This window comes from Saccostrea cucullata, unplaced genomic scaffold, assembly GCF_032062105.1.
Source record: "Saccostrea cucullata isolate Sc308-1 unplaced genomic scaffold, CSIRO_AGI_Scuc_v1 ctg326, whole genome shotgun sequence".
Lineage (NCBI taxonomy): Eukaryota > Metazoa > Mollusca > Bivalvia > Ostreida > Ostreidae > Saccostrea > Saccostrea cuccullata.
Window position 1 is genome coordinate 907,746 of NW_026930161.1, and position 144,179 is coordinate 1,051,924.

The following is a 144,179-nucleotide window of genomic DNA, read 5'->3' on the forward strand; positions in this document are numbered from 1 at the left end:
TAATTTATGGTTATATGGACTTGACTGAACTTAACTTGAGCCACATCCTCCACTTTTTCAGCACTGGTTGATCAAATTAAATGAAGATTAGATTCTCTTATTTGACACAAAGGGTGGGAGGGGTGTGGTCATTGTTTTATGTTCACAAAAACATTTTACAATAGGACAAGAATTCCATTTGATGATAGCCAATTTGACCCCCCCCCCTGGTCTGAGACAATATGTCTTTGTTTAAAGGGCCCATTATTTGAAGTGTATTTTAAGGAGAACTAGGATTAAATTTTGTAAAAGGTCACCCAACGTATATCCATACCTTCCTTAAAAGAAAGATATTCTTCTTCAAAACCATATGTGAGTTTTAAGTTATTTTAATATTCCCAACAATCAAAATGAATTTGAATAACCATATCTATACCGGGTTCCAAAACAGCATAAATATCCTTACAAACAATGATGCATAGTGGGTCCCAGTAAATGTTCCTCCAGGCTTCATCCTTTAATCCTCACTTAAATATTTTTAGCGGTGAAGGAGATTTTTAGCGGCTGTAGTACTGTAGACAGTATATTTGTATATCAGTATATAAGTGGTGTTAATCAGATTTGGAAATTAAAAACAATCCAAGGCACTTATAGAAAATTTCAAATCACAGTTTTATGTAATCAAAATTAATAACATCAAAACGTATGACTTTTCAACACTTTATACACCAGACCCAAAACAAGACAACTGCTTTTTTCAATAATAGATGATTGATAATATATTATTTAACGTCCAACTCGAGCATTTTGCACTTGTATGGAGACGCCGCCACTTGCCGGTGGAGAGCTGCAAATTTTGTCCTCTACTCGGCACTTAGGGCCATTGAGCAGGGAGGGAACTTTTTCGTGACAGCACCTACTGCGACACGGGACCTAGGTTTATACGGTCTCATCCGAAGGACCGGTCTCCACGTCCCACAGTCATTGGAATTCGAACCCACGACCTAAGGACTAACTCCTTACTTCGCGACTCTAGAGTAGATGCTTTTACCACTGCGCCACGCGGGCGACAATAAAAAGAAGCAATCTGTTTGTACACACAAGTAATTGAAATTGATAGTAAAAAGATGATTTAGTCTCTGATTGACAATATCTATATAGTTTTTGTTGATCAGGTCTTCGAACAATCTGATGAAATTCTAATGGGTACCAATTCCTCCCCGTTATGAACAGACCTACGTTTGTATTAATGTGAAGCAGTGTTTATTCAAAAACTTCTATATGAAAAGAAGGAAACACTTGCCATGCCTTCAACTCGACATTTTGATACATGGTACATATAATCAATTAACAATAGTTACTTTATTCATATGTTGATTCAATATATTCCAGTGAACAAATTTGGTTCGTATTATATTTATACTATAGTTTATAACAAGCAAGAGCTTTTCTAAATGGCTTATTTTCCCTCATAACATTAGGCGATATAATAGTCATAACAACACATTTTATATACATAGTCCTTGACACAAAATTATATTTTATATATTGTATATATAACATAGTTATGAATATAAAAAGCAATCCATTTCTAATTTCCATTGGAAATCGAGAACCACAGAAAAGCAAAATGTTAGTGTGATAAACATGCGGGGCCACAATGGGGAACCAACATTTTTAGAAATATATAGGAAAAATCTTTTAAAATCTTCTTTTGAAGAACCACTGGGCCAGAAAAGCTGAAACTTATGTGGAAGCATCCTGATGTAGTGTAGATTCTAAATTGTACAAATCTCCGGGAATATATGAATAAAATTTTTACATAGAAATATATAGGAAAAATCTTTGAAAATCTTTTTTTGAAGAACCACTGGACCAGAAAAGCAAGAACTTATGAGGAAGCCTCCTTAAATTGAAGCAATCATACTCTTATCACCTCAAAGTTTTACATAGAAATATATGGAAAAATCTTTTAAATCTTCTTTTGAAGAACCACTGGGCCAGAAAAGCTGAAATTCTGGAAGCATCCTGATGTAGTGTAGATTGATGATCAACATAGGATGGGGAATAAAATTTTTACATAGAAATATATAGGAAAAATCTTTGAAAATCTTTTTTTGAAGAACCACTGGGCCAGAAAATCCTGGGATAGTGTAGATTTCAAATTGTCTAAATTATGATCAGTTGGGTAGGGTGGGGTCACAATATGTAATACAAGGGGGAAATCTGGTAAAGAACAGCCTGGTCAAAGCTTCTCAGGTGAGCGATGTGGCCCATGGGCCTCTTGTTATGGACTTTTGATCTTGAATACTGTTCGTTATCTCCATATGTTTCATTCTATCATCACATGCATCAGCTTTCTTTACTTATGAAGCAATGTACTCTTATCACATCTATATGGTGTTTATGTCTCCCATACTCAAGTGCATTCTCTACTAGTTGCTGAAACAAGGATAGACAATCTCATTTAAATTCAAATTTCAACAGATTTTTCCGTTTACCCGGTCATGAGTATACGATGGCTGTGGTCAGTCGGCAGGGGATGTTTACTCATCCATGGCACCCCATGCCCCCTTTGTTTTCGAAGTTGGTCTTTGTTGTCCCGATTTGCATTGTTTGAATGGACCTGAATACTGTTTGTTTATTCTATATTCAGTCCAGTTCTACCCGTATAGTCACAATTTGACTTAATTTTAACAGTATTCATTAAATTTTCTCTTACATTATTTTTTTCTGACCAAGTAGTTCCTCATTTATATCTATACTTAAAAATTTATTTTAGCTAACTAAAATAAGTTTTTAAGAAATATATATTTGAGTATATAAAATCAGAATCAGGTAAGCCTTTAAAGATATAATTGGATTTTCCGAATTCTTTAAAATTTATTGTTAAAATAAACAAACACACAAATGTAAACTATTTTTGATTGATAATTATAAAGTAGATGACAATAAAAAATTTGTTGATTTTGTTGCGAAATAGGACTTACCGGTTACCGATGTACGTGCATTTTTTAACAAGGATGGGTTATATTTTTTTTATCACATGTTTCAAAGAAACATCCTTTTAGCTTTATATGTGTGCTACTAACTAGATTTAGATGCTGGGTTTTTTTAAATTAAAAAAAAATAAATCAAAACACAGAATTCATCTATTCCATAGTCATTAGAATAGAGATACCTATTTCCATATCTATTTTTATCAATTTTTTTAATGAATTTAATTTTGAAATTCTTTGTCATTTTATAGAAAATTTGCTTACTCATCCATGGTAGTTTTATGTTGTTAGAATTATCTGCCTTTCTATTTGATTTTGAAATAGATAAAATTATTCCTTTTATTATTTGACAGAATCATAAAGTCAAATATTGCAGGTGAATAAATATAATTTCCTGATATAAGTTAACAGGATTGATTCCTTTTCACTAATGTGATTTTGTTTTAATAATTTTTTCTGAAGTAAATACGGTAGGAATTCTATGTTGAGTAGAGGTATTGTGAGAAATGAGCTCACTAAATGATACCCTGCCACCCATATGGTTCTCATAATAATCATAATAATCATCCTCCATCGTGTTCATGTTCTTCACTCTATAACTATAGTCCTGCTGGACACGTTATTACAGTTGATGTAAATACAGTTGATAATGAGGACCTAAGATCACTTATTTAAAAAGGTCCTAAAAGGGCGTCAGAATGTCATAAATATTATAAATTCTGTTGAAGATTAAGTCAGGAGATGGGCCAGGTATGAAAAAGAAGACGATACTTTGGCAGAATGGATTAAATATATCGGATCCATATTATAATTGCGTATTAAAATACTGAGTGGCAATATGAAAACCATTTATCCTTCTGTATTCTATAATACAGAAGTGAAAAAAGAATAATATAGATTACATGATCAGTACGTACTGGTCCCTGCTGACAAAACAGGCAACAACATTGTCTTTGTTTGTAAGGTTCATTATAGAAATTGTATTTTAGAATTATATAAATTGTATTTTAGAAGAACTTGGTTTTAATTCTACAAGTGGTAATCTGACTTATACTCATAGTTCCCTTTCTGAGGAAGAAATTCTTCAAAATCATATGTCAGTTTTGAATATTTTGAATATCCCAAAGAACCAAAATGAATTTGAACTACCATATATATATTGGATTCCGAACCTTCATAAGAATCCTTACAAACAAAGATACATAGTGGGTTACAGTAAATGTTCAATCGAGCCTTTTTCTTTACTCCTCACTAAGATATCAATAGTAGTGAAGGAAAACTTCAAGAGTACTGTGCAACAATATATTTAAGAAGCTGTGTAAATCAGATGTGGATACTTAAAAATTCAAAGGAACTTTTGGACAATTTGAAATCACAAGATTTTACCAAAGTCAACAGCTTAAAAACTTGCAACTTTTCAACTTTATACACAACTATTCAACACGATAAATTAAAGTCCAGGTTTTCTATGTCTGCTTTTCTAATAAAAAATGGAACTTGAAAATTTACTTACCATGTCATTGGTCACTTGAGAAATAATTTTTTGAAGACAAATTCTGATTGTACTCACAAGTACTCTGAAGTCGACATCAAAAAGATGCTCGAGTTTCTGATTGACAATATCTATGTTGTTTTTGGAGACTAGGTCTTCTAGCAATCTATTAGAATTCCCATGGGTACCCTATTTTTGTATTCATATGAAACAGAATTTGTTCAAAATGTGAAAAGAAGAAAACACTTGCTGTGGCCTTCAACTTGACATTTAGATAATTATATCGACGACGTATTGTCAATTAACAAAGGTAATTTAGATTCCCATGTCGATACAATATATCTTTGTGAGCTTGAGATAAAAGACACCAAAGAGTCTGACACATTTGTTTGAAAAAGACGTTAATGGTAGGTAATCTAACAATATATCAAGCTGAAAAAGACGTTAATGGTTATCTAACAATCAAGCTCTGTGATGACTTTAACTTTTCTATCATCAAATTCCCTTACTTATGCAGCAATATACCTTCATTTCCTGCATACGGAGTTTATATCTCTCAATTGACTCAATACGCAAGAGCATGCTCTATGTATGAACACTATCTGAAACGAAGTGAATTATTGACATAAGTTAATGAAACAAGAATATCAGCATTCTCGTTTAAAGGCATCATTTCGTAAGTTCTTAGGTAGATACAATGACCTTGTCAGTAAATACAGTTTATCATTGAGTCAAATGCTGACTGACTTTTTTTCTACTGATTGTTAGTCCAATATTTATACACTGACTTGAAGACTGATTTTTCCGTTATTTTCCAATCATGATAAGGATCACACGGCGGGTGTGACCGGTCGGCAGGGGATGCTCACTCCTCCATGGCACATGATCTCACATCTGATGTTTTGGAGGTCCGTGTTTGCTCTGCTCCTATTTTGTATTGTTTTATGGACAATTGATCTTGAATACTGTTCGTTATCTCCATATATTTATTCAGAATAGCAAAGACCTTGTTTTGCCCTGGGAGTCCCGAAACAAATGTCAGATCAAAAAGTAAAATAGAACCTGCACAATGGCATTATGTAATCAAGAATCCGTGAAAGTATCATTAAATTTTATTTAGTGGTGTAGGAAGAGTTGCGGATAAGACATGGGTACCCTTCAATATTATAGAAAAAAGTGTCAATTTTTGCTGCGGGAAACCCGAAATATGTGTCCGATCAAATAGTAAAATAGAAGATCACAATGGCACTATGTAACAAAGAATCTGAGAAAGTCTAATTAAATTTGATTCAGTTGTATAAGATGAGCTGCGGATAAGAGATGGGTACCCTAAAGCGTAATTGACGGAAGGACCTACAGACAGACGTATATCCCTACATACTCTCCCATTTTTCAAGCGGGGGTGTGGGTTGGGGTAAAAGTACTCATTAACATTAATATGTTAACTTTCAAATTTTACAATCCTTTTTAAAGTCAAAAACATTTTTCAGTAGTGTTAAAACCGTCCTTCAAGCAAGTATTGGACAAAGTAATTGTAGAAGATAAATATGCTGAAATCCGTATCTAATATTCCAGATAGACCAAAATTTGCTAATATATCTATGATTATTTTATCTACAATAACTGCAACGTTCGTCCTAATACTGAGAAACAAAGAATTGATTTATTGTTTAACTACTCTTTAATTTTATTTTCAATCAATCCATATGCCGTTTACCAGTAAAACGAGATTTTACTTTTTGATACTGATTTATAGATGGTACTTGGACCTTGTGAAATTGGCTTAACAATGCTATTTAAGGAATGAATTTAATAGCTACCCATTTTATACGGTATAAACTGGGTTGGGGCAGTTTACGCTTTATAAACCGCGAAGCAGTTTATAAAAAAGCGTAAACTGTTCCAACCCAGTTTATACCGTATAAAATGGGTAGCTAATAAATTCATTGCTTATAATTTAATTTTCATTCATTTGTTGTAAGAAAAAAAGACGATTGTTTTGACAAAATGACTTCAATTTGTACAAAATTTGAATGTAACATCAGGCGGATTGTACGTTTTTGACGCAAGTCATTGTGACGTAGGCAACCCATTTTATAAGATAGAAAGTAAATTTTTTATCCAATCAAATACAGCGTTACAACCAGAATTAAAGTATTTTAAAATAAAATGTATATAAAAATATATCTATATAAAAGTTACAGAGAGCCCATTGGCCTCATGCTCATTTCAATCATTTTATGATCAGTTTAATGAATGCATACTTATTAGTAATCATTAATGCTTCCATGTTTGTGACCCAGGTATGAAGTAGAATACATTTAGAGGAAAGCATTCTTCATATGACAACATTTAGTTTTTCAACTACTGTCATAAGAACAAATTATTTCAAGTAAAAAGTATACAACTATTCCTAAAACGTTAGAATAAGAAGAATCGAGATACTGAAATGACAAATTGGGCTGCAAAGATATCCATGGCAACTGATCCCAACTCTGATGTTTTAAAGGTCCATGTTTGCTCCGCGCAAGATTTGTATTTTTAGGTGGATATATGAGCTTGAATACTGTTCGTTATCTCCATATATATATATCATAATACAGAAAAGTACTGCTATGGCAATATCCAATTATTCTTCAAATAAAAAATTCATCTCACCATATCACAAAATAGATGACAAAATTAAATACACTTCATCTTTCAGAACACACACACACATACATCTCAATTAACAATAAGAAGAAATATAAACTTATCGTATCAAATAAACCATGTCTTTGGACACCTTTAACACAATGTTCACTCTCTCTAGCCATATAGGTGCCTGATCCGAGGGTCTATTTTTTGATACTCAGTTATCAGATTTGTAGTGCATGTTCGTAAATAAAAAATCAATGTGTTCATCACGTTTTAAGTAAAAATCATCAATTAAAAACCTTTTAAGAATAAAAATTTTTCCTTTATTTTCCCTCCTTTATTTCTAGTCAAAGGAATCTGAGAAAAGATGAATTTACACAATCCGATAAAGTTAACTTATTTTATAAAATTGTTTCGGAGAGAAAACGTGATGATGACAAACGCATGTATCTAAACATTAGAAATGTTTGAATGTGGGAGTTTCAAATCTAGGAGGATGACTAAATATCCAAAACCACGCCAAACATTTAACACATGCAGTCATTTCTAAAAGCTACTTCGATTTCTTTTTAACATAAAAATTTTGAATTAATTTTTATCTTACCTTTATACATTTTTTTTCAAAAAGTAGAGAAAAACAAAAGCAATTACCTGCGGAATAGAATTTATAGCTACTTCGATTTCTTTTTAACATAAAAATTTTGAATTAATTTTTAACCTTTATATTTTTTTTTAGAGAAAAACAAAAGCAATTACATGTTTTTCATAGCTATAGGGAAATACCCAAACAAAATGTAAGAGAATATTTAATTGATATTCTCTCGGGAGACAGAATTTTTTTCAATATATCTTCATTTAGTCAAAAAACAATAATTATGTCCAAGTGTAAAATAAACTCTGTAAATATCAATAATAAAGTAATAAATATCCAATTTAAAACATTGAATTTCCTCGAATCATTCTCAAAAAAGGATAAAAGATAGTTGCCTTGACCAAATGATCACTGAAAGTAACCAATGAAATAGGTGGAGATACTAACAGTTACTGTACTAGTATTCAAGTTCAACAGTACAATAAACAGCATAAATCAGGAGCAGAACAAACACGGACCTACAAAACATCAGAGGTGGGATTAGGTGTCATGATGGGGTAATGCTAGTATTTGGTCTGAAATTTTAAAATATATATCATAAAAATGCATGTTTATATTTAATATTGTACTTATTTCTAAATTCTTTTGATAATCATTGAAAGATTATATTGATAAACCTGGTATTACGAATTTGAAAGAAAATTGGATCTTATCGCTGAGAAAAAAAAATGTCAATAAAAGTATGAAGATAAATAAATACATTTATCAAACTTCTTTAGTAAAGAAAACACACTGCCAAAAATCAAAATAAATTAAATGTTTATTTACAGTGTAGAAAATTGTGCATTCAATTTTGAGTGACAAGTGGCGGAGTAAGGGAAGGAAATGTCACGTCATTGTGAAATAAATTATGGAAATTTATTTTAGACATGGTGTTATATTTAATTGCTTTTATTTTAACATAAAACTGAATGTTATTTACTTAAAAGAATTTAGATATATAAAAAACACTAAATAGCTAAAAATATTCAGAAAAAAACAACATTTTACCTTTGTGGATTTACATATGTACAATGTACTTCATGACGATCCAACTGTTTCCAATTAATATCAGAGATTCAAAGTAAAAAAAAAATATCAAAGTACATGTAAATAAATTAAATTTACTTAAATGTCACATAGATTTAAATTTAATGATTTTAGAGATCATATGATTCTTTTATCTTCATAACTGTACAACATTAAAGAAAATGGTAAAATAAATTTGAAATCTAGCAGGTACTATATTTTTAGCGGAATGACAGCGTATGAAAATTTTTTTCTTCTTCTCAAAATCATCACAGAATATAGAATTAACTTTAACATTTTAAACACTCAAAGACGTAAAGGAGTTTTATATTGTAACTGAAATCAATAATAGTGAATTATTTTTAATATAACAAATTTGATAGTCCAAACAAATATTTTTACAAAATTGTAAGCGTTTGAAAGCGTCCAATCTAAGGTCAGATTAAAGACAAACAAACAAACAAACAAACAAATTTTTTTTTTCCCACTCTAAGGCCAAATCGTTTTGTTTTTGTATCACTTTGTATCCTTCCATGAAAACCAAATTAAAAAATAAACAAACAAACAAATCATGTGTTGCTATATATTGTTTTACGGTAATGTGTAAAGAGGAATAACTCGTCCAATGTTATCGTTTTATTTTTGTATCACTTTGTGTCCTTTCATGACTACTAACCATATCTGAAAAAAAATTAAAAGAGGAAGGATTAAAAAATAAATGATATATGCTTAAAAATTGTTAGGAAAAAATAAAGGAAATTCGGATTAGCCAATATCTCTTTTAGTTGAATTATTTATGTCAATATGGTAAGATCTAATACAGAAAAAATCTTACGAGTTAGAAGTACATGAAGGCATAAAATGATTGGTACAAGAATTTTTTTTATTGTTGATACCTTAAACTAAACTTGTCTCTGAAATTAAACGGTCAAATTTAATCTAAAGACTAATTAATTTCCTTACCCAGTGATAGTGTATTCTTTCATCTACTTGCACATATATATTTTTTTTTAATTCTTAAAAAAAAAAGAAATATGAGAAGAATTTGGGAAATTATGAAAACTTAATATACGTCTGATGCATGTTGTTTATATTATTGAGTGTTTTGAATGGCATTGACAGGAATAATAACTACCTAACATACTCTTTTTGAGAATCTGGACCGTTTTCTTCAGAAATCAATGCAAACGTTAACATTATATATGTTACCTGAATGAACTTAAATATATGAAATATATCGCTGATTTCTGTAAAATATTTATTTGTGTTGGTTATTTTAAAATGATTCTAATTATAGATATATTATCATTTTGATGGATCGATTGTTCTCAAATTTCGTGGGCAATTTTTCTTTTGTTAATTAATCATGGAATATCCTGAATAAAGATCGAGTTTTGTATAAAAGGGGGTTTGATTTAAAGTAGTACCAGAGATTTCATTTCTGCAAAGCCGAAAACAAGGTAAGATGCTCGGCTCTTGTCGATAATAAAAAAAAATCATTCAGCTTTTTAAAAACAGAAACCAAAATTTAAACCAAAAAAATATTAATTATTTTTTTAAATTGAAGAAAACGTTTTCAAAATAGATTGATGAAGGTATATTTTTTCAGAATGGAAGTAAAAAAGATGTTAAAAGTTGTGCTGTTCATAACTTTTGGTCTGCCTTCCGTACTCGGATCTGTTCAAGAAATGCCCATACCAGTGGAAATGGAGGAGTGCCTCTTGTACAAATCCCGGAATGTAAGCGTAGCCGATGTTCCCGGAAAGCTGATAGAGGACTTCTGTCTCCAGAATTATGCCCTCAATCACTACGACGAAAATGCACAAAGAAATATTAGTGTTGAAGGAATTAACTATTTGGAATCTCTCTTCCGACAAATAAATGCTGAAACCAGAATGACAAGAAAGAAACGACAAGCGCGACCAACTTGGCGCATAAGGAGTGAAATTCGGACATTGTCGACTGCGCAGCGCAACCGCATATTTGGTTGTTTAAATAGATTGAAAAGAGACTATGTAAGTAACTAAAATCGGTAAAACTGCAGCTCATTTTGCTTAAGTTTATCAGCTACTGTATTTTTTCTCTATGTTCCACAAAAAGCAAAAAAATTTCAATTAGGAATAATAAGAACAGAATTAAACATCAAAATTAAAAGAAAATAAAATAATGGCGAAAAAACTTCAAGAATCTTTTGATTTGATTAATATAGAGAAAAACATGTATTGTAAAAGTTAAAAGAAAAATTAATGGTTCAATTTCTTTGATTTTTACCAAATTTAGTAATATTTCAGTCTATTGATCCATCTATCAACACGTACGACTTAATTGGCTCCCTACATTCTGCGCAAGCGACCAGATTCATGCACAACGGACCAGGTTTTCTTGGACGACACGCGGTTTATCTTCTGGTGTAAGTTTTAAATTAACAGTAACAACTTATTCAATTTCTTTATGTATTTACTAAAATCTAATAAATGACATTTTTCATCAACATCAAAGTGTTTTATTTGACTTTTACAATCAATGCCTATAAGCAAAAGATATTAAAATTAAAATTAAAATTAAAATATTAATATGATAAATTAAATAAATGGTGAATTAATGAAATAAAAAAAAAATGAAAATACTGTAACAGTTAAACATCCTTTTCAGGATGGAAACTGCATGCCGGACACCCATTCCATACTGGGACTTCACGATGGACGGCGAGATGAGCGATCCCACCAGTTCCGCTGTTTGGTCCAACGCTTTCTTCGGGAATGGAAACGGAGCAGTAAGAACAGGTTTTTGCGGCAACTGGGTGACACCCCAAAATACCCCTATCATAAGGAATCTTGGAGCAGGTAGGGGAAAATGATATTATTATATTAATGAATTTCTTCACGCTTTGGAATTTTAATGAAACTATAATTTTCAGCAATTAATCCATCATTTTTCGTGTTACTTTTTATTAAATTTATCTCTTATTCATGCATTTGAACCAATATATTAAAGTCTCAAAGAAACATCTTGCTAGTATATTAAGGTCCAATTGATTAAATTGCTTTTTTAATTTTTTAAGAACAAGGCAATTTTTGAGCCAATTTAAAAAGCTGATTATTTGTCTTTTGTTAGGAGCATATCTACACTTTACTAACCACACTAAGACTAGATTAAAATAACCGTATTTTTTTTGCAATTAAATATATCACCGGGAAATAAAGATAATTTAGATACAAAACAAGATTTTTTAAATTAAAACTTGAATATTAGTTTTATCATTTTATTGTATCGTTATTCTAGCACGACATGACATAAAAAGGGAGATGGTGATATTTATAAGTGAGACTTTTATTGTCAAACAATTGTCTAAAGTATAAATCCAATTTGTAATATTTTACAAATTATCAATTTTCTAAGTCCAAAAAAGCGCTTAAGCCTAATTTTTGATCGCAAGAGCGCTGACTAAAATATCAGACTGAAAAAAATTCTTAACAATTTGTTTTTATTGCAAAATAAGTAACTTTTACTTCTTTTTAATCCGATTTAAAATTTTAGGCGCTTATGAGACGAAATAAGTCGTAAATTGCTTTGTTACAATTTCACGTAGATTTTTATACATTTTTTTTTCAATTTTACTTTTTTTTATAATAATAGGAGGAGTTCGAATACCAGGCAAGCAAGCACTAAGAGCTCTTCTGAGTAGAACTAGAACCAGCGAGATCACAGAGCCACAACCAGCTATGAGTGTGTTCTCCATAGAGGTACATCACAATGCTGTTCACAATAGCATTGGAGGTCTTTTTTCAGGCCTTGACACAGCTCCATTTGATCCAGTTTTCTGGTTTGTACATTCTATGTTCAATTACATTTGGTTCTTGTTCAAAACCAACCAGAGAGCAAGAGGAATTGACCCACAACGAGACTATCCACGAGGTCCTAATGTTCCACAAGGTCACGAGTTTTTCCAACGATTGAACTTTAGACCATTCTTCCGTCCGATGACAAATCTTGAAACGTTCTCTAATAGATTTGATAGAATTGTCAGACACACACCCTTGCCTACTTGTCCACAGTGTGGAGGAAGCCCTTTTTTGGTATGCCTTCGCGGAATCTGTGTAGCGAGATCTAGAGGTCCCGGTACAGCTGTCGGTGTTGTTCCAGGGCTTGTAAGACCTGGCGTTGTAGCACGTAGAGTTGTCATACCTCGAGCACCCATTCTGATAAGAGGAAAACGTAGCATATATACAAATAAAAATATTAATGTAAAAAGATCAGCCTTAATTCAAAGCCATGACGAAGCCATTTCAACACTAGACCAATCATATAGAAACACGTTTATTGTGAATGGTCATTACGCTCCTAAAGACTGGGTATATTTGAATGTTCGTCTGCTATATGAACGTCCAAGGAATGTTTACTTTAATACAACTGAGGTAGGAGAGGTCAATCATCAGCATGATCCATCAAGCTTTCATGATTATGGAGAAAAAATTGGAATCAAAGATCGTGTTTTTTATAAGCAGAAATGTGAACCTGCAGGATCAGGAGCTACAAAAGTCTTTGTTGAATCTAATGGGCTTAATTATCACGGTAAATATAAAGAATTCTCTATTCTAGACGAACGACAGGCTGTTTCTTCAGCTATCATCCAAGTGGCTGTACGGAAACCTTCGGTAAATCACACAGAGTCGTTGTTATCTGCTTATGACAGTTGTGGCCGAGTTTGCAGACCCGCCTGTCCAATATCGAAAAGTTCCTCAACGTTATACAAGGCCTGTAGTGGTACCTTCAAAATAACTAATGAATATCCACTGATATTTAGTTATTCCTATGAAGCCGCGATCAGTTCACTTTGGCACCTCAGTTTAGATGGTAAAGGCCCATTATTTAGAAACACAATTTCACCAGTTACTTTCATATGTGACCATCAGAACACTTGGCCTTGGTCCCGCAAGTAAAAAATTAAAGTGAGAGGTGTAAGAATCTAGTCAACAAATATAATTTGTTGTAAATATTCCACTTGGGAGAAATATTACGTCATCATTGTTCTATTTATTTCGACTTTTGTCTTGAAAAGACCTTTTTTTTTATTTTTTTTATTTTATAATTTATTGTTTATTCTCAATAAAGAATCAAGTCATTTTTATCATCATTTGTTTTCTGTCCTGGTGTTGCAGCTCCGTGGCAATGCACTTTGAAAAAATTACGCACTTTGAAAAATTTTTTCAAAGTGCGTTAAAATTGGGACAAAATCAACGCACTTTGAAAAAAAATTTCAAAGTGCGTTAAGAGTGTATATCAACATCTTTACCATGTGGACATTTAACGCACTTTGAAAAAAAATATGTATAAAACAAAATGTCTTGACTTAGAGTTTAGTAATTGAGAGAATCTATTTGTAAAAATTATATCTTTCGAAAAACATTTTAATTTACATGTATTGATTAACCCACCCACATTGAGAACAAGGAGAAGATGGGTATATAGAAGGTCTCTCAGACCAACTCTTTTTTACTTAGGTAGCAACTTGAAAGTGGAACACACCCCTACCCCAAGGTTAACCCCAATTTTGAATTCCTATATTATGTATATCTTTGCAAAACATCTGTGTGACTACCCTCTCTCCCCCCCCCCGATACTGATGCCTATGCTACACCCAAATATATGTATTTGGATAACTGGTGTGACGTTGAAAACTTTCAATAAATTTTAGTTTACTGATGCCTAATTATGCTACACCCAAATATATGTATTTGGATAACTATATTAAATTTGATATTGTGTGATTTTCTGAGAGTTGAAAACTTTCAACGAAAAAAAATTTTAGACCTGTTTTCTAAATTTTTCATTAAAAATGACATTAAAAATGTTTTTCATCTTGTAAACTTATTTGACCAAGCTAAAAAAATCAATAAAGAATTTATTTTTCAAGTTTGATAAATCTGTAGGCACCTTTCATTTACTAGATCTTGACCTTAAATGCATGTAAACTGGAAAAATTAAGTACAGTAAACATATAAGAGAGAAAGATTTTTCAAAGTATGGAAAAATCCCAATCGCTCACTTTTAGATCCTGAAGTGACCTTATCACTGCAAAGTTATCCAAAAGGTTCAATTTATTTACAATGTATCATACCTAAGATTTTCAAGAATATTGACCAAGCCATACACATTTTTTTCAAAGTGTGTTGATATGGCCGATATCAACGCACTTTGAAAAGAAATTTTATTTTTTCAAAGTGCGTTGCAAATTTATCGCACTTTCTAAAATTTTTTCAAAGTGCGTAATTTTTCAAAGTGTATTGTAACACAGCTCCTTAAAGTGGTTTATCGGTAACGTTAGGGATAATTTGATAAGGAAGATCTTAAAGGGAATTATTTTTTTGATGATCAACTTAAAATATTCATAATTTTATGTCTCTGAAGGAAAAAAGAGAAAATAAGCAAATTGCAGTGTATGCAACTTCTCTTTTTTTTTTTTTTTTAAAAAAAAGAATTAAACGGAAAAAAATGCATGAACAAGACCAGTCGCCTTTTTCACAAAAAATCTTACGACTTAGACTGAAATTTCACAACTCTGTATTTTTTTTAAATAAAGATGTTTTTTTCTTTATGATTATTTGCAATGTAATCATAAGTTATTAATAAAATGTAATAAAAAATTTCCCGGTAGAGTTATGAAATTTTTAGTCTTAGTTGGAAGAAAGTTTGTAAAATGACCACAGAACATTAATTGTTTACGAAAACAGAATCTTAAAATTGCTTTAAAACCTTATTAAGTCCTTTCATCTATGTTCAAACATAGAGCAGAGATATAAACCCTGTATGCAGATGCTGAAGGTACACTGCTGCATAAGTAAGGGAAATTGTTGAATAGTTTAAGTCACCGCGTTTATTATAAAGCTTGGTTTTTAGATTAACATAAGCATTTTCCAAATAAAATATCTAAATATGAAACAGATGTGTAAGACTCTGTGGTATCTTTTATTTCAAGCACACTGGGATAAATGGTATCGACATAAGAATGGAATTTTAAACATCGTCGTCCATATATCTAAACATCGAGTAGAAGGCCACAGCAAGCATTTTCTTTTTTTCATGTATAAAATTTGAGACAAATTCTTTTTCACTTGAATACAACAAAATGTCTGCTCATAACGGAGCGCATTATGTATCCATGGGAATTTCAATACATTGTTGGAAGACAGGGTCTCCAAAAACCACGTTGATATTGTCAATCAGAAACTCAGATATCATTTTAATATCAACTTCAGAGTAATTGTGAATTCAATCAGAATGTTTTTAACAAAATAATTTTGCAAATGACCCATGACAAGGTATTAAACTTTACGCTGTCCATGATAATAAAAAACCCTGGCCCAGGGATCATGAAATGTCTTAAGCTTAAATCAAATTCTTTATGTTGTATTTAAATTCTGTAGGAGTAATGTACCCCTAAATCAAAATATTTTTCCACACTGTTTTTTCAAAAGGACTGGTGTTGTTATCTGCAAATTTAGATATAAATTCAATAAGTAAAATCAACATTTTACATGATTTAAAAATTTTTACCTATGTCTAATTCTGTTTCATGATCCTGGGGGTCAGGACTTTAATTCATCGAGAGGAATGGTTGTACATAAAGTTGAAATATTGTACGTTTTTGTCCTGTTAATTTGGTAAAATTTTGTGATTTCAAATTTCCAAAAATTCTTAGGAGTCATTTAGTATCTTTTAGTATGCACATCTGATTTACACCACCTTGCGTTTCTATGAGAAATAGTGTGATGTGTGTGTTTAAACAACTTTTTTCCTTATAACGACTTTTTAAAAAATATCATATGCTGTAAATTTACACATTTTGTTCGGTCATATTTTCGAGAATTAATGAAAAAATTTGGTTTGTGCACGTGTGGATTAGATTTCGAGCTTGGTGAAGTGCTGAGTTTTAATTATTATGAATTCGAATATCTCTCCATACCTTGAAAAAAAATTAAACATCCACGAAAATCAGTGAGTTCACAGTATCTTTGTTGAATGCAGGGATACTGTTTTTAAGCTGAACACAATTGAAATACATGCGTATATAATAAATACATGTTACATATTATATTTCTCATATCTGAAATCTGAACTGGGGTATACCCTTCGCATTCGTTATAGATTGTTTTCTTGCTACCTGCTTGAAATAGATTATAAATAAACATTCCCCATAGTTATATTTCATTGCATTTTTATTGGTTTATAAGGCACTTATGTCATATGTCTTTAATGACCCTTTTTTCAACAGAAACATTTGTCTCTACGAAGTATTATACATACAAAATGACAATAAAAGGGAGCTCCACACAAATGAATCTCGAAAAAGTGTACAGCTTGCAATACGAATTCACGATGATTTTATCCATTTCAAAAAAGGAAGCAGACAGGTACAATTCAAATATAACTTCTTTTTAAGTTTATATTTTAAAAATGGAGAGAAATTATTTATTTTCAGGTTTAAATTTCCATTTTATATTATTAAAAGGAATGTAAAACTTTTAGTTATAATATATGCATATATTTGTATTATATAGAATATAATTCAAGCTACCATAAAATCACGATTTTTAAAGAGAAATCACTGACAGGCAAAATACAACCAAGTCACTAATATTACATGTATGTCGCAAACGTAACAACGCCCAAGATAACGTGGAAAGAACGGAAAGAGGCATTAATGAATGGTGTTCAATAGTATACAAAATTCATATTACAATGAATTAAAATATTTTATAACAACAACGCCCAAAAGAATAGAATGACTTCAAATAAACTTAAATAATCATATATCTAATCAATCATATGAATCTTTAATGATATAGAATCAATCAGTGTCATCGATCATAAAAACAGTAAGTTTCTAATTAATCACTTAGTTGATTTTTTTTTATTTGAATTTAAGGTTTACTGTTATCAATAAGCGAAAAAGTTATATTTAGACGAACTCAGCATTACAGCCTTTGAGCAGTGAGGTACCTTTTTCCGCCAGCACTCAATTTATATGGTCTCATTTGAAGGACCAGTTTCCACGTATCTCTGTGGTAATCAAACCCTGGAAAAGGAGCAAACACTCTAACTATTGAACCACGCAGTCGAATTTTTCTGTTCATTTCACCATGACGTGAAATTCATGAATTCATGGACCTGTGCATTTGACCTATATTAATAGTGGTAACCATCTTCTCTAAAAGACTTTATTTGAGTTTTTTAATTTCTAGATGCAATTTTGATGCAATTCTGCAGTGGTAATCCAACTTATAACGCATGGTTCCCTATCTAAGGAATTCTTTCTTCAAAATTCTAAGTCAGTTTAAAACATTTTAATATTTCAAACAATCATACCAAATTTTATATTACTATAAGATAACCGGATTTCTAGACTGCTTAAAAATCCATACAGAAATATATAGCAAGTTTCAGAATAAAATATGTGGAGATAACAAACAGTATTTGAGCTCAAAAGTCATTTAAACGATACAAATATTGGAGAAGAGCAAACACGGACCTCCAAAACATCAGAGGTAGGATCAGGTGTCATGGAGGAGTGAGCATCCCCTGCTGACCGGTCACACCTGCCGTGTGCTCCTCGTCATGATCGGGAAGTAACGTTAAATCCTTCGATCATTTAGTGTGTATATAATGACCTTATATTAGTATGAAAAACATATGTCAGCATTTGACTTAATGATAAATTGTATTTGCTGATAAGGTCATAATACTTACGACATAATGAGTGCATAATTAAGCAAGGAATGTTGACGTTTAAAAAGTTAAAGTCATCCCGTTTATCACAAAGCTTTATGGAAGATAACCATTAACGTCTTTTTCTTGTAAAAAATCCATATATATTATTATAACAGTAACTTGATCCGAAGGGTCGTATCACGTCGAGTTGACGCGAAGCGTCGAGTTTGATCTGACGTGATACGCCTCTTCGGATCAAGTTACTGTTATAATGATAAATTTATTATATACCCCCTCATTACTAGCAAAATATAGCAAAAGAAAGAGGTTTAGAGATCAATTGCATTTAGAGATCAATTGCATAACATTTATCCATAAAACAAACATGATAGACTTTGCGATGACTTTATGTCAAACAACCTATGGTTGAGTCGTTTTTTCACTGGGTTAGGTCCATTCTTGTTATTTTTTATTTAACTACGGAGTACTTTGTCCACCCGATTAACACATAGCCATGATAGCGCTTACGCAAGATGTGACTGGTCGACAGAGTATACTTAGTCCTCCTCAGCACTTGATCCATTTTCGTGTTTCTAGGGATTGTGTTGCTCTGCATGATTCCTTTCAATTTCTTGGTTTATTTGTGCACTGTTTATAATTGTCACCGCTTACATAAAGAGAACAAACCCCACTGATAGATTTCCATGAAATAAACATTATATCGGTTCAATTTCATTATTCTGTTGTTAGCACGCACGTAAGAACAAACTTGGAGCACTTAGATACATACTGTTAGATGATGTTATATTAATTTACTTCTAGTGCCGAACATGAGCGTTTTAGAAATTGTTTCTTTAATACTATCAAATTATACTGTATGTACATAATTTTTTGGAATAAAGTTGCTATTATAACAGTGACTTTCCTATTCAAATATATCACCTGAGTGTTTTCATTAAATTTATAGAGACTTAGCTTGTTTTTAGGCCATCTGGAGATCGGAAATTTATCAAAAGGAATAATTTGTACATTTCTTTTGTACAAATGTTTTCATTTATTAACTTGAAAACTTTTATTTTATGCTATCTATTCTAAAAAGTTTTGAAAAAAAATTGAATGAATTCAATGGAAGCTTTTTAAAAAATACATTAAAGAAATAATTTTAATTAAAATTCTATTGGAATTGATCTTAGATAATGATTTGCATACTTTATGCTTACTTTATACTTCTTTATTTTTCTGAATTACAAAAAAATGTCTTACATAAAATTAAATATCCGTTTATGTTATGTTTAAGGGGGGAATTTCTATATGGTTTCTGACTTAATAAGATATTCAAAATATATTTGCTCATGTGTCTTATATAATTAAATGTAAGGGGTTTAAAAGATATTTTTTCTTTCCTTCCTATAATTGTATAATTTAAAATGGAATTTGTAATCTGAGTGTTCAATTTAGCTGGGAATATATATTTATAGCGGAACGAAGGCGTGTGAAAATATCTCCTTTTCTAAGTTTCTCAATATTACTATAAAAAATAATTAAGTTAATTTTTTTAATCAAGGACTTGAAAGAATTCTTTTGTGATTAAAATTGATAATTATGGACTTAAGTTTTAAAATATTTCAAATATCTTTTGAAAGCTTCCAATCAAAGTAAAAATCCTCTCTAAGTAAATGGTCAAAACTTTTTGTGTCATTTTTGTATCTTTACATGACACATCATCAAATGTGAAATAAGAAGAGCTTTAATATATAAAGTATAAAATAATTTTACTCCTTAAAAATTAAGAAAAATGATTAAGGAAATCCAGATTAAGCAATATCAATTTATGATATTATATTATTTTTGTGAAATTATTTTTGCCAGTGCTTTCTAATCCGTGACATAGGAGAATGATCTTTTTTAAAATTTCAGAGTTATCTTTCTTTTTCTGTATACAATTTTGTTTTGATTTAGAATATGTTCTGAGTTTAAAAAAACGATCATTTTTTCATAAGCGTAATGATTATTTTTTTGGCTTTCATAGGAAGGTGCTTTCTATATCCAGCTGGCTTAAAAATAAGATGACTAAATTTTGTACTTTTGTTTATAAGCATTTGTTGAATCATAGACCTAAACGTTTTAGGTCTATGGTTGAATTATTCATAAATTTATTGCAATTTGCTACAAAGCAAAGGTATTATTTTAATTAATTCATTAAAAAATCACATTTACTCAAGATAAAGTAAATCTAATTAAAATACAGAGTTTTTAAATTATTAACAAATGATTCTTTAATGAAAATTAATATGTTCAAATCTTGTGGCAATAAGCAAAATTACTTCGTTAAAAGCACTCTAATTAAAAACATAATTACTCTGAAGTTGATACTTAAAGAATGCTGGAGTTTCTCATTGACAATATTTATGAAGCCTTCGAAAACCATTTTTTCCAACAAACTGTTGAAATTAAAGTGGGCACAGAATGGTTCTTTTGTTAGCTGACCCCTGAAGCATAATTTATTCAAAAACTTCTACATAAGAAGAAGAAAAAAAAACTTTCTGTGCCTTCAACATGACATTCAGATATATTAATTTGTCCAAAATCTTATAGGTGAAAAGAAGAAAACACTTGCTGTGGACTTCAACGCGACTTTTAGATATATAGACGACGTATTGTCAATTAAAATGGTTATTTCCATTCTTATGTCGATACGACAAATCCCGGTGAGCTTGAAATAAAAGATAAAACAGAGTCTGACACATCTGTTTCATATTTGGATATTTTACTTGAAAAAGACGTTAATGGTAATCTAACAACCTAGCTTTATGATAAACGTGATGACTTTTTAAACGTTAAGTTCTTTTACTTATGCAGCAATATGCCTTCATTACCTGCATACGGGGTTTATATCTCTTAGCTGATTCGATACGCAAAAGCATGCTCTATGTTTGAACAATTTCTAAATCATTGACAAACATGTTGTTGTAACAAGTACAAGTGTATATAAGCAGTCTCGTTTAAAGTCATCATTTCGGAAGTTCTATGGTCGATACCATGACCTTGTCAGCATAATACAATTTATCATTAAGACATATGCTGACTGATGTTTTTCATATAAATTGTTAGGTCATTATAATCGTACACACTGGATTGTCGAAGGATTTTAGTATTATTTCCAAATCATGACAAGGGTATGCTCACTCTTCCATAGCACCTGATCCCACCTCTGATGTTTTGGAGGTCCTTGTTTGCTCTGCTCCAATTTTGTAGTTTTATGGACTCTTGAGCTTGAATACTGTTCGTTATCTCCATATATTTTTATGGATGTTTTATCAATTATCAATAGTTATTTAATTCGTCGACTCGATATACTGTATACAGGGAAATTTTCGCCCCCGTTTTATCTGTCTCATATTTGGATGTATTTCTTACTATAGACGATAAAATCAAAACTAACAACAAAATAGTATGACAAACGAGATGACTTCAGCTTTTCCATAGTCACCTTTCTCATTTAGGTAGTAATCTTCAACTATCATCATATGGTGTTTATGTCTCCAAACTTATTCGATCCGGGATTTCAACAATCTCGTTTAAAGTCGGTATTTCATTAATTCTTTGGTCGTTATAATACCCTGTTAGCAAAAATGACCTTTCCTTGGGTCGTAGGTTGGCTGATTTGTTTCAAACCAATTCTTGGACCTTTGTTTTATACTGACATTGACTAGGAAAGGTTTCGTCTCCCTGATTTACGAGGGTTGTTCGGAAAGTTCGTGGACTTTTGTCATATCTTTTTCATTTGACTTCATTTGTTATCCAAATTTGGTAAAAATATTTAAACAATTAATTTAAATTAACTTGTATTAAAAATATTTAATTATCACGATTTACTAAAAACTTATCCTGATTTTAAAAATGCAAAAATCGGATCGCGGAGCAGGTAAAAATTTAGTAATTTTAATTTACAAACAATGCATTAAATAATATCTGTAGTAATATTCTCCGTAAAATAGAACAAAAACGAAAAAAAAGTCCTAGGGATTCAAATTAAACATTCTTACATCGATTTATATGCAAAATTACAGCTCAATATTTTGCTTCATCGAACAGAAATCAAATCGAGAAGATAAGTAGTCCTCATTGAAAACGACAAAAACGATGACGTTGTTGAACGACACGGAGAGGCAGATAACCGTAACGAAGCAATTTTGTACTGTGGTAAAATCCTGAAAATATTTGAGGAATAAAAAAAAAATATGTCACAAATTGGTCGTGCATGGTAAATGGTACAGGCGGTATTTGAATGACAGAGACTCTGTATCATGATCAGATGAAGACAATCTCTGAAGAAACGGTTTCATATGGCACGCCAAATTCACAAAAATGAGATAATCATAGTTTCACAATCGATAAACTAGGTTTAGCGGTTGTTAACTATAGTTTACGGACTGTAAACTATAGTTAACAACGTTAATCTATATTTTACATCTGTAAACTATAGTTAACGCGATAATCTATGTTTCACAACCGTAAACTATACTTAACACCGAAAACTATCATTTGCGATTGCAAAACATAGATTATCTGATAAATACAGTTTCACGATTTGTAAACTATAGTTTACAAACCGTTAACTATAGTTAACGATCTGATAAATATAGTTTCACGATTTGTGAAACTATGATTAACAACTCTTAACGATCGTAAATTATAGTTTACAGACGTGAATCTATGTTTATCAACAAAATCTATTGTTAACGTTTTATTACAGACAGATAAACTTAGATTATCATTCGTAAACTATAGATAACAACCGTTAAATATAGTTTTACAGATGAAAACTATACTAAACGAATCGTTATCTATACTTAACGAATCGTTAACTATAGTTTACGGTTTGTAAACTATAGTTTACATTCGATAAACCTAGTTTATCAATTGTGAAACTAGGTTTATCTCATTTTTGTGAATTTGGCGTGCCATAGTTTAATGAAAAAAAATGTGATTCAAAGTTGAAACGGAATGGAAAGACATAGGAGCTTCAGAGTTGCTGATCTTGTGAAAGCAGAGTAAACTGATAAAAGAAATTAAAATATTGACAACGGAAACTATACGAGAACAATTGTTACAATAGAAAAGGTTTTTAATTAGTGGGAATCAGACTATACTATGTGAAATGTATAGGGATAGTATTTTTGAGAAATTCTTGACGCTATTTTTTTTTAACGTTACATTGTCGTTAAGTTTGCTCCGTGTTCACAAAACATGTTGATTATAAAATGAAGTAAATTTTAAAAATCTGTTAAATCGAATGGAATAAAACTTCACACATCAACACAACAAATATTTTTACGCATTATGTTATATTTACTGAAAGTAATATAACGAAGATTGACATCGTCCACAAACTTTTCGAACAATCCTCGTATACCTAGGTCTCACATCGGGTGTGACCGGTTGCTTACTCATTATACCTCATAGGCACTCAATGCCCAGGGATCTGTGTTGACAATGTTATTTTCAATCTTATTATATTCGGCGTTTACGATATTTGGCGGAAATTCTTTTTTCAACAAGTTGGCGAAGATTTGATTTAACGCCATTTAAATGTGCTAGTTACAAATGTATGATATACAAAACATTTAGCGATGTACTTGATTAAGGGGACTATGCTTTCCGCAAAAGCAGTTTGCTTTTGGTGGCAGCTTTTTGTTTTGACAACTTTGTGGTTTATATACTTTTTATTTGTCAAAATATTTTTGCCAAAGTAATGTTTGTTTGCAACAGGGGAGATACCGTTGCCAAATTTATTGTTCTTTGTACTCAGGAAATATCCCGGTGATCTCCCCTTAACTTTATCTGTGTTATATACTTATTGTCATTTAATAAATGACAATTCTCACTCAGTATACATTGTTTGTTATATTTCATCTATTGCGGTAGTCTAGCCAGATCACTAGGGTTACATAACTATGCTTTCCGCAAAAATCACTAAACAGAATACACCGTATTACACAATGTAATACGTTTACAGTATGTCAATATCGAACATATTAATGCACTTAGAAAAAAGGGACAGCTTAGTCAATATTATTGAAAATTTTAAATATGAAAAAATAATTATTTTACTCTAGTTTAATAACTTTTCGGTAATTAATGGTGTCACGTCAGGATCTGAGATTTAGCCATTTTAAAGATTTTTGGAGTTGTCTTGTTCTAAAAGGTTCTCTGAAATCTTATAAAAGGAAATTGGATTACTCAGAAATCATGGAGGAATGATTATTTAATAGCACAACTTAGTTTCTCTCTCGCGCTCTTTCTCTCTTGTTTTATCCAGTTCGGTAGATGTAGGGATTAATATGTGATTTAACTTAAGCAAAAGGGAGCAATTATGATTTTCCATACAAAGAAAATCCTCTCTATCTCTATCATTCATCATCTATCTGTCAATTGTGAACACATATGAAACAAAGATTGACTCATCATTCATTTGATAGTGAGAAAATTATTCATTTATTATATACGAGGTTATTTTTAGCTCACCTGAGCCGAAGGCTCAAGTGAGCTTTTCTGATCAAAATTTGTCCGTCGTCTGTCGTTGTCGTTGGCGTCGTTGTTGTTGTCGTTGTTTTCACATTTTCATCTTCTTCTCAAGAACCACTGGGCCGATTTCAACCAAACTTGCTACAAAGTATCCTTGAGTAAAGGGGATTCAAGTTTGTTCAAATGAAGGGCCACGCCTTTTTCCAAGGGGAGATAATTATGAATTAAAGAAAAATTAATAGCATTTTAAAATAATCTTCTACTCAAGAACCACTGGGCCAGGAAAGTTGAAACTTATGTGGAATCATCCTCAGGTAGTGTCGATTCAAGTTTGTTCAAATCATGACCCCCAGGGGTAGGGTGGGGCCAAAATGGCCGATAAAAGTTTAACATAGGAATATATAGGAAAAATCTTTAAAAATCTTCTTCTCAAGAACCATTGGGCCAGGAAAGATGAAAGTCATGTGGAATCATCCTCAGGTAGTGTAGATTCAAGTTTGTTCAAATCATGACCCCCGGGGGTAGGGTGGGGCCAAAATGGCCAATAAAAGTTTAACATAGGAATATATAGGAAAAATCTTTAAAAATCTTCTTCTCAAGAACCATTGGGCCAGGAAAGATGAAACTCATGTGGAATCATCTTCAGGTAGTATAGATTCAAATTTGTTCAAATCATGACCCCCGGGGGTAGGGTGGGGCCAAAATGGCCGATCAATATTTTACATAGGAATATATAGGAAAAATCTTTAAAAATCTTCTTCTCAAGAACCATTGGGCCAGGAAAGATGAAAGTCATGTGGAATCATCCTCAGGTAGTGTAGATTCAAGTTTGTTCAAATCATGACCCCCGGGGGTAGGGTGGGGCCAAAATGGCCGATAAAATTTTAACATAGGAATATATAGGAGAAATTTTTAAAAATCTTCTTCTCAAGAACCATTGGGCCAGGAAAGATGAAACTCATGTGGAATCATCTTCAGGTAGTATAGATTCAAATTTGTTCAAATCATGACCCCCGGGGGTAGGGTGGGGCCAAAATGGCCGATCAATATTTTACATAGGAATATATAGGAAAAATCTTTAAAAATCTTCTTCTCAAGAAAAACACACGGCCAGGAAAGATGAAACTCATGTGGAATCATCCTCAGGTAGTGTAGATTCAGGTTTGTTCAAATCATGACCCCCGGGTGTAGGGTGGGGCCACAATGGCAGATCAAAGTTTTACATAGGAATATATTGGACAAATCTTCCTCTCAGGAACCAATGAGACAATTATGAAAGATGAAACTCTTGTGGAATCATCCTCAGGTAGTGTAGATTCAAGTTTGTTCAAATCATGACCCCCGGGGCAAGGGTGGGGCCTAATGGCCGATCAAAGTTTTACAAAGGAATATATAGGGAAACCTTTTAAAATCTTCTTTTCAAGTACTTCAAAGCCATGCTTAGTGATATTTATAGGGAATCATCCTCAGGTAGTGTAGATTCTAGTTTGTTCAAATCATGACCCCTGGGGGTTAAAATTCAAACCCCCTTCCATCCCCCCTTCAGTAAACTTTCAGTTCTGATCTCAAATGTGCTTTTTCCTATCCAATTGCTCAGGTGAGCGATGTGGCCCCTGGGCCTCTTGTTTAAAATTTGTATTTGATTTTGTAAAGCTCCTTCAATTGGTCAAAGTAAAGTCAGCTCGGTTTTGTTGCTAGGACCAGCGATATGGCCCCTGAGCCCATCTTAATATAACAGGGTGCTTTAACATTTTTTTCAGGAAAGCTTATCCCAGTTCTTCTCATCTATTTTAATCAAATTCACTGAGACTAAATATGTCAATGTCATACCAGTTATGTCAGGGGCGTAGCAACGGGGGGGGGGGGGGATGGCGCCCCCCCTCCCCCTTTTTTTCCCAACCTTAGTTATACTATAGGAAATGTTAATTGAAAGCCTGGTTGACTCCTCCACTTTTAGTAATGTACCGAAAATGTAGTATTTGAATTTGAACTGAAAAAAGTTGACACTAAGAAAATGCTTACCTCAACACCCCCCCCCCCACCCCTCACGAAATAGGATTTTCGACTTAGGCAACTTTTTTCCTTCCTTTTTTTTTATTTATTTTTTTTTTTTTGCTTGTCAACCTTTTTTCAGGTAAGTAAAAAAAAAAATCTCTGGCTGGTCCCCCACTTTCAAAAACGATGCTACGCGCCTGTATGTAAATGCCATACCATTTATTTAAATACATAATTATCTCTGGGGAGGAAAAATAAAAGTAGTTTGGAGTGAGGGGCCTTCTACCTGCCTTCTCCTCTTTCTCGATGGAGGTAGATAAATTCATTACTAGATCGAAAGAAATATAACAAAATAATTCTCTCTTTTACTAAAATCGAAGTCTATAATTTTTTTTTTTTTTGAATATCATTCTCCGAATTCCGTTGTGTCTCCAAGGTAAAAATGTTGATGTACACATTTAACGCACTTTGAAAAACAATTTTAAAGTGCGTTGATTTTGTTCAGAATTTTATGCACATTGATTATTTTTGTCCTAATGTTAACCCGTACTTTGAAAAAAAAATAAAAGTGCATAATTTTTTTAATAGTGCATTGTAATGTTTTTTTTTTTGTTTTTTTTTTATAATACCCTTTTGGGGGATTTTTCACTGATATTGAGACGCCGTTTCTTGGTGGCGGAGGGCTGCAAATTTAGATCCAAGAAGTGAGGAACTTTTTTTGTGTCTCCACCAATATCCTCGGTTTATACGGCCTCAATCGAAGAAATATTCCCCTCGTCCATCTGAGGGGTTCGAACTCGCATCGTAAGTATTAAGTGCCTTGTTACAACGCGAAATGTAATAACAACGCGAAATGTAATAAACCTGGATTATTACATTTTGCATTATTACATTTTGCGTGGAGATCAACGCAAAATATAATAACGCAAAATGTAATAACACGATTTGTAGATTATTACATTTTGCGTTATTACATTTTGCGTAGAGATCAACGCAAAATGTAATAACGTCATTTTTCGTTCTTACATTTTGCGTTATTTTATTTTGCACTGAAGACAACGCAAAATGTAATAAACAGTATGTTATAAAATGAAACATAATTAATTTTTTTTGACTGCGTTTAACAAAAAAGATCATAAAATTGATATAAATATATATACATGTAACCAACATGGGAAACTGTTAAAATATTTAGAACTTAAGCAATGAGACCAACGTTAGAGCTTTTACGGACATAAATACATCTAATTGTATCGTTTTTCTGACTTTGATTTTAGTTATATGGAATACACTGTACTTAATTATACAGAATTAATTTAACTTTGATTGGCATATTTTTTATAGTCTTATTGAATTTCTAATCAATACCACATATTCATTACCAATGATTGACCATAGGTTCATTAAAAGCTCTTGATATGCATATTCGGTATGTATACATCGGTTAACAAATTAGAAGTGTATGTGTGTGTGTCAAGCGAGGAGAGGCAGGGATACACTGTAGGGTGAGGTGTTTACTTCGTATGTGTATTATTGCATTACTGTGGACATGCAGAAACAATCCATTTTATTATAGGATGGAAAGAAAGAGAGATAGAATTTTGTTTTTGCTTGTCTGCAATGCTGGAGATTTGCATGGAACAGTGTGGATTATTGTCAATAAACCCCTTCCCGCTATACATTTACACCTGCCAGTACAAATGAAAATTTTTTTTAGATTCATTGCATTTGTCTTTTAAAATAAGCAAAAGCAAACTGGTCAATACACCCCAACAACCCTGTCCACAGATGCACGTTTCTAATTTGCAACACATATAATTTGAATACATTTATTAAACTGATTTTAAATATATGTAGCTAATTAAATCAGTATATTATAAAATTTATTAATTGTAAGAAATTTCGTATATCTATTTTTTCCTTTTGTTTTATTTTCTTTTCATCGGCCAATACACTATTGAAAATTGTACTCAAGCTGGCTGACGAAAAAAAGTGAGTAATTACATTTTGAGTTCCTGCCCTTTGCTTAATCTCGACGCAAAATGTAACAACGCAAAATGTTATAATCCAAAAATCGTGTTATTACATTTTGCGTTGATCTCGACGCAAAATGTAATTACGCAAAATGTAATAATCCTCAAAAGTGTGTTGTTACATTTTGCATTATTACACTCTGCGTTGATTTCAACGCAAAATGTAATAACACAAAACGTAATAATCCAGGTTTATTACATTTCGCGTTGTTATTACATTTCGCGTTGTAACAGTGCCTACTTCGGGACTCTAGAGTAAACGCCAAAACCGCTGTGCCTCTCGATCGACTGGTTTTGGTGTTCTTTCATATCGTAGAATGGAATATATATTCTCAAATCAAAATTCATCTTGCCTTTAAAGAGGAAATGACTTGCACTATTTTAGATTTTCCAAGTGTATTTTAACACGAAATGTATGCATTTCTTTTCTGATGAGAATTATGATAAGGAATTAAGTAATAATTCATGTAGTTGATTATGTCATAGATAATTTATATCTAAAGATGATGAAATGAAAATAAATGCATTGTGTGACTTTACTTTAGGTTTTGATAATTAGTTACGAGGAATATTAAAACGTAGACTTTTGACGTAACTTTTCTACAGTCATAAATTGACTACCTTTAGATATATCATGGTTATGTTTTAAAATAATTGAAAATATGAAACTGCAAGAAATGAGGTCACGGAAAAAGGCTTTTTTAAATTAAGCGAATAAATGCTATCATAATTAACTATAATATGTCTTTTGTCAGACATATTTAAAAAAAGCATCAAAACAAAATAAAACATAAAAATTAAACTGAGAATCATCTCAAATCCTTGACAGAAGTCCCTATTTAAGAGTTGGACTTGTGGTTACACATGACGTAGTGGGGAATATATATGCAATGAGAATATATTTTTTTAAATCCGCCATTTCTAGGCGACTCAAATCCACAGCATATGATTGTAAGGCAAAAGACCTTGCAAAAAGTAATCTCCGAAATTTTATCTGAGCTAACTAGTCAAAAATCCTGCAATATTGGCACTTTTCGTTTAAAAGACAAGTCATACTTGTTCACATAAATTTCCCACAATAAAGGCCGGAAAAAGTAGCCTTACTAAACCGAATTTTAAATGACATGTTTTATCAAGAGTTTGTGAAGAGGACCGGTATCACAAAACCTTGACATTTTGAAGACGATTTGTCACAATGTTTCATATGCTGCATTCCGATATAGGTCTATGTTGTTTCGTAGAACAGAACTCAAGACAACAGGTTTTTCTTGAAAAAAGGCAAAAGTTACATTCAGGTCCTTTGACCGTTGAACGATTTCTAAGTAGAGTGGTATTTTGCTAAAGTAATTTTTTCCTTTAGATGCTAGTACACCCCTCCCCCGACTAGGACGGTTAATTAGTACTGGTAAGGCGTTTACCTTTATAACGTTAACCTTGTGTTATGACACGAGTTCCATTAGATAAAATAAAATGAGGCGGTACAAACTATATGTGTTTTAATAATTATGATATTGTGTTCATTTTTAAGATTCTGAAAACTAATATGATGATAACCAACTTTTTAAAGTAAATCTAAATGATTTTCGTAGAGGTAGAAAGTAACGTACAGTATTTAATCTTAGCTCCAATCCAAATGAAGACAGAGCCAGACTCGTATCCCTCAAGAGTAGTACATGTGTAATGACTGACAGACATCACAAGTAGTTCATACTTATCCATGATAAATCTCTGATCAGTAAAGTGACGTTCAGTTGGTAGATAACTTAATTCTTTAGCTCTACCGGTCAGAGACCAGAAGAGCTTATGTGATAGCAATGCGTCCGGTGTCCGTCCGTCTGTCTGTCTGTCTGTAAACAATTTTTCAAAATGCTACTCCTCCTACAGTTTTGGTCCGATTTCAATATAACTTAGCACACAAGTAGACTAAACTAAGATACATAATTCTGTGCATCGGTTTTTCATTTCAATGAATGTTGTTGCCGTGGTTACTAAAATAGTAATTTCTGTGAAATTCTTTCAAAATGCTTCTCCTCCTACAGTTTTGGTCTGATTTCAATATAACTTAGCACACAAGTAGACTACACTAAGATACATAATTCTGTGCATCGGTTTTTGATTTCGGTGAGCGGTGTTGCCATAGTAATTAAAAGTATAAATTTCTGTGAAATTCTTTCAAAATACTACTCCTCCTACAGTTTTGGTCCGATTTCAATATTACTTGGCACACAAGTAGACTATACTAATATACATTCTGTGCATTGGTTTTTATTTTGATGAGTGGCAAGGATCGTTTTTCTATTATATTGCTGTTTTAAAGTTTCAAGTCTCAACTGCTACTTTTCTCTTCCTTTGTTTTAAGTATAAACCAGTAGAGCTACAGTCTCAACAGAGACTTCTGGTTACTTTCGTTTAATAGCAATGGAACTGCCAATACATACAAAATAAAACAAAAGCTGGACGTATACATGTACTATACTACGAAAGCTCAGAAATAACCATATTTAGCATATATGCAGTACGATATTTTTTATTGTCACACAACTAAAATAGATATATAGGACAATATGCTTTTTTTAAAGCAATCTTTCAACGTTCATGCTATCAGCCACAGTTATTGAATGATTAGTATTCAATAAAGTGTTTTCATCAAAGAATGCTTTAATTTGATAACAGATAAAGAATGGAGACGAGATATTGTTTTTATTCGCTTTTAAATTTTGATATAATTCAAATTATTTAAAAATTAGTTATCATTAAAAAAAATTTTCAAAATCTACAAAATTAAAATGTAAGGTCACGGGGACAGATGGGTTTTTGATACAAGTAATTGTGCGGTAGGCAACCTAAGTTGCATGATAGAAAGTAAATTTTTATCCAATCAAATACCGCGTTATATTTAGAATTAAATTATTTCTGTAAAATAGAAAATATTATACAACCCGTTTCACTGTTCCTGTAAAAAAAGCAGAAAATGGAATATTTTTTTTCTAAATTGTTTCCAAATTCGGTAATATCAAAATGAGTCATTTATACTTTATGCAGTCATTCCCACGATAACTTTAAGTCCAGACTATTTGCCACCATTGAGAGTTGCTTTTTCAATATAATTAGAAATCGTCAGTTCACTAACCTTATCATTGGTCATTTGCAAAATTATTATCAAAAAAATATTCTAATTGTAAGTACAAATATACATAAATAAAAAAGATTCACCAGTTTTTGGTTGACAGTATCTATATAGTGCAGTACGAGATGTGAAAATAACAAAATTGTGAACAATCTCAAAAATCTTAAAGAATACAAACCTATGAAGTGGGTATGAACACGGACTCCTATAAATTCCGGAGGTGTTACATGTATCGGATGGCCAAGGGGAGTAAGCATCCCTTGTTGACCAGTCACACCCACCATGTGCCCTACTGATAAGGTCTTCATTCAAGGTTTTCAACATTTCTGATTTATTTTATTTTCTACATAAACTGAATACATTATTTCGAATTCATCTAAAAAAAAATGGGCTCATATCTAATTATTATAAATTATCTTTCTCAGCTTTTCATATTTTTGAAAATAATCTTATCTGGGGATATTGAGATTAATCCTCGTCCATCTTTTGAGAATTCCTTTGATATTATACATTTGAATATAAGAAGTATCAGAAATAAAATAGACTCGTTGATTTACTTAGTACAGGACTTTGATATACATGTACTATGCTTTACAGAAACCCATTTAAATTCAAATTTAAGCAATGATGATCTTCATATTGAGGGATTTGGAAATAATTTTAGAAAGGATAGGAATTCATATGGAGTTCATATGGAGGGGGAATCATGATATATGTCTCTAACTCTCTAAAAGTCACTCGACGGGAAGATTTAGAACCACGAAGCATAGAGAGCATTTGGATCGAAATAGAACAACCAAATAATAATTTATTCATTTGTTGTGTTTATCGTCCACCAAATTCGAGCAATGATTTTTGGGGGAAATTTTCATGGTCCATTGAAAGAATAAGTGATATGTTAAACAATATTATAATACTTGGGGATCTTAATGTAGATTTTCTTCAAATAAATCCAAATCATGAAATTTATCATGAACATGACTGGGCTTTCAAACGTAATAAACGAACCTACGAGAGTAACACAAGTTACAAAAACGCTAATAGACCCTATTCTTATTAGTCGTGAAAAATTCATATTCGATTCAGGTACATTAATGGTTGACACAAATATCAGTGACTACAAAGCTACGTACATATATGTGAAACAAAATTACTGTAACAATTCTTCATACAAACGTAAAGTATGGAGCTATAAAGAAGCAAATTTAGAAGAACCTAATATTTTGATAAGCAACTTTGATTGGGAAAGCATTATTTCAAAATCAGCTGATATTGAAACCGCAACAACAAACTTTACACAACAATTTATGCTAATTATACGCAAATGTATACCCGAAAAAACTGTTACAGTAGGACCAAACGACAAACCATGGTTGGATTCATTACTAAGAACAAATATACGACTTAGGAATAGATTAAGAAATAAAGCACAGAAAACCAAGAAAGAATCAGATAAAGAAGAATTTCGGAAAGCTAGAAATAGAGTAAATAATATGAAAAAATATGCCAGAGCAAATTACTACGACAACATTGATTCTCATTTAAACGACGCAAACAAAAATAATAACAAGCTGTACTGGAAATTACTAAAAGATGTCTTTCACACTAAAACTTCATCCGAAATACCCAATATTAAAAAGGTGAATGAGATTGGTAATCCTATATACGCATATATGATAAAGAGAAAATTGAATTACTAAATAACTTTTTTACATCCATCTTTGATATAAAAGATGAGGAATATGAGCTATCTGATTTTGAGTCCAAAAATGTAGAAAAATTTTGTGACTTAAATATCCAAGAAAGTGATATTATTGATATTATTTCTATCCTGCCCGTAAATAAAGCTGTGGGCCCTGATTGTATCAGCCACAAAATGTTAAAATCTTGTAAAGAATCAATAGCTAAACCACTTTGTCTGTTATTTAATAAATCTCTTAGACTCAAAGTTTATCCTGAAAGTTGGAAACTAGCACATGTCCTTCCATTATTTAAAAAAGAAGACCCATCAGTCACTTCAAATCATAGACCTGTATCTCTTTTGAGTTGTGTAAGTAAAATATTTGAAAGAGTTGTATTCAAACATGTATATAATTATTTCCACACAAATAATTTGTTCTACAAATATCAGGCAGGTTTTCTGCCTCGTCACTCAACTGTGTACCAACTTTTAGAAACTTGTCATACTATTGTAAAAAGTATTGATGAAGGGCAATATTGTTGTATGGTTTTTTGTGATTTATCAAAAGCTTTTGATAGGGTTTGGCATAGGGGTTTGATTCATAAATTAAAAATGTATGGTATCTCCGGTAATATGTTAGAATGGTTGGAAAGTTACTTGTACAATAGAAAACAAAAAGTCATGTATAAAAAATTTATTTTCTTCTGTGAAAAATGTGCATGCTGGGGTACCACAGGGCTCTGTTCTTGGCCCTCTTTTATTTTTGATATATGTGAATGATGTAGCCGAAAACATGATATCTGTTTGCAGACTATTTGCAGACGATAATTCTTTACAAGAAAGCTCGAGTGACGTGCGTCTCATTGAACATCATCTAAATCCTGACTTAAAAATTCTGGATGAGTGGTCCAAAAAAAGGTTATTGAAATTTAATCCAAGTAAAACAAAAGTATTATTTTTCAGCTTAAAAAATACAAACCAGTTATCTGAATTATTTTTTGGAGACTGTCAGTTAGAATATATATCACAACATAAACATCTTGGTGTTATTTTTTCAACTAAATTAAGTTGGTCCGATTACATTGATAGTATTGTCAGTAAAGGCTACAAAAAACTAGGACTTCTCAAGAAACTTCAATTTTCAGTGTCTAGAGATACGTTATCCAAACTTTACACTTCCTTTATTCGACCACAACTAGATTATGCATCTGAAGTTTGGTCAGGCTGTTCGCTGGCAGATATTGATAAACTTGAAAAGCTTCAACTGACAGCCGCAAGAATAGTGACTGGTCTTTCAGTATTAGCATCAAGAAATTCGTTGTATATTGAAACAGGTTGGGAACCTCTTGTAATAAGAAGAGACAAAGCCAAACTTTTAACAATGTTTAAAATCCACAATAACCTAGTTCCTGATTACTTAAAAAACATTGTACCGATGGTTAGAAACACTGTTTCAAATTATAATACTCGAAATTCATTTGATTATTCTCTACCTAAATGCAGGCTTGAATTATACAACAAATCATTTGTCCTCGATACTATTCGCAAATGGAATTCACTGAGCAACGAAACAAGGGAAATAACCTCAATAGGAATTTTTAAAAGAAAATTGAGTAATAATAATGATAAGCCTCCTAAGTATTTTTCATATGGCAGAAGGTATCTGAACATTTTACATACAAAATTAAGACACAATTGCATTTTAAATAATGATCTGTATAGATGTAATATCATAAGTAATCCAAATTGTTCTTGTGGTATGAAAGAGGATAGTCATCATTTTTTCTTTGTTTGTAGAAAACATTTTGAACCTAGACGCTTAATGAGGAATGCATTACTTGTAACTCATAATGTAAAAATGATTGATGTGCATAAATTGCTATGGGGGGATGATTCCTTAACTTCGCAGGAAAATGAAAAAATATTTGGTATTGTTCAAAAATTTATTCAGGAATCAGGTCGTTTTAATTAACACTAAATCGTATTATCTCTATTGAAATTAATATAGTTTTACAATATCAACACTGTATTTATTATCACCATTATTGATAATTATTGATATTATTTCCTTATTCATAAAACAATTGTTTTTGTTCTTCTATGTACATGTATATATTATTGTAAAACTTTGTAAATGTTGTATGGCTATTCAGATTTTATGTATGGGAGAGGACTATCTAAGTTTTTGGAACTTGTGTCCAATCCCTTTGACATATTGTCAATAAAATATGTTCAAAAACATGTGCCCTATGAATGAACTAAAGAAACAGTTCGCAATTAAATCTACGATCAAAAACTTAATTTCTTAAGGTATGTCACTCGTGAAATTTGTTAAATCAAGGATTTTTTGAGAAGTATATTTTAGTGACTCAAAATCGCAGAGATAATAGGAGGTCAGTGTGCTTCTTACTGATCTATGGTACAATTAAGTTGACCTTTTTTCACTTAAACTTTAACTCTTTGGTAGATTACTTTAACCGTTGTCATAATTTATCAGATGTAACCATGGCAATAAATATAATTTTATTTTACTTAGAATAGTTTGAATAATATTTATCATTGAAAAAAAGCTTGCAAATTAATGCGCGTAAATTATTGTGTGACCTTTTTGCACTAAAAAGTAAGATATTTGGAGTATTAAATAACTAAATGGGTAATAAAACATTTTCTTAAATCAAGCTTTTTACGACTTAAGTGCTGATCAGTCACAAGTATCGAGTACTTTAAAATGATGAAAGAAAAAGTTGGTGTCAGTGATGTTAATTTTGAAATATTGGTCAAAATATGTGATTTTCAGGCGAAAAATGGTACAAATTTTATCTAGACTTATTGGACATATCTTCATTTTTTGGCAAAGTTTGTTAAAGAAGGGTGTAAAACTTGTTCTAGAAATATAAATTAAGACCTATATTAAATATTTCTAGCAATATCATAACGGAAAATATTCTCCGAGTAAAAGTATGTGAGGCTAAAGTTCCAAGATATTAAATTTAATAAATGTGCAGATTTGCAGAATTATCTGCTAAATATCCTTCCACCACAAGAAATAGTCCCTCATAAATCTTGCTTCTTTGTAGCTTTTTGAGCAGTTTTTTCGTTGAATGTTAAAACATTAACATTGTTGAATTTAAATATGTTATAAACATTGAAAATTGATAAAGAGTCTTGAAGCAAGAGGATCTGCGTCAACTTTTCTAAAAAGCTGACGAGTGACATACCTTAAGAAGAAATTTTTTCAAAATCATATGTCAGTTTTGAATATTTTTAAGATCCCAAAGAATTATAATTCTTTAGGATTTGAACTACCAAATCTATATTGGATTTCGAAACTTTATAAAAAATCTTTACAAACAAAGATACATAGCAGGTTCCAGTAAATGCTCAACCAAGCGTCTTTCTCTACTCCTGACTAAGAAATTAACAGCAGTGAAAGAGAAACTTCAAGAGTACTGTTCAACAATACATTCAAGAAGTGGTATAAATCAGATGTGGATACATAAAAACTCCAAGGAACTTTTGGACAAATGGAAATCACATGATTTTATCAAAATCAACAGCTTAAAATTTACGACTTTTCAACTTTATACAGTCATCATTTCGTAAGTTCTGTGGTCGATACAATGACCTTGTCAGCAAATACAGTTTATCATTGAGTCAAATGCTGACTGACGCTCTTCATACAAATTGTTAGGCTATTATTTACACACTGAATTAACGAAGGATTTTCGCGTTATTTCCCGATCATGAAAAGGAGCACAAGGGGGGTGTGACTGGTTGGCAGGGGATGCTCACTCCTCCATGGCATCTGATCCACCTTTGATATTTTTTAGGTCTGTGTTTGCTCTGCTCCTGTTTTGTATTGTTTTATGGACTTTTGATCTTGAATACTGTTCGGTATCTCCATATGTTTCATTACTTAACATTTTGTGTAAAAAAGAGTCGTCCAAAACGCAGGGCAATGATATGTTAAATTTGATAACGAGGTCATTATAACGCCCATAAAATTAAAGTTAATTTGATATGCAAGAGTATTTTCTACGTATGAACAATTTTTAAAATGGGGCATGCAATAGACAAAGTTTTTGAAACACGGATATCAACAACCTCATTTAAAGGCATCATTTCGTTAGTTCCTCAAGTTTGGTACGTTGAAAAAATGATCTAGTTAGCAAATACAATCTATCATTGAGTGCTTGTTGACGTTTTTAATACAAATCGAAAAGCCTTTATTTGCAAATTGAATTCGCTACAAGTTCTTTTTACGTTTGTTTTTTTTACGTTTGTCCGATCATGACAAGGAGCACACAAAGGATGTGACAAAGGATTCTCCTCCATGGCACCTGAATCGATCTCTGATTTTTAAAGTCCGTGTTTACTCTGCTCCTGTTTTCTGTTTTGTTTTTCTGGCAGTTTGAGCTTGATTACTATTTGTTATCTCAAACCTCTATAGAAATCTCAAACTTCCAAATGAAAATTAAAATTATTGGGAAGTAAAATTTCAAAAGTTGTTATGGCATGAAAAAAATGTGTGAATTTCTTATAAATTAAAATTTTGTAGAATTTCTGAATAAAAGTTCGTAGTTTTAAATATTTTTACTAAAAAAAAGAGAACAAACGCATATTTCTGGGAAATCGAAGCAAGATCAATGCTTTATGATATTTTATTCATACATCTTCATCCCGATTTTTAGACACTAATCTACGTGTACAAGTAAATGTAACATTTGAATGCATCATCCTGATTTATCATCAAAAAAATAACTTTATGAAGATGGATTCTCCATTTTTCCACACTTAAATTGAAAACTTTTTTATCCAAAATCAATTCATATTCACCACAGGGGGGTCAAATTGATTGATAACAGATAAAATTCGAGAAAATCGAACCGTTTCCTGAAATACAGTATATTTATTCCTTTAGACTTGTTTTAAAATGTAATTCTATGGTTGGTTAACGTGGGTTTTAATTTTTCGATTTTATTTAATGTCTATCACGAAATGTTGGAAAAAGATAAATGATTGATCAATTAATATCCCTATTAAGATTGACAACTGGGGTCGTGATAGCGCAAAATTTTGGAAAACTTAAGATAAATTTATAGTAGTTTTATTCAGCTCGGGTTTAGTCCTTACATGTTTAATCTTGTTCAATTCTAAATGGCAATGTATAAAGCGAACATATGCTATATCAGCTTCTTTTATTATTATGTCCCTTACTTTCTAAGGAAATTTTAAGGAACAAATTAGGGATATGAAATCATTTGATGACCTCTGTTTTTAAAATACAACTTTTTTGAAATTATGAATATTTTTTTAAAACCTTCAGTTGTTTTAAAATTAAAAGAATGTTTGTGTTATTTTGTAAATAACTTGTCAGAATTTATGTGTTATGGTATTGCAACGTGAATAATTCTCTATTGATGCTACAATAAATCGTATTTCTAATACTTGTCGATTTCTTTTTTAAATTTACATATTCATTACACGATAACTTTTCTATTTCAATTAATAAGTAATTTATGTTACTTTTAAATGGAGTTGGCTAGAATAAAGAGAAATACTTTTTTCTTCGAAGAACAATTGTACTGCAATTATGCTTGTATAGTTTTAGCTGCTTGTGATATTCATGTGCAGTCATAATAAACCTTTTAATAAAATAAATAAATATTCAAAAAAGAAATCACTATAATTTAAGATTATCAATTATTCAAAAGCTTTTCAGCACGTTTTTTGTTTCTTTATTAACATTATAAGTTCATTTTCTGCGGTTTTTATTCTATTATTGAAATGTCACGGACAAAATAGTTCTCATTAATTATTAATTGGTTTTGTCTAGCTTAAAGATATTACATAGATTTTTCGGTTATTATTATCAATTTTTACATTTACATTCCTTACCGTGTCTGCTAAAAATCACCATTTGAACAACCCAGAATGCTTCTACCCTTACAGAGAATAAATAATTGAAAAAATACTTAGACATAAAAGCATAAAGTTTCTGGAGGCTTTTGGAAACAGTAAATAAATGCAGTAATGCTAGGAAGATACCGGTAACAAGCATGAGTCCAACATTCTGAGCAGTCGAATCAGCGTAGTCTTCATTGCTGCCTACTTAAGATTTTCACTTCTAGGCATTACAAAACTATAACACAAAACTACTCTAAAGACCTCTTAATAGCATTAACCTAACTTAATCGAGATAGGATCAACTTCAGTAACAACCTTGCAATGGAATCAACGAGCTTGAAATTTAAATATTATGCATTAATAGGTGAAAGTTTCTATACATGTATATACCGTACAGTATATCGTTCTCAGACTTGAAGTTCTTTGGGATGCAGAAGTTAATGTTTGGATTGTAAGAACCACCACCGAAACATTTGTAAATGCAAACTTTAGTTTAATAAAGTACTAGTACATAGTTCAATATTTTGGTACTCCATTTTAATTTTTTGAATAACAACAACATTTACAATGATACGTTGATCCAGTATGAACTTTTTTCAAGGTCTTTTTGACATCAAAAGCCTAAATATGTATTAAAACCCATTTATATTCAAGATGTGAGGCAGATTTTGAAAAAAAAAAGTTTGATAAAACAAAGATTATTTTAACGCACTTCCATTTCGCACAAACATGCACATACTTATACAAACACGCTCACATAAACGTTATTAAATTACCCCAAAATTCGTTGCGAGGGGAGAAAAAAAAATCATGTATAAGGAATGGAACAAAAAAGAGCTATATCAGTTGGAAATTTGCCCTTGAAACAACACTAGGTGGTTACTGGCAGCAGTTGTTTTACTGCACAATTCACCGCTAGGTGGGAGCTTTAATCAAAACAGTGCATCCTAAGATTGTTTGATCTTTAAATCCCTCCTTCCTTATCATCAATAGGCATTGGGGGCATCATGTTCATGTTTTATTTTATTACTTTGAGTAGTCTGGTCAATTTTTGTATGTCACTTTTTATTTACTAATAACTATTATAATTTTATTACTTTTATTGTAGTATGTTTTGATTCTAGTTTAGCCATTTCAGCATACCATTTACATAAGTGTTTAATTGGATTATCATGATTTTATTTGGGTACGTTTTGATTAGTCGTGCCGTTTTTCCTTGCCAAATTTTAAGCATGCGTTAATTTTATGACCGTTTATTACCTATTTTGAGGTGTGCTTCTAGTTGTAACTACTAGTCTATATCTTAAATGAGTTGATAGACAGAAGTTAATCCTTTACCTTTATGTACAGGGACACTATTTGAACTTTAAATAATTAGCATATGTTTTCTTAATATTTTTCAATATTGTACACATGTTGTGTATATGAAAATGTTGATCGTCATATTGCTAATAAATGACCATTTCCGATTGATATATGTGTTTGAGTTTAATAAATTGAAAATCAAACAGAGCAGAATCATTCAGAGAAAAGAGTTGACAAAAATACATGTACTTTGGTTTGCTGTAGTGAAGGCTATCATACATTGATTTACAGTAGGGAAAACTTAATACTTTAGTAATATACTTATATGTATTTAGATACTCTTCTTGTATAACTGCAACTAGGAAAATTTTATTTTAGAACAGTTTTAATCATTTTCAAAAATTCTCCAAATTTCAATACGTTGCAAATTCAGCATTCAAGAAAACAATCAAAGGGATTGAAAAGCGATCACTTTTCCTCACCTCAGTATCAAATTTTTAATGCCCGCCTTCAAGTCAAAATGTAATCTGTCTCGTATTTGACAAATATTGGAAATGATATACTGTGGAAAAAGTGTATCTCTCTTATATATAGGGTTATATATAGAAGCAACGAAACATTGGACACGGCGTATAATGGAACAGGTGGATTAGAACAAAGAATTTTTATTCTTGCTATCGTAATATATGTCGAAATTATTTAAATTCATCAATTTTAGGACAGAACAGATTGACAGGAATGATATGATAAATGAACGTATCAAATTTAACAAATTTATAGGACCTGAAGAGAGAATCAATTGATAATTAATTAAAGTATAAAAACAATAGATTATTCTGTATCTTTGTTGACGTTTTAAAGGATATAATACGTATTATCAAAATGATAAAAATAAAAATAAAAGTTCTTTTGCAAAGGAGATGAACGTATAGAACACAAGGCATAAATGTATGAAATGAAATATATGGCGATAACGAACAGTATTCAAGATCAGCAGGCTATTAATTTTTCATCACATGTTTTTGTTTTAATATTTGTAAATAAATAAGTAAACAATATTGTACATATCTTTTTTAATATTTAATATATACATTTGTGGCATCTCTCTATTATATAAACATATGGAGAACAAATATCTTCAAATCTGTATGAAGTTTGTCTGAGGTCAGAGGTCAATACGTGACCTAATCACACGGCGCAATAATATCTTCATAAATTTAAAATATGTTATTAAAAATATGCAAATAAAATAATAATTATTTTATTTACAACGTTAACAAGTATTTTATACAGTTTTTGGCAATCGATTTATCCTGTGTACACGGAGAATAATATACCGATAGAAACTAGTTTTTGTTTACAAGTTTTATGTCACTTTTTTCAGCTGTACAGTCTCTAACGTTTATCCTTATTTTTTGGTTTTTAAATCTTCATGAAAAAACTATATTTTTTATAAAATAATGTGAAAATCATAACATAAATTTTGTCGTAGTTCATTAGAAACATTCGCTAGTGTCCCTGTGTTTTGTTTACATCATAAATATAGTTATCAAGAATAATTTTTTTCTTATATTTGATTGCAAATTTATTTATTCTTTTTAGTAAATTTGTATATTCCATCCATATCATTTGAAACTTTTTATGAATATTAGCATTAATAATCAATTTTCACAAATAAAAATATTTCCAGACAAAAATTATTCACTATTTGATCACAAAGCCTTTAACAAAATATTCCCTTCGAAAAGAATTATTTTGACGAACTGAGCGTAAAATCTTTACACCTTGCGTATTGTAAAGATAGTGCAATATCTATATCTGAATATATTTTTTTTAATTGTCCATCTTAATAAATAACAAGTTTATAAACTTTGGGTGTGTTTTTGATTATCTTCTGAGAATGATGCAAATCAGGCTATTAATCTGAAGTTTATGTACTTCTTATTTCTTAAATATAATATTGGGGAAGATAAATATTACAGAGGACTATTCCTGTGAAGATTTCCAATCAATCCTTATTTTTGTATGTTATTTCTGTTCATATTTTTTTATCTGGTTATATTTTCCCCAGAAAATGATAGATCTTTTGAAAAAAAATATGGTATTCTGAATCATCTGGTTTTTATTTAAAAAACAATGTAAGATAAGTGAAAAATCATAAATAAACTTTGTCCCATTAGAAACATTTGTTTTATCTTATATTATCAGAGAATAATTATTTTCTTTTATAATTTATTTATTATTAATTTGAAATTGAATATTTTTTATTATTCCTACCATTTTGAGTTTTCAATTGACAAAGAGAAATTGACAACTGAAAAATCTTTTCCTGATTTAAAGATGTGATTTTTTTTTAATTTTGATTGATTGGGTGTGTTTTTGATTAGGATGCAAATCAGACTATTACTCTGTGTACATCTTATTAATTAAATGATAACTTAAGAAATCATCCAAATTCTACACAAAAGTACTCTTATGTTGATAATATAAAGATGCTAGAGCTCCTCATTAACAAAAACCATGGAAGTCTTGTAACAATCTGTTAAAATCTACGTGAAACATATTGTGCTTTTTATTACAAGACCTGCTTATTAGTAAATTTGTATTAATCAGAAATTTATTTCCTAAAATCCTCGGAAAAACATCAGCTTTTTAATTTAATTCCTTTCATTCAAATGTTCAGCAACTTTTAGAATCAACAAGTAGAATAAAGTTAATGATCTGCAAACAATTCTGATTTGTGAATAAAGACACTATCCACGACCAATCAATAAAAATCACATTATTTTGATGCATGATCTGTGGTAGCAATGTTAACAATCTTTCTTGCTTTTTGGTAGCGTCTGTCATCATTTTTGCTGCAAAATGGATCCATATTCACCAGAGGAGGTCGAAAGTTTGATTGATTTGATTACTCACGCCTTTTTTTGGTCTCGTTTCCATACATGTAGATGCTACAGGCATTATATTTCAAATTGAAAATGAGATAATTAGCTGTACTTTGATTTATTTGATCAAATTTAATTCATCTTGATCATCATTTAATAAAAAAGCAATTTAATTGATTCATCAAATTTCTTATTAATACATGTATTGTATGACAGTACGTAGGAAAAATCTAAATGTTTTTTGTTAGGTGTGACACCATATTTATTTTAAGTTATTCAACCCCTAATAGGATCAAATTCAATGAAATTGACTACATAACAGATCAGTAGACATTCAATACTTTATAAAAAAAATAATTGGATTTTTATTTTGAAAAAACGCTTTTCCCCATAGACTTTAATGCAATCTTTGTTAATTAACTATTGCTTAATTAATGAAATTTTAAAAACTTTCTCGCGGGCAATCCTTTTCCACTATAAAATTTTCTAATATAATATCAGAGTTTTATGTACTAAGGGTAGAGAATTTGGTCCTTTTAGGGATGGAAATCCTTAAAGAATGGGTATCTACATGTATGAATAATTGTCATACTTTCAGATATTGTTTTTGTTTGACTTGATATGTTTCGTTACCTTACATTTTCACTAAGCATACGCCTACAAATTATCTCCAAGAAAATGCGATTTTCATATTAAAAAGATGTAATAAAATTTGTATTCAGAATCATTTATGTATTTATTATTTATGTTTTTATTTTTCATTTCATTATGTTGCTTCCATTTATTGAAATAAGTTTGACTCATTACAGTGGGTTTACTGTAGATGTAACCGAATGACAGGGATGTTTACTTGTACTTAGCACCTGATCCAACCTCTGGTGTTCCAGGGATGCATATTTTGCCCTGTCCTTAATATGTAATGTTGCGTATCAGGAAAGGAGGAAATGTATGGATGGACCGGGAATCGAATCCGAGACCCCTGCATCTCTAGTCAGGTGCTCTACCAACTGAGCTATCCAGGCCGATATCCACGACCCAAACCATTACATTCCTCCCTCCTTAAATGGTCTTCGCCCTCAAAGACACAACTCAAGTTATTTTTATCTCCTGGCAGGACTTTCACCCGCAATTCCAGGGGTGGTCAACGGCACCAAATCTGTAACATGAAAGGAGGAAATGTATGGCTGGACCAGGAATCGAACCCAAACCCCTGCATCTCTAGTCAGACGCTCTACCAACTGAGCCAAATCCCTTTTTAAACAGTCTGATTGAATCAACGGGAAGTCGTGTTTTGCTTTACAGCAAATGTCACGAAATAAAATAAACTATGGTGAATTTTAAGAGAAAATAAATTTATAATAAATGTTTTGTGCAACCCAGAAAAAGGAACCATTATTAAAAAAATATAGATATGAAACATATGGAGATAACAAACAGTATTCAAGATCAAAAGTCAATAAAATACTATAAAAACAGGAACAGGGCAAACACGGACCTCTAAAACATCTAGGTGGGATCAGGTGCGATGGAAGAGTGAGCATCCCCTGCTGACCGGTTACAACCACCGTGTGCTCCTTGTTATGATCTGGAAATTACGTTAAAATCCGTCGTCAATTCAGTGAATAAATAATGGACTAAATGAGTATGAAAAACGTCAGTCAGCATTTGACTCAATAAAAAATTGTATTTGCTGACAAAGTCATTGAATCGACCACAGAACTTACGAAATGATGACTTTAAAGGAGACTGCTGATATTCTTGTTTCATCAACTTGTTTGTCAATAATTTACCTCGATTTAGAAATTGTTCATACGTAGAGCATGCTCTTGCGTATCGAATCAACTGAGATATATAAACTATGTATGCAGGTGATGAATGTATATTGCTGCATAAGTAAGGGAAGTTGACGATAGAAAAGTTAAAGTGATCACATTTATCATAGAACTTGGTTGTTAGATTACCATTGACGTCTTTTTCAAGTTAGATATCCAAATATGAAACAGATGTGTCGGACTCAAAGATATTGAACGAATAACATAAAAATAGTGATCTGTATCAAATTCTTATTCAGAATACCTTTACTTTATTTAACATTATAAAAAGTCTTTTTTTAAAATATATTATTAGATTATCTTAAAAGTTAATTTTATGTTTGACATTACTCGCTCGCGTTGGTTTTGATAAAGTTATCACTAACAAATCAGTATTTTTTTAAAAAAAGTTTCTGCCTCTGGTTGCTTAAACTTTTAGAAACTAAAAAAACATTCCATAGGAAAGCAAAACGTTTTGGCCCTATATGAATATCTTTTTAAAAGATGGATATACCGTGAATGACCATTCAATAATAAACCTTAACGATACAAAAAAATTTACAGTATTAAATTTTTCATAAATGTAAACGATAAGATACTGATTTGTTTGAAATTTTTGTTTGCTTTTTTTCTTTGGTTTTTGATTTTTTCAAAGAAATTGACGTTAAACATAGAATCAATTTCAGCCAGTGCTAGTTAACCTTTACATTTTTAAAAAATGGTATTGCAAAGAGTAGATTCGCTATCAACTATCCTTAAACATACTTAAGTTAAGTATTCCTAATAAAATACAATTTTCTCCCTCCCTGAACATTGATTCGATGACAACTTGGAAGAATCGCTACGTGTTAGGAAGTCTCCTGAAGATCAAATACGAGAATTGCAACAAATTAGTTAAGAATTTTCATGTTTTGTATCAGTCCTCTTTTTAAAGCATTTCCTAGTGACACGTGTATACATGTATCAGTACGTCCAAAGTTACAATACAATTGAATTAAGTGTACCTGTGCACCGTTTGCCATCCAATTGAAACATCAAAATAATCTTTCGTCCTTTTATACAAAGCTATATATAGAACCAAAACCACTTTGGAATTCTAAAAGACAAGAGGAGAATGAAAACAGAAGACATGCATCTTTATTCCGTGTGGTTTTGGTGAGGATTATTAATCAAATACCGGACACTACTGACAGTTATTGAAATATAAAGGACAAAAAGAATGTTTAACCTAGTTAAATTCATCTGATAAATGTTTTTTTATTAACAAATAATTAATAACATAAGGGAAGAGTTACAAGAAAATAAAATTCTTGTCAAACAATATGCTTATTCATGCATTTACATATTTCAAACAGTTAAATTAATTGTGGTTGTATATGTCATGAAAGAAGCAAATATTAATTTCATCATCTTCTGAATAAATGTTTTATTACGAAGTTGAATTCGACATTGATAATTTACAAAAAATGGAATTTGAAAAAAAGCATCAAAATGATAAGAATTTTAAAACTGTACAGAAAGCATTTACATAATTATGTGTGTCCCTTTGTAGCATGGTTTTTCTATTATAAATATTTTGTGGTAAAAAAAATTGAAGAATCTATTACATGACTATTTCAAGACATTATATCTTTTTAAATCTGTAGCTCTATCTATTCTGTTACACAATAAAATCAATATATATGCACAAAAAATCGTATGGAAGAGTAAATGAATGAAAATAAAGTGCATAGAATATACTTAAATATAATAACATATAGTATTCAAGCTCATAAATCCATAAAACAATACAAATTTTGGAGTAGAACAAACACGAACCTTCAAAACTTCAATGTGTGATCAGGTACCATGGATGAGTGAACATTCCCTGCAGACTGGTCACACCCGCCGTGTACTCCTTGTCATGATCGGGAAATAACGTAATCAATTCAGTGTGTAAATAATGGCTTAATAATAATAGAATAAACGTTAGACAGCTTTTGATTTAATGGTAGATCGTATTTGACGACAAGGTCATTGTATGGACCATACAACTTATGAAATGATGACTTTGAACGAGACTGATATTCTTGTCACAGCAAAGGTTTTCTTTCTCAAGATTTTGGACAAATTTTGCTTTATATGAATATAAAAATAGGTCTGCTATTAACGGAGCGCAATGGGTACCCATTGGAATTTCAAAAGATTATTGGAAGACCTGGTCTCCAAAAACTATATTGATATTGTCTTTCACACACTCGAGCACCTTATTAATATCAGATTCAGAGTACTTGAGCTTACAATCAAAATGTTTTTAACAAATTGATTTTGCATATGACCAATGACAACTTACAAGGTAACCAAATGACGAGTTCCAATTTTATTGAAAAAAGAGCTGTCAATGATATTGAAAAGCCTGGACTTTAATTTATCGTGAGGAAATGGTTGTATAAAATTTTAAAAAGTAAAAAGTTTTCATGTTGTCGATTCTGTTTCAATTTTGATTTCAATTATTCCAAAAGTTTCTTGGAATATTCACGTCTGATTTACACTACTTCTCGAATATATAGTTGTACAGTACTCCTGAAGTTTCTCCTTCACAACTGTTAATATTTTACTGAGAAGAAAAGAAAGAGGATTGGTTGAATATTTACTAGAACCTGCTATGTATTTTTGTAGCATTTTTTATGAATTTTCAGAATCCAATTTAGATACAATGGTTATTCATAGTCAATTTGGTTGTTGGGAATATTTAAAAAAATTCAAAATTAACATATGACTTTGAAGAATTTCCTCTTTAGAGAGGGACCTTTGGGAGTCAGTTGGAATACCACTGGTAGAATTAAATCCCATTTCCTCTAAATTACTGTATCTGAAATCATTTAACAGTGATTAAATGTTGGAGTTCTGCTTGCATGTAAAATCCAAAAGTTGTTTTATTTCAGTTTTGTTTAAGCATAAAATTTGAAAAATTGGATAAGAAATAAATAAATGAAATTAATTCAAGTTTAAGCAAAAAATTATTTTAAATAACTTGAGATACAGTGTACATGTGATTTTTATCTCTAAAACTTTTTTAAAAAGCCCCCTGTAGAGACACTATCATTTGGTATTCAAGACAAGAACTAAATTGCGTGTTTTTCATGCTCACAAATTATCAGTGTTTAGTCATACACCCATTAAAATCCTCAATATTATGAACACAAATGCATGAAATATTAGATTGTAATTTCTTATTATTTTTATTTTTTTTAATTAGCTTCCCTTACAGACAATTCTAAAAAAAAAAATAGTTCCATAAATCATTTAAATGCACTGAATCATGTGAATGGTATATAAGAATAAGTTTTTAGGAGACGTAAAGACAGGCATGTAAGAAATATGAATGGTGGTTTGGAAATCAATTTATCGTAAAATGTTCAAAAAATGTTTTACAACGAGTATGTTTCAACACAGATCTTACTTTTATGAGTGGAAGAACTATCATAAATTCATAAATGAGAAGAAAACTCTTGTCATGGCCTTTAGTTTGACATTTAGAAATATCAATTAACAATATCTGCAGTTATTTTCATTCATATGCTGACTAAATATATTCATAAATTGTACTAATTCTGTTATATTTAGATGTTAAGTGACTACACTAGTTAATGGCAATATAGACTACAAGACAAACAGGATAATTTTTAGGTTTTACAGGTATTCATCTACAAGCTCTTTCTTTGTATAATCATCCACGAATACTAATCAACAATCACAAGCATTTGGTTATTTTGTATCCCATATGATTCTTTTTTTATGCAAGAGTATTGATAATAAACAAGCTTCACATTTTATACCAAATTATAATTTTGATATAAATCCTGAATTTCCCTAACAAAAATTACTGTAGTCAACAATTTTATAGTTTACTGTAGTTGACGATAGTTAAAAAACTTTGATACTTTGATTGATTATGAAACTATATTCCAGAATGTTTATGAAATTTAAAAGCTAGCTTATACTCAATTATTACCTAAATTCGATAACAATGATGATAAATTTCGAAATAACATGTTAATATACAAGTTATGGTTCCATTTATATTGGAGAACATAAAAAATAACATCTGAAATTCATAAAACATACTTTGATTTACTACAGTGAATCATATAGTAAACTATACATAACTATAATATCTTTGTTAGGGTTTCTATTAATATTCCAAAAATCGTTGCCTTCAACTTTTCAGTCACAAGATTTCTTTTAACCCAGAAATTTGCCTTTCAAAAAAATCGACCCAAGAGTTCTGTCTCCTCTTCAACTTTTGTTCAGCTTTAAACGGAATCTGGTTTAATTCAAGGAATAGTTTTAAAAAGCCTCTAAGTTGAGAGAGAGAGTAATGATACTTTCAAACGGCGACAGAACTTCCAACATAATTTATAAATTGTAAATTCAATAGTAATTAAAATAACTTTGTTAGCAACGCTTATACCTATCAATGGAACGTCTTTCGACTGAGGTATTTTGTACCAATTGTTCTGTCTTTGCTTTACTAATACACTTGATAACCTGATTAAAACATAGTGCTCAGTGTGGGTAAAACGGGCCGACAGTGGAATCTTATTTCTACAAGTACCTAATCCCATTTCTGAAATTTCCAATCCGTGTTTTGCCCTGTCCATAAATTTGTATTGGTAGCCGTTTGTTTTTTCATCTTAGATATTAGTGGGCCATTAAATATTTATTCTATCTTAAGAATTTGATATGCATAATAAGCATAATAATATGCATGAATTAAATCTGTATTTACTTTTATAGAAGTTCGTTAGCTGACATATCTTTCTAATATGAGGAGTTTTCATTTGAATTACAAAAGCATTAATGTGTAGAGCAAACTTAGAAAAAAAATTCCTTCCTATAAAATTAAATCCCCTTTCTTTAAATGAATCTTTAAGAACTTATTTCGATTTTTTAAAAAGCATTTGACTTGTTTAATATATTGCTAAAGTGAGAAAAGTAAGAATACCTCTTGGCTATATACTTATCAAATACCTTTTTCTGAAAATTAATACAAAAGACAACAAGACAATTATTATTTTTGATTTCTTTTTTTTATTATACATAAGTAATACATAAACTTTCCGATTGAATTATCAATTGATTTATAATAAGATGGTTTTAAAAAGTTGGGAATTCGATTGGTTTTTCCTTCTCGTAAAAACTCTTTGATCTTCAAACAATGAAATGCGTAGAAGAATAAGAACTATTTCAAATTTATACATAGATATCCACTAATATTAACACATGAATAAAACTCCAAGAAATATAAATCTCATATTATTACTCTTATAATTAATATATGATAAACTTCCGTACTCACCGTAGAGAAGAAAGGGTTTCTCCATTATTTCGAAAGTCTTTTATTTCCCTATCTCAATATAAGAGAATTATATAATGAAGTTGTTAAATATACTTTTTTCAATACTCTTTACTATGTTGTATCCAATTTAAGTATAAATTGAATTATTTCGTAAAAAATGTAAACATGTAAATAGAACATTTAAAACCCAATCTATCATTATTTCAATTAACTGCTCAAACGTAAACCATCTTGCAAGTTGACAATAGTTCCGGCACATTAAGTGATTTCCTCATGAATATGAATAGCTATAAAACATCAAATGATTACTCATAACGATTGTATTTTCTCTTCAAATTATCAGTTCAGCACAAAATACAAAATATCCATTTTTCAAATCCCCAAATTTTGTTGCTTTTTCGTTTTAAATTTAAATTTAAATACAAATATTTGATGAGAAAGAAATTGATTGAGACAAAACTGATTACGCATTGAAGCGTAAAGCATTGGCCTTGACTTTTTTGCATTAATATATTGCTTCTGGCGTCTTAAAACAATTAGCATGTATTGTTGCTAGTAATTAGTGTTTGATTTATTTATATGGACAATGAATAGAGAATACAAATAATACGACATATTTTTTTTACGAAATCTTCATGCTAATATTTTTAGATATGCATGTATTAAAGAATGAATTAAGAATAACACTGTTTATTTCATGATGGGTTACTCTTTTCGTGTGTATACAAAGCTAATAGTAACAAAGTCTTTGGTCATGTGATTGAAGTTGAAATATGGTTGAAGCGTTTTTATAATTGATTTTCTTAACAATTCAGCATTTTACATTAAATGCGGTAAGAAAATCAAAAATCATGCTGCTCATGTCGGCAAGAAAAGATTTTATTAATAAAATTTGCCATGTTATAATTATCGAGGGACCTCAAACGACCAAATTGATAGCGGTATCCTTTTGTCAAATACATGAGGAAGAAGGACCTATTGTTTGGTTGAGGTAATATTTATATACAGTTACTATATGTCCATGTTCCAATATTTTCAATATGTTTCAATATTTAAACCAATGTAAGCTGCTGATATTTTAGTTGATGTAACAAACCTTTACACAGTTTCATAGTCAACATATGTCAGATTATTGGTGTAATGATCTTGTTTGCAATACATTATTTTGTGGGGGCGATTTTGACTAATGTGATTCATATCAATTGTAATGCAGTTGATTTCATGCTTTAATATAGACAACGACGGATAAACCAATCGACAGGGATGCTTACAACTCCTTGACACCTTATCCAATCTCCAATGTTCTAGTAGTTCACCTTTTTGCAATATATTTAGTCCGTGTTTCTTATAGGACTTACGAGATTAGTACTGTTCGTCATATCCATAATGGCAAAAACTGACAGAGAAAAGAAATTCAGTCAGAAGTGTTGATGAAATCTGGGGTATGTTATCAGTACAGATCGTTGTCTTTTGTCAAGTACGTTTACAGAAAAAAACTAGACCCCCCCCGGGATAGAGACCGCTAGTTTTTAAACATTTTTTTCTCAATTTTTTTTTTAAAGATCACTAATTTGAGATTTATTTCATATCAACAATTCGATGGCATGTCAAACGTTGCAATATTTGATAATCTTGTGATGTATATTCAAAATCTTGTGATGTATGTTCGAAATCTTGTGATGTATATTCAAAATCTTGTGATGTATATTCAAAATCTTGTGATGTATGTTCGAAATCTTGTGATGTATATTCAAAATCTTGTGATGTATGTTCAAAATCTTGTGATGTATATTCAATATCTTGTGATGTATATTCTAAAACTTGTGATGTATATTCTATAATCTTGTGATGTATATTCGAAATCTTGTGATGTATATTCTATAATCTTGTGATGTATATTCAATATCTTGTGATGTATGTTCAAAATCTTGTGATGTATATTCAATATCTTGTGATGTATATTTTATAACTTGTGTTTTTTTTTGTATAATCTTGTGATGTATGTTGAAATCTTGTGATGTATATTCGAAATCTTGTGATGTATATTCAATATCTTGTGATGTATATTCGAAATCTTGTGATGTATATTCTATAATCTTGTGATGTATGTTCGAAATCTTGTGATGTATATTCGAAATCTTGTGATGTATGTTCGATAATCTTGTGATGTATATTCGAAATCTTGTGATGTATGTTCGATAATCTTGTGATGTATATTCGAAATCTTGTGATGTGTGTTCTACAATTCAGTGATGCGTGCAATAAAATTGCATGACGCAACAGAAAAGTAAGGACAATTTTCATTGGTTAGAAATAACGAAAGTAGCCGGAGCGGTCGTAATGCACACATTGACACAACTTCGCAAGCATGAAATTGGCGAATTCAACCTAAAGTCAAAATTATAGGTAATAGAAAAATTGTTTTGGTATCAAGAAGCACTAAGTCAGTCATAACGTGAAAAGTGAGAATCAAGAACATTAATTTGATTTGTTTGAAGGTACATCAAAAACAATTGAGTGGCTTATTGCTGGACTAAAGGATGTTTTATCCTATTTTTACGTCCTCATATTGTAGTGATGTTGATTAATCGGTATGATTTATTCTATATTGGTGCTAGTTAGAATAATCTAACTGTGTCTCGGGACAAACTCTCACCACGCAGGGTTCGAAATTGCATGGCCCATTGCAGCTGCATTGACCGTAGCACTAGTCCAGGGACGACTTTGCAATAAATAAATAAATAACACGACAAATTTTTAGGAGAAGGTGAATGTCAGGAAAAGATTAATTGCTATGCATCATTGAATATTGTCATTCACAAATTTGTCCAATTATTTTTATAGTAAATGTATTGAGCCGGGCTCATTTACAGGATAATGAACAAGGACTGTGGTGACAGTTTAAAATCACGTTCAGACGTTTAGAGAATATGTAATACACACAAAAATATCTCAATGGCATGTATAATATTAAATAGTTTTAAAAATAAAATAAAATATAGCTAGAAATTAACAGCGAAAAATATTTATCACGTATCGTTTCGGGGTAATCCGGTTTTATATACAAACAGAAGTAAATAAACACCAATGCAGCAAGATTAAGGTCAAACGTCTCTGCACTGATGTGTTCTCAGCGGGGAGATTTGCATCAAGTCATTAATGATGTTCCCTGCATTTGTGTTAGCCTGATAGTACAACCTTTATTTATAGAATCAATCTAATTCAAATTAGATGTTAGATCCGCTTGCATACTCGCTACACTAACATCTAACAACATCCTGTTGAGGGTCACGTCAGAGGTCAAATTCTATCAATTAATCAAATCGCAGCTGGCAAAATCATCATATATTGTTGAAGCGAATAAATCTTGAGGCGTTCCGAATTTAACCTCTTACGTGACCCTCAATGGGATGACTTGTTAGATGTTAGTGTGGCGAGTATGCGAGCGGATCTAACATCTAATTTTAATTATATTGTTTATAGAATATGATGCAGACAGGGATACCTGGTGAAAACCTTTTGCACCCGTTGAATTACTTTGTAAAATATTAGTCAAAGGAGCCAGGAAAAAATATTAAACAATTTAATATTATGATAAAAATATTCAATTTACTATTTCTTAAGGTGTTGAATGGATTTTGTTTTCTCAACAGCGGCTGGTGCACGTACCATACTTTTACTCGTAAACTCAATTTGGCGGTGAAGAAGCAGCATTTTCTGTTGCTCACCGTCGCAATAGCTGAGCATTGCTCTACGAGCAATGTGCCCAGCTAAAAATCATAATATTTGTAATGATATATCATATTCTAGACTTGACATACAATAAACAATGATAAGAATTATTGTCGCATATCTGCAGTGATTTTCTTTGATCTTTCTGTGGTGATAATTTATCCCATATCACATGTGTGATAATACTTTCCAAACATGTTTCAAAGTTTTTACACTCTTTATCATACAGTTTTAAAGAACAGTTTTATGAGCTCATAAGTATATTAAATGGTTAATTTATCAAAACCTGCATTTAAAAATTCAGAAGTCTTAAGTTAAACCAAATTGTCCAGGGTATTCTTAGTAAGGTATGTCAAAGGTCATGGTTAAGTGACTTTGTAAGGCTGGTATTTTTTCTTTAGTTTTATGGCAATCAGTGCACATGGTAAATAGCATAAAATTACCCTTAGAGGTCTTATGCAAGGAGATAGCTAATTAAAATGAACAAATGTAGTTCTATGTATGATGTATATAGAGACAATAATATTTCTTTTCTTTTTTCATTTTCAGGAACTTTACGTAGGTCTACAGTTTTAATTTTGGACTCATGCACTAGGAATATCATATCAGCAGAATTGTGCCACTGAATCAAAGGGAACTCTTTTTTTTTTAGGTACGCATGATCGATGTAACTTCCTCGATGGTGTGTTGGCTGTTTGCCCATGTGTATTTCGGGGTATAGGTATGTTTAGTCTCAATTTTCTTTCTTAAAAGCCGCATAAGGGGTATATTTTTTCTGATCTCAAATTTTGTCTAAGCATTAATCTTTTTTCTCATTCATGAATTATCTGCTGAGAGTCTAGTTAATTAATTTATTTAATTAAAGCTATATAGTAACATATAGTGAAATTATTTCCTTGTGTGAGACCTAAAGAAAATCAGGTTACTCATTTTTATGACAATTTCTTTGATTTCGGGAGTAGCCTCCCCTTTTAAAGATCCAAAATGGTGATTTTACAGTGCGGCATGCAGTCTGGTCATCAACGAAGAGTTTTGACACCTGTAATACCCATATTTCTACCATTCACCTCTGTAACCTTTGTTGAGTTCATCAGACTGGTAAGAAAAACAATATTGTTAATTGAAATAATTTTATCAAGATAAATAAAATAATTAATGAAAAAAAAATTACATGAACAGACTCCCTCATATAAGAAAATGTCACATTTTACACATTGCAATTATACATCATTTACATATCCACATTTTCCCCATTTACACATGCAGTTGAATAGATTTAGTGCTTAATAATACATAGCAACAATTATTACATGAATCCTAAGACAATTCACAAAATACATGAATGCATTAAACTGTGAAATACAGATTTTGTACATTTAATTAAAATGCACAGCATCAGTACCCCCCCCCCCCCCCCCCTTCACAATCTTGCAACTTTCTTTTTAATTCAAAGTCACTAGGCAACACTAAAGATTTCCACTTATTGCTTTTCAGTCCAAGACAGGAAGTTGAGGAATAAAGTTGACAGGACATCCTGAACTGTCCTCGCTACCAGCTTATGAGGGAACCAGCTGCAGTGGACAAAGTACGTTACATCATAGGATAATAGGTAAGTCTCCGGAGTAGTGTTTGTAGCAATTCTCGTACTTGGTCCTGCATCGAAGATTCAGGACTATTGATATTTATCTCTGCATGGTTTGGTTCTTCCCAGAAACATGTTACTGGTGGTGGTCCCTATATTCTTCTGGCTTTTGTGGTGAGGAATGTTTCATTTCTAGCTCTTTTCTGATCACATTTTGTCTATCTAGCTGTTTGTCTGTCTGTCTGTCCATCTGTCTGTCTGTAAACTTTTCATATTTTCGACTTCTTCTCTAGAACCCATGGACCAATTTCAACCAAACTTGCCACAAAGCATCCTTGGGTGAAGGGGATTCAAGTTTGTTCAAATAAAGGGCCACACCCTCATTCAAGGGGAGATAATTGGGAATTAATGAAAATTTGATGGTATGTTTTAAAAATCTTGTTCTCAAGAACCACTGTGCCAGGAAAAATGAAACTTATGGAGAAACATCCTCAGGTAGTGTAGATTTAAATTTGTTCAAATCATGACCCCCGGGGGTAGGGCGGAGCCACAATGGCTGACCAAAGTTTAACATAAAAATATATAAGAAAATTCTTTAAAAATCTTCTTCTCAAGAATGACAAAGCCATAATTGATCCTATTTATATGGAAGCATCCTCAGGTAGTGTCGATTCAAGTTTGTTCAAATCATAACCCCCGGGGTAGGGCGGGGCCACAATGGAAGATCAAAGTTTTACATAGAAATATAAAGGAAAAATCTTTAAAAATCTTCTTCTCAAGAACAGCAAAACCCTGATTGATCATATTTATATGGAAGCATCCTTAGGTAGTGTAGATTCAAGTTTGTTCAAATCATGTCCCCCGGGGGTAGGACGGGGCCACAAAGGATGATCAAATTTTATATAGAAATATATAGGAAAATTCTTTAAAAATAACCTTCTCAAGAAAAGCAAAGCCATGATTGGTCAAGGGACTACTTTTGGATTTAAACTTTTCAATAAAAAACCAATTTTTACTTTTTCCTAGCCACAGTGCTCAGGTGAGCGATGTGGCCCATGGGCCTCTTGTTTTTTTTTTTTTTTTTTAAAAATGATCAATCATTAAATATAAATAAATCAGTTGTTAAAAAATTTGCTTCATATTTGAAGTGCTTTAAACTGACCCTTTGATGAAAGTGACCAGTGTTTTTTGCACCTTGAAAGGTTTATTGGTAAAATATAAGAAGGAAGTTATGATTTTGGTGTTACTATTGTTGTTATTTAAGTTTGATTTGATTTTTATATTACGAGTATTATGAAACTGTTATTTTGTTACTGACCGATTGTTAATTTTAATTGTGAACAAATGTACAAAGATGAGGAGTATAATATAGTTGGCTATGTATATTGCCCAATTTTTGAACATACTATGTAATAAATATTAATAACAACCTTTGAATAATTGGAAAGACAATATTATAAATATGATAGCATTTTTGTACATGAGCATACATTTTTGAAAGGAAAAATAAATTATTCAATTGCATTAAAAAAAATATTTTGTTTCATATTCTTGCGAATTATCAGATCATTCTTCTATTATTTAAATACTCTGTCATTATGAAACCTTGTTAATAATTAAGTAAATATTAATTGTACTTAAGTAAATATTAATTGTACATTTGCACCAATTTTTACATGGCATTTTCACACTAAGAATGCCACGTGCAAAATTATATACAGGAACAATTCTGAACAAATATATGCAAGTGAGTTGTAAATTTGATATGTAATGCATACATTACAAAAACCCATGACAGTGTTCACTAAAATGAAATGTATGGACTCTTATATAAATACTTGGTATATGTGATATGGATATTATGGATGATATTTTTGAGAATGACACAAGTAATGAAATTTTTCAGCATTGAATTGGATTCTTGAACCAGAGCCATGTGAACCTGGTCCACCTGTACCTCTCATTGAAGACCTGTTAACATCACCAGAGTATGTTCATTCTGATACCCCTATGGTATGGTTACAGCATGCATTATCCCTGAATCCATTAAAAGAGCTGCATTGGCAACGAAACAACCCAATGTGGTCGATTGTAAGGAAATAAAGCATATCAGCTTCCAACTTTGGTGCAGTTCTCAGTTCTAAGCAAAGGCGGTAAGACGTGTGATTAAATTTTTGCGAAAAAGACTTTTAAAATTACAGTCAAACTTTGTTATCTCAAACCCATTATCTCATATTTCATGGATATGTCAAAGTAATTTTGAAGTCCAAACCATTTATAAAAGACTGGGACATTTTATTCTTGATAACTCTTTATGTATTATTCTTGAATCCACGGATATTTCCAACATTTTTCTTGGTCTCATTGAGTTTGAGATAATGAGGTTCGACTGTAATGACTAGATATTTGTACATAAAGATGCAGGAAATATAAGATTAATAACCAAAAATCATATTTTCTTCTCCAGATTGACATTGTCACTGAAGAAACAGCTGATGTCGGCTTACAATCTGGAGTCCATCAAGGCTGTTGCATGGGGTATCACTCATGAAGATGATGCTTTGAGAAAGTATGAAAAGGACTTTGATGCAGCTGTAGAGCAGTCAGGTATACAGCACAAAATAACATTCATTCAACCTCTGACATGTTAACATTCAATGTCAAAACAAATAACAGGACTTATCCTGGTGACAAACAGAAATCAATTACTGAAGTCTAATTGTAAAAAAAAAAACTAGAAATATGTCCATAGGACATGAATGCCCCGCCGAGGATATATTAGTAAAGCAACATGAAATTTGTACATGTATAAAATTTGATCAGTTTGGTTCAGGCAGGGCTTATAGTTAGTTGGGAATAAAAATGTAGGTCCAGCATCCAAAGCAAGTCTGGTAGTGTCCATCCCTAGATGCATCATCCATGCAAGTTTGGTTCAGGTAGGGTTTATAGTTACTTGGGAATGAAAATAAAGGTCAGATCCAGCATCCGAAGCAAGTCTGGTAGTGTCCATCCCTAGCTGCATCATCCATGCAAGTTTGGTTTAGGTAGGGCTTATAGTTACTTGGGAATGAAAATGTAAGTCAGATCCAGCATCCGAAGCAAGTCTGGTAGTGTCCATCCCTAGATGCATCATCCATGCAAGTTTGGTCTAAGTAGGGCTGATAGTTCCTTAGGAATAAATCTGCTCCAAAAACTTCAACCTGGTCACTCATCTGGAAAATATAGGTCAGATCCAGCATCCGAAGCAAGTCTGGTAGTGTCCATCCTTAGATGCATCATCCAAGCAAGTTTGGTCTAAGTAGGGCTTATAGTTCCTTAAGAATAGACCTGCTCCAAAAACTTTAATTTGGTCACTCATCTGGAAAATGTAGGTCAGATCCAGCATCCGAAGCAAGTCCGGTAGTGTTCATCTCTAGATGCATCATCTATGCAAGTTTGTATCAACATGTAAAGTTTGATAACACCATCTTGAATGGTATGTTTAAAACTGAGCTAAACACTATTTAAGAAAAGTCAGGTCAAGGTCAAAGGAAAGGTCAAGGTCAAAAAATGTTGTTGCAGTTGCATAGCTCTCATCAATATCTATCAGCATATGAAGTTTGATGAAAATATCTTGGATAGTTTCTTTGAAACTTAGCTTTGAACAGAGCTAAACACAAAGTGGGATGGAAGGACAGAAGGACGGAAGACGGACATGACAAACACTATATGCCCCGGCCATATTCATGGCGGGGCATAAATATTCAGTTACCAACATATTCCAGAAAATTTGCTTTTTGAAGTGGAAGGATTATAAAAGCTCTACTTAGACTTTGTTTGCATTACAAAATCAATTGTATTATGGTTTGTTTGCATTCAGTAGTATTATAATTTTTTCTGAAAAGGATATGGTTGCATGAATCCGGAGTGTTGGGAGCTTCACCTGATGGCTTAGTTGTTCGACCACCAACATGCAGTGTATTTTATCAAACTCCAGAAGCCAAAGACGCCATTCCTGATATTGTAGAGGTGAAGTGTCCATATACAGCATCGTCTTCAACAGTAGCAGATGGGGCACAAAATTTGAAGGATTTTTCATAGGTAAATAACATTAAAAATCTGTATTGTCCAGTACTTTGAAATTAAAAATCTTGGTGAGTAAATGATTTCAAAACATGTATTAATTTACAAGTGCAGCTGTTCAATATGGTATGAAGATATTGAAAAAGGAGGGGATATGTACTGGTATAACACAACTTAAGTGTTTTTTGATTTTTTTTTAGATCTTAAACAAGATACCCTGTGCCTGAAAACCAGTCACCCATACTATCATCAAATTCAAGGCCAGCTACACATATGTAACAAAACATTCTGCGACTTAATTGTGTGGACAAGAGTAGACTGCATTGTGATTAGAATAGTAAAAGACATTGAATGGACAGCAAATGTTCCAAAGCTGATAGATTTCTACATTAACATTTTCATTCCAGCACTGATGGAAAACTGAGTTCTGGTTTGAACTTCTTGACACTTAGTTTTGTACCTCTAGAATTTTCTAACAATGGAAAATGGGTAATCATGTTAAATGTGTTGAATGTTCCTAAGTCTCATAAATGTATGACATGATATGTCACAATCCATCATAAAACTTCTGGCTTATAAGACTATTTTAAATAGCAATGATGATTAATAAAATCTATGTACTACATAAAAAAAGAATATCAAAATTTAGAATCATTTTATTAATGAATTGAAGATGTTATTCTCAAAGTGAAAATGTAACATTTTTGTCTTTCTTAATAGATAAATTGTTGAAAACATGAATTTGTTGAGTTGTGCTTTAAAGGTAAATATACTTTAAACTAGAGATTTAAAATTATAAGTAAACCCTCTTCCAAATTATATTGTCAAATGAAGAATGGAATTGCCAAACATTCTTGTAATAAATCCATGCTAACAAAAGGGATTTTCATTTTCTGAAGTACATGTATTACAACATACTACAAAATTAACAAATATAACCATTGACATTGATAACAAATCAAAATTTGCTTATCCCTTGCACTTTGGTATGAATATCTTCACTGTTTAGTGTATACTGTCACACGCCAATGCAAATTTATAATAAGTACATGTATCTTTAAAATTTCTTTCAAAAGTGGAGCTTGCAAGTTTACAAGACAAGAACAGAGTTGAAATATTTTTGTTGAGATTGGTCTGTAAGTAGATGGTATGTAACGGAGAATCTCGTAATTCTTTATCCTCTCGTTGGCTCTTTCCACATGAATAAGTGCTTTAGCAATCTTGTAACACAGTGCTGCTTCTTGTATGGTAAACTGGCCTCGTGTCGATAAAAGAGCTTTTATAATTAAGCAGACACCCTGGGGCAACTGGTCATGAATGGTGAAACCTTTGACCACCAAAATAAGGTCTCCAGCTTTGAACTTTCGTAAAACTTGGCTGTGACGTACAATAGCTACATCAGAAGTAGAACCTGGGTACAGCATGGAGCAAAATGTAAGTGCACCATTTGGAGGCACGCAAGTTACTGCTTTAAAAGTATGGCAACTTTTGTACATACTGTAGGCCATGGCCTGATTATCCATATGTGTTGGGATGTCCTGGGTTGTTTCAATTGCATCCATGGATGCTCTAGCAGAGGAAAAATCCTCAAAAGATTTTGGCAGAGACCCTGAAAAAAAGTTGGAAAAAAATTAATTTGATTATTTGTAATTGTGTAAAAAAATTGTGTTACAGTCAATTTTTCAAGAATACAATAAATTTAACTGCATTAAATTTTTGCAAGTCATTATGATAAATTTTAAAACAAACCTTTGCATTTAAGCTGACTTGGAAAACATTCTACGCTACATTCTACACTACGCCATCAGACAGCATCTTGTATAGGGAAAAGACCACTAATTATTTTCCCATAGAACTCCATACAAACCTTAGGCCTTCTCAGTACTTTACTATGACAATTTCAGAAAAATCTTTAGCATCATTTCAAACTTTGTTCTAAGCCCTAACAAAAAATACTGAAAAAAATATATGGTCCCATGGCGTTTATAGGTCAAAATTGCAGTTATTTTCAACTTATAGAGATTCGCAGTAAATAACACGCGGCATAAAAAATCAACCCCCACTCCTAAAATCTTCCCTGGCATTTCTATAGTTTCTGTAATATTCCCTCATCCTATCATTTATTTCAAAGGTCATTAATTTTACTTTAAAATGAAAACAATTAAATACCTGATTTCAGCCAATGGCGTAACGCCTACCCATTCAGTATTCGGTTTAATGTTCCATAACAAACAAAGCCATGTGTGCATCCGGGGATTTGGTGCTCTCATTCCTATACTTACATACTTACCTGTCCCAGAATTAGTCAATTGTGGTAATTTCAAAGACTATACACCTACCTGTGAACATGTATGAAATTTGAGTCCTGTGACTTCAGTGTATTGGATACTGTGACCATCTCAAATGATGACACCTTACTGCTACCAGCACAATTCAAAGGAGTGAATGACGTCTGGGCCGGTGATGATATTTGGATATATTGGTGACTGTAATAAATAAAATATTTGTACAATGAACTGTTTTTACAATGAATTGTTTTTGTGCTTTAATGTTAATAAAGTGATATTAAGTCAAAATTGAGTCAATAATTTCATAAGGGTGGATTCTACCCAGAATTAGGTAAAAAGCTCCAAAATTGGATAAATCATAGTTAATTAAGCAAAATTCAAAGGTTTCAAAAAGACTGATATAGAATTTTTTTATGCTTATGCAAAGTATATTATTTAAGACTCTGATATACTAATTGATTCTTATCTAATCCCTCCTATTGCTTAAGTATGTACAAAAAAGTTTCCCCACCCCCCAGTGAAAAACACTTAAAGAAATAGCAGGTGTCCCCTTTTATTTTTGTTTACAATTAATTTAGACAAGTTTAAATCAATCCTTTTGATAACAAATCAAAGTTCAATGTCTGTAGTCTTATACATTACAATCAGAAGCTACTTTTTGAATTTTATTCTAAGAAAAGGAGAATTTAAATAATTTTTTTTGTAAAAATTAAAGAAAAGCAAAAACTGACTTCAAACCCCAAAATGTACTCTACAATAAGAGGCTGGAAAGTTAATAAATAAAAAATTTACCTGCAATGTACAGAAAACTGTCCGACAAAATACATCGGGTGGGTAGGGAGTCTCCATTTTCTTCTTATATAGAGAAAATGCCCCTGCTGATCAGAGACCTAACACTCCCAAATAATAACAAAATATGTTAACATAACAGTCAATCTAAGATGTTCATCCCTCAATGGCAACAACAAGTTTTTATTACAGTAACTGAAATTGTTAGGAAATAGGAAATCACAATTGGAATTCCTTTAAATGTACCTTCTCTTCGTTGTATTTAATATCGTGGATTGATATTGGCTTCCTTTTACTAGACTCTATTTTTAGGGCAAGCAATTCCTTTTCCAGTTGTATTTCTGTTGAGAGGCGCTGCATTTCTTGAGTACAGTTAAATGTGCAGGATGCTGAGTAGTTGTGCTCTGATATCAACTGAAAATATATTGTAAATCATGTACAGTTAAAAGAACTTTATATATTATTAAAAATTATTGAAAATGTTTCAGTGTTGGTCATTTGTCATCATTGGTGTTTTAAATGAGCTTTACTTTTTCTTGATATTGACATTTTGGTGCTTGTGGAATCTGCAACTGGTCCATCTGTGAAGATGACAGGGACTCCTCACTTTTGAGTTTTTTCCTCCTTTGTAAAATAATTAAACTTGAATTATTTTTTTATTCAGTTGTAAGCTACTCTGTTTATACATGTACCCTTTTAAAGATTTTTAGTAAAATATTCTCATTTAAACTCCACCCACCCACCATCCAGAAACAAGATGTCAGTCATATTTTGAAAAATAATTTCACCTTTTTGTACATTCAGGATCAGAGAAATCCATGGCCTTTACTTCATTCCATGCAAAATATGCAGGGTCCCCCTCCTTCTTACCATCCTTAGAGTGGCAGGAGCAGATGCTATCATTCTGATCTCCTGGTTGGCGATCAGCTCGTCTAAAAATATACATTATACAAAGACTGAGTGAAGGAGAATTAAAAAGCAAAACATGTTCATTTAGCATGTTATTATCAAATAGCCTAAATGACTTATTTTTTCATTATTTTTTTTTTTAAATGTTACATTTACTTGCAAGTACAAGATAACCATGTGCATAACATTAACAAACGGTAGCAGTATTTGGTAGTAATAATACGAAATAAAATGTAATAAAAACAGCTGTTAAACAAAAATTAATCTTGCTACAAATTGCACAGTTTTTGTAGTATGTACTCTTCATTATTCTTCTGCTATATTGATTACTACGAGATTTAACTTTTTAGCATGCATGTATAAATACTGTATCTGACAATGCAGCATCGTGACATATCGTTACAAGCTACCTACAAATTTTGTCAATATATCTACGTTTACTGAGTTTTTTCCCTAGCAGGCCGAAATATCTCCATCATGTCACCAGGAACAACACTCGTGCATCTCGTAATTAGTGCTGCAATAAACAAACTGATGTGTTTTTTCTCACCTGCATCACAGGTACTTGGGTCGTGGTTTATAAATATTTATAATTTTTACATATCCCGACGCTTCAGCTACTTTCGTTATTTCTAACCAATGAAAATTGTCCTTACTTTTCTGTTGCGTCATGCAATTTTATTGCACGCATCACTGAATTGTAGAACACACATCACAAGATTTCGAATATACATCACAAGATTATCGAACATACATCACAAGATTTCGAATATACATCACAAGATTATCGAACATACATCACAAGATTTCGAATATACATCACAAGATTTCGAACATACATCACAAGATTATAGAATATACATCACAAGATTTCGAATATACATCACAAGATATTGAATATACATCACAAGATTTTGAACATACATCACAAGATATTGAATATACATCACAAGATTATAGAATATACATCACAAGTTTTAGAATATACATCACAAGATTTTGAACATACATCACAAGATATTGAATATACATCACAAGATTATAGAATATACATCACAAGATTTCGAACATACATCACAAGATTATAGAATATACATCACAAGTTTTAGAATATACATCACAAGATATTGAATATACATCACAAGATTTTGAACATACATCACAAGATTTTGAATATACATCACAAGATTTCGAACATACATCACAAGATTTTGAATATACATCACAAGATTTTGAATATACATCACAAGATTTCGAACATACATCACAAGATTTTGAATATACATCACAAGATTATCGAATATAGCAACGTTTGACATGCCATAATTGACGGATCCAACCTTTTTAAATAGAAGTAAAATATAATTAAACCAAGGATTCAGAAATATTTTACAAAAGTGAGAATAGTATGTAAGGTATAATAAATATCATGAAAAATAACAATTGATATCTTATAAATTTTAATAATAAAGATCAACTAAAACTTAATCCAAAATAACGTACATAAAACCTTTTGAGCTAAGGGTACAAAAGATTGCACATATTACTTGATGTTGAGTTTGAAAAAAATCTGAATATCAGGATAATTCTAAATAAACAAGGATGTATTCACTATGACAAAAGAATTGACCCATAGGAGAGAACAATTTCCCGGAAAAAGTGACATTTAAAAATTAATCTTTATTTGTTGTTTTCTATCGTATATATGTCTAAATTTTTCAAATTTGTATTTTATACCAAATATTTATTATTTATAACTTTACAATAAACCTCTAAAGTTGACCAAAACACCATTTTGTCCGTTAAAGCGTTGATTTTTGCAGGTATTCTAGCCTAGAAGTCCTTCAGGACAGGCCTGCCCCACAGGGGCCAGTAACATGCTAAATTTGAATTTACGTATTGACTATATATATACAAAAAAAAAGTATATATATAGTCAATACGTAAATTCAAATTTAGCATGTTACTGGCCCCTGTGGCCTGCCCCTAAATAAAACTGTGATATTTTGATAGGTTGGGATGTAAAGAATAATTTAAGATAGGATTTTTTTAGGAGCACTCCTGCCCTAGGATCGAAATTCCCAAAAAAACCTACAAAAAATAAGGAAACCTGATTTTGATAATCTGCTTAAAATTTATGCCATTCAATTTTATAGTCAGACTAGCTCAGTTGATATATGGGCTGTCTTTTACACTATCGATACTTTCTTTTTAAAGTCGGGGTTTCGAATCCACCTGGTACTACACTTTTAAAGTTTTAATTTTTCGCCTTTTCAAAGACTACATGTATTTTAATTTTTTTATTGACTTGTGGATTTTTTTTTCAATTATCTGTCCTTTATGCATGCCCATTCTTGATATAAGAAACACTTAAGAGAGATCAAATCGTAACAATCCAATATACAGTTGTCAGTCAGGCGGAACAATATAAGCACACTTTCTCCGAGGACAAGAATAACTCACTTTGTGTTACTCGATACAAGTATTCTTGGCAGCATTGACATGCGATGAATTTCAATTGTATATATTCCTTAGGATTTAATCAAAATGACTTTGGCTACATATATCAGTAACTGTTTTCCCTTGGATTTCATTTAGGCCTATATAATTTGCACACATTAATGGCATGTTTTATTATATCCACGGATAAATAGCCTAGACATAAAGAACAGAATTTCAGAGACAGTAGACATTGTCATTATGCACAATGAGAAGTAAAGAAAAATATCAATTATTACATTTGGAGATAAAAAAAAGTCAGAAAATCATTGAAAGGGTTCCTCCCATCTCTACTCACTGAAATAAAGATTTAGGAAAAACAAATTGTTATATGTATTCAGCCTAATGTCATTAACCAGAACGGAAATCGACAAGTTTTTTGTAGATAATAAAACCAAGCCCGGTCCTATAGGTCAGATCCCTATTTATAATGAAGTGATCCTTTGGTCTTTTCATTTAAATATGTCTATAGAAAGTGAATCATTAATAGTTATTGAACAGTTGAGGTTAATACTTAGTTTTTATTCTCTTTAAACTTTAAGATATCACATTGTTTAATATATCATCATGTAATGAAGATTAAAATGTTTTTTAACATAAGTATTCAAGCACTGTTGTGAATATTCTTCAAATGGAACAAATTTAAAGCATGATTAGATTTAGGCCTTTGCTCTAGCGTTACAAGAATCTGATGTAAAGCAATCAATGTCAGATTTAGTGTTAGTTTCAAATATTTTAGGCTTCGTTATTTTTGTTATTTCTGAAATTAGTAGAGTTTTATGTTAAAAAATTAAAACGTTGACCTAAGTGAACCTTTACTCTTATGAGTGACAACATTTAACTTTCTAATCATCAAAAATGTCACCATAAGTGTTTGTAAAAAAAAAAAAAGGATATTTAAAAAGGAATTCTCGAGTAATTTTGCATTGTAATGAACTAATAAGATTAGTCAGATTGTTTTGTTTTTTAAACACATATGTAATCATGCAAAATATTTGATTTGTCATATTACCAACATCATGCAATACTCCCCGTTTTGTGCCATAAATTTGCCCTTCCGGACTATCAATCAATTTCATTCAATACAAATGTAGATAAATTGATTTCATTCAGTATTTGTAGTATTCCTATCAACTTTTTGGATTTGCATTTTTATGCCTTGTATGTACTCTGTGCTTCCGGAGTCACTCAGCAAGTATGCCAAATCACTCCATGATTGATAATACTTTGTTTTTCTACGTCACGTGTGAGGAAAGTAATACATGCTACTGTTACTACATGGAACGATCACTTCGATTTCTTTTAATTCATTCAAAACAATCATGTTTGCATGCTCCCTGTGTCATGTCAATAGTGTTTGATGTAGAGAAACACCTAGCTGTTTCACACATCTTTTCTTTAATTGCTTATGGAATCATTTATTGTTTATTTTCAAATATTTTTTAAAACTTTGTTACATGACAAATACAAATGACAAAGCAAGTCGGTAAACTTGCTCCGGATTCCAGTTACTAGATGATGTTCCATTGCTTTAGTCATTTTAATTTTATATCTTGATCATTAAATTTGCTTAGTTTTAAAAAATAATAATTCTGGTACCTAAAAACAACATCCACACGTTATCTATCCTGTAGATCACTAAATTTTCGCGACACCTTATTTTCGCGAGATAGTCGTTGACTCTTGATAAGCGAGACAAAATTTTCATGAATTGTGGTTCTTGCTCTATATAATCTTAAGGAATACTTTTATACGCGAGAATTAAATTTTCGCGTAATTACGCGAAAATAAAGTTCTCGCGAATAAAAAGTGATTTACAGTATATAAAAGCCGGCAGAACAGACAGAGGACATGATAAATCCCTTTACACGTCGTTTCTGCACATTACTACACACGGTTATCTGGTATGAAGGAGAGGTAAAGCTGTCATATTTACGACAGGTTTTTCATATAAAAGCAATAAAAATACAAATATCTCGAAGTGAAAGAACATATACATAAATTTTGTTACTTGCCAAGAATAAGCTGATTATCCTTTTTAATACTATTCTTATCCTTACCATTTTAATATTTTTTCTCCATGGCTTCCAGTGTGCTAAACTAGTTTCTTTTATTGATTTAAAGCATTAAAAATATCATTATCTTTCTACTTTAAGACAGAAAAGACAACACTGATTCCACACTTTAAATCAGTCAGTATGCCATGCTCTCTCTCTCTCTCTAACTAGAGGTACATATCTCTTTTCAATTTTGTGTTGATTTTACCCTTTTCTCTGTTTGAAAAGAATATAAGGGTGCACTTAAAATTAAATTGCTTTTTCGTGATATATCAAACCTTTGAAATAAAATCAAATATATCCAATATGAAATCTAGAAAAAAGTAAAGATTTGTTTTTGCACTTAACAGTATATGCTATCCAAACAATAATGCACAAATACAAAATCGAAAGTGATTTTAAAAAAAGGCCATGTTTTATTAAAAAACAGAAAATATACACACATGTATAAATTTATACCAAGTCAATTAAACATAGCAAATATTTAATTAACAAATGCATAACTGCAAACTTATATACACTATAAATTGTTTATTATAGTACATTTATGCTAATCTCATAATGTAAAGTAGACAAAAGAATAACTGACTTAAGCAAAATTAAAAAACAAAGTAGTGTCGTAACCTAGTTTGGAGACAAGTATGTCAGAAAAGGTTTGCTTTCTTTTGACCTCTGATGAACGTTTAGCACTGCGAGTTCAAAGACATGGTAGACTGAAAACAGACTTGTGGCAGATGTCTATTCTAACGACAAATTTATTGTTTGCATGCATGTCAAGAAAATATGCACTGCTTAGAGGAGTAAAATGATATGCAAAAAGGAATTATTTTTCCAACATTATGGTATTTCTTCTCAAATTAAACAACCAGATAGTTTACTTTTAACAAAACATATTCTGCAGACGAAAAGGAGCTCCCTTTTGAATTTAAACTTAATTTCAAAGCTAAAACAAATAAAAGAAGTATATGATGAACAATTTGATGAATCAGTGATATTAATAGCCTCGTTTATGGTCATCATTTTGCAAGTTCTATAGTGGATACAAATCTATTATTAAGTTGAACATGGCTTACGTTTTTTTCCCGTAAATGTTATTGCTAGCACATGTAATTATATATCATATCAAAAGCTTACAAATGGGCAAATTATAAAATATCGTTGAAGAATTGTTCAAGGGGGTTACACGAGTTCATTGGAAGGGATAAATTATCCATTAATCTTTGAAAGACACATTGTATTCGAATCTTCACACAGTAAGTGTGATAGATAAACATAAACGTTATATTTTATTGACATCTTGTTAGTTGATTCGGCAGGGGATGCTCACTCCTCCATGGCATCTGATCCCACCTCTGAAGTTTTGGAGGATCGTGTTTGCTTTGCTCCTTATTTTATATTGTTTTCTGGACTTCTGATTTTGAATGCTGTTTGTTATTTCCACATGTTTCATCCTTTAAAAATAATCTTACACTACAGGTCTTTGAAAATATACCTAGTTAATCAAAAGAAAATAAATGGAGTGGTGGGGCAATCGTGTCATAAAAATTAACACGAAGTACGTAATTTCCATAAAACATTATAAAGAGGTGTTAGGACAAATGCTTTTCATGGTTGATACAAAAGTTAATATTGGCCATTGTTAGCCCATGTCATAATTGTCATTATCAAACATATGTTGGACATTGTTGGTCAATGTAGAGTGTCGAAAGTGATTTATATCCAAACATGCGCAGCAGACTAGACCGAGAGACCGTGTTAAAACATCACAGCAGATGATGTGGTGAGCCGTGGGGCTACCAGGTAGGAATCGGCCCATTGTTTTAGCTTTTTTCTTTAGACGTATACGTATCAAAACATTTCCTACAATTCGAAAAACTACAGGTTTATACATTTTTTCAATAACTGGTAAGTGTATATTTTCTTCTTTTTTTTCCTTTGCAATACTTTTTGCATGTTCTAAAATGAGGTGAACAGTTTATAAGTATGGTGGTAAGAAAAACTTATTGCTAAAATGTATTGGAAACACTTTTGTCTATGGGGTACGGAAGACAATGTAGACATGCATCAGAACAAGAAAAAGATATATAGTTGAATAATGTGATTAATTACAATCTGCCTAGCAGAAAAAAATCTTTTACGTGCTAGACACTTTTGCTGTCAAAAGTTAGGTTGATACAATAGGTATCATAAGATTGACATGCGTCATTGACATACATTACTGTATAGCAAAGTCACACGGCAAAGTTTTTCCACATTTTTTTAAATTTAGAATAAATGTGAAAATGTATGGTGGATCCGTCATTTGCTTATATGAACGTCTATATTAATGTGAACTCTTGTAAGCTGGATACTTCACTAGAATTTTTTTCATAGTTCTAAGATTATACTTTAATTTATAATTAGGATAAATCTATAAACTTACTGACGAAAAGGATTTAAAAAATACCTTTAACCGCTAGTTCAAGTTAATTTCGAGTATTTTTTAACTGGCTGAGTAGAAGATTTATCATATTTTTAAACTAAAGAATGTCATATGGTTGACTATCTAATAATTTGTATGCTCAATTACATGGGTCAAGTGAATAGACATCCTGGGTATATTTTTTTTCAATTCTCAAGATCTTAACCAATGGCAAAGATGAATAGGCAATGCTATGTCCTACTTGTAGGTCCTTGTTAAAGTTCCAACACTTATTCTGCCCACAAAAGGGTCAAATGCAAACTTGTGGTGACTACCTAGTCACTCTACCGACGTTTATGTGGTTTTTACTGATCAACAGTCAGGAGCCCCGTTCGTATGGTCTCCTCTTCTTAGATTTTAGCTTTTAATCCACTACCTTATCATATCAATGTTCCCATATATCGTTTTATGGTGAAATTGGTGCTTGTAAGATGTGAAAATGTGTGTGTGATTTAAAGATTCCAAGGGCTGCTATGAATTATGTTGAAACTGATTATGTTTAACTTCTTTAATTTTGAACTATGCCATGTAAGGATAGAAGCTAGAGTGGGAGATCAAATTTACTATCATACCATATGAAAATAAATAAAATATGGAAATTTTCTATACATTCCTCCTTTGAGATCATTCACTAAATAAGAAAAATCAAATTGGTGAATATTGCTCATTCTAAACATTCATTGTTACAAATTCAAATTCAATATAAAATTAAAAGAAGTAATTGGAATTGAAAGAGTACAAAAAGAAAACAAATAAAAAAAACGATATTGCATGTAAATGCTTGTACAGTAAATCCAATGAGGAACATATACATGTAATAAAAGAGGGACAGTTATGTGGAAGTATATCATTCAGAACTGAATGGTCCTTATATTTTGTATTGAACGGAGTATACATATAAGCAATTTCTTTTTTTTAGGGTTTGGGATATTACCTTATGTGAGAACATTTCTTGAATAAATTATATAACTGATTTTTATTTTAATAGTAAAGATTCTTCAGCTATAAATATCACAATTATGGTTAATGAAAAAGTGTTACTATACTTTATATCAAGGGTGTCCGGGTGGCGCAGTAGAGAGTTTGCTCTATAGTCGTAGAGTAGGGGTTAAAACTTGTCGTGGGTCTGAATCCCACTGCAGGACGTAGGGACCGTTATTTCGAATGAGTCCTTAAACAGCAAGTGATAAATACAAGTAAAATGTTTTCAAAAGGACGTTATACAAATAAACAATCAATCTAATTTATATTTATGATGTGCTGGAATGTTTGGTCCTAGTGTCTGTAATTTCACTTTCATTACATTTTAACAAAAGAACCTGATACATTGCTTCACGATATCTCCCTAATTCAGTTTAATTGTTAAAAAAAGTCAGCTATACTTTACGATAAAAGAACATTATAGGGAGTTTTCTGTGCATGTTTCAATCCTTAATAAAATATTTTGATTACGTTATTTACTTATGATTGCTAAGAAATTAGATTTAAAATACAATATATAAGACTCAAACGTAAAGTAAATTTCTGTAATGTTTTTCATAAAAAGATAATTATTTAGACCTCAAAAAATGCACAAAAATTAGAAGCAAAATGATAAAAAATTAGTGGACCTATTTATAGTTTGGCTAGTTTCGATTCAATGACACACTGTCCAAAAAACTATTTTTTGTATTTATGTAGTCTGTGTTCCCATAAGGATTGTTTTTAGCATTAAGTTTGAGAATATCTCTAGTCCTATCGTAAGATAATGTACATAGAGATAGTCGTGCTATGTGTGCAAAATAAGTATTTTATAACATATATTTTTTTTAATATTAAGTAATTTATGTTGAAAACATTATAACGAGAGAGGTTCCCGAAAAAGGGGGAAACTTCTGAGATAAGGTGGTGCATAACATGCTTAATGGCTGTTAATTGTATAAAAGAGAAAGTAAGTAAATGTTTCAAGATAAATTATCAACTACGAAAATAAAAAGAGCTTAATCAATTTGCATGTAACTTATTTTTGGTTTTTGTTGCGCTTTTGCTCAGAAACAGTATCTTTTTTTCTTAAATATGCATTCAAAGTCTAAAATATGCATGTTGAAAAAAGTTCTTGGGGTTAATTTTTTCAATGAAAAAGAAGCGTGATCATCTCAAATAACTAAATGTGTAGAAAGAATGTCTAACAAAAATACATTGTCTTCATAAAGCCATTTTGTGTCTCGAATTTCTGGAAAGTTTCACGAGACTTTTAGATTTCAAAATATCCTTGAATGATGTGTTAAATGCTGATACGGTGACACTTTTTTTTTTTACAGTTTATTCTTTTGTTTAAAAAATAAACTCTGTTTGTTTATCAAGCATTTAATAATATTGCTTCTTGTATGTGACGAGAAAATTTACATCCTAAGTGACTCGTTATGATGTCTGTAAAACTCTTGCGTCATTAAACATGCATCTCATTAATTGAAAATGGGACGTTTAAATACTGCACAATATACAATACAAAAAGCTACGAACGTATACAATTACGTTATTAATATCTTAATGACCACGTTTCATTATGAATATCTAAATGACCGCGCTTTCTTTAATAGTGTCATAATATCGCCTTGGGAGTCTTTCGTACAAAATATAATTAGATGGAAAAGCTGCCGTTAGTTATTATCATTACTGTTTATCCATCAGTAAATTAGTGATCTACATTGATGACGCATTGTGAAAACTTTAACCATTCTAAGTCTGTCACGTCAGTACTAGATTAAGTTAAATTAATAAGGTCATGGTAAATATATTTACTTCTTTTTTTACAATAATGCTAATTTGTAATTTATTGTTACACAAAATAGAGTATTATGAATAACTCAAAAGTACTTTATGTCCATTACCTTACCACTTTATCACGATAATTCAAATTAAGTATTAATTTCTATTGGAAACTTCAAAAGGCGAGTTAATTAAACTGAAATGAAAAAAAAAATTAATATTTTCTCTCTAAAATCTAGTTTTATATCGCTTTTAATACATAGCAAAGAAAAAGTTAACAAAGTTTATCTTTTATGCTTTCCATATGTTAATAAAGCAAATTAAAAACTGAGTTTCCCGCAGCTCTGTTATTATTCAGATTCAATGAAGAAACAAGTATGAGTATTGTTGTATATATGTCATTTATTGATGACATAAATGAAACACATGAAATTTGGGAGATCCTATGACTCTCTACAATTAGTATCTACACCATGTTATGGATAATATTACAACATGATTACATCCCATCTACAATATAAAAATATGTTTATCCAACCTAAAATTAAAAATAATAATAATAAAAATATATTCTTGCTTTTCTTTAATTTCTAAGAAAAGAGAGTTTTGAATATATATCATTTATTAAACGGATTGTGGAAAATACAATTTTAATGATATCTTATTTCAATTTTAAAGGACAGGGACATGGGCGTTCTTAAGATTCATTATCTATTTGTGCTTTTAAGTTTTTAACAGTTTTAATAGCTTATAATCATAACATAAAGATTGGCATTAAAAGGATAATGCATATTTCAGAACAGATTTATCTCAGACGAAGGTTTGTCCTAAATGTCTGCTAAATCTAAACGTGAAAAAAATTACACCCACCTCTTCATAAAATAAAATTTTAAAAGGAGGTTATAGATGAATAATAATATTATTATTATTATATTATTATTATTATTATTTATCTATAACCCCCTTTAAAAATTTTGAAATATATTTAGATAGTAACAGATAATTTGCAAAACTTTTATGAGAGAAAAAATATAATATAAATTAGATTTTATTTTAGAATAATAATTGTAAGAGGGTATGTCGTTAAAGGGGTGTTGTGTATGATTATTTTTTCTTAATAGGAAATTTTTCTATCACATTTTTTTTTTTACATAATGGCATCCTCAGATGTTAAACATAAAACTCGTTTTGAAGATACAAAATAAGTTTTCATCAGCCTTTTAAATCTTATTTATGATAGGTCAATCATCAATGATATAGCACATTCTTTTCCAAGAATTATCTGATTTTCATAGTTATTTATCAAAATAGGTAGTATTAACCACTTTAAACGAATTTGAGCAAAAACTGATTATTCAATTGATGGTCATGAGTTTCACATCTTTAAGGAGATATTCATAATACGGTAAGTGATTGGTTTGCGGTAGAAGTTTGATTTTTTTCAAGTTTGCCAGATTTCTCTGAGATATAGTTTATAATATACGAGCAAATCTAAAGTCGTTGTGAGTCCAGCATATTTTATGTTGTTGACCTGTTTTTTCCAGTCCACAAAGCACAAAGGCAGTTACATCTTTTTACATGATGGTAATTGTGACGTCTGGGCTTAGAAATTGTGTCACATTACAAAGCCTGTACAGTGAAATGCACTCAGGACCATAGAACAGTGAGGGATCTTTTGTGCAAGCTTCTACTGTGATATGGAAATTCTGTTTATACCGTCTCCTCTGAAAAGCTGGCCACATCCCACAATGGGATACGAACCCGCGGCGTAAGGAACAACTGTACAAAAATTTGAACTTTTCAATTAAAATTTACAAATTATAATTAAAAAGTTCAAATTTTTGTAGAGGACAACTCCTATCTCCGCGACTCTAGCTGGAGCAAACGTTCTGATTTTTGCGTCACGCATGCGAAATACATGTATCGTATAAAGTACAAGTAATTTGTTAACATGCACATCTTCTTACATTTTTCCTCAGAGAGAGAGAGAGAGAGAGTTTGCCTCTCATTTTACTTACATTTAAATGAGTTATAGATTATGGTGGCCAGCATGGCTTCAGAGGTTAACTATAAAAGTTCCGTCGACGTCGAATAGAGAAAAACTCTTGCTTTTAGTCTTGCGTCAGTGTTTTCCGAATCTTAAAAAAGCTCATTTGAAACTTTTGTACATAAAATATATGACCCTTCCTTAGAAATCTAACTTCCTAATTTTGTCCCCTGTACGTAAGTTTTTTTTTTTAAATCATAAATATATACTACCATGTGCACCTATACAACTAATTCAATAAAACCGCTACATTGCTGTACCTATATGTGATATTTGGCTGTGAGTTGCAAACATGCAAAGTTAGTAAGTTAATATGAAAGATCGTGTCAATACACAGTGTATGCTGGCGTGTTATTTCTAAGGTTAACAAGATGAGATTAAGCATGTCTTTCTTTTTTGTTTTTTTGCATGCAACTTATTAATTACAACATGGAAGTTTCTGCTATCAACAAAAAGGTCTTAAACATGTAGTAAACTTAAGCAATATCAATATTCTTCTTTGCAAAATTTGTATATGACAACTGACATCTAATTGAATCTAAATTTTGTAAAAGATGGTAAATAATTAAGTCCATATCATGGGAAAGAATTTTTTTTTATAATTTCTAAAGAGGATCCCTATCATAACCTAATCGAACTCAAGACGATTAACTTTAGTTGTCAATCATAATATTGATAAAGTTAGGTCTATTTTTAGTATTTTTTTTGCCATAAACCATAATTACAACGCATGTCTAACTTTATCATTCCAACAAATGCATTGCTCAATCTAAAAAAAAAAATAATACAGAGAAAACAATCAAAATTGCAAAATGAAAAATTTTACCTGAATATCTCTAGAATAATATTTTCCTATAGACCTGAAACAAAAATCAAAGATGTCGTAAAGTTCAGAAGTTGTCATGACATCGTAAATCTTAATCAAATTAATGTGTGGGTTTATTAATAAACTCTTTAAACAGGTTAAATTCTTATTCTAATTGTAATCAGTTCTTCTTATATGAAATATGTTTTCATTATTCATATCTGATTTAGTGATTCTTAGTAATTAACAGTCATATCATAAAATTCAAATCATAATTTAAATAATTGATTGATTGTTTTCAGAGGGAATTAGTAAGCGGATGGTTAACAGTCTGTCAAACTAGGCGTTATACAGAGGTTTTCCATTCACGCCAATCAGCGCTCTCCGCACGTAGGCCAGGTGTATAAAAGGATAATATACCTGGAAAGAGAGACACTGCCTCCGGTGATACAAGAATCCAAGGTGCGTTGCCTAAAAATCTCATCTTTCTTAGCTCTATATGCCAGAATTTAATGGGGGCTACTTATTAATTTGATAAATGATGGTTTTATGATCTTGGATTCAGAGAAATGAAACACTTTTATTATTAAAGCAGGTTTGGGGGTAAAAGAAATAATTTTTTATGAGATTGTAAGCAGGAAGGGATTTTTTTTCCAGAAGCGTTTGATAGCATTAATATATAAAAAAAATTTCACTTGGACCCGTTCTAGATATTGAAAATTTTAAAGAAAAATAAATAGTTTTGGATAAACTGTCAATCAAAAAGCATAATTAAAACAATACAAGGAATAAAACTAAAAAATTGTTTTGTTATTTAGATGCGGAAAGGACAAACAAACCTCATCGTCTGCTTCTTAGCAGCAGTTGTCTTGCCGCTATCGTTGGGATTAATTGAAGAATTAAACACACCACGAGACATCTTGGAATGCTTGACATACAAATCTCAGAATGCTTCCATTGGAGAAGTATCCGGGCGAAGTATTCAAGATTTCTGCATCCGGAAATTTACCTTGGAGACTCAAAGCGGAAAAGAGAACTTTGCTCAGAACATCAGCACAGAAGGAGTCCAATATCTGAAATCTCTGTTTCGACAATTGGAATCTGAAGTACACGACCAAAAGCGCGGGAAAAGACAGGCTGGAACTTGGAGAGTGAGAAGAGAAATCCGGACTCTCTCTGACGCTCAAAGAAACAGTGTTTTCCAATGCTTCAGAAGACTCAAGAACGATTACGTAAGAATAAGTTTTCATTTATGTTTATTGGCTTTATAAATGACTTAAAATTCTTTTTCAAAAATTAGGTTTATTTTTTTCTAATTCATTATTCCGGTCATCTCTCTAAGAACAATTGTATAAAGATAAATGAATGAGCTTCTATGATTGATGTAAATGTTGACATGCTTTAGCAACTTCTTTTGATCATGTAATTGATTACAAACTTTAATTGATTTCAAAAGAAGGTAAAACAATTAATAGATTCAGAAACCACATATTTACATATTTACCTCATCAATCTAAGCATAGATGTAAAACAGGCACACCTGATTACTCATTTTAACATAATTGAAAAAAGGTCCAGTGGCTCATTAAAACAATACAATCCTTTTATCAATAAATGTTTATTAACAATTGGGATTTTCTGTGGCTTTTTGAAATGAATACCTACACAAAAAGGTCGAAAATTTGTCTTTAGACTTTACCTTATTGCTATTATTACTTTATCAAGTCTGTTGACCGGAGAATGAGTACATATGACATGATTGCCTCCCTACACTCCGGACAGGCCGCAAGACTGATGCACAACGGACCTGGATTCCTTCCTCGTCATATGGTTTACGTACTTGTGTAAGTTTACAATTAAAAAAAAATTACAGTTAGAACATAGTCCTATATGATGAAACACGAACTAAAATATACATACCTCTAAGTCATGAAATAAAATATATAATATAGGATGGAGACAGCATGCCGTATCCCCATGCCCTACTGGGATATGACCACAGACAGTGAAATGATGGATCCTACTCAATCTATTGTCTGGTCTGACCTCTTTTTCGGTCCAGGAAACGGCCCAGTTCTGTCAGGACCTTTTGGTCGATTTAGGACACCCACTGGAACCCCAATCATCAGAAACATAGGCTCAGGTAACTAAACAAGTTAGCTTTCTATTTCATATGATATGTAAAACTGAGATAACAGTGCAAAGGGTAACCGATATCATTTTTTCTAATTCCTTGGTTTGAAATGTGTTTTAAATTTCCTTAGGTGGAGCATCTTTGGCTAGAAAAGCTGGTATTAGAGCCTTGTTGTCCAGGAGACGAACATTCCAAATTACCGAGCCCCAGCCCGCTCAGAGTATCTTCTCCATTGAAAATCACCACAACGGTGTCCACAACTGGATCGACGGTTACATGTCCGGCCTGAACACCGCTTCCTGGGACCCTGTCTTCTGGTTCATCCACTCATTTTTCCAGCTTCTGTGGGTTGCTTTCAGAAATGGACAAAGAGCCAGCGGTATTAATCCTGAAAGAGATTACCCAAGAGGGGTTCGAGTTCCAGCTGGTCATGAGTTCTACCAGAGAATGAATTTCATGCCCTTCATGCGACGAATGACAAATCTGGAAGGTTTCTCTAGCAGATATGACCGTATTGTGCAGTATGCCCCCATGCCACGATGCTCAGACGCCTGTGGTGGAGGCCCTTATTTTGTTTGTTTACGGGGAGTGTGTGTTTCAAGATCTAGAGGAAGACAACCTTTTAGGTTTAGAGGAAAACGAAGCATAAATACTCAAGAGAGTCAGTTGGCTGATGAAAACGTTAACCCAAACACAACCAACATTATTCAATCTAATGAAGCTGCCTTGTCAACACTTAACAAACCATACCAAAACACATTCATGGTCAACGGAAAAGTAGATGAAGACGCTTGGGCTTACATTCCAATCAGAGTTTTGTACGAAAGGCCAAGGGGATTCAACTTCCATACTTCATCACCAAGAACTACAAAAAGAGATATGTATGACCCAGAGAACTTTAAGAAGGAGGCAAAGAGAATAGGACTTCAAAATCAGGTCCAGTATAAACAACAGTGTGATCCATCTGGGTCAGGAGCAGGGAAGGTATTTGTGCAATCCAGTGGACTCAATTATGCAGGCACATACAAAGATTACGCAATCGTTGATGAAAGGCAACCGGTGACGTCAGCAATGACATATATTGGATTCAAAAAACCTTTTGACTCCGACTCAGAACTTATATTAACAGCTTATGACACTTGCGGGCGCATTTGTCGGCCTGCCTGTCCTGTATACAATCATAATCGTGAAACCTACAAAGCTTGCTCTGGGAGTTTCCGGATTTCCTCAAGGGCACCTCTAATGTTTAGTTCGACCTATGGAAGCGCAGTGTCAAATACATGGAATGTTAGGGAAGGAATGGAACCCGGATGTCAGAGTAAATCCTTGCCTATAACATTTGTATGTGACCATCAAAACTCATGGCCTTGGGAATCAAAACTGTGATAAAATAAGGGTAATATAAATCCTCATGCTAATCCTTTAAATGGACCTTAGAGAATATTGTTTATTTTATTTATATTTAAGAAAAAATGTTATTATTTTTAGAAAAAAGTTTTAAATGTTGTGATCTCAGGTTAGACAATTAATTTCAAAATGTTTAATTACACTCAAACGATCGCGAAACACTTGTTTTAATTCACATCAGAGTAGAGAAGAAGAAAAGAAGAAAGAGGAGAAAAACAACCTTAAAGATTTAATGAAAAGACCTACCAAAACACAAACACACGCATAGAGTATTTTCATCCCTCCATTCATGTATTTGATTGTGTAAGTCTTTCATTCATTGTATAATTTATTTGTTTGTGTGAATGCATGATCTGAATGTACTGAGGCAGTGTACTTGTATGTTATGTAAAAGATAATGAAAATAAAACAGAAAACCCGAAAATTATGGTTTTATATTCTTCTCCCGATTTCGTAGTAGCATTAAAGAAATTGTAAGAACCTTATTGTATAGCTGCAGAACTGTAGCTCTCTGCTTGAGAAAATTTGGACAGATAAAGCAGAGAGCTACAAATCCAAGCGTTGTAAAAACATTCGATTTAAGGCGCCGAGTTTTTGTCGCTTACCTCGAGTATTATTTCTGGTATTTTAGGCTTTCCTTCCCTTTTAGAACGGTATCAGATAATTACTGGTATGGTTATTTACTTCTGTTATTGATTCTTTATTTACCTTTCAATACTCCGAAACAGTCCTTTATGGTTTTGGAATTTCGGTTTTTGAAAAAATCGCATTTTGACATCCGTTACCAAAGACAGCCTGTTGGAATTGTTGAAATCTGCGGTGTAAATCGAAGAATTTTACAACGCTTGGATCTGTAGGTCTCTGCTTTATCTGTCCGAATTTTCTCGAGCAGAGAGCTACAGTTCTGCAACTATTTATCGCAAATCATATACCTGCATGTACTCTTTACAAAAATAAACTCTTTTACGACGCTTCTTATGTGTGCAGACAAGTTCTATTTTTTCCCTTTTTAGTGATTTGTTATTGTATTTCAAAGCAGAAGGTATTCAGAATTTCATGTAAAAAAATAGTCTCTTGTCGTACCCTTTAACTGAAATATTTACTTCACCGACTTTTTTTTTATCAATTGAAAATATATTTCTTTCCTATTTATACAATGCTTTGAAGAATTCTACTGAACAGAATCTGACACACCAACTTCATAATTGCATGTTTTTTAAAAGATAAACATTAATGACCAAAAAAAAAACAAAAACAAAAAACAATTTAAAGTAAATTGATGGTACAATGTCCTAAGCGAGGAGAAACTCTCTCAAAGGAGTGTTGATAATACAAAGGTAATAACCTCGTTTTAAGAATACATAGATGTTTTTTGTGAAAACTGACGCCCCCTATGGCATGTAAAACGTTACAACATTTGACCTTTTCCAAATTATATTGTATAATTTTTTATATATGTGTTGTAAAATTTTCCATAATTATGGCCTACGTTAAAGTTTGACAAATATTTGTTAAACTGGTTCAAACTCCAAGGTCAGAGGTCAAATGTGGTGTTTCCCAAAATGGCCATATCACAAGAAAAGCACCTGTGAAATATGAAAGCCGTAGACCCATCCACCCAACAATTATGGGCAAGGTTGAAGTTTTTGCGGACAAACTGACAGGCGGACGAACAGGGCAAAACTACGGGGGTATAAAAACCTTGTTCGCAAATACGACCTCTCTTTAGGCGAACTTACTGCAGATGTGATCAGTCGACAAGGATGCTAATGTTTATCAAGTTTTTTCCATAACATCTCATTTTTCAACTTTTGATATGTTTTTGGGATTCATTTGTTTAGTTCTCATTTGTATTTTTGAGCTGTTTGTTAAATAAACATCGAATAGCTTAACAATTCACAAATACTTATCCTTAACTATTCACCGGAATTCAGTAAAATTTCCTTTATTGGAACAAGCAAGGAATTCATTTATGCGAAACAAAGGCTTTGTTGGCTGCTGAAAATGGAAGAAACAAACAAACAAGCAATATTAATTGTAGATATAGTGTCGACGGCCTAACTTTATGATGGAAACAAGAATTATTTGTTTTTAGCTGAAGTGAATATATTTGTACTTTACAGTCACTTTACCAGCATGTGTTTTTAAATCTTAAAACCAACAAAGTAGAGGAGGGATTCTTCTTATATTTAAAAATCAATGACATGTTCATAAATTCAAGAAGACAATAATCACCAAATAATGGTATCCGTCATAAGAAACTGTTTTATATAAGAAGGCAGGTCAGGTCAAAATATCTTCCGTGGGCATTAAGAATAAAACAATTACTGTTGCCAATCATGTGATGGCTACTTTTATTTCAAGAGATTGAATGTTTTCCATTTTCTTAAAAGAATATTATAATACAGGGTTCATCAGATGATACCTACGGAATTGAGATTGACAAACTATTTCAACCAAAATGGATATTGGCTTATTCGAATTTTCTCTGTTTTCCTATATATATTATTTTGATATATTGGTCCGTGTAACACTTAACAATTCAAATTTGTACATTGATTTTTTGAGTTTAAGAATGTTAATATAATACTTCAAATTTCTAAATTTCAAGAACTCAAAACTGATTTCGTATATTGAAATAGATATTTTAGTTAAAAAATCTTCCAAACAGGTTTACAATTTTAATATTTTAAATTTTTACCTTAAAAATTCATTTTAAACTTTTGCGCTTTTAATCTACTGTTTGTTTAGAAAGTTTACGCTTAACAATCTAAAGTTTAGTAACATTTTTCGTCTTTCAACTTTTAAAATGTACTTCAAACTTCTAAATCTCAACTTTCAAAACGTTTAGGGTCTTTTTTTAAATTTGGCAATCTAATTAAAATTAGATCTTTGATCCGCTCCAATTTTATTTGCTCCACAAAGTAGCGATCAAACTGGAGCGGATCAAAGTTCTAATTTTAATTAGATTGGAAATTTAGTATTTTGATTCAAACATTCAAATTTCATATTTTGATATTCAAAGTAAAACTGAAAACTCGAAGTTTTTACTTTGTTTTTTTAGTATTTTACTTTGAATATCAAAATATCAAATTTCTAAACCCGATTTGGATTTTGAATGTCAGTTCAATATTTCAACTATCTAAAAGCTCTTTTTGCTTGACCAAAAGAGTTTTGAAATAGTTTAAAAATTCAAACCAGGCTTGGAATTTGATATTTGGGATATTTGAAATACCAAAGTCCCAAAATGTAAAAAGTGTTTTAGAATATCTAAAATTTGAGTGTTTGAATCAAAGTTCTAAATTTTGAAAACATTTCAAAGTTGAATTTCAGAAGTTTGAAGTAAATTTTAAATAATCAACAGACGAAATATATTACTAAACTATAGATTGTCAAGTGTAAACTTTTATGAACAAACGGTATATTAAATACTAACACTTTTAGAATCGTTTTTTGAAAATTTGAAATTTGAAAATCTGAACATTTAAGGTAAAATTCGAAATTATTAAAATTTCAAAACCTGTTCGGAAATTTGAAAATTTAGATTTTTGAACTAAAATATTAAATCTCAACATACCAAAATCAGTACGAGTTTATGAAACTTGTACTAATATACCCGGTATTAACATTCTAACACTCAGAATCATAATTTTCATGTGTTACACAGACCTACATATTTTTATATGCTTCGTATGTTTAAATTTTTCCTATATTCACAATACCTATCAATGGATTTTTTTGGCTCAAATCTCTACTCTGATTGAAAGTATTAATAAGCTTCTAAATGCTGACATAATTGCAGTGTATTTTGAAAATTATGTTTATTTGATGTATTTTAAAACTTTTGTCCCTTTAGATTAATTTTACTTACATTTGACCTTTTCTAAGACATTGATTGTGTAAAAATTTTCACTAAATTCATTATTCTATAGTAAACTTTGAGAAGCAGAAATTAAGATATTTTCATGATCATTCAGGTCTTGTTCTATTGATTGACTTTGAGAAAGCATTTGATTCTATTTCTTGGAGATTTATTTTTAAAGTACTCAGATTTTTTAATTTTGGTGAGAATTTTTTAAAATGGATAAAGATTTTGTTTAGAGAACCTAAGTTATGTGTTATTCAAAATGGTATTTTTTCTGAATTTTTCCAAATGGGACGAGTTTGTAGGCAAGGTGACCCAATTTCACCTTACTTGTTCCTACTATGTGCAGAAATAATGGGAATTATGATTAGAAATAATAAATTAATAAAGGGCATTGTTATTGAAGATAAAGAATATAAACTACTACAATATGCTGATGATACAGTTTTATTAATGGATGGTTCAGAAGACTCAATTAGATCAGCTTTGTCTTTAGTCAATCAGTATTCCAAATTCTCTGGACTGAAGCCAAATTATGATAAAACTCAATGTATTAGGATTGGATCTACTGTTCATACTGATGATAACTTGTGTGATAAATATCAAAACTTGATGTGGTCACAGGAACCATTTACAGTGTTAGGTATAGCATACTGTGTAGATCTAGACACAAACACTATGTTTGATTTGAATTTTTTGCCAAAGATTGACTCTGTCAAAAAGCTTATATCATCATGGTCTAGAAGACATTTATCAACGGCAGGTCGTATAACAGTAGTAAAAACCTTGCTTTTACCTAAATTTAGTCACTTATTAATTAGTTTACCGAGCCCTTCTAAAGAAAAACTCAAAGAAATTGAAGCTATATTTTTTCATTATATCTGGAAAACCAAAACGGCTAGGGTGGCTAAAAATATTATATGCCAAAGTTATGAAAACGGTGGTATGAGAATGACATGTCTTGATTCATTTTGTAAAAGTTTAAAAATTACATGGATTCGCAGATTGTTTGATAGTTCATGTAAATCAGCCTGGAAAGAATTGCTAAAAGATTTAATTCCTGACATTAAATATTTAGTTATCTATGGTAGGGATTTTTCAAAAAAACTTAAGAAAGATACGGAAAATGTTTTCTGGAATGATGTTTTTTCAGCATTGTTGGATTTGAGATTATGTATTGATGATCAAACATCTATTTTAAGTCCCATATGGTATAATCCATCAATATGTATAAACAACAGAAGTGTTTGTTATAAGTCATGGCTGAGACAAGGTATACAATTTGTTTTTGATTTTTATGATACAAATGGGACTTTGTTAGGATACCAAGACTTTTGTAAACAATATGATTTAAAAACACCTTTTACAATGTTTTTAGGCATAACAAATTGTATTAGAAAATTACAGTTGAATTATGATCATAATATAATTCAAAGAAATCAACCTTTCTTCCCAAAATTCTTACAAACAATATCAAAAAGCAAACAAGGTGCAAGAGATTTCTACGATGTTTTTATTAGTCAGAAATACAAAAAACCAAAAAGTGAAATGAAATGGGAAAACATTTTAGAACTTAATGTTGATGAATTTTGGTGGAAAAAACAAAACATTCTGTTTTTTAACATAACAAATGATATACAGTTAAGATGGTTCCACTATAGAATTGTACATAGAATTTTAGCTACAAATACATATTTACACAAAATTGGTGTTACTGACTCAGATGTATGTAGTTTTTGTAAGAAACACCCAGAGACACTTTGTCATCTTTTTTGGGAATGCGAGTGTGTTGCAGAAATTTGGGAAAATGTACTGGATTGGATGAAAGAACAGTTTGGAGTTGATATATCTCTAAACAAAGTTGATGTTTTGTTGGGAAAACATTATAAATATAACAATATATTTAATTTAGTAGTATGTGTAATAAAAAAGCATATTTATAGAAATAGATGCAAAAAATGTGTACCATCTTTTGAGAGGGTCAAACAAGAGGTTATGTATTATTTTAATTGTGAAAAATATATTTATAAGAAAAATGGGGAAATGGACAGTTTTAAAAAACGATGGAATTTGATAATGTTTTAATATGATAAATATTTTTGAAAAAACAATGCAGTTACAGATGTACATTAACTTTTCACTGATTATATTAAGATTTCAGTTGTTAAATATTATTATAAATATAATCATATGCATGTTATGTAGCGAAAGGTGTGTGAATGATATGTGAAAAAAATGTCCTGTCACATTATGATTGTGTAATATATATGTGTATTATGTATGTTACTTAGTGAACCCAGGGCCCCAACCCTGGCACTATTATATACTTGGACATGTGATGGGGCAATAAAAAAAAAAAAAAAAAAGAAGATATTTTCATACTTCGTCGTTCCGTCAAAAATATTGCGCATTCTAGATTTCAAACTCAGTTAACCATTTCTATCTGAAAATAATTTAATTCTGGTTGTAACGCTATATTTGATTGGATAAAAAATTTACTTTATATTGTATGAAATGGGTTGCCTACGTCACAATGACTTACGTCAAAAACGTATCAATCCGCCTGACGTTACATTCAAATTTGTACAAATTAAAGTCATTTTGTTAGAACAATCATCTTTTTTTCTTACATTTGACAATCATCTTTTTTTCTTACATCAAATGAATGAAAATTAAATCATAAGCAATGAATTCAATAGCTACCCATTTTATACGGTATAAACTGGGTTGGAACAGTTTACGCTTTTTTTATAAACCGCTTATTTGACAATCATCTTTTTTTCTTACATCAAATGAATGAAAATTAAATCATAAGCAATGAATTCAATAGCTACCCATTTTATACGGTATAAACTGGGTTGGAACAGTTTACGCTTTTTTTATAAACCGCTTCGCGGTTTATAAAGCGTAAACTGTACCAACCCAGTTTATACCGTATAAAATGGGTAGCTATTAAATTCATTCATTAATTGTACAATTGTGAGGTGAAAAGAAAAAGACCGATGCTGTTTTAATTTTTTTACATCTGAATATATAAGAAACATAAAAGCAGATATAATTAAGCGGTTAGCTTCGCTAGCCGCTATATGGCATGTGTCGGCAACCGGAAACCTCCATAAGGCGCTACCTATCGGCATTGCTTTATCGCTCGTAACCTTATCCTTCTGCAACCAAAACCGGAAACTTCCACAAGGACCTACCTATCGACAACGGTAACTTCAGCAAATGATTTGTATACTGTCGGCGTAATACGCCCCCTGGTTAGAGATTGACAATATGCTGTGAAGTCTGACTAAAGCCAGCCCCTACTATATCACTTCGTACTAACGAAGTATATGCTGTGTATGAAGAGTGGCTATTATAACGATTATATCGAATTCTTATTAGTATATTTACCAAAGCATTGACAATACTAACAACACTTACTTTTAAGAACTGAGAATTTGGTCCTTATTACATGTGTATCGCGCGATCGCGATTTCTGGCAACTGTTAGTTTATTTTTGAAAGTTTATTATACAGCAGGTTGGAGGTTATTACAGACTGCAAAAACATCAGCAAATCTCTCGATCGAGTTTGATTTTCCTTGCCAAAGTATTAAGAAACACCATTTATTAAGTTAATACCTGAAAAGCGCTTTTATAAAAACACCGAACGCATCTGTAAGTTTTACACTTTTTGTAACGTTTTATGGAAACAATAGGGTTACCTCCACTATGAAACGTTTGTTTTTCTTCTCCTTTCTTCTCTGTCTAATAAACAGATTATAGGGATAAATTCTCTACTCCGTTTTTGATAAATTATAACAATCGATCATAAGGGATTACTTACTATTAGTTTTGTAAAAAATAATGGAGCACTTAAAGTAGTAAAATCAATTTCGAAAAAAAAAATGGAGAAATATATATTAATTTTAATTTTTATATTAATTTTAATCAGCATTGTGATCCTCTTCTAAAAATCAACCGATATTATTTTCATAGAAGAATGAGGTATGAAACATTTTGGCAATTAGCAAAAATTAAAAATATATACTTAATGCTTATTCATAAGTTTTGAAAATTTGATCAATTCCTAGGGAACGTATTATTAGCTGTGAAAATACTTTTAAAATTTGAATTTGTCCAATTTGTCGATTATTATTTTAAACGTTTGAGAAGAATAAAATTAAAATACAGGTGTTTAGAGGCACATTGATAGAAAAGAAATCAGTGTATATTGTTTAACCGACATATTGAAGAAAGTGACACTGATAACTTCTTAAGTTACACTGATTTTTAATGTACATTTGAATTTTTAGGTCACCTGAGTAAACTCAGGTGACCTATTGCTATCTGTTTTCGTCCGTCGTCGTCCGTCGTTCGTCGTCCGTCGTCCGTCGTGTGTTAACATTTGAACATTTTCAGCTTCTTCTCTGCAACCACTAGCCAATTTCAACCAAATTTGGCACAAAGGATCTATGGGTGAAGGGGAACAAAAATTGTGAATTTCATGATCCCTGCCCCCCTGGGGCCTGAGGGGCGGGGCCAAAACCACTAAAATTAATGCAATCTTTAAAAATCTTCTTCTTTACTCCTGGACATCAAGCAGTCAAACTGTTTGCATGATAGTAATGAGCATTGCGTCCTCTTCCAAAATTGTGAAATTCATGGCCCTGGGGTCAGAGGTTCTAGTGCTAGGGCAGGGCTAAATAAGTATATAGTGAAAATGCATTATTTCTTTGAAAATCTTCTTCACTACTCCTGGGTATTAAATAAATGAACAAAGTACATAGTTATGATGAGCAAGAGTGCCTTTACCAATATTGTGAATTTTATGGCCCCGGGGTCAGGGGTTCTGCTGTTAGGGCGGGGCTCTATTGATTATATATAGTGAAAATACATGATTTCTTTGAAAATCTTCTTCTCTGCCCCTGGATATCAAATATACTAAATAAGTGCATAATAATGATGAGCAAGAGTGCCTCTACCAAAATTGTGAATTTTATGGCCCCAGGGTCAAGGGTTCTGGTGTTGGGGGGGGCTCTATTGATCATATAGTGAAAATACATGAATTCTTTTAAAATCTTCTACTCTGCTCCTAGGTATTGAATAAACTAACTAAGTGCATAGTTATGATGAGCAAGAGTGCCTCAACCAAAATTGTGAATTTTATGGCCCCAGGGTCAAGGGATCTGGTGTTGGAGGGGGGGGGGGGGGTCTATTGATTTTATAGTGAAAATACATGAATTCTTTGAAAATCTTCTACTCTGCTCATAGGTATTGAATAAACTAACTAAGTGCATAGTTATTATGAGCAAGAGTGCCTCAACCAAAATTGTGAATTTTATGTCCCCAGGGTCAAGGGTTCTGGTGTTGGGGAGGGGGTGCTCTATTGATTATATAGTGAAAATACATGAATTCTTTGAAAATCTTTTTTTAAGTAAACTAACTAAGTGCATAGTTATGATGAATAAAAGTGCCTCAACCAAAATTGTGAATTTTATGGCCCCAGGGTTCTGGTGTTAGGGCTGGGCTCTAAAGATTATATACTATTAGTAAAAAATACATAAATCTTTGAAAATCTTCTTCTCTGCTCGTAGGTATTAAATAAACTAACTAAGTGCATAGTTATGATGAGCAAGGGTGCTTTTACCAAAATTGTGAATTTTATGGTCCCAGGGTCAAGAGTTCTGGTGTTAGGGCGGGGCTCTATTGATTATATAGTAAAAATACATGAATTCTTTGAAAATTTTCTCCTTTGCTCCTAGGTATTAAATTAACTAAGTACATAGTTATGATGAGCAAGAATGTCTCTTTTAAATTATGAATTTTATGGCCCTAGGGTCAGGGGTTCTGGTGTTAGGGGGCAGGGCTCAATTGATTATATAATGAAAATACATTGTATCTTTGAATTTTTTTTCTTTGTCTCTGGTTATAAAGCAGATGAACTACCTTTATAGTTATGATTAGCAAGGGCCCTAATCTTGCAGACTTGTGAATTTCAAGGCCCCAGGGTCAGGGGTGGGTTGGGGGCTCTACTTATAAACTGAAAATGAATTTATTGTTCGAAATGTGCTCTTTTGTATTTATAAAACATTTATTTATTTTTTGATATTAAGGGTGCATTTTTAAAATTTGTGCAATGTGTGGACCTAGGGTCAGGGATTTTTGTCACAGTGTTAGGGGCACTACTGATTAGTTCGAATGCATTTTTGTTCCCCTACCCTGTGTATGGGTATTCAGTAACCAAGCTAAGCAACTGCTAAGTGTATTGTTATGATGATCAATGGTGCCTCTTTCAAAATTTTTAATGTCATATAGCATCTGGCTTAAAACATGAATCAAATTCAATAACTGGAAAGTTGTTGCATAATGCTCAGGTGACCTATAAGGCCCATGGGCCTCTTGTTAAATACTAGTATTGATTGATTACACAACTTTCCTTTTCATGTTTAATTTGAGAACATTATTGCCTGAAGGGTATATGATAAAAACACCTTATATGTCCTTATCTAGATATTGTGCCTTATATTGTGCAAGACTTCTTTCAAATGATTCTCATATACCATTTACTTTATTCGAACATTTACTTGTTTGAAAAGTCAATAAAATATATTTCATAAAGCTTGAAAATCTTGTTTACTCGCCAGTCTTCCCGTAGAAGTAGTAGTTTATAATATTACTAAAGGAAGTATTCAGTATCTGTATCAAAATACAGAATGATCAATGATCGATTTTAGAAGAAAAGCCGACTCCTGAAAGTTCAAGAGGTGGGATCCGTTGCCTAGAAAAAGTAAGCATCCCTCGTTGTCAGGTTAATTATATTGCCGCGATGAGCCTACACAACTGAATTCATCTGATATCAATTCATTTACAAAGTCTCTCCTCAGCCATCCTTTTTTCTCTGACTAGCCAGCTGTAGATCTACACTACTCCAAATCCATTAATCTAAAGAATTTAACTTGTCATTTTTTAGTTTGTTATAGTAGGCTTTACAATTACTTAATTTCAGATTCAATAGAGAATAAAAGACAATGAAATTTTCAACCATCAACATAATTTTTTTTTATCCAGAGAACAATTGGATGCCATCAAGAGAGAATTTTTAAAAATGCACTTCCTGTCTTTCAAACTGAAGAAATCTCATGTTTAATTTTTGAAACATGCATTTCAATCTTATTCAAATTTATTTAAATGTTCCAAATCCGCTACCGCTTCTGAAACATCTAACATCCCATTCGAGGTCACATCAGAGCGACCTTTCAATTATGAATACATGTACAAGTAAACACAAACACTTTGGCCATGTAGATTCAAGCCTCGGTAAACATTTCTCAAATTAATTCCACGGCTACATATCATCATTATTGATACTGTCTTACGTTGAATTAAAGTAATTTTGGAATAAATTTCATGTATCTTCTGCAGTCTGGCATCTAAACGTGAATAATGCAAACGAAAAAGCACAAACTATACAAGATACCCCACACGTCATACATAACACAACTTTTGCAATGCATATCTTTTTACTACAAAACTCCTCGGGTGTTTTGGTTGGGTGGTGAAAACAAGAAACCCATCTGAACTATTAGCCAGGATTTCGGAGGAACCATTTTCTTTGCCTAATCGAAGATTCACTTTTACATGACCCCAAATAGGATGTTGTTAGATGTTTGAGAAGCAGTAGCGGATTCGGAACATCTAATTTTAATTAGATTGCATCCATCTGTGACATCAGTTTGGAATGAAGGATATGGAAATAACGAACAGTATTCAATCTCAACGTCCATTAAACAAATATACAAAATAGGAGCAGAGCAAACACGGACCACCGAAACATCAGAGGTGGGATCAGGTGCCATGGAGGAGTGAGCATCCCCTGCCGACCGGTCACACCCGCCGTGTGCTCGTTGTCATAATCAGGAAATAACGGAAAAAATCCGTCGTCAATTCAGTGTATAAATAATGGACTAACAATTGGTAAGAAATTGTTCATACGTAGAGCATGCTCTTGCGTATCGAATCAACTGAGATATAAATACTCCGTATGCAGGTGATGAAGGTATATTGCTGCATAAGTAAGGGAAGTTGACGATAGAAAAGTTAAAGTCATCACGTTTATCATATAGCTTGGTTGTTAGATTACCATTAGTGTCTTTTTCAAGTAAAATATCCAAGTATGAAGCAGAAGTGTCGGACTCTGTGGTATCTTTTATCTCAAGCTACCTAGGATATATCCTGTCGACGTAGGAATGGAAATTATCATTATTAATTGACAATACGTCGTCGATATATCTAAATGTCGAGTTGAAGGCCACAGCAAGTGTTTTCTTCTTTTCACGTAAAAGATTTTGCATAAATTCTGCTTCATATGAATATAAAAATAAGTCTGCTAATAACGGAGCGCAATTTGTTCCCATGGGAATTCCAATAGATTGTTGGAATACCTGGTCTCCAAAAACCACATAGATATTGTCAATCAGAAACTCAAGCATCTTCTTGATGTCATGTTATTGGTTTTTCTATTGAGTAAAGTATTACAAAAACAGAATGTCTGGGTTTTTCTTCTCTGATGACATTGGACAACGATATGCATACTTAAATATCATCATTTTATGCACTTTTTCGGTACATATTAGATGAAAGCATGCTAACCGCTTTTCAGTACTTTCAGTACTTTGATTTAAATATTTCATCCCGTCAGAAACAAGAAAAGAATCTATCTTAAGTTAAACGATTGTCGATTATGAGGTCATACAAATTTACTTGCACTTTAGGTCTGTTTGGCAGGTTTGACCTCCTCGGATCAAAAAAAAATTGTATATTCCTGCTAAATTTTGTACCGTGTTGTTTTTTTTATCTATATTGGGCATGACGTTCCACGTTTGGATTCACGTGCAGTGATCAACTGTCCCGAAACCTTTCTCACAAATCCGTTCTTGCACTCTAGCATTGCGCAGTCCTGCAAACGTAGTACACAAGGTAAACAAATATATCATGCACTTAACAATGCAGAAAACAGTACTAGAATACATTGTTTATGCGCTATACTCCCTGTAAACTTATCTTCTTTAGTTTTCCAGCATATTCATAGTCGTATTTATAACTTTGCAGTCAGTATTTTCCCCTTTTCATCTCCCATTCGATCATTTAAAAAATATCCACTAATTAATTCAAAAGAATGAATGATTGTCATTGCACTATTCCTCTATCGCTCTTTATTTAAAATTGAGCAAAAACATTTTCAAAGATTGTCAGGTAAATAATCGCTAATTAATTTCCGCCTTTAACCCGACATACATACAGTTGGGGCTTCATCCTCTCACCAACCATATGACTGGATTGTGCAGGAAACAACGAAGTAGACCTTCACTAAACAGTATAAGGACCTGGATTTTGTATATGACATCGAACTGCTCTCCAAAAAACAATAATGTAAGAAATTATTTAGAAATTATTATGCTTAATTCTAGTATTACACGTTCAAAAGACTGGCCTTAAAATAAACAGCAAGAAGACAGAAGTAATAAGAATTAAAAACCAACAGTATATCAATCCAGTTGGATGGAAAGATCATCAAAGAAACTGACAAAATTATCTCCTTTGGAAAATCGTCAGCAAAGACGGAGCACAGATGACGGTGTCAAAACCCGAATTCACAAGGCAAGACAAATTTGGAATTCAAAAGCACTCTTCCATCAACAGCAAAATTAGGATTTTCAATAAAAATGTTAAAGCAGTTCTTTTGTATGGTTTCAAGACCTGAAAAGTAGACAAAACCATGAATAAAATTCTCCTGTCTTCATAAATAAATGTCTTTGCCATATCCTTAACATTAGATGGCACAATACCATAACAAGCAGCAGTCTATGGGAGTGAATCAACCAAAGTCCCATCTACTTTCGACACAAAGAAGAGAAAATCGGAATGGATAGGTCACACACGTAAATCTCCTGATACATGTAACATCACCAAACAGGTTCTTAATTGTAACCAACAAAGAAAATGATGATCGGAAGACCCCAAATCTGCAAATCTGGACAATATGTGTAAAAACAGAGGCAAAAGAGGCAGATTTTACCTGCCCTAAAGAGTTTGATGGTGCAGTTTGTTTTGACCTTATGCTTTTCAAGGAGCGAAAAGGCATATATTGATGACAGTTTATTGACTGTGAAACTATCTTTTGCTCTTTCTTTTTTAAAAAAATAGCATGCCACAAACAAACAAAAAAAAACCTTAAAATAACGAAGATCAAAGTTTGAACTTCACATCTTATGTTGAAGTTTTCTTCAAACGTTTATCAAGAAAAACAAAATAAAATACATATACTGAATTAACTTGTATTGTATTCTAAATAATATATAAAAGCATTGCTGAAGCATGGAAGCTCATGATCACTGCTGATTTTTCTAATTGGAGATCTGAAGGGATTCAATATGGGAGCTGAGATGCTGATCCCTGAGTGATCCTGCAGCATCATCTTGGATAATTCAATACTTGATCTGCAGTAGTCTGTAAAATATGTTGGAGTCTTCATATCCTACAGAGAAATATCAAAATCATTTTGTTAATACTTAAAATATACCATTATATTTGAAAATATAAGTAAGTTTTGCACTTTTCTTTATCAAAGTCTTGTTTAAAACTTCTTCCGTTAGCCTACCAATGGTTTTCATTTCTGATTTTAAAAAAAACTATTAAGAATCTGTTTTCTCTTGGACATGTAAGGAAAGTCAATCAGTCTGGATATACAAAGAGCACCAAATCACATCAAAAATTTAAAAAAAAACATAGGTAATCAAAGATTACGAAGCTCACCTCGACGAATGTTAACAGCTTAGGTTATGCAAATCTCACATCATATTTTGTTAACAGTAAGTATTTATTCTGACAACAATATTCAAGCAGGTTCTGTTTAAATAGGTCATAAAGTTCACTGGGGATAGACCTGTTTCAAAAACTTGAACTTCGACAATCATTTGGAAAATGTAGGTCAGATCCAACAAGTTTCGATTGTCCATTCTAAGATGCATCATCCATGCAAGTTTGATCCAGGTAGGATTTATAGTTACTTCGAAATAACCTAGTCACTAATCTGGAAAATGAAGGTCAGATCCAGCATCTGAAGCAAGTCTGGTAGTGCCCATTCCTAGATGCATCATCCATGCAAGTTTGGTCCGGGTAGGGCTTATAGTTACTTGGGAATGGACCTGCTCCAAAAACTATAACCAGGACACCGACGCCGAGGGTATAGCATAAGCTCATCTCAACTTCATCAAGGTGAGCTAAAAACTAACTACTTAAAAATGAGCACTACAAATTACTGTATACAGAGTTTCACATTTCCAAACAAAATGACACGAACATTCCTTACTGACAGGAAGACTCATTTCATACCAAAATAAAATGAAGGCAATTTTTTTTTCTTCAGAACCAAGTGTTTGCTGTTGGAACATTAATGGTGTATTATTTAATATCCTCTATGAGAAAAAAATTAAAATTTGTTACAAACCTTTAATTTGGTGATGGTTGGAATCCAGGAAGGATATGCAGCCAAGCCAGCATTGAAGCCTGTCAAATAAATATATGTTACTCTACAAAACTGTAGGGATGTTCAGTTACAAGATGACTTTTGCATCATTAAGTATTACAGAAGTGATATTCTTTGACTTTGTTTATTCCAACAAACATTTTTTTTTTCTTCATTTTTTACAATGAAAAAGGATCATTTACCAATAACAACAGTAGGTATTCTTTCTTGTGAGACATGTTTATGATAAAACTGATTGTGAACTGTAATTGTGACATTGGAGAAAGTCCAGGATTTCTCTTTAACTTTATGGTGTAAATGTTTCCCAAACATATGTATGCTGATGACAAGGTCACTGAGCAGATATCCCAGCTCCTTAAATATAAAAAAAATATTTCTAGCTACACTTTATTTGAATGGTGTAGACAATCTTTATATTGTAATTAGTTAAAACACTGTTGTTTGACCTTTCTATTAGTAGTTCTATACAATACTAAGTCACATGGGAAAACATTAAATTTAAGAATTTGTATTTTTTGTATGAATCAAATAAATTTTACAAAGAGAACTTCAATACAATGTAGCTTTATGTCACTAACAATTCATTTTGCTTTTCTTACTATCATTTCATTTCAACACAAGTTATTTTCATTGTAGGTTTCATAAATCTGTAGAAATAGAACTGTTACTTTGAACACTGGAATAAGTTCCACCTCCTTCTCTACTCCAACAATATCAATGTAGATCTGGCCATCAGATGGATGTCTGACATTGTCAACTATGAAATTACATCAAAATAGATAATTTATTAATTCATTATATGATTTTTAATATACAAGTTACTTCTTGCTTTGTTATAATAAATAACATTTGCAGCCCAATAGATAAGTTATAAATTCACTGTGATTTCTTTTTTCTATTAGGTCTATTTAATAATTTGTGATAATACGATATCATAGAAAATGATGATTTATAAATTCACAGTGATTTTTTTTTTCTGTTTGGTCTACCGGTAATTCATCATTATGTCTAGTACTTACAATTCAGCAGGTATTTAATGATGTAGAACACAGTGAGGGGCCACTGTAGGAGGACAGCAATTGGGGAGGACAGATCTAATCCCCTACATCTGTAATAACTACTCCAGTCCACTACAGCTGACTGAGAATCCACACAGACCTGACCATCCAGCATACAGGATTCCACAGGAAGGATATAGGGGTTATCTAAATCCATATATCTACCTATAAACATCATAGTTTACAGATGATCTAAATCCTAAATCCATATATCTACCTATAAACATCATAGTTTACAGATGATCTAAATCCATATATATATATATATTGTATTTACATGTAGATATTAGAGTTTACAGATGGTCTAAATCCATATATCTAACTGTTAACATCCAAGTTTACAGATGATCTAAATCCATATATCTACCAGTAAACATCAGAGTTTACAGATGATCCAAATCCATATATCTACCTGTTAACATCAGAGTTTACAGATTACCTTAATCCATATATCTACCTGTAAACTTCAGAATTTACAGATTATCATAATCTATATACGGGGGCCGTTCAAAAATTATGCGGACTGTGCTATTATTTACTCTTACAGATGTCATATAGTTATGAAATTTCACAGAAATATGTATCTTAAAGATTCTAATAAATTTTGGGCAAAATTTCTGTATTTTAAAAAAATTCTACTAAAATTATCGGTATGTTGATATCGCTGATGGAGAGGTACGGAGCACGACAAAAAATTTGAAGCAAAAGCATGCGGAATCCAAAATTTAACTCATTAAATTTCTATAATTTGCGATATTTTTCGGCAATTTTCTCAAATATATCTTTAAATTGTTCTATTATTATGCATTTAGATTTCTGACGTGATATTTGAAGTACTAACAGAAATATTGTGATTTTTCTTGGATGCGATTCCCGTAAAAACGACTGTGAAAATGACGTCTCCAGAATTGACGGCGCACCACACTTTTGTTAAATTATGTGTAATGCTCGAGATATCACCAACATAGATCCAAAATATGCATAATAAGACATGTAGTAAACTAGGGTATTCATGACATTCGCCACAAAAAGCAAATTGAAATTATATAAATATATATATATATATATATATATATATATATATATATATATACGAAAACTTTATCCGGACTGTAAACAACGTGATTGAGAGTCACCAATATCACACTATATCTCATAAATACCTGCAGTTTTGATTTTAAAACAAAAAAGGAATATTCTTTACTTGTTTAATAGATTTTAACTTGACAAGAAATGGTGTTTGGATGTTGAGTAGATAAGGTAAATCAACCTGTACAGGTACTCTTGGGAAAATGTTGAGAAAATGAAAGCTCAATAACATATTTTTTATAATGCCTGTGACACTGAAGATTTTGCTGCTCCATGACTTAATGATATGTTCTGAAAAATCACTCAAAATTGATACCAATTTTCAACATTTTGATATAAAATTTTGAAGACCATATAAGTAAAGATTCTTTTATATTATGTGCGACATTTTGCCCGATTATGTCGTCAAATATTTTTTCTGTGCAACAAGTCCACTTAATTTTTGAACGGCCCTCGTAAATACCTGAAAACATCAGAGTTTACAGATTATCTAAATCCATATATTTACCTGTAAACATCAGAGTTTACAGATTATCTAAATCCATATATCGACATCTACCTGTAAGCATCAGAGTTTACAGATTATCTAAATCCATGATCAACCTGTAAACATCAGAGTTGACAGATTATCTTAATCTATATAAGTACCTTAAAACATCAGAGTTTACTATAATCTAAATCCATATATCTACTTGTAAACATCAGAGTTTACAGATTATCTAAATCCATATAACTGCCTGTAAAAATCAGAGTTTACAGATTATTTAAATCCATATACATGTATCTCAGACCTGCCAACCAAAATTGATGCTGTGGGTATTCATGACATTCGCAACATTCAGAAATGAAATGTTGGGTCATAGACCTCTGTAAAAAGGCATTTTTCGAGGGTTGAGTAACAATATAGTCCCCAAATTTTTAGACATCGATGTAAACACACACATGTATTCATTACATTTTATTTCAGGCTTAAATTATAATCTTTACATGCCAGTTTTGCTGCTTTAAGCACACTTTCAGATGGAAAGTATTCATAACAGTCATGGTCTTTGTTCTGTTTTGTATATAGCAATGAGCAAACTGTGTCATTTTTGAGTTCAGATCTGCATTCTGTGACAATTTTTCTCATTATGGAGAACATTCTCTCAGAATCTGCATTAGAGATGGGGATTACAATACACATTAAAGCAAGTTTGCTCAAACAAGGAAATCTATCATCTGCCATAAGTTGATAGTCCATGAACTCATCTGTAAGCTGTTGATACTCTTCTTCTTTTAGGACATTAAACCTCTTGCATAGGTGAACAACTGAAATGTAGTAAAATAATTTTCATTGGAATTCTTTTTCCCATGTACTTTGGTATTTACAACTGTATTTTTTACGTTTAGTAGGAGTCAGTGTACATGGCCCAGACATCGATCGTTTCCTTACAGAAGACATTTTCAAACTGATTGTGAACTCTTTATCAAAATAATTACCTGTTTTCTGATGATCACAGCTCATACATCGTTAAAAAAACATAGCCGCTGGCATTATTCATGGTCTTGTTTACACTTCCGTTTCCATTATCAAAGGCGCCGTCTGATGTCGAAAATTTAAAATAAATTAGAGTTATCTCTCTTCAGGATTATTTACCGAAAATTGGGTTAAAAAATGGGGACAATCGATTTTGCGGGTAAATCCATATACCCGCCGCGGGTCATTAAAATCAGAGTTTACAGGTGTGACCCACCGAATGCGGGTCACTTGGCAGGTCTGGTATCTACCTGTAAAAACCAAATACAGTTTCAAATTTGGGGTGATTATACTTTATCAAATAAAATACAAGTTACCATGAAATGACTAATTTTTTTTTGGGGGGGGGGGGGGGTATTTTCGTTGTTTTCGAGGTATGGAGAGACCCACGAATTTATGACTACCACGAAATGTTTAAAATCATATATGCATTACTACTATATATTTTCCAACTATACGAATTCAAATCCCCACAAACCAATATTTTTTCCTCAAACCTTGAAAATTTGACTCCATGAAAATATGTGATTTTACAGTAATTGTAAACTGATTAATTTGAATGTAATTGTTGATATTTCTCAGATCTTATTTATCTTTTCAAATAAAAAATAATCAAAGAATATTTTTTTGAAAATTTCATGTACATTATTTACCATAACGGTGTTTTTGTACTTCCTCAGCTGGATTAAATCCCTCTCTTCTCCAGCATCCTTCTCCAAATACTCCATTATTCTGAAGGAATTCACTGTATTGCATCTCATCAAAATCAGGAGAACAAGTTTCTTTTTAAAACAGAAGTGAAAGAAAATTGTTAGTTTCACATTTTTTATATTTCTTTTGAACGTACATGCATGTATACAAAATCTATTGATGTAATGTAATTGATAATTCTTCTTTTCGCAATTCATGTCTCATTATGAAGAATTCTATAAAAGAAACCATGTTTATGTACTTGACTAAAATGATAATATGTACAAACATGTATAACGGAGGAGAGACAACTCCTATGCCATTCTTTTAAATAACAAATTCTGATAAATTACCTTTAGAAAATTCAAAAGGAAATTCTGTGATCTCTGTGTCTTTCATGTAGGATTTGAACTTTGAACACCAAAAGCTGTGAGACTGTGAGGAGTTTCCTTGTAAATCCTGACTTTGACACTCAGCAGAACAGTATAATACAGCCTGGCACATTGGGCTTGAATGAAGATTACAATTTTTAAAACATTGTTATTCTTTAAACTGCTTTCTTACTTATTTCTATTAATTTCATTTACACTTGTAAAGTTTTTTAAAGCATTTTAATAACGGGTAATCATATTGTAATACATTGAAGATTTAGGTATCTTAACAGTGATTGGGAAGTAACAGTCCTTTATTCTTATTTATTTTAACTTTGATATTTAAAAAAGTTCAATATAATGAGATTTGACAGTGTAAACCAATTAACTCTAAGCTTAAATCAAAAATCTGATCATAACTTTTATTTTACTAAAGTATTGTATGGAATTCATGTGTTGTACTTGCTATAGCCTTATAAAAAAGCATTTTTCTACAATCAAATGTGATAATCAAATAGAAATCTCATTAGTAAAATTAGAAACTAGATCATTTATTTTACATTAACAATCCCAGATTTTTGCTGCAATACCATTTTCAGTCTACAACTTCATTAAAATTTTGATGTATAATAGTGATGTACTGATCCAGACTTATTTTCATCGTATTTAAAATTCAGTTTGTGTGACAATTTAATTGTATAATATACAGTACAAATGTGGAATCAATCTCCTGTGATCATAAACATGTAAAATAAATGTTAATTATAGAAGTTCCTGTGTCTCAAAACTTGGAAGGCATCGGGTAAGTTAACTATTCAGAATATTTATGAAAAGTAGGTCAAAGATAAGGTAAAGTGGACTGTAACATTGGTATTAAACTTTTTTTCATAAAACCTTGTGAGGAACATTGCACATGATAAATTAAGTGTAATTTAGTATTTTACAAAAGCATGCAGTCATATGCAAAAATACAAAATTTTTCCAGTTCTGTAACATGACACACAGACACCATGATCAATAACACGATCTGTAAACAGTACTCTGCTCTGCAAGCAATACAAAAAGAACACAAAAACTTACCAGAAAAATAAAAGTTGTTGTTCAGCTCGTATGTGACAAAAATGACATGTCCTCCATTTTATGCCCTCTAAGGAAACTGTATTAGTGGAGCCGACTAAGTTAACACCTAGGTGGTGAAATTTCTGTTCTAAATAAGGGCTTTTTGTGAATCTGCAAAGAAATTTAATTCAGTTAAATCAAAATATATGATTAAATAAATGTACAACATACCATTAGTTTTAAAATTCAAGAAAGCAAGAACTGAAAACTGTTTGACCTTTATACAGTGTATAACATTTTACTTTTTCATCATGTTTCATAAATTCTTCGTAAGTATAATTGCATATAAGATAAATTAATTTATTTGATTATTACAATCATTAAAGTAAATTCAGTTGTAAAACTTGATTTATATGATTACAATCATTAAAGTAAGTCCAGTTGAATTATTTTGGTACACTTTAAACCTACTTCAGTAATGTTGCATTCCTGAGCACTGCATGCCTTGGTCGGCGTACTGGTGTTTTACATGGGAATAAACAGGCTTTCAGAAAGCACTGAATAATGTCTGATGGTAAATTTTTTGTGACATTCTGTTGATACTTTCCAATGAGTTTACAATGCTTATCAATAACTTGAAGATAATCATTCCCATCTGAAAAATTAAAAAAAAAAAACAATGAAAAACCCGTCAAACCTACATGTATCTTAGCAATGAGAAAGAAAAAGACTAACGTCTTAATCTTATCTAGTGTTGTCTATACTCAACCTTAACATTGATCATGCGACTGTTTAATCAGAGATCACAAATTTTGAATGGAAAAATATAATCAAAATTTAATGTACATTTTTAATTGACAAGTGACAGCTGAAAACTGTTAACGACTGCCTTTATCACGTGCATTAATCATTTGATATAACAAAAGCTGTATTATGGATGTACATCAGCAAGTGAGCAGAAAATGGAAATGAATGAATACATGCATTGCGAATACATAGTTATTAGTTAGTAATACTTATCTTCAAAGTATCTTTCTATAAACCACACCGTGTCTTCAATCGGAATGTTTTTAACGGTTTCTTCGTCCAAGTCTTCCATAAGTTAAAATGAAAGTGAAACTGAAAGACTCCAATCAACTTGGAAAGATTTCCGAACCCGATTCAGAGTGATGCATTTTTTTTTAATTTCAGCACTTCTTTACATTTACAATAAGCGTACGTTGACAGACATAAACATACGATACACATAGGGACCCTGATCAATGTAAATAAATTAATAACATTTTAAATCTTCATCAAATACAGTTAAAAAGTTGTTTTAAAAACTTAAGGATTCCGAGTCTAGCCGACAGGAAATACAACTTTTATAAATCGTAGTTCATCTATATTCACAGACACAAGTTTTGAAATTAGGTTCATTAGTAAAAATTATCTCTTATGAGCCTCATTCTTATCTCAGTATCTCAGTACTTTGTGAAAAAGAAAATCAGTAACAGTTTCATTAATATTTTACCAAAACAAAAGAAATGTAATCAGCAACCACTTAAAATTCTAAATGTAAATTTCCAGCCAATTGAATCTAAGCAACACCTACTTGATAACATGATAAGTAGCACATATCCCGGCATCATCTTTGGAACAGAGACCTGAATCATGCTGAATATACAACACTATAAAAGATTCACAGATTTTACGGTATAGCTATTTTCAGAAATGGTAGGAAAAATTCTTTAACATTTTGTGGTTGATTATGAAATACAACCCAATCTTAAATGGAAGAGGTGTACTTATTATAGTAGAAAGAACTTGATTGCTACAGACATCACAGAACTCCAAACAGTCTGCGAAATCGTCTGGTGTAAACTAGAATTAGTTGGCCACAAACCCATCCAAAGACTTCCAATGAAAAAAGCATCCAACAACTTGCTAAAAGCCTCGAGAGGACATCGAACATAAGGAATTCATTCAGAGTACTAGCAGGAGATTTCAACCTTCCTGCAGGCTAAAACCCAACAGAGTATAGGGCATCACAAAATTGTTGGAGAAGTTAAATCCTCATAAGGCACCGGGACAAGATAACATTACTCGAAGAATTCTTAAAGAAATGGCAAGACATATATCTCCTATCCTCACACTGTTATATTCAGAGAATCATATGATACCGGAGAGGCACCAAACATATGGAAAACTGCATTTGTTTATCCAGTTTACAAGAATTAAAGGTAAAATATTTGAAGCCATAAATTACCGTTCAGTGTCACTGACATGCATAGCCTGCAAACTGATGGAGCATATAGTAGAAGCACCGTGAGTACTTTTGGTCCGCAAAAATAACCGTTTGTTTTGCATTTATATATTTGTTTTTTTACAGGGTCGTTGGTTCTGTTAAATAATGTACATTTGTTTTGCAAAAAGGTCGTTTGATTATGCATTGATTGTCAATTGTTAAGTTTCTATGATCATTGAAATTCAATTTTCATTGTATAGTAGTTTTTGTCCTTTTCACTACCCATCAGCAAGCTTACTCCTGGCGACTTAACTCTGGTTGACGAGGAGAAATAATTTCATTATTTTACAATTCATCGCCTTTTTTAACCACAATGCCACCAGTAGCAACTGAAGTCTAGTACTAGTAATTGGTTCATAGGAATAACATGGTAAAATGAATTTACTATACATTGATTTTGATCCATCATGTGGTAGACAACTTTATTTCAAATTAAATATTTAATTCTTAAAGGTTTCGAAAATTAATTAAACTGTTTGTTATACTTCTGTATTATTTATATTCTGTATGAACTCTTTTTAGGTAAAAAATATGGATTGAGATAACAAACAAAAGTCGAGCTCAAAAGTCGATAGAAACAAAGCCGTTAAATCACGAGTAGAGCAAACAAGGACCTCTAAAACATCAGGTGTGGGATCAGGAGCCATGGAGGGGTAAGCATTCCCATCAATCGGTCACAGCCGCGTGTGCTCCTTGTCATGATAGAAAAACGCAAAAAACGTGTGTAAATAACGGTTTAACAATTTTTTACGAAGAAGAACATTCAGTATAAGTTGGATATCACTTACAGAATTAAATTCCAGAACCTCTAATGCAATTGCAGATACTGTAGTGTAGAATTCAAACAATGAGTCTTATAATTTAAACTAAATAGTGCTAAATTACTCTACGTGTTTTTTAAGGACGACAATTTAGTTTGAATTATTTATGATTTACTTATTTATAAAAGAAAAAAATAGGGTTGATTACAGTGAAGGAGAGCAGATCAAAAGCAGATTAAAAACTTCACTATATGTAACAATACCCATTAGATTTTGTTGTCCAACAACAAATGCTGAATGGAAGTTGTTTTGAAAGCGACAAATGCTCAGTTTTGTAAAGAAACTTCTTAATGTTGTGAATTTCTAAATCGGTCAAATAGTTCCTTTCACTTGAGTACCTGTAGAATGGTATTCCATAAATATAATTATAGCCAATCAAATTTACGGTCTACAAAAACACCGAGTAAGCACGTGTTCGACCGATATATGTATAAAGGTAACGTCAATAAACATGATAAATTCATTATAATGTACAAATTATGTATAAATTGATTGCAATAGGTATTTTACAGAAACAGGGTCTCCCAAACTCTTTCTTCTAACTTTTAAAATCTCTATTTCAATGAAACTTATGTTATATGTCGCAAACAGTGGGGTGTTCTAAAGAATTACGACAAATATTTCTTTCTCGTTTCTGAAGAAATGGGGGCGTTTTATTGTGTAACAATTGACCTTTGATTAAAAATAAAAACACCCAACCTTTCCACTCAACCAAAAAATTTTACCACTTCAATGCACTAATTCATTATTCAAGTAACTAGAGTGTTCCAACTATATATAGTTGTTTATAAAATAATGTCAGGACTTTGTGCTCACATCCTCGCCAGCCAGGGATCCTGAGACGTTGAGCTCAAAGCAAGGATGTTTTGATTTTCCATTAAAACCTTTTGGCTAGGAATTGATGGAGTGCACAACTGCGAAAAACTAAATAAAATTCAATTTTGAAGATGTATTTTCGAGAGTTAATCTTTCATTCTATGACACCCGATGTAATCTTTTAATATATTTTACACATTTAGGGGAAAAAAAAAGAAAATCCATATCGTATTTTATCTAACACCTAATCTTTCAGGGTATTGTGTTTCACACTTAATTGGGTTGGAGCTGTGCAGATAATGACAACCAAAATATTTCTAGTATGAAGGGCATTGACCGAGGTTACGCTCGAATTCGTTCTGTCACCATATAATAAATATCGATTTATAAAATTAGAGTAACCGTACAGAATCAACGGGTGTTAATCCGACGTGCATGTGAAGAAATATTACAGTAGAAGGTAGTTTTAAATAGATCTTTATAGCCACTTACTGAAAAAACAACTAAAGGAACATTTTTTTTACATTAATTATAGAGGAATTAGGGTACAAACATTGTCAAACACAGTTTTGGCATTAACCGAATTGCGAAATCTATGTGAAGGAGTTGGGTAAAACGTGGACCAGTGATAAAATATACCCTATTGTCGAGTATTGAATGGTATGTGTTTTGTTGTCCAGTGTTTTGTATAGCTGTATATTTTGTATATCTATTCATTTTTATTTATATCCATGTCTCATGCATAATATTTTCTTCAGCAACGTACTCAAAATATTTCGGATCTGTTATGATTATAAAGAAAATTAAATAAATGAGGAAATTAAATATATACATATATTTTATTATCAATAAATAACATTCATTGTAGATTTTTTTTAAAAAAGTCAATCGAATTTAAATACTGCTTAATCAATGTTCAATACACTGTAAATATGTTTATTCTTCCAGATGAAATGAGATATGAAGGTGCCGAAACTTGAATTAAACTCCATTTCACTTAGAGTAAACATAGGCCTTAATCTCAACGTTAAAAGACAATCGGGAGACTTTTACGTCTATGTAGTTACTTTCTCTTGTGGAATACTATAAAGGATCGGTCTTCAAGTCTGACACTGGAAATACAAGGATGAGCTGTAACTTGGATTCAGTAAAACGCAAAGGCAGGAAAAGAGAAAAGTACAGTACTATGCATGAACCACTGGAATTCCCATCTTGTCGTATTTGTGGAAAGAGATCCACAGGAATCCATTTTGGTGTTTACAGCTGTGAAGCATGCAAGGTAATCGTTCAGGTTTTATTTTAGGCCGAGTAGAATTGGTCGAATTTTCTTGAAATATTTACACAGTCATGAATATGATTTGCTCTTTCCTTTTGAACATATGTAATGAATAGAATCAGGGGATGTCGAGACTCTACTTTAAAAATTGCTTCTAAAGTTGCTGCTAAAACTTAAACATGTCGTTTTGTAAGTCCATACAGCATTGTCAAGTTACAAGTGCATATAATTTCTTAAAACAGCAGTTTTCTTTTTTTGGCTATGTTTTTTCTCTGTGTTAGACATTCTTTCGGAGGAGTCTTCTGAGAAGAACCCCATACCATTGTGACAAGGGAGGAACGTGCCTCATTCAGGCAGAACAGCGGAGGGGTGCCACGTGTCCTGCGTGTCGTCTAGATAAATGCAAAAAATCGGGAATGTCTAAAGAAGGTAAAAATAACATTCAGGATTAAACGTTTTATTTTTGCGGGTTTTTTTTTAATTCTAAAAATGTGCTATGCATATTTATATGGTAGGCGTACGGCAAGGGCGTTACACAGTAACAGAAAGAACAAATGTAATACTAGAGGTTCAGAAACTTCGCAATCAGACTGATCAAAACATGAGAGGTGAAGGTTTATTTGACGAAAACCCACCAAACCACGAAGACCGGGTCTACTGTGATCACTCTTCCTATCAGTGTACCCTTCAAGATGAGGAGAAGTCAGCAGAGAAAATAGAGAGCTCAGATAATCAGGCATCGTTATCCCCCGGAAGTAGCTCAAGGTCACCTGTCCAAAATGACTCTATGAAAGATCTACATAGTTTAACTATAAATGATCTCTCAGAGGGAGTGGAAAGAACGTCAATTACCCATGAAATTAACAGTGAGCAAGAAGAACCGAAAAATATTTTGGAGAGAGTCATGGTTGGATATAACCTTCTAGAGCCATTTACAAAGTACTTGACCGATCAAGAAATTCAGGATATCCTGCAGGAAGGACTGGTAAGATTCTGAATTTTGTTCATCAGCATTCGGGCATTATTTTAGATAATCTATAAAACCTGAACTAGTAGACAGTGGCCTGTTACTTTAGGTCTAATTTGGTAGTCATGATAAATCGAAACATGTCTCTTTAAATACTCAGTATTTGCTTTACCCCTGCAAATGTTTACACCAATTAGCAGATATTTTTTTTTCCAGTAATGATTGTATCGAGAGAGACCATGATCAGATCTATCAAAATTGTTAAATTTGCTCCCCTTAGTTCTAGGAGTTAGAACCTTGATCGTATCCAACAGCTGCTCAAGTTGACTTTATATCAATAACAACTGAAAAAGTGGGAAGTTCTAGACAAGTGGACTGTTTGCGTATTACATAATGAACAATTTGACATTAGAGTGAAAGAGATCACTCGCAGATAAAACGTCTTTACTTTCTCTGTGTTGTAATAAATCTGGCCTGTACTGAATCCTTCCGACTGAAAATATGATTAAGGTTAAGATAAATTGATGTGGCGATTTTTTTTATTTCCATTTTGGATTTTCAGAATAAATATTTGGAGAAAACAAGACTTTTTGGGAAAATGGAATACATTCCTACAGACCAGTATAATGAAATATATGAAAAAACAAATATAGATGTAGATGGCCGGAAGAAACTGTTCTCTGAAAGTAGAGACGAAATGATGAAAATGGCAAACGACTTCGTCAAGTTCATGAAGAATATTCCGTCTTTCACAGATTTGTGTCTCAAGGATCAGGAGGCCTTACTCAAAGGTGATTAGTTTCCTATTTGCATGGATAGAAAGAATCTGGCACAGTAGATTCACACTTTGTAATAAAGTTGTCTAAAACAATCTTTTCTTAACAAATGTCTTTCTTTAAACTCTATCAAAATAATGCTAGACAATTTATAAAATATAAAGATATTCTTAAAGTGTGAAATCTCCCTGCATAAAATACAAACAGGATACAAATGTACAATTATGCCTTCTACTCATTTCAGCTTCCCACTTTGAATTTTTCACTATTTTGGATAATAGGAATATTGACTTAGAAAAAGAGATGTTAATAACGTACACTGGGAAGGTAATGAAGCTATGCGAAGTGTGTCCATATACTCCTAAAGAAACGTTTCTGCGGTGGGGAGAATTTTCTAGAGAAATCCAAAAGCTTAAATTAAGCCCCGAAGAACATGCTTTAGTTCTTGGAATTTGTGTGACTTTCAGAGGTACGTAAACTATAATGATTTTATATACAATTATATCTCTGTCAGTTGTTCTCATCGACTCCATTTTTATTCCAATTTAATTCCTCCGAAAGGACAGTTATGTGTGGTCTCTTTTTTGCACAAACTGGATTGATAAATAAAAAGAACGACAGTTCTTAGATCATCTGAGCCCAAACCTCCAAAAGTGAATTTTTTGTAATGTTTATTTTGATCATAAAGGGTGTCTGGCGTCCGACTCGGACTGTCGTGTGTCATCTGTATACTTTTTTTTTTATATTTTCGACTTCTTCTCAAGACTCACTGGACAATTTTTCTTCAGGATACATCATAAATGTATATTTTTATACAGTCGTGCTACTAACAACTGCTTCCTTGACCCGGTGTTATTTAGCTGTATTCAGATACCTCATATAGGGTCTTTGTTGAAAAAAGACCGAAACTTTATCTTTAAAAAAAATCTTAATAACCAATAGTTCAAACACTTTTTTAAAGAAATCGTTATTTATTGTTTCTTCAAGTTTCTTCAAGTCGTTACCGCCAATTCAGAGTGTAGTTTGTTGGAACCATAATAGGCGATAAAAGTTTTACATAGGTATATACAGGGAAATCTTAAAACCTCTTCTTCTCTAGAACAACGAAGCTCTAGTATATTTAGCAATATTTATATGGAAGTACCCTGAGGCTGAGTGTAAAGATTCAAGTTTTTTTTAACCATGACTCCAGGAACAGCAGGGTCATTTGTAACTCAGGCTAGCCATATAGCCCATGGGTATCTTATAAGTTATAACTCGAACTTTATTGATATTTACAGATAGATGTAAACTGAACTCTCCGGAGGAAGTTGAAAATATTCAAGAGAGACTTTTGGACACTTTAGAGTTTACAATACAAATGTCCCATCACGAGAACAAAGGACGGCGTTTTGCTAAAATCATGGATCTATTTGTACGTCTACGTGTCATTGGGGATGAATACTTAGAATTGTACAAAGTCATCTGTGAAGACCAATGTTTGAAAGACACTATACCCGAATTTCTTATTTACTTGTGAAGGTAAAAATAATGATATAATTATTTTTCTGCATTATTCTAAGCTCCCTGATTGGCTCAAACTTAATTATATGATCAAGTAAAAAAAACAGCACATGGACTTCTGTTTCTATTTATAGATTCTGAAAAACATATCGACTTGATGTTTCTTAAAAATTAATAAATAATCTTCTGCAATGAAATATATAGAGAAAACGAACAGAATTAAGACTCAAAAGTCCATTTAACAATACAAAATTGAACAAGATCAAACACGGACCAAAATATCATAGGTGGCAGTAGGTGCCATGGAGGAGTGATCATTCCCTGCTGACTTGCTACATTCCCCGTGTGCTTCTCGTCATGATCAGCAAATAACGGAAAAATTCGTCGTCAAGTCAGTGTATAGATATTGGACTAACAATTACATGTAGTATGAAAACCGTCGGTCAGTATTTACTAAGCAAGTAACTCGAAGATGAATTGTAAATTGTACAACATAACAGAAGTGCTGACTTCACAATTCTAAAAGCTTATATGACTTGATGCTTCTGAAAAAACAATTACTTTTCATACTAGTAAGTGTGATGTTCTGTAATAACTAGCTGGGTGAAACAATGAAGAAGAATCTTTATATTAAAGTATACACTGTATATGTTTTTCATGAAACGTGGAGATAACGAACAGTAGTCAAGATCAAAAGTCCATACAACAATACAAAATAGGAGCAGAGCAAACACGGACCTCCAGAACATCAGAGGTAGGATCAGATACCATGGAGTAGTGAGCATCCTCTGCTCACCGGTCACACCCGCCGCGCGTGTGCTCCTTGTCATGATCGGGAAATGACGGGAAAATCCTTAGTCAATGCAGTGCACAAATGATTGACTCGCAATTAATTTAAAAAACGTCTGTCATCACTTGACTCAATGATGAATTGTAATTGCTGACAAGGTCATTGTATCGACCATAAAACTTATGAAACGATGACTTTACACGGGACTGCTGATATTTTTGTTTTATCAGTAATGTTTGTCAATAATTTACCTCGTTTTAGAAATTGTTCATACATAGAACATGCTCTTGCGTATCGAATCAACTGAGATATATAAACTCCGTATGCAGGTGATGAAGGTATATTGCTACGTAAGTAAGGGAAGTTGACGATAGAAAAGTTAAAGTCATCACGTTTATCATATAGCTTGGTTGTTGCATGAACGTCTTTTTTCAAGTAAAATATCCTAATATGAAACAGATGTGTCGGACTCTGTGGTATCTTTTATCTCAAGCTCACCAGGATATTTCGTCGACATAGCAATGGAAATTACCGTTGTTAATTGACAATACGTTGTCGATATATCTAAATGTCGAGTTGAAGGCCACGGCAAGTATTTTCTTCTTTTCAAGCATAAGACTTTGCACAAATTCTGCTTCATATAAATACAAAAAAGAGGTCCGCTATAATTATGGGGTGCAATAATTGATACCAGTGGAAATTCGAATAGATTGTTGGAAGACCTGGTCTCCAAAACCCACATATATATTGCCAATCAGAAATTCGGCATCTTTTTAATGTCATCTTCAGAGTACTTGTTTGTACAGTTTAAAAGTTTAATTAACAATTGGAATGGAGATTCCTGTAAGTGTGGCTCCTGCAGATCTTAATCCTCAAATCTTAATCTTCAGTTTTTGCTCAATTTCTTTTAGTTCCTTTTTATTTATTTATTTGTCTATTTTGGTGTTGTTCTTCTGTTTTAAGTTTATTTTTTTTTTATTTGCTTTAAAAGTGAGTAAATTTAGTAGTCATAAATTCATAGTATTAAAAATATTTTTTTAACTAAACAAATTTGCTATATTTTTATCAAAATATAAAATATTTTTATCAAATTTAAATATATAATTCATAGACTATATTTTTAGAGCATAAGTGCTACTTGGACACTCATTTATATTTATTTTCTGTGTTGTCTTATTTATATGCATGATATATGTGCTTTCTGTGCCGTTTTGTGCGTATATATGTGTTAATATTGCTTGTTGTGATGCATGACAATGTAATTCTAAATGTTTTATATGTGTAGATAGTTATTTATGATATGTAGTACTAATATAATGTCGGTCAAAAGCTCTATAGAGCTTATGTTTCTGTTATAAAAATCCGACTCAAAATAAAATTTTCTGATTCTGACAATCAGACTAATATAACAAACTAGAGCCGAGCTCGTTGCAAAGCAACGAGTAGGTCTTCCGTCCTGTTTGACCGGAAGTAACTTTCATTTTAAAAAAAAGAGTAATGAAATCCAAAAATGGGTTAATCCTCCAAATCTATGTTAAGTATTGCAAAATTAAGCCATTCTTTGGAACTTCCGGTTTGACCGGAAGTGACGACGACGGACGGAAAATTAATATTTAAGCTTCTAGTGACATATGTTACCCCAAAACGGCAAAAATATGCATTTTCTGATATCAACTTCCGGTTCCATGCGCGAAGTGACGTATGCAAGATGATTATGGCATGTTGACGTATTTTGACGACCTCATATAGATAAAGCTTGATATTTTGAACAACTTTGCTTCTTTGATGTATAACAAATTCTCAATACTTTTTGAGATATCTGAAAAAAACTAAATATTTGGCCCTTCTAAGTCCCTTAAATTAGGGGTCAGCCCTTATTAATATTTTTTTCGACATATCATTTGAAAGATCTTATAATTCTGCACAAATTATGTTCTATATATTTTAACAAAATATTTTAAGTTTAGAAGATAAAAAAGGAAAGTATGAGTAATTTTTGGTTCTTTTAAGCGTTCGGAAACTCAAATGAAATATTTCAATTTTTGACCCCTATATAGCGCCATTTTGAATAGAGAAATCGAAAAACAAAAACCGATGTGCACAACTTCAATCCTTCTATTATCTAAAATCAGTAGAATTTCTGCTCCAGCTTTAGCGATTTCAAGTCATAGGTCAAGGTGATTTTGAGCCTTTGTCTGGAAACGAAAGCCTATAAATTTTCCTTTAAAGGGAAATAACTCAAAACCGGAAGTGGCTTTTTGAAATTTTAGACCGCATTCTGATAGAGTTTATTAACGTCTATAACGTCTGAAAATTTGAGCGAAATCCGTTGAGAAATGAGCGAGATATAAGGCCAAAGTTATATTGGTCATTTCAAGTGTTACACGTGCGCGCAAGCAGAAAAAAAAAAAGAATAACTAGACGAGCTTGTTGCAAAGCAACAAATAAGTCTTCCGTCTAATTCTGAAGATGATGAGATCGAGATTGTTAGACATTTACGGTTATGTGTGCAAAAACGAGCCATTTACAAATACTTCCTGGTCTGCACCGGAAGTGACGCCATCTTAACGTTAATAAACTTTAAATGATCTCCGCATCTGCTATTTGTTATTCTGAACAACTTTTCTTCTATGTTGCTTAACAAATTGTCAATACTTTCTGAGATATCAGGAAAATACTTCTGGCCCCTCTAAATCCCTAATTTTAGGGGTCAGCCCTTTTTTTGAGATATCAATTGAAAGGTCGTGTAATTCTACACTTTTTTTGTTCTATATGTTTTAACAAAATATTTCTAGGTAAAAAGTTATCATAGAAAAGGCGTTAATTTTAAAAGTCAATGATAGAAAAATTACTTTTAATTTCGGATTTTTTTTTCCCATAGCTAGCGCCGGCGCGTCGTACTTCCGGTAGTTGTGATATACAAAAGGCACTTCTCCAAAGTTTGCTCTAGCATCACTGAAAATATGCTTCTGTGTTAAGTGCTTTTTGAGAAAACTGCCGGACAAAGTGACCCTCTAAAAATCACTAAATCGTCATAACAGAAAACAGTTGAGAAATGACTTGAGGTTTCCAGATCAGTGTTGTTCATATGAATTAAAAGTAGTGAAAGACAAAGAAATGATGCCGGAAGTGACGTATATCAAAATAAAAAAAATTATTTCTAGATTTTTTGATGTTCTATCAGACCTGAAAGTTTCATGAAAATCATGTATTTGAATGAAAAGTTTTTTTTTAATAACCCGTTCTTTGTTAGAATTCGCGCGCACAAAATCGGTAAGAAAAAAAAACAATAATAATAAAAATAGTGGACAAGAAACCTAAGAATAACAGTAATCTTTACCAACAGAATCAGTAGAAGGTCTTCCGTTGGAAACGGAAGACCTTAATAATTTTGCAAATGACCAATGACAAGGTAAGTAAAGAACTACGAACGATAGTATTGTTCTCCCGCCTACCTCTAAGTCAATTCTTAAAAGTCAACATATTCGAATGATTTTCAAAATTTTTATAGATATTTATATGAATTTTCATAAAATGTTACTTTTTTGGGATACCAAAGAGAGATTACTTTATAATTTTTGTAAAACTTGTGTTTTTCACTATAGAAATCAACGGAAAACGGAAAATATTTTTAAAACATCCCCCCCCCCGTGAAACAAAAATTCTTTTTTACATGTAATATGGACTGTCATTTTACAAATTTATGCCAAAGCTTTTTGTGTTTCACACGGGGGAACATATGTTTATACACCAAAAACGAAAAAAAATGCTGATTTTTCACCAATTTTAAAGCTATTTACAATTAAATAATTGTAATTTATTAATTCATATAGGTTTTATTTATTTGCGTAAAACATAGCAAAAGATATGAGATACATTTCATCATATTTAAGACTATTTCAAAATAAGGTGATTCTTGAAAGTTCGATTTCATTAGAAAATATCGTCTACCTCCCTTTTTTCAAGAGCTGGAATTAATGATAATTTATTATCTAGCGCTGGAATTAAAATAATTAAGCAATTACCATAGAACGGTTCTTTGTATTAAACAAAGATTTAATGGCCAAATTGCCATTAATGTTGAATTTAATGGGTGCAAAATGTAGGCGGGAGTTAGAGTTCGTAGTTCTTTTCGAGTTCCATTTTTATTGAAAAAGCAGCTGTCGATGATATAGAAAAGCCTGAACTTTACTGTATCTTGGGAATGGTTGTGTATAAAGTTGAAAGATGTAGATTTTGGTAAAATCTTGTGATTTCAAATTGTCAAAAAGTTCCTTAGAATTTTTAAGTATCCACATAATTAAAATAAAACATTTGTAATCTTTGAAATATATCCGGTATTACATACCCTAAATTACTCTATCAGTAAAAAGGTAAGTTACAAACAAATTAGGATAAACATTTTTTTTATCTTTAATCTGTGGTAGAAAAAAAAGATAACATAGAAAACGCAGGTATGGCTCAGTCAAATATTTTTTTTTTTTAATTTTTGTTACTTTCTGTAGAAAAAAAATGAGCTCTTTAATTCGTTCCATCCATAGATATATGGAAATTTAGAATTCATTTAAAAAATTTTTATCAAGAAATTCTGACCGCCAATATGTACATTATTTTCAGATTTTATTGAAAAGAATTGTCAAATAATTGTGCATGGCTTTCATTAACCTAAACGCTAACCGCTTTCAAAACAAAGTCTTTAGGTGCGTAAGTAATTCCAAGAACTCCTTCAACTGGTGGCAGATGATCTGGATCCTCTGGTAGAAGCTTAAATCTCTGTATCAATGACGTCACAAACAAGAACAATTCCATCCTTGCCAAAGCTTCTCCTAAACACACTCTTCGACCTGCGTTTACAAAAATAAATGCGTTAAGAAAGACGAAGGTGCAGTCTTAGCTTTATTTTACCCTAAGAATTAAATGTTTTCAAAAAGTTTTGAAGCTGGTTCAAATATAGTTGAGTTAATGACTATGATAGATCAGGAAAGAATATGGCATCAGGGAGTACCATTCCGGGAATATGTCGTCATTAATTTAATGCGTTTCTCTATTTTAAACCGATGTTTCTCAAAATGACCTATCTCAAGGGTAATTTTCCTTCAGACAATAGCGTCCTCAACCGTCACCCTCTTTAATTTTTGGATATGTTATGTAAAATTAAAAAAAAATCAAATATCTCAAGATCGTTTTGGGCGATGCCTGTGGACAATATTATCTTAAATAAAATTCCATTGAAAATTGGTGTCTTCTGCAACTTTTTAAGAAAAAACGGGAAAATGCACATGTTTATGACGTCACAATTATCATTTAGAAATGCCTGTGAGAGAAAATAATTTGTATGATTTTTCTGCATGGAATTTCAAGAAAGCATGAGTTTTCATTTTTACATCAGTTTCATATTAATTTAAGAAAATCACAGGGCAATATTGAAACCATACCTTGTTCTTTACAAAATTACACATTAAGTCAACCAGTCGTATTTATACACATATTTCAGAAAAAATGAAGATACGTATTGGAGAAAAAATTCTCTCCCATATATCAAATGAATAAAAAGAATGTAAAAATATTTTGTTTCGGATCTATGAACTTTTCACTTTTTAGTTCGCTTAAATTACTGTCGATTCCAAATCAAAAACATCCATTTTTTTTTTTATTTTTGAGAAATGCTGAAAAGGTCTTACCAAGTGAGAATGCCAGGACTCTCTCGGTATTCTGAAGATTTCCTTTGTCATCCAAAAATCTTTCAGGACGAAAGACATGGGGTTCTTGAAATATTTTCTCATCAAAGAGGACAGAATGCAAATTAGGAATGAGAAGAGCGTCTTTAGGAATTGTGAAATCTTTGTAAGGAAGATCGCATGTCAGTCCATGAGGAACAGAGATCGGAGCAATGGATCCAAAGCGGAGCACTTCGTGTATTACTGCCTCACAGTATGGGAGATTTTGTTTATCTTCCATATTTGGGTATCGCGAAGAACCAGTGACGTCATTTATTTCCTTGCGCATCTTATCCTGGACATCAAGATGTCTGATCATAAATAAGGAAAACCATCGAAGAGCAGTTGAAGTTGTCTCTGTACCCGCCACGAAAAGTTCACCAAGAATCTTTAATAATTGCTCTTCTATAAATGAAACAAAGATCTACATTGGTTTAGGGATTGCATTTACTCTTTAATCATTTCCAACAAAAAAAATTATCAAAATACCAAAACAAATATGATTAAAACTGTATAAAATGACGAATGTCTTACCATCAAAAGTTGTGTTTGGATTAATTTTTTCCGACTTCATTTTCTTCATGTAAATATCAATGAAGTCTCTGGGATTATTTTCGTCAAACTCTTTCTCGTGATCCTTTACAATTTGACGAAGATGGTTTTCCACATCCACAACATTAGACAAAACCCTTTTTATTCGACACGTATCTCCTGGAATGTATCTAACAAATGGAAATATGGTTGCAATAAAAACTAAATTTTCGTTGCTCAAATTGTGGTTGATCTTATCTAGCAAGGATAGAAAGTTTTTATCGCTATGGTCATAACGATGGCCAAAGACGATTGAACACATAATGTTGGAGACGCAGACATTTATCAAGTAATGAATGTTGAAAGGTTCTCCTTTTTTGGAAGTGATTTCTTCAACGAACACTTCTATTTCTTCAATGATTCTGGACTCCAAGCTTCGTTTTCCGAACCCGAATTCTCTCAATGCATTTAAAGTGAAGGTCCTGTGTTCTTTCCATAATGCTCCAGAGGCAGTTGACAGACCTGAAAACATTTAGAAGGTATTCTTATGTGTGTGAGTTTAGACTACATGTAGCTCATATAACTATCATCGTCCTCCTCCATATTACATATAACTACCCAGTTTAACTACCTATTAGGGTCCTGCTATATTCCTGGGATGGAGTGGTCATAATTTGAATAGGTTTGAATCTACATTATCTGGGGATGCTTCTATGTTATTATGACAAATCATTGCTTTGCTGTTCTTGAAAAGAAGATTTTTCCTACTGTGTTTATCTGTAAAATATTGATCGTCCATTGAGGCCCAATATACATTATGTAAAGAAAACAAATCTTGAATTTGCCTTTCGCAAGATATTTTGTTCAATTGAAATTGACCTATTGTGTTTTTGTGAAGAATTTGAAAACGAGAGAAGTTTACTTACAGACGCAGACGCCAAATAAAATGTGATAAGGAAAGCTTGCTCCGGCTAAGAAGAGTTAAACCAACATGAAATTACTACTGTATTTAAACCCACATACATCTGTATGTACATGTATTCAAAACCACAATTTCATAGACGTACCTTTCTTTTTACCAATCTCCGTTGTTATGAAAATGTTAGGTCTTTCGGATACGACATCGCCATGTTTTATGAATACATCCCGCAGGGTATCATATCCACTTACAACGACGAGTACCTTGGAACCAGTGACCAGACTGAATACGTCACCATATTTATTTTTGTACTCTTCGAATTTCTCCAATAACGTGTCTGGATTTACACTGAGGAGATTTCCAATGAATGGCACTGTCGGGGGTCCGGGGGGAAGGGTAGAATCTCTCGTGGTTTTCCGCCACCATATAAACAAAAACACTACCACACCTGACAGGATAATACTCCAATAATCAAACATTATGTTTACGTATCCAAAGTGTCCGAAATCTAGAGTACTTCTGTCCCCTGCCTATTCGTTACATTCATAAACTGTCTGTTATGAACTGCGATTTCGTGGTTTTAAATGCAAAAACTGACGTAACCTATTAAACCTATTTCAAATACAATTCACTCACAGCTAGCATTTAATCTTACGCAAACCTCTCTCTCTTCTAAATCCATCGTTTTAAAATTTGCTGATTATTATTATTTTTTTTTTTTGCGACTGCGACACGGATCCTTGACCGAGTCTGCTTAGGACATGTGTACTAGCAGTAGTGGTTTATCATATACTGAGAACACATGTACTAGTAGGTGTTGGTGTGTACGTAGTTAAAGGTAAAACTCTGAATCTTCAGTAAGTGTCTTAACTTGAAATGTTTTGTATTTATCATGTATATGTATAACTTTACACCTTTAATATTTGTTATTTTGGCAATCACTAATTTAATTATTGTATATATTACAGGGAGAGGTTTTTCTAAGTTGCAAGAACTTGTAACTAATCCCGTTGTATAAATTATACAATAAATATGTTCAAAACAAAGCTAAAAATGTTATTTATTTTTGATAAAAAGTGACTTTAAAAAAAATTATATAACACTGACAGCCGTACGTTTCGATATATAACGAGTATGTCAGTAAAACCAAGTATATATATAGAATTACACCAAACGTTAGGCGCGGATCCAGAAATTTTTCCCTTAAATCAAATACCTATTTCGTGGGGGGAGGGAGGGGGTGTTGTAGTCGATGAATTATTATGCTTCAAACCTATGACTGTTCATACCAGTTTAACACAATTTCGCGTTTACCAGGGGGGTTCTGCGTTTTCCAAGGGGGTCCAAGGTAACTTTTTTTCTTGCTTTAGTATATAAATTTAATAACCTTGCAAATTCCAGGGTCGGGGGGGATCCTGACACACCCCCCCCCTGTAGATCAACGCATGACACGTATTGTATATTAAATGATTTACGATTGCGTTCATTGCAGCAATTATAAATAAATTACGAGGGACGTTCAATAGATAATGTCATTAGCTCGATGACATACAAAATAGAAATCAGATGACATTAAGCTTGGCTTTCTCTCATTATTGAATTTTTAAGGAATTGGCAACAATTCATGTGACCACTTTTCATCGCATTATTTCACTGTGAGAAGCTGGAAAACAAGGGCTATTCGAGACACTGCATTAAAAATGAATGGTCAAGAATCAGTAAACTAGAGTAAAATTAAATGCTTCGTTAAAGCAGCTGTAAAACTTGTTAATATCCCAAAAATATATAACTGAAATAAGTGAAATTTACAGCAACCAATGTCTGTTTTATAGACACGTGAACAGACGGATTTCAATAAACAAACATTATATAATGGGCATAAGAAATGGGTACCGTCCTTGGCAACAACCAGTGTATATTTGCGAAAATTCAACATATAATCACTGATAGCAAAATTGGTAGAAATCATTTTGGGGGTAGTTCACACTGTTTTAAAGAAACATTTGGTAGTAAAAAAGTTTAATACTCAAAGGTCACCCTATATTTTGAAAAATGAGTGAAATTGACAGCGTGTAGGAATGTCTAAACAATTATTTTTTAAAAAATCAAAAATTGTACTTATCCACGTTTGTCTAAAATTCAAACAGATAATGAAACTTGAATCCAGTTTGCTTTAAACCCTCAAAACAAATTTACAATAAGATGTACTTGACAAAACTGCAAAGACCTAAAAAGAGCAAAGAATTGCAAGAGCACAAAAAATCTATGCTATTTTCTTAAATATTAGCGGTCTTATTTTTCAAATTCATATTCGGGGAGGAAGTTCAAGTTCTGAGGGAATCTAGAAAACAAATTTTTTGCAAAAAAAAAAAAAAAAAAAAAAATTGAAAGGTTTATGCGAGGAATGAAACAGAATGAGGAATTCACTATATTTAATTTCTTAATGACAGCGTCCAAACCGACAGGCCATGAAGAGTAAAGGAGTTTTGGGGATAAACAGAAAGTAAATGTTTTGTCACACCAACAAAATCTGCCAGATCTTTCAACCTTTGACTTGTTTCATTTCCCAAACTCAGAAAAACATCTATCAGAAAAAAAACAAGTATAGCAAATCAAAGAATCTGCCATATTCCAGTAAACGAAGGGTCATACTCAAAAATGTGTCCTAAAACAATTAGAAATTGAATAAAAATGTTACGGACATGTGTTTTTATGAAAAAAAGAAATTTGTAGTTGTATCATTCAGACTATAAACATATAGGAAAGCGGTTTTTTTTATGTTTCTTTCCGAGCCCCAATGACATTATTTATTGAACGCCCCTCGTATATGTTCATGAAATTTTTAAATTTAAAAAACTGGATATTTGGAATATTGTTGCATCCAGAGACGCTTGACGTTTTAAATCTTTCTCTTTATAAATAAAAATTCCCTTTACTACAATTATTATTATAGTATAGGAATTTTTTTTTATTTATAAAGAGAAAGATTAAAAACGCCAAGCGCCTGTGCAACGAACAGAAATAAGTGTCTCAGCAAGTACAGTCGATGATATCGTTATAAATTTTTGTTTATAAACTTTTCTTCATTAAGATCAAGGATGCATCTATTTCATCCATCGTACAAGTTTGTTTCCTCTGCGATTCTGTTGAGATTGCTAGCTAGTGTCAAAAAGTTGGAGGACACTTCTGTTTCTTTTTGTAACTCTTTTCTCTTCAGTGACCATGCTTTGAGCATACATGTACTTAAGAATATACTGGCCCAGTGTTTCTTAAAAGGAAGATTTTCAAAGATGTCCGCAAACTTTCATGATTTTTTTTCTCTCTTTTTGAAAGATATCGGGAGTCTTTATTCGAACTAAATTGTAAGGATGCGTCTTGTGGCAAGTTTGATTAAAAATAGCTTTAGAAATCTTGGAGATTCATCAGAAGTTGAACATGTGAAAAAAAATTAAAAAAACAAACAAACAAGCGCATAGGACGTAGAGCTGATTCCTTACTGCTCAATGGCTTTGAGAGCTAGTAAAAACCTAAATCCTTCACCGATCTGTAGACTCATTAGATTAGGTTTATTTCCGGCTTGTTTCTCTGATGCAGTGATGATGAGAGGTATTGACTTTCTCATGAAAGGGACAACAGTTTTTCGAAGACTACCTTTAGACAAAGTCGGTATCCATTGTAAATGGATGGACTGATACAGTGCCGAGAAAGTGTCATGTCTTCGCACATAACATAATCTTAATGTGCCCAAGGTAGAGCTTGAACCAGTGGTTTTTGGGTTAGTGACAAAATACCTTTGAACAATAAGGCAAGTCCTGAATGTCGAATATAGTGATAAACCTGATTTCCTGCATTGGCAAACAGTGATCTCTCATATAAGTGAAAAAAAAATTCTTGAAAGAGACGACAAACGACAATGAATCAACATCTCATATCCGACAGAAAAACATCTCATATACGACAGAAAAAACAGATGGGATTTTTAGATCTCAAAAACTTAATTTAGCTTTCAGCTCAGATGTTTAGAAAAAGTGATAAACCTTCTTTACATGGAATGAAACGTCATGTTTTCAGGGCATTAAAATGATTAAACCTCCTATGAAGGAAATAATTTTTTCCCAGTGAAACCAATGTTTGGTAAATTGTGTTTACATGGTCCATCCTTAATAACATTCAACAACAGCACAACAAAAGATAATTTAAGTTTATTCAATATTTTTATTAACGAAAAATAGAACTCGGCGTCCTTGGTGACGTTTGTATAAATAGAGTATATATAGGATATGCGCCATATGTTTAACCAAACCGAAAAGGATATAACCCAACATGGCGGGCGATATTCTTATTATCGGTGGAGAGTAATAAATCATGAAAAATACAAATTATTTGACAATAAAACAAATAAATAACATAATGTGTTTGTGAAACACTTTAGTCCCTTGTGGCAGCATTTGGCGAAAGTTAGTTTCTCAAATTCAAGTCTAAACTCAAATTCAAGAGATAAAAAATATATTGGTTCCCCAAAAATAGGTGGTCTTGTCACAAGAATATTTCCTGTTAAATACGAAAGCCCTAGCTAAAGTCGCTCAAAATCATAACCATGGTTTTTTTTTTTTCAAAAGTAGGCCATAATCAAAGGGTGTAACAAATGTTGGCACTATACATGCAAGTCCTAGCTCTAACCGTTAAAAACGTATAGCTAAGGTGAAAGTTTGGAATAAAATTTTGGCAAAAATCTGCTAAGTTGATTCAAACTCCAAGGTAAAAATCAAATTATAATATGCTAATTCTTTTTTTTAAAATAAATCTTGCCACAGGGAAGATACATATAAAAAAGTACTCAGAAGTACTGAAAGCCGGGCTCATTTACAGGGTAATGAACAAAGACCGCAATGACAGATTAAAAACAAGCTGATTCAGACATTGAAAAGATGATTATATATATCTATATATGTCATATATAGCATTAAAAAGCTTTAAAATTAATTAAAATGTAGCTATAATTTAACAGCGTAAAATATGTGTCACATGTATCATTTCGGGGTTTTACATACCAACAGAAGTAAATGAACACTGGTTCAGCAAGATTATTTAAGGTCAAACAATTATGCACAGATGGGTCCTCAGCGGGGAGTTTTGCATCAAAGCGTACATCAAGTCATTAATGGTGTCCCCCGCATTTGTATTAGCACACCCTTTATTTATAGAATATGACGCAGACAGGGATCCCTGATGAAAACCTTTCGCATATTTTAACCAAATGATTAATCATCGAAAACGATATAAAGTATTTTATTATAATTATTTTTTGACAATTTCAGATAACTATGAAAGTTTAACAGTGTTTGTATTGCCTCAAAGGTGAAGACGTACTATATTCTAACTCGTAAATTTAATTTGGCGGTGAAGAAGCAGCATTTTCTGTTTTTAGCCGGGTACGAGTTAAAAACCAACAAGTCAAATGTTTTGGCAAGGTTAATGTTTTTTTTTTTCGGACAAACAGACAGAAAGACAGAATTTAAAAATTCTTCAATTTTTCAGAGGCCCAGCACTTCAAAGATGAATTCGGTAACTTTTGTAGTTAAACATATAAAGTTTGGATGAATTTTAAGGTCCCATGATGTTTATGATCTGTTGAGGTTTTTACTAAACACTAGGAAACATTAGCTACATGTAAACCCAATGCCTATGGTTATCACGTCTTCTTTCATTTCACGTTTGTTGCCATACTGTAGTACTAAACATAGGTAATCAGAGATTACAGAGCTCACCTCAACGAATGTTGTCTTTAAGTAAGGCAAAGTCACACAATTAACCAACAAAAAGTATACATGCCAAAAATGAAAATATTTTTAAAAGCAATTTTGATCTGATACTTTGAAATAGACCTACATAAAAAATTTAAACTACTTCTTCTTCATGAAAATGTAATGAAAATCCAGCATCTGAAGCAAATTTGAGAGTTTTCATCTCTTGATGCAGCATTTGTGCAAGTTTGGTTTATACAATGTTATATAAGCCTTATAGTTTTTGGTAATAGACCTGCAACCATAACTTTTACCTTGTCTATTATCTGAAAAATGTATGTCCAATTCAGCATCCGAAGCAAGTCCATTAGTGTGCATCCTTAGATGTATCATCCATGCAAGTTTGCTCATTATAGGGCTCATAGTTTATTGGAAATGAAACATGCATCAAAACTAACATTTTCACTCATCCACAAAAAGTAGGTCAGATTCAGCATCCGAAGCAAGCCTGGAAGTATGCATCCTTACATGTATCATCTATGCAAGACTGGTCATTAAAGAACTCATAGTTCCTTGGAAATGAAACCTGCACCAAAAACTTTTAACTATTCACTCAACCGGAAAATGTAGGTCAGATTCAGCATCCGAAGCAAGCCTGGTAGTGTGCATCCTTAGATGTATCATCCATGCAAGTTTGGTCAACACAGGGCTTAAAGTTACTTGCAAATGAAACCTGCACCAAAAACATTAACCTGTTCGCTCAAATGGAAAATGTAGGTCAGATTCAGCTTCCGAAGCAAGCCCGGTAGTATGCATCCTTAGATGTATCATCCATGCAAGTTTGGTCAACATAGGGCTTACAGTTACTTGGAAATGAAACCTGCACCAAAAACTTTAACCTGTTCACTCAACTGGAAAATGTAGGTCAGATTCAGCATCCGAAGCAAGCCCGGTATTATGCATCCTTAGATGTATCATCCATGCAAGTTTGGTCAACATAGGGCTTATAGTTACTTGGAAATGAAACCTGCACCAAAAACTTTAACCTGTTCACTCAACCGGAAAATGTAGGTCAGATTCAGCATCCGAAGCAAGCCCGGTAGTATGCATCCTTAGATGTATCATCCATGCAAGTTTGATCAACATAGGGCTTATAGTTAATTGGAAATGAAACCTACACCAAAAACTTTATCCTGTTCACTCAACCGGAAAATGTAGGTCAAATTCAGCATCCGAAGCAAGCCCGGTAGTATGCACCCTTAGATGTATCATCCATGCAAGTTTGGTCAACATAGGGCTTACAGTTACTTGGAAATGAAACCTGCATCGAAAACTTTAACCTGTTCACTCAACCGGAAAATGTAGGTCAGATTCAGCATCCGAAGCAAGCCCGGTAGTATGCATCCTTAGATGTATCATCCATGCAAGTTTGGTCAACATAGGGCTTATAGTTACTTGGAAATGAAACCCACACCAAAAACTGCACCAAAAATGTTAACCTGCTCCAAAAACATTAACCTGGTAATTCCTTTGCTGAAATTGCAGCATCTGAAACTTTGTCTGGTACAATAAAACACACTAAAACCATCTTCCAAGCATGTCTAATCAGTATAGGACACAGAAGTAATTAAAAAGAAAACTGCTCCAAAAAACTTAACCTTAACCTGGGACGCCGACGCCGACACCGACGCCGACGCCGAGGGTATCACATAAGCTCCCCCCAACTTCGTTGAGGTGAGCTAAAAATGCACATACAGTCTTCAGTAAAATGGTTTTACCTCCATGTACCTATAAACCCAAAGATAATCTGACATGCACATATGCATTTATTTTTGGATTTCATTAAACAGAACTTGTTAAACAATAAAATGTATTTGAGTTTCATTAACCTAAACGCCAACCGCTTTCAAAACAAAGTCTTTTGGTGCGTGCGTAATTCCGAAAATGCCTTCTACTGGTGGCAGATTATCTGGATCCTCTGTTAGAAGCTGAAATCTCTGTATCAGTGACGTCACAAACAAGAACAGTTCCATCCTTGCCAAAGCTTCTCCTAAACACACTCTTCGACCTGTGCATAAAATAAATACTATTATTATACCTCATTATAAATATTCTACACAACGCGTTATCTGATTGGTTCTAGGTTATCACGTGATCGGGCCGTAAAACTTCATATTTCCCGTCGTCGACACGGTTTTCATCATATTCCACCTCTTCGGAACACCAAGTGAATTTTCCCGTAATATAGTTCTCGTTCGTTGAACAAAAACTCCTGAGAGTAGTAGACGTCACAATAGCCTGGTTTACGTCACAAAATTTATGACAGTGTGTTGACCAAAGGGTTTTATAGTAACTTTACGGTAACAATGAAAGTGAATTTGAGAGTGGTGCCGAATTTGAAAGTTTATGTTTATTTCAAAGGTTTTGCTTGTTTCGGTATAATAAACAATTCATTGCATGAATGTTCGGGAAACATGAAGACTTATTCAGCCAAGAAATATCATATTCCCCTCGGGCGAAGCCCTCGGGGAATATGATTTTTCTTGGCTGAATAAGTCTTCATATTCCCCTCACTATCATGCGATAATTGTATAGTAGCCCTTATCAAACTTGTTAAAAAAACCCATTGTTCTTGATAAAATGTATGTACATGTATTAGAATAAATGCAATCGAAATATGCGCATAAAGTAATTTCACGATGAAATGAAGTGTATCAAATTCACATGTATAACTTTTTTTATCCTAATAGAACATGCACTTTGGAACTCTGTGCCTTTTTGCGATGCTCACTCTGTCACAATATGACCTCATAAGATTTAATCTTTTAAAATACTGAATAGTCCTTACCAAGTGAGAATACCAGAACTTTCTCAGTATTCTGAAGATTTCCTTTGTCATCCAAAAATCTTTCAGGACGAAAAGCATGGGGGTCTTGGAATATTTTTTCATCAAAGAGGACAGAATGCAAATTGGGAATGAGAAGAGCGTCTTTAGGAATTGTGAAATCTTTGTAAGGAAGATCACGTGTCAGTCCATGAGGAACAGAGATCGGAGCGATGGCTCCTATACGCAACACTTCGTGTATTACTGCCTCGCAATATGGGAGATTTTGCTTATCTTCCATATTTGGGTATCTTGAAGAACCGATGACGTCATTTATTTCCTTGCGCATCTTATTCTGCACATCAGGATGTCTTATCATAAATAAAGAAAACCACCGAAGAGCAGTTGTACTCGTCTCTGTACCCGCCACAAAAAGTTCACCAAGGATCTTTAACAATTGGTCCTCTAAAAATGAAATATGAAAAACTGCGTTGATTTAAGGATTGCATGTACTGTTTGGTCATTTCCAAAGATTTTATCAAAATACCAAAAACAAATATGATTTAAACTGCATAAATGCCTTACCATCAAAAGTTGTGTTTGGATTACTTTTCTCAGACTTTATTTTCTTCATGTAAATATCAATGAAGTCTCGAGAACTATTTTCGTCAAACTCTTTCTCGTGATCCCTTAAAATTTGACCAAGATGGTTCTCCACGTCCACGGTGTTAGTCAAGACCTTTTTTATTTGACAAGGATCTCCTGGGATGTATCTAACAAACGGAAGTATAGTTGCAACAAAAAGTATATTTCCATTGCTCAAATTTTGGTTTACCTTTTCTAACAATGACGTAAATTTTTTATCACTATGGTCATAACGCTTACCAAAGGCGATGGAACACATAATATTGGCGATACAGATATTTATCAAAGAATGTATGTCGAAAGGTTCGCCTTTCATAGAAATTGTCTCTTCAACGAACACTTCTATTTCTTCAATGATTTTGGACTCCAAGCTCCGTTTTCCGAACCCGAATTCTCTCAGTGCATTTAGAGTGAAGGCCCTGTGTTCTTTCCATAATGCTCCAGAAGCATGTGACACACCTAAAAATATAAATATATAAACTCAGGTTATACTGTTATTTATGAGAGTAAAAATTGAGTTAAGATTATTTGAATTACTACCAATCATATGCTTAATATATGCAATACATATATAACATATATACTAGGTAAAAACTGCGATTATTAATATAATAATATATCAAAGTGGTATAAACTTCATAAAGCATCACCGTGATGAGGCATCCTCTACTCATGTAACCAAACTTAGTGTAGAATCATGAGTTTTACATTTTAAAGTTATTGTCCAAAAAAGACAGGTATAATTTAAGTTATCGTTCAGAGAAGACAGGTACACTTAAAACCCTGTAAACTTGACTTAATCAATAGACGTTGGATCACGAATTTTGTAACCTTATGACCTAAAACATACCCTTGATTTTGTATCTTGTTTAGGATAAAGTAACTGAAAAAGAGACAGACCAAGTACAGAACCAAATTTCCCTCCACACTTCGGCATGCTAACATAGGTATATATCATCTTCCTCCTACATATATTTGTATACAAGGAGAGCATAACGTATACTTTTATTTGCATTACCCAATTGTCAATTTGCTTTATATAATTTCCTTTTCCAGTTATTTGTTTTCAATAAGTTTCCAATTACATTGAATAATTTTCTAATTGAATCGCCTATTTTTTCATTTATAATGTATAATTTTTCAGTAATAATGTATTTTTTTTTGTTTTGTGTATTCTATTGTATAATTTTTCAATTTGTCTTGCATAATTAAACAATACAAATAAAAAAATATAGAATGCAAATGAAAATTATTGAATATAAATGAAAACTTGTGCATAAATGGAAAATTATACACTACAAATAAAACGTAAAATAGTCTAAAGATAGAATACAATTCAAATGAAAAATTTAACAATACAATGGGAAGATTAAATACAATAAACCAAAAATAAATTAAATTAAAATAGAAATAAACATCATACAATGCAAATGATTTTTTTTTAGAATACAACAACTGGAAAGCTTACGGAAAAAACTAGAAAATAATGAATACAAATGGAAAATAATAATACCAATGGAAAAATATAAATTACAAATAAACTTTTTGACAATACAAATAAAAGTTATTCAATGCAAGTGGAAAAATTAAAAAGATCGAAGATTACAAAGTGTGACAGATCAAATTTCTATGTACACATTCTTTAAGAAAAAAATATGGAAAATTCAAAGAGAGGTAAAAAAGAAACATCTTATGGAGAAACTTAAGAAAAATGCTAAAGAGGATTTTATACTTTTAGATTTTTATTAACTCAACTGTTCTTTCTATTATACAATTAGGAACTTGTGTTTTAGCTGCTTTCGCATAACATAACTGAATTTTTAAGCCATCTCCTTCATAGAGATATACTACATGTATTTATATTAAATGGGCTATCTTTGGGTTTATAGGCATGTATAATATAATTACGTTAATTATATGAAAAATAAGATCTATCAGTCAATTTGTTTATAACTCATCTCTTAAATTATGTCTGTCTATTATTTACAGTTATATTTTTATATTGTGTAAAATACTCACACCTCAATGTTCATGTACATTGCACAATGCCTATACCTGAATGATAAAGATTATTATTTTTGCATCTCGATCATGTCGATCGTATCAAGAAATTTTTAAAAGTTAATTGCAAATGAAATAGATACCTTTGTTTTTTCCAATTACCGTTGTTAGAAAGCTGTCAGGTCTTTCGGATACGACATCGCCATGTTTTATGAATACATCCCGCAGGGTATCATATCCACTTACTACGACGAGTACCTTGGAACCAGTGACCAGACTGAATACGTCGCCATATTTATTTTTGTACTCTTCGAATTTCTCCAGCAACGTGTCTGGATTTTCACTGAGGAGATTTCCAATGAATGGCACTGTCGGGGGTCCGGGGGGAAGGGTAGAATCTCTCGTGGTTTTCCGCCACCATATAAACAAAAACACTACCACACCTGACAGGATAATACTCCAATAATCAAACATTATATTTACGTATCCAAAGTGTCCGAAATCTAGAGTACCTGTCGGTGTAAATCCCTGTCTTATTATAGATCAAGTCTTGAATAACACAGCCTGGATAAACCCTCAATTACATGCATGCTGTTTCACTGGGCACTGCTCTCATTTTAAATACAGCTGACTAATATGGCGACCCGTCCTTGACCATACTGACCAGGACTGCCGATAACGCGAGTACTCGTTAGAATATAGTGAATATCTCGTGTTTGTATAAGTTTTAACATAAACAAATGGATAAAAAGTAAGGCATTGAAAAATCACAGTGCTAAAATAAGCACACATATGCAGTTTGATATGGCTGTCTTAACACTGCAGGAGATATGCCTAAATAATGGGGTATAGCACGGTCAGTTAAAAATACATCCCCAGAATAATGAACTCAAGCCTAGGTGTTAATATGTGCATGTTCGACAATGGGGGTCCATCAAAACATTTGTACCAGTAGCAAATAAGGTAATTAAGAGGAAAAAATCTATTCAGTATCCAGTATTTATTTCAACGAGAAAAGGATATCATAGCAGGTTATTATCACTTACTTCGGACTAAATAGATAGATGGCCAGATAGAGCAAATTAAGACACTTTCAACCATATCATAATATTATTACATTATCATATGCTATAGCTGAGTTTAAAAATTATTATAGATACAAGGGTTTGTGCCTTTGAAAAATAAAGTGGCACGGTCTAAAAAGCATAAAGAATAAAGCTGCAAACTTTTTAACAACTTGCCGAAAACCATGAGCATAGATTTTCATGGCATGAAAAAATCTTAATTTATTCATGAAGTTCTATGACTTCTCAAAGAATTGAATATTATGATTTCTGTTTTAATCAGCAATTCGAACAAATTAAAAAATGCACGTCAATGAAGGGTTTTTTGTAGAAAGGGTGCAGTTGTGATGTGCAATAGTTCCCATAAACATCTCAAGATGGATCACCCGTGGATGTTTTGTCCTTGTAGTGTTTTTGGTTATATGAGAAAGAACTAGCTCCTATATAGACGAAATCTGAAACCGACACCAAGACAGAAGTACCGCATCAGTTCATCTCAATTTGATCAATGTATATCAATAAAGACGATAAGAAACTATTAAAGAAGTTTCACAACTAAACACTGGTTGCCTTAAGTAAGACGTCCTTTGGACCATAAGTCACCCCGAGAACCCCCTTTAGTGGTGGTATCTGTTGGGGATCAGCAGGAAGGATTCTAAATCGCTGTACTATGGATGAAGCAAAAAGAAACAACTCCATCCTGGCCAAGGATTCACCAAGGCAAACACGACGACCTGAGATAAAACAAGAAATATAAAGTTCATTTGATATTAAACGAATCAATGGTTCTTATTCTCTGTCAATGTCAGTATCTATAATTCCACATTGAAATAGTTCATGATGCAAAAAGAAGGCAAGAGATTTAGCTAGTTTCCCGTTTTGAAATATTTACATTTTTCAATGTCTTTCTCTGAGATAAAACTACAAATAAGGTTACAGCTTTATAACCCCATTAAGCAATTTGCCCGTGACAGAACTGCATGATATATAGCTGCGTGTTGCTTAGTAATACACCTTTCAGGGATGCTGAAATTTCTTCTTATTAATTTCTTTTATAGAATCAAGGATCAGGTAAAAATGTATTTTAAAGAATAACTGTCTTTTTTGTTTTAAGATGAAGATCAATCAATTTGCTCGCGTGCTAATTTTAAGCATAAACGCCTTCGGTCTTTATGCAATTATCATGCTAGCAAACTAATTGATAACATTATAAAACAAAAAACGACTAAACATTATTATCGATACGTTGATAAACCAAGGAAAATTAAAACTCTTACCAACAGAAAATGTTATGACTTTGTCCGTGTTAATTAATCTTCCCTCGGCGTCCAAGAATCTCTCCGGTCTGAAGACTTCCGGATCCTCAAATACGTTGGAGTCAAAAAGTACAGAATATAGATTAGGGATTAAAATGGCATCTTTTGGGATAACAAATTCTTTGAATTTAAAATCATTTTTTAATCCATGGGGAACAGATAAAGGCACGATACATCCAATACGGAGAACCTCGTGAAGAACTGCTTCTGTGTATGGAAGATTTGGTCTGTCGTTCATAGTGGGGTACCTGCTATTTCCTATGACGTCATTAATTTCTTTGCGCATCTTTTCCTGCACTTCTGGATTCCTGATCATAAAAACAGCAAACCATCTAAGTGCTGTAGACGTTGTTTCCGTTCCAGCGACAAAAAGATCTCCCAAAATTTTTATCAACTGTGTGTCTGGAAAAGTTAATCATCTGTTATTTTCAATTTGAAATGCATCGTTGTTTAAGTCTGACGTACAGCAAATCTTTCATATGGTTTTTGAAATTTAAAACTAATTTTGTATTTTTGTAAGAACCCTAAATGTTCATGTTACAGCAATCCAATTTGTTAAAAAAAATCTTACTTTAAGAGCAATTTCAATGAAAGGATCTCGGACAGTTTTTTTTCACAGTTGAGGTTCTTGTCCACATTTTAACAAAATTCTTTCTAAAGTAGTTGGGGTTACCAGGATCATATTTTTCTAACTTTACTATACATGTACAAATAAAAAACTACAAATCCCAGGGGTTTTGAACCCCACCCCCTTTCTGGAGTCGCGTGTGAGTGTTACTACCGGTACTGAGTAATTAAATGTATTTTAATTTTTTAAAAATTCAAATGTTCTGTAAGTTAGTCAGGCAACTTTACTTGGATACTCCAATGACTATTGCCTCAAATGATATATTAACTTGAGTACAGAATAAGTAAAAGTGAGTTGTGGAAACCACTGATCCCTACTTATTTTAACTACAAATTCAATGTAAGTTCGTGCAGGTTAAAAAAAAAAATAAAATGAAATAAAAATATATATAAATTTACGTTGATTTTTTTTAAAAAGGCGATGTAATCTCACCATCAAAAGTCGTGTCTGGATTGCTCTCTTCCGATTTCATTTTCTTCAAATATACATCGATGAAGTCTCTGAGATTGTTTTCATCAAAGCTTTGTTTGTGATCAGTGATAATTTTATTGAGATACTCTTCCACCATATTAACATTCTTCAATGCTTTTCTTATCTTTAATGGATCACCCGGGACATACCTCAAAAACGGAAGAATGGTTGCTACAAACATGATATTTCCGTTGCTAAGGTTTTCATTGATTGATTTGATGAGCGACGTGAAGTATTTGTCGTTATGTTCAAATCTTTCACCAAAGTTAATAGAACACATGATATTTGAGACGCACACAGTTATCAACGCTTGCATATCGAATGGTTGTCCATTTTTTGACTGAACTTCTTGGACAAAAACTCGCACTTCCTCCAATATTTTCGATTCCAAGCTTCGTTTTCCAAATCCAAACTCTCGGAGAGCATTTAGACTGAATGTTCTATGTTCCTTCCAAAATTCACCCGAGGCAAGGATGACACCTGTATGTATATGAAAAATGTTTATACTCGTCTAATATGTGATTAACGTGTTTTAATGGTTCTTTAGTTTGTTATCAACCCCTCAATACATCCACAATCTTATTTTCTATGTAAAGTGGTATCTGTTTATTATCAAAATCATGATTTTTTTCTCCATTTTTGTTAACAAATTTGAAACGACTGCATATAATACTACGTAATGTAGATAAAAGAAAAAAGTAAAAAAGAAAGAAACCGAAAGGAAGAAAACATTTATTTGTTCAGAGAGTTATAAAATGATAGTGTACATAAAATCTCTTTAAAGTTACATGTAAGACTGCAAAGCCATATACGTGTACAGAGGAAGGAATAAGAGTGCCTGAAAATATCACTTATACACGAATTTGATAGAATTATAAATTTTGACCCTAACAAGCTCCAGTATATGATACTATGTAAACAATGAGTAAGCTAGTTATATATATATACCTTTATATTTGGCTATTTCTTTGGTTGCAAAAATATCTGGCCTTTCGGAGACGATGTCCCCATGCTTAATAAAAATATCTCGAATGGTGTCCAGTCCGTTTACAACAACCATTGTTTTAGTTCCTGTAATCAAGCTGAAAACGTCTCCATACTTCTCTCTATATGACATGAAATTATCCACGATAGCATCAGGAGAAACAGACAGCAGATTTCCCAAGAAAGGAAGCGTGGGTGGACCCGGGGGTAAGGAGGAGTCTCGAGAGGTATTCCTCCACCACACGAACAAAATAATTACCACAAAGGCAAGAAAAACAGTCCATAAATCTATCATCGTCTTAACTTGGTACTGGTAGTACTTATCGATGTGTATGGCAGGCAGTTTAGACCTTCATTGTAATATCTTGTAAGGTTTTTTTTGTTCGCGTTTTCACACTTAATTTAAGGTAATACAGGGAGAAAAGATAACACTATTTCAACTATTTATTAAATTGGATTTTATCTTTGATTACAAACTAAACACATGCCTAGAAAACCGATACTTTAAGATTGTTATACTTAATTTAAATAGGTATATAACACGTCTTTCACTTATGGTATAGATTACGACATGGTATACATGCAATTATATTACAGTAATTTACACATTTATCAATAATGTCAGGTCATATATTCAGCCTTTCATTTAGTCCTCATCTGGCGGGAGTTGGGTACATTATTAAGGTCAGAGCACGGCTTGATGTTACTTGGATACACAGTGGATTGACTTCCTCCAAATACTTCGAACAGTCTTTCATTCAGAAAAAAAGATCATATACAGCATCTAATGAAGTTCGGTAGTTCATGTGCTTCCTTGGATATATTATCCACAAGCTTTGGCAAGTCACTAGGAAAGTGTTTGTTTCGAAAAAATTATCCAGATCCTTCCTCTAGAAAATGCAAGACGGGTGCAATTCTGATGTGCAGTACTTACATATCTCAAGGTGGATCACCCGAGAGTTTTATGTCTTTGTAGGGTTTATGTTATATGAGGAAGGACTAGCTCCTAAACACAATCTTAAACCGACACCAACGACAGAAGAACGGCACAAGTTCATCTCGATTTGATCAATGTGTATAAAAAAAAAGATAATAAACTATTAAAGATCAGAATCTGCTGACCCTGGGGCCTTGAAATTCACAATTCTTGAAGATAAGGGCCTTTGCTCATAACTATATAGGTAGTTCATCTGCTTAATACACAGCACAAGAAGAAGAAATTCCACAACTAGACACTGGATCAATTGCCTTCAGTAAACGTCTTTCTATACATGTGTAATCAATAGAGCCCCGCCCTAACACCAGAACCCCTGACCCTTGGGCCTTCAGTAAGACGTCTTTTGGACCATAAGTTATCCCGAGAACCCCCTTTAGTGGTGGTATCTGTTGGGGATCAGCAGGAAGGATTCTAAATCGCTGTACTATAGATGAAGCAAACAGAAACAACTCCATCCTGGCCAAGGATTCACCAAGGCAAACACGACGACCTGAGATAAAACAAAAGATGTTATACTAGAAAAGACTACAAAGACGATAAGGTACAGTGTACAATAAAAATAAACACGACAGCCTGCGATTAAACATGCACTAAATTTCATCAAATTAAAAGGAATGAAAGCTATGATCAAATTATTTACATGATTTTTTAAAAAAAAGCATGTAAATTAAATCCACTAGAGAAATTTTGGTAGAACTCTTACCTAACTAGTTAGTTTATTTAATACACAGGAGCAGAGAAGAAGATTTTCAAAGAAATAATGCTTTTTCACTATATACTTATTTAGCCCCGCCCTAGCACAAGAATTTCACAATTTTGGTAGAGGACTCAATGCTAATTACAATCATGCAAACAGTTTGACTGCTTGATGTCCAGGAGTAAAGAAGAAGATTTTTAAAGATTGCATTAATTTTACTGGTTTTGGCCCCACCCCCCAGGCCCCAGGGGGGCAGGGATCATGAAATTCAAAATTTTTGTTCCCCCTCACCCATAGATGCTTTGTGCCAAATTTGATTGAAATTGGTTCAGTGGTTGCAGAGAAGAAGCTGAAAATGTTCAAAAGTTTACGACCGATTGACGAAACGTACGACACGAAAACAGATAGCAATAGGTCACCTGAGTGACTCAGGTGACCTAAAAATAAACACGACAGCCTGCGATTAAACATGCACTAAATTTCATCAAATTAAAAGGAATGAAAGCTATGATCAAATTATTTACATGATTTTTTAAAAAAAAGCATGTAAATTAAATCCACTAGAGAAATTTAAACTCTTACCAACTGAGAATGCCAAGACTTTATCAGTATTTATAAGTCTTCCGTCATCATCTAAAAACCTCTCTGGTCGAAAGACTTTCGGATCTTTAAACACGCATGGGTCAAAAGAGACAGAATAGAGATTAGGTACTAAAATGGCATCTTTCGGAATTATAAATTCTTTGTATTTTAATTCACTATTTAATCCATGGGGAAGAGATAAAGGCACCACACATCCAAAACGAAGAACCTCGTGCAGAACTGCCTCTGTGTACGGAAGATTTGGTCTGTCGTCCATTGTTGGGTACCTGCTATTTCCTATGACGTCATTGATTTCTTTGCGCATCGTTTCTTGCACTTCCGGGTTTCTGATCATAAAAACAGCAAACCATCTAAGAGCTGTAGATGTCGTTTCTGTTCCAGCAGCAAATAAATCTAGCAAAAGCTTTACTAACTGTTCATCTGGAAAATAATGGCAGTCTACTCACTATAGACAATAATGGCCAACTCATAGCTTATTTGTATGACAAAGGGGATGTCTTAAGTCTTCCTTTCGTTAAATCACATATTTATGTAGAAAAAACTCCAGATTACCCTGCATTTGGTGTAAATATCTCCTAACAAATTCGATACTCAAGACTGTTCTCTGTTATAATATTTTTTTTTAACCTAAGAAAGGTATTGGCGAATAAGTCGAAGTTACAGGATAAGATTATCCGATCTAATGACGTTGTTTGCAATACAACCGTTCATACGAATTTATTTTGTCTTTCATTTAGTTCGCAATTTTTTTCAAATTCAAGTTTACGAATTACTCTGTCCATATCAGATCTAATCCCACCGTTGGTGTTTCATGAGATTCTAGCTTTTATCCTGTTCACGATTCGTTTACTTGATTTATGAGATTGATTACGGGTTGTTATCTTCAACATTACATCAAGGCCATCTTATTGCAGCCCGGAGGACCGGGCTGCTCTATACATATAAGTTTAAGTGTTGGTGTATGGGGATTGGGGTGGGAGTAGTTATTCAGAATAAAAGGTTTTCTAAACATTGAAAAGATTGTTAATCAGAAAGTTCTTTCCCTTTATAAATTATGAGATACATAATATATTTACTTCCATAAAGTGAATCTTTAAAAATATATATGTTTTTCTATTTAATATATAAAGTTGCTTATAATTTACTATTGAAAAAACGACAGGTCCCTTTTTTTAGAACATCGAATTTTACTTCTCGCATAAAAACGTACTTTGCACAGTTCGTGTTTATATTATAAAATGGAAAATTAAATACATATTTGAATATAGGTGATGCATGTGTCAACTTCAATTTATATTTTATACAGCCAACATTTACTCGAGGAATTTAAGATTAAAATAGTATCGTTTTTGTTTGATATTTATCCGACTATAAGTTTTCAAAATATTCGCGACTATCGTCTCCATCAATTAGACGCATGCCTTTTCACACATATCGAAGCGGTTTAATGGTCAAGGCACATTTCCATTGTTTGCTTTATATATTTCCCGGGCGACAATTGATGGTTACATCAATGTTTTCTTGTTTACATAAATGATATGCGTCACTGAAAATTTCATGCAAAAATACATTTGGGGCATGACATTTTTACTATATGCATAACATTTTTGTCTAAGAATAAACAGTTTGTTATGCTCATTTAGGGTCAAATGCAGGTTCGGTCTCGAGGTGTGTTTCCAATGGCACTAGGTCTCACCTTACAAACCCTCGAGTAATGCCAACCGTTTCAAACAGGTTCTGCCAGCAAATCGCATGTCACAACTCCACGTTTCGTGGCCCTGGTAATACTTTGGTAGCTGAGTGACAGTTTTGAAAAGCGAGACTCCGGCGCCTTTAAATAGCTGGAACTAGTGGCTAAGAGAAGGAAAACCCCAACAGAAAACCACTGGCCCTCCGAGTCCAAGGGGTTTCTGTATGGCTACATGTAATCACCAGGCAGAGTAATATTTCCAATGATTACGAAAACCCAAAATACACTGAGCAGACAGCGGGAGGTTAGCCCTCTAACTGTGATAAATAGTAATGCAGAGGACAACATGACGCAGGTGGATGAAAGCCATTTAGAAGTCCACAGGCCGAAATCCCTATGCACATCCAAAACAATATATATATAGGGGGCTAGAATGTGAGATCCATATATAATACAGGAAAATAGCCCAGATAGAACAGGAAATTGATAGATATAGAGTAGATATAATAGGACTTAGTGAAGTCAGATGGCCTATGAATGGAAACACTACATTACAAAGTGGGAAACTAGTGCTAAACTCAGGACGATAGGATGGATTACATCAAGACGGAGTAGGAATAATGATGACAAAGAAAGCTAAAAAGTCACTGATGGAATGGAAACCCATTAATGAGAGATTGATGTATGTAAGATTCTATACATCATCTCTAAAGATAGGAATGATAGTAGTTTACCCACCAACAAATGAGAGCCCTGAAGAGGCAGAGGAAGAATTCATGGAACAATTGCAGGAAGTTATTAACAACATTCCAAAACAAAATGACATACTGCTCATTATTGGAGATTATTAGAGGTTTTAATGCAAAGATTGGTAGCAAAAATAACGGTCATGAAAGTGTTATGGGGAAACATGAAATAGGAGAGCAAAATGAAAACGGAGAACGACTATTGGATATGTGAAAACTGAACAACCTAGTCATTACAAGAACAATATTTCCTCATAAATCAAGACACAACTCATGGATCTCACCCGATGGAAAGACGGAAAACCAAAATGATCATGTGCTTACTGTATAGGGGGAAAATAACTCGCGGTGTTAATATTCGCTATATTGACGGTGATAATAAATCCGTGAATTCAAGAAACAGTGAATAATTTTTCAATCATCTCCATGTTTTATTTGGAAATTTGAGAATAGACTACGATAGGTTTAAATACATGTACCACAGTGCATGGTCATTTTAGTAATTACGAGAAGTACTTGTCATTAAATTATTTTAATTAGCACGCTTTACATTATTTCAAGTCAACAGATAATTACCTGTATTTGTTAAAAAGCTTTTTAATAGCCAACGCTACATGTTTCATCAATCAAAACATGTGGGCCATGAGTTTTGATTACCCTTGCGTAACTAATGTTACCACGCACTGTGTATGCATTACCTGCATTATCATGCATGCATATTATAGTTTTTATCGACATTTTGATTTTAAGAAATCATTGAAATAACTATCAAACTTTCTGAAGATTTGGAAGGATATTATTTCGTCGACCTATACATTAACACATTTATTACTGTCCAGTGGTTTAATTTTCGCCGCGTTGTTTTGAAGATCTTGGGGTGTAAGTGCACTCACTGTAATAGCATACAGAAAAGTCATTCAAATGACTTATAGTCAAGGACTTTTGATAACTGCACCTGTTTTAATCAATCGTTAATTATTTAGTAAGTTTAACTATTTTATATAAACCTAACCTGTTTTCGTGAAATTAAGATATAAGAATGATGAATTTGTTTACATCAATACATGTAGCTATGAGATGGATTAAACGGATATAGACAAGGGAGGTAACTTCTATAACATAAGAATTCCGCGAATTCAAGAAACCGCGATCGTGTCCGATGAGAGAAAACCGTGAAAATTACAACCAGTGAAATTAATCCCCTATACAGTATTTCGAAACAACACAAAAATCCATCTTAGATACAAGGGCGATGAGAGGAGCCGATGTAAGCAGTGATCATGAACTGATAAGGAGTAAGATCAGAATAAAATTGAAGGAACAAAAGCAAAATGCAGACATACACAGAAAGAAATATGATGTTACAAAACTACAACAGCTCGAGAAAAGGAGAGCATTCACACTGGAGCTGAAAAACAGATTCCAAGTGCCTGAAGGATTGGAAAATGTTGAAGACATCTGGAAAATATGATAAAAGGTTACAACGAGACAGCAGACAGCATACTTGGAGTAAAAGAAAAGGGACAAAAACCATGGATAAGCAGGGACTCTTGGAAGGTGGTAGAAGAGAGGAAGCAGCTAAAACTCCAACTTGTCAACAGCAGATCAGAAAGGTTAAAAAGAACTTAAGAAATAAATATTCAATTAAAGACAGAGAGGTAAAATGCAGTTTGAGGAATGACGCGACAAAGTGGACAGAAGACATGATTACAGAAGCAGAGAGAGCAGCAAGTAATGGGGTGAGTAAGTATATGAGATAACTAGAGTGCTAAGCAATGAGAAGAAAGGCAAGACAACAGCAATCAAGGATAAAGAGGGAAAGATCTGAAGCAGTCAAGATGAAAGAAAGAAAAGGTAGAAAGAGCGCTTTCAAGAAATATTAAACCGCCCAAAGACTGAACATCCATTAGAAGTATTAGATGAGATGGATACAAGTCTCATACGGAAAGAGAAAATTGTCAAGGCTATAAAGAAACTGAAGAATGGAAAAGCTGGATAAGTAGATGGGATAAAAGCTGAAATGTTAAATGCAGACACAGAGACAACAGCAAGATATTTGGAAAAACTATTTTCAACAATCTGGAGACAAGAAACTATACCATCGGTTTGAATTAAAGGCCCGATAGTGAAGATCCCAAAGAAAGGTGATAGATCGGTATGCGATAATTATAGAGGTATAACACTTTTGTCTGTACCAAGCAAAGTATTCTCAAGAATAGTAATACAAAGAATCCAAGATGGAGTGGTAAAACAGCTGCGTGAAGAACAAGCTGGTTTTAGAAGAGGGAGGAGTACAACAGAGTAACTATTCACAATCCGTAACATCATAGAGTGCACTGATTAGAATTCAACATTGTTTGTAAATCATGTTGACTTCGAAAAGGTATTTGATTCCATTCACAGAGAGAATCTTTAGTCCATTATGAAGTTTTATGGCATCTCAGATAAACTGGTCAGAATGGTGAAACTCTTATATGAATCATTCCAATGTGCAGTCTTAGAAGATGGGGAAGAAACGGACTGGTTCTGGGTAACAACAGGAGTGAAACAGGGTTGCACAATGTCTGGATTCCTATTTCTGTTGGTTATAGATTACGTAATGAAAAGAACTACAGAAAGAGAACCAACAGGAATAAGGTGGAATTTCACAACAAAACTCGAAGACCTAGACTTCGCAGATGATCTTGCCTTACTTTCCTCAAAATTTCAAGACATACAGCAAAAGACACAAAGACTCAATGAAATTGCTAGTCAAGCTGGCCTCAGAATAAACACTGAGAAAACTAAAGTGATGAAGCTCAACACTGACATAAAAGAGGCAGTCAAGATTGATGGGCAAAACCTAAAGGATGTTGAAACATTTACTTACCTTGGAGGTGTAATAACAACAAAGGGAGGAGCTGACGAGGACATTACCAACAGACTGGGAAAAGCTAAGTCTCAATTTGGAAGGCTCAGAAAAATCTGGAGCTCATAAAAATTTTCCATCCAAACAAAAGTAAAGTTATTTAACAGCTTAGTCCTGAGAGAGACCTAAGGAAAATTGACACTTTCCAGAATAGATGCCTTGGAAAGATCCCGCGAGTAAGATGGCCTGAGAAAGTGTCAAATAAGAACTCCATCATAAAACAAAGACAGCTAGAGCATGTGAAATAATAACCCTCAGAAAGTGGAATCGGATTGGCCATGTACTGAGGATGGATAACACCAGGATATGTACCACTGCATTAACATGGCATCCAGAAGGAAAGAGAAAAGTAGGCAGGCCAAAAACAACTTGGAGGAGTACCACGGAGCACGATAGGCTACAGCTAGGATGGAAAAACTAGGCGTCAGCGAGGACAGCAGCCAAAGACAGATGCAGGCGGAGGCAGTGTATCGGAGCCTTATGAGCCAGCGGGCACGAAGAGGACAGGTATTGAGTCTACTTATTTTAAATTATGGGTTATTAAGTTAAATTGAAAATCCTTTCTTCTTTAAATTCAGTGTACATTAACCAATCAATAACTTTTGGTATAATCAAACATTGCTCACATCCTACTGATCCTAGTTTTAATCTTTCCCACCATAAAAAAGAAAGTAACCATTATTTACACAATCAATTGTCGACAGATATTTCCCGATCATGACAAGGAGCAGACGGCGGGTAAGATGGTTGACAGGGGAAGCCGACGACGCACCTGATCCCCCCTCTGATGTTTAAGAAGTCTGTAAATGCTCTGAGCTGAATTGTTTAATGAACTTTTAAGCTTGAGTACTTCATTATCTCCAGAGATTTCATTGAGATAAAGAACAAGCCCAGACGCCCATTGAAACAATACAACGACGGGAACAGAGCAAACGCAGGCTCTAAAATCAACAGAGACGGGATAAATAAGCATCCCTTGGTCGACCGGTCACATACGTCGTGTGCTCCTGGTCATGTTTGGGTCAACGGAAGAGACCATTGAAAAGTCGTTATGTAAATAATGGTCTAACAATTGGTATGAAAGCGTTAGTCAGCATTCGACTTATTAACAGATTGTATTTGGTGACAGGGTCATTGTGTCGACCATAGAGTTTTTGAAATGATGTTTCATCAACTTGCCTGCCAATAACCCACCTCGTTTTAGAAATTTTCTATACGTAGAGCATATACTCTTGTGTATCGAATCAACTGAGAGATGTAATCCCCTTATGCATTAGTGATGAAGGTATGTTGCTGCATAATTGAGGGAGTCGCCCGCGTGGTGTAGTGGTTATAGAGCTTCTGCTCTAGAGTCGTGAAGTAAGGAGTAAATCATTACGTCGCGGGTTCTAATCCCACTGTGGGACATGGAGACAGGTCCTTCGGATGAGACCGTATAAACCGAAGTTCCGTGTCGCAGTAAGTGCTGGCCTGCTCAATGGCCCTGAGTGTCGAGTATAGGACAGAATTCGCAGCTCTCCGCCGGCAAGTGGTGGCGTTTCCACATGAGAGAAAAATTCTCGAGAGGGACATTAAAATATACAATCAATCAATCATAATTAATGGAAGTAAAACTCACAACTTTAAACGAGACTGTTGATATCCTTGATTGATCAACTTATTTGTCAACAAATCAGCTTTACATATTTTCTTTAGAAGTGGACAGACTTTCGCCTACATCCACATAGGCAAAGGCCTGAAGAGAATACATCTATACTTAGAATACTGAAGTAAAAGTGAAGCTTAAAATTGGCTACGTTTACTTCTTATATATTTTTGCATGAAAATTCAAAGTACGCATTTGAATTTCAAAGCCACATAACAACTGTATAAAAGTTCATAAACGAATAATTTTTTGCGATTAACTCACCGTCAAAAGTTGTGTTTGGATTGCTCTTTTCCGATTTCATCTTCTTCAAATATGCATCGATGAAGTCTCTGAGATTGTTTTCATCAAAACTTTCTTTGTGATCAATGACAATTTTATAGAGGTGTTCTTCCACCAAATCAACATTCTTCAATACCTTCTTAAGCTTTAATGGATCACCCGGCACATACCTCAAAAATGGAAGAATGCTTCCTAGAATCATTATGTTTCCGTTGCTTACGTTTTCATTGATTAATTTGATGAGCAACGTAAAGTATTTGTCGCTATGTTCAAATCTTTCACCAAAGTTAATAGAACACATGATATTTGAGACACACACAGTTATCAACGCTTGCATATCGAATGGTTGTTCATTTTTTGACTGAACTTCTTGGACAAAAACATCCACTTCCTCCAATATTTTCGATTCCAAGCTTCGTTTTCCAAATCCAAACTCTCGGAGAGCATTTAGACTGAATGTTCTATGTTCCTTCCAAAATTCACCCGAGGTAAGGATGATACCTATATGGAAAATGATAATACTTACAAATTGTTTAATGTTATAAATAATTCTTTGAACATTTTTTCGTATGTTACTCTACCCATTTACAATCACAATATTATTTCATATGTAAAGTGATATATGTATATATATATATTTACAATCAAAATGATGGGTTTTTTTCTATGCTTATAAACAAATAAACGACTACATATAGTGTATTATCAATGAGCACACCTGCATTTCAAAATACATGTTCC

At 32.3% G+C, this 144,179-nt stretch overlaps 9 protein-coding genes and 1 pseudogene across 10 annotated transcripts in view; 4 read left to right on the forward strand and 6 right to left on the reverse strand.

Annotated features, from left to right (window-relative positions):
- Positions 1-10,144: 10,144 nt before the first annotated feature.
- LOC134283134 (tyrosinase-like protein) lies at positions 10,145-13,827 on the forward strand. Its single transcript, XM_062765591.1, has 5 exons — positions 10,145-10,227; positions 10,377-10,782; positions 11,059-11,177; positions 11,420-11,610; positions 12,404-13,827. Exons 2-5 carry the CDS (start codon positions 10,378-10,380, stop codon positions 13,705-13,707), a joined length of 2,019 nt encoding a protein of 672 aa, XP_062621575.1. The 5' UTR covers positions 10,145-10,227; position 10,377; the 3' UTR covers positions 13,708-13,827.
- Positions 13,828-58,196: 44,369 nt separating this feature from the next.
- LOC134283150 (uncharacterized) lies at positions 58,197-61,208 on the forward strand (annotated as a pseudogene).
- LOC134283135 (uncharacterized) lies at positions 61,108-64,852 on the reverse strand. 2 transcript variants are annotated; one of them, XM_062765593.1, is made up of 7 exons: positions 64,333-64,852; positions 64,075-64,168; positions 63,791-63,958; positions 63,548-63,645; positions 62,807-62,953; positions 62,217-62,282; positions 61,108-62,076 (listed from the first exon to the last, which is right to left on the reverse strand). In XM_062765593.1, the coding sequence occupies exons 1-6, from the start codon at positions 64,542-64,544 to the stop codon at positions 62,264-62,266; spliced, it is 738 nt and encodes a 245-aa protein (XP_062621577.1). In that variant the 5' UTR covers positions 64,545-64,852; the 3' UTR covers positions 61,108-62,076; positions 62,217-62,263. The 2 variants fall into 2 exon arrangements, with proteins under 2 accessions (XP_062621577.1, XP_062621576.1); XM_062765592.1 differs by lacking the exon at positions 62,217-62,282.
- A 12,549-nt stretch (positions 64,853-77,401) lies between these two features.
- Positions 77,402-81,584, forward strand: LOC134283136 (tyrosinase-like protein 2). The gene is made up of 5 exons (XM_062765594.1): positions 77,402-77,532; positions 77,889-78,302; positions 78,796-78,914; positions 79,023-79,213; positions 79,335-81,584. The coding sequence occupies exons 2-5, from the start codon at positions 77,889-77,891 to the stop codon at positions 80,588-80,590; spliced, it is 1,980 nt and encodes a 659-aa protein (XP_062621578.1). The 5' UTR covers positions 77,402-77,532; the 3' UTR covers positions 80,591-81,584.
- Positions 81,585-94,782: 13,198 nt separating this feature from the next.
- Positions 94,783-103,445, reverse strand: LOC134283151 (zinc finger MYND domain-containing protein 15-like). Its single transcript, XM_062765609.1, has 10 exons — positions 103,385-103,445; positions 102,262-102,487; positions 101,812-101,961; positions 100,714-100,868; positions 100,324-100,452; positions 97,027-97,230; positions 96,676-96,764; positions 96,190-96,361; positions 95,969-96,027; positions 94,783-94,996 (listed from the first exon to the last, which is right to left on the reverse strand). Exons 1-10 carry the CDS (start codon positions 103,443-103,445, stop codon positions 94,790-94,792), a joined length of 1,452 nt encoding a protein of 483 aa, XP_062621593.1. The 3' UTR covers positions 94,783-94,789.
- A 2,682-nt stretch (positions 103,446-106,127) lies between these two features.
- Positions 106,128-110,407, forward strand: LOC134283098 (oxysterols receptor LXR-beta-like). Its single transcript, XM_062765533.1, has 7 exons — positions 106,128-106,374; positions 106,663-106,993; positions 107,272-107,419; positions 107,506-107,975; positions 108,520-108,748; positions 108,978-109,202; positions 110,014-110,407. The coding sequence occupies exons 2-7, from the start codon at positions 106,841-106,843 to the stop codon at positions 110,250-110,252; spliced, it is 1,464 nt and encodes a 487-aa protein (XP_062621517.1). The 5' UTR covers positions 106,128-106,374; positions 106,663-106,840; the 3' UTR covers positions 110,253-110,407.
- A 5,226-nt stretch (positions 110,408-115,633) lies between these two features.
- Positions 115,634-118,876, reverse strand: LOC134283138 (cytochrome P450 2C28-like). The gene is made up of 4 exons (XM_062765597.1): positions 118,342-118,876; positions 117,278-117,796; positions 116,708-117,148; positions 115,634-115,870 (listed from the first exon to the last, which is right to left on the reverse strand). Exons 1-4 carry the CDS (start codon positions 118,670-118,672, stop codon positions 115,692-115,694), a joined length of 1,470 nt encoding a protein of 489 aa, XP_062621581.1. The 5' UTR covers positions 118,673-118,876; the 3' UTR covers positions 115,634-115,691.
- Positions 118,877-125,682: 6,806 nt separating this feature from the next.
- Positions 125,683-130,145, reverse strand: LOC134283139 (cytochrome P450 2C8-like). Its single transcript, XM_062765598.1, has 4 exons — positions 129,551-130,145; positions 127,347-127,865; positions 126,786-127,226; positions 125,683-126,005 (listed from the first exon to the last, which is right to left on the reverse strand). The coding sequence occupies exons 1-4, from the start codon at positions 129,879-129,881 to the stop codon at positions 125,827-125,829; spliced, it is 1,470 nt and encodes a 489-aa protein (XP_062621582.1). The 5' UTR covers positions 129,882-130,145; the 3' UTR covers positions 125,683-125,826.
- Positions 130,146-130,742: 597 nt separating this feature from the next.
- On the reverse strand, positions 130,743-134,978 carry LOC134283137 (cytochrome P450 2C28-like). Its single transcript, XM_062765595.1, has 4 exons — positions 133,835-134,978; positions 132,848-133,366; positions 131,749-132,189; positions 130,743-131,205 (listed from the first exon to the last, which is right to left on the reverse strand). Exons 1-4 carry the CDS (start codon positions 134,163-134,165, stop codon positions 131,027-131,029), a joined length of 1,470 nt encoding a protein of 489 aa, XP_062621579.1. The 5' UTR covers positions 134,166-134,978; the 3' UTR covers positions 130,743-131,026.
- A 107-nt stretch (positions 134,979-135,085) lies between these two features.
- Positions 135,086-144,179, reverse strand: part of LOC134283140 (cytochrome P450 2H1-like) — a 10,714-nt gene continuing 1,620 nt past the window's right edge. The window contains exons 2-5 of the mRNA XM_062765599.1: positions 143,421-143,939; positions 136,147-136,587; positions 135,186-135,357; positions 135,086-135,105 (exon numbers count right to left, since the gene is read on the reverse strand). Of these exons, the coding sequence (XP_062621583.1) occupies positions 135,099-135,105; positions 135,186-135,357; positions 136,147-136,587; positions 143,421-143,939 (1,139 nt within the window). The 3' untranslated portion in view covers positions 135,086-135,098. The remainder of the gene's footprint in view (positions 135,106-135,185; positions 135,358-136,146; positions 136,588-143,420; positions 143,940-144,179) is intronic.

Excerpts from the sequence above, each read along its gene's own strand:
- LOC134283137 (XM_062765595.1), bottom strand. The coding sequence starts at position 134,165 with ATGATAGATTTATGGACTGTTTTTCTTGCCTTTGTGGTAATTATTTTG. Across the intron at positions 133,367-133,834 it reads AGAAATAGCCAAATATAAAG|GTGTCATCCTTGCCTCGGGT; the intron begins GTATATATATAT and ends ATATACATACAG. Across the intron at positions 132,190-132,847 it reads TCCAGACACGACTTTTGATG|ACACACAGTTGATAAAAATT; the intron begins GTGAGATTACAT and ends TAACTTTTCCAG.
- LOC134283098 (XM_062765533.1), top strand. The coding sequence starts at position 106,841 with ATGAGCTGTAACTTGGATTCAGTAAAACGCAAAGGCAGGAAAAGAGAA. Across the intron at positions 107,420-107,505 it reads ATCGGGAATGTCTAAAGAAG|GCGTACGGCAAGGGCGTTAC; the intron begins GTAAAAATAACA and ends TTTATATGGTAG. Across the intron at positions 109,203-110,013 it reads AATTTGTGTGACTTTCAGAG|ATAGATGTAAACTGAACTCT; the intron begins GTACGTAAACTA and ends TGATATTTACAG.
- LOC134283151 (XM_062765609.1), bottom strand. The coding sequence starts at position 103,445 with ATGATTCAGGTCTCTGTTCCAAAGATGATGCCGGGATATGTGCTACTT. Across the intron at positions 102,488-103,384 it reads GCTACTTATCATGTTATCAA|GTTTGACGGGTTTTTCATTG; the intron begins GTAGGTGTTGCT and ends AGATACATGTAG. Across the intron at positions 100,869-101,811 it reads CAACAACTTTTATTTTTCTG|CCCAATGTGCCAGGCTGTAT; the intron begins GTAAGTTTTTGT and ends TCTTCATTCAAG.
- LOC134283134 (XM_062765591.1), top strand. The coding sequence starts at position 10,378 with ATGGAAGTAAAAAAGATGTTAAAAGTTGTGCTGTTCATAACTTTTGGT. Across the intron at positions 10,783-11,058 it reads ATAGATTGAAAAGAGACTAT|TCTATTGATCCATCTATCAA; the intron begins GTAAGTAACTAA and ends GTAATATTTCAG. Across the intron at positions 11,178-11,419 it reads CACGCGGTTTATCTTCTGGT|GATGGAAACTGCATGCCGGA; the intron begins GTAAGTTTTAAA and ends CATCCTTTTCAG.
- LOC134283138 (XM_062765597.1), bottom strand. The coding sequence starts at position 118,672 with ATGTTTGATTATTGGAGTATTATCCTGTCAGGTGTGGTAGTGTTTTTG. Across the intron at positions 117,797-118,341 it reads GGAGATTGGTAAAAAGAAAG|GTCTGTCAACTGCCTCTGGA; the intron begins GTACGTCTATGA and ends AAATGTTTTCAG. Across the intron at positions 115,871-116,707 it reads AGTCCTGGCATTCTCACTTG|GTCGAAGAGTGTGTTTAGGA; the intron begins GTAAGACCTTTT and ends TTGTAAACGCAG.
- LOC134283135 (XM_062765592.1), bottom strand. The coding sequence starts at position 64,544 with ATGCTAAATGAACATGTTTTGCTTTTTAATTCTCCTTCACTCAGTCTT. Across the intron at positions 63,959-64,074 it reads AATGTCAATATCAAGAAAAA|TTGATATCAGAGCACAACTA; the intron begins GTAAAGCTCATT and ends ATATATTTTCAG. Across the intron at positions 62,077-62,806 it reads AATTTCATACATGTTCACAG|GGTCTCTGCCAAAATCTTTT; the intron begins GTAGGTGTATAG and ends ACTTTTTTTCAG.
- LOC134283136 (XM_062765594.1), top strand. The coding sequence starts at position 77,889 with ATGCGGAAAGGACAAACAAACCTCATCGTCTGCTTCTTAGCAGCAGTT. Across the intron at positions 78,303-78,795 it reads GAAGACTCAAGAACGATTAC|TCTGTTGACCGGAGAATGAG; the intron begins GTAAGAATAAGT and ends TACTTTATCAAG. Across the intron at positions 79,214-79,334 it reads CATCAGAAACATAGGCTCAG|GTGGAGCATCTTTGGCTAGA; the intron begins GTAACTAAACAA and ends AAATTTCCTTAG.
- LOC134283139 (XM_062765598.1), bottom strand. The coding sequence starts at position 129,881 with ATGTTTGATTATTGGAGTATTATCCTGTCAGGTGTGGTAGTGTTTTTG. Across the intron at positions 127,227-127,346 it reads TCCAAACACAACTTTTGATG|AGGACCAATTGTTAAAGATC; the intron begins GTAAGGCATTTA and ends TTTCATTTTTAG. Across the intron at positions 126,006-126,785 it reads AGTTCTGGTATTCTCACTTG|GTCGAAGAGTGTGTTTAGGA; the intron begins GTAAGGACTATT and ends TTTTATGCACAG.